Below are 144,179 nucleotides of genomic sequence, written 5' to 3'. Positions count from 1 at the left end.
AGCTCCAGATCTACTCTTCATTGTAGCTTTTGGTTTTGTTTCCTCCTTTCCCAGACTGAGGTTGTGAGCAGACTTGGAAAACCTAGGTCCAAAAAAATCCTTACCTTCATTTCACCTGATGCAGCAAAGCATCAAAATTATATTACCTGAAGAATAGATATAGTTCTCTGATGCCAAATAGAGATGTCAATAGAGAGATACTCGTGATATCAGAGAGATGCAACCAAAAGAAGGAAGTCTTAAATGCAGGTGTATTTTCTTTTAACAGAAAGCAACAAGATTCTCTCAGTGAGGGGGGATGGAAAAATAAGCTCAAGTAACTTATGCTTTAAGCCTTGATGGCAGCACAGTGACAGCCTAAACATTGATAAAAAGCAGATGAAATCCAGTAGCTTCCAGTAGCTGTTTACCAGCTGGGTAATAGCTAGGCGGTAATAGCCAGTGCTTGTTGTCCTACAGCTGATAAGGACTCAAAAGGAGAAGAAGAAATCTTTTTGGGGTGCATGTTTAGCACTGCAAATCCCTCTGACCTTTGAAGAGCTGCTTTTCCTCCCAGCCACTTCGAGATGCTTTTTCCCCTCCCTTTTGCAAGGGTGTGTGGAAAGGTGCGAGTGCACTGTCTTCATTTAGGCTATGTCATGCAGGAATGAGATAAATTCAAAGGGAATAATAAGCAACAGGGAAAGTGATAAACAAGCACAATGACAAACTGGGCAGGCTACTGATAGAGTACACAGTATCCAACACTAAAACTCTTCAGCTACTGGATAACGGGCCACTAAAACTATAGGCATAGCCTCAAAGAAGTTCAACCTGGACTCTATAACTGATAAGAGGGAAGGAATATGAATAGGAACATTATGGGGTACTCAAGGGAAATTGTGGGACTATGCAAAAAATTTTAAGGAAATCTCCCTGACTTATATATGCTTAAATCTGACTATGTTCACCGTGAACAGCACTAGCCAGAAAAGGGTGTGATCAAAGATGCCTTGTAGATGCTTGTGCCATCAATAACACCATGTATTTGTGGGAATTACCACGCCTGTACACCCCGAGTGACTCTGCCCCACCCTTTGATTTGATTGAGCTGTGCTTCAGAAGCAGCTAATAAATCGAGAAGAAAGGGAATAGGATCTGCTGGTGTGGGCGTGCTGCTCGTTTCAAGTGTGTCAGGCTGTGGCCTCCGCAGTAGGGGAACAGAAAAAGCTGCAATTGCCTGAAACGCAGCACTGTTGTGTGTGTGCTGGAAAGGGCAAGGCTAAGGGAATAGCAAAACCTGGCAATTGCTGTAGAAGATTGGATGCTGACCAGTTTTCCTTTTCACAAGGACAGGGGATGGTTGGAGGAACAGGTCACTCCCAAGGGACATGACTCCAAGGATGACAGTGGGATGTGACTGCCCCAGATTTAGCTCTTCCCACCTTACACAGCTCTCCAGTGCTATATAATCGTGCTTTGGACCCCAGTGTGTGCAAAACACAGCTTGGACTTTTACTGTAAAAAATCACCAGGGTCAATACAGCCACCAGATGTATACAGGGTATTTTGGATACTTTGAACTGGAAAAACATATTAAAAATGACGTCTCATGGCACTCATGAGCCATTTTAGTCTGCAGGCTAACAGAAGGGGCACCAGCTCTTCCACAGAGTGTAGGGAAACAGCTGCAAGATACGAAAGGTTTCTCCTATTGATGTGTAAATGTTATTTTGTGTGCACAAGGGTAATATTTCCCTTTGTCTTTACAGAAAACCACCAGCTAAACCTTGGCACTCTTGGAGATTACCTTGCTCTATGGTGTGGAGAACAGGAAACCTCACTTCTGTTAAAGGCAGTGGTAAGTTTTGAATACATATATATGTGTATATATATAAAATATTTGTTTTTCTTTGCTCAATATTTTGTCTTAAGGACCCTGTGCTAGAATTGCTGCTGGTGTTGGTGAAACTGCTTCATGTTAATGCGATGCTTTGACAATTCTAACAGAAAACAGCCCTGCAGGTAATCTGCTGATTTGCAGAGTGCATCTACCCACTATTTAAACAAAAAGTAGGAGGGGAAGCCTCCTATTTTTCCTGCTGAAGAGCTGGCCTGAGCAGCGTAAGCCGGGTGGCCATTGCCCACACTGCGATGACCTGAAGCGTGGAGTAGGAACAGAGCTTGGTGCAATGTTCACACAGATGACTGTTCCAGGAACTGGGGGTACCTGCGGCTATGCTCTTGCTGCCTAAACATGGTCCCTGATCCATTTCCTTACAGGGTAACATAGTATTGCATTCTGCTGAACCCGAGAGAGCAAACTGGGACAGCGTATATGAAATCTGTATATATTCAGCCATGCATTTGCCATCCTGGAGCTGGATTCATTTACATTATCTGACATTACCTTGCAGCAGGCTGGACATAAATTGAGAGTTAAGCATAGCTGTGGGCAACTAGCTTTTTGTGCACAGTTGCGGTAATAATTTAGAGTAATTTCTTTTGCTATTTTGTTATGTCAGGTCTTTAACATTTGCAAGCCATTTAAAATGAAAAGACACAAACAGGGGAGTTTGTTATAACCATGCCTCAAGATGCCATTTAGAATAATTGTGATGCTTCAGCCCTGCACAAACCTTTCACAAGGAGGAGATAAATACACTCTATTAAAACAGGAGATGTCCACAGCAAAGACCAACATTAAATGACTCAGGAAGCAACATAAAAATCACTTCTTTCAGCGTTCACTCCTTTTGGTGAACACATAGCCTCCACTCTAGCATAACTCTGCTTGAAGCACCGAATACTGAACTAAAGTAAAGCCATTTAAGGGAAAAAAAAGAGTATGAACTGTCAATTATATATACGAAAATCAGCATTCATTAGTTAAGGACTGAATGCTTTGAACCTGTAGGGGATGCTTCAAGATCAGGAAGCAACTGAGAAATAAGTAGTCTCCGAGTTTACTGGCCATATGCTTCTTTTTTTTAAACAAATATATTATACTGAAAAACAGTGCCCTGTGAGGGAGTAACCGGTTATGGTGTGTAGTGGGACTTTGTTTTCTTACAGACTTTGGTTCGGCCCTTCATTTTATCACTCAGAAACCTGAGATCCACTTTCAGAACTGCAAGACCTTTACATAAGTGAAAGATGATGGAAGAACATTTCGGCCACTAATCTTTAATTGGTATTACAAGCTCATCCAGATACAAAGATACAGGAAAATTTTTATTCCAGGTTTTTTTGGTTTTGAAAAACCTCTTGATAGTTCCAGGAACATGCAAGATGGGTCATGGAAAATGCCAGTGAAACTCCCAGTAATATCTGTTCTGTGTTTTTTTTATGCACCTTATGGAAAATTGGTCATAAGTTTTCACATTCTCATGAAATTGAGTAGTTCAAGTTCAATCTGGTCCCAGTTAGTTTTGGAACTTTTGATGAAGCCATTAAGTTACATGAGACACTGGAAGGAAAATTGTATATCGGCAGCTGATTAATAATGATTTGAGCTTTACAGTAAAACACTACCAATGCTAATAAATAGTGCTAATAAATACTTTCAGAAGACAGTAGTCATACTTTTATATAAATTATTTGTCAGCAAGAAGTAATTTTTTACATAAAATGGCTTGTATGTGCAAAACCAATAGTAATGCTGAGAGTAAAAATTCAAAAAGTGGGGTTATGGTTTGTGAGTCAGGCTTGGCAAGTTGTGAAGTGACAGCATTGCAGTGGATGTGGCAATAGCAATCAGAGGAAATGCAGCAGATATATATGTGGAAGGTTGCAAACAAAAACCAACAAGTCCAGCCCTGAGCTAGAAGGAGTTTGAGTTTCAGAAAGCAAAGGATAAGGTCAGAATAGAAATTGTGTGGTCTTAGAGCAAAGAGCATGTGAATGAGGTGGAAGGGAATATGCTAAAAATAAGTGATGACAAAAGGATAAATTGGTCCAGACACCTCAAGACAACTGGGAACATGTAACTTGGGCACAGTCTGTTCAGATGTGAAGCAGGAGCTGGAAGATAAGGGAAACGCAGATAACAAGTGACATGAAGCGTTCCCCTCCTCTGCTCCCAAGGACACCAGGGGTACAACAGTGACAGTCAGGACCAGCAGTCAGCATGAGGAGCAGCACCAGCATCTGCAAACACTGGTGCTGCTGGGCCAGATCCCTCTCCAGGGAGCTGTAACCAGTGGTGGCCAGGGCCGAGGACTACAACAGGGGAAGAGCTGTACCATGTGCCTGAGAACCACCAGATTTAAAGGCTGCTTTTCTCCTTTGCCTCCCTCAATTCCATTTTCTCTCTGCAGCAATGAGAATTCATACTTTCCTGGCAGATCTTTCCAAATTCCTTGACTCAACCTGCCAAGCATCAGAGGGAATTTGTAGCATCATGGAGAAAATGGGAATTAATCCTAAAATGTGTCTCGTCATGGAGTACTTGGTGTCCTTCCTTCCAGCTGGCACTGGGGATTTCTCTGTCCCCAGTACATGTCCTTTAAATCACACAGATGATTGTATAGTAATGACCGCTTTCTACACTTATATTAGGGGTCACAAAGTAATACCAAGTTTAGGGGATCTGGCAGTGAACCCAGGGTAATTCTGCATGACCAGAGTTGGAGAATTTGCCTTGATTGTTTAGGAGATCTTCTCTAAATGCTGATGCAGTGAATTTGGAGTAAATTGTGACTGGTCTCCTTTTGTTGGGTACTAGGCTCTGATGGATTCTAGGATGGTTCAGGGTGCAATTATTTCATGTGATTCAAGAAGTCAGACTGTTCAAAGCACTAACCTGAGACCAAAAGTTTGCTCCAAAACACTTTGTGTTTGGGCAGAGTCAGCACAGGAGGCTATTGAGTAGCCCTGCAATGAATGCTGAGCGACATGTTTCATGCTTTGGAAAGCAAAGGCCTTGGCATTAGGAGCATTGCTTCATGTGATGGTGCCTTGAAGTTCAGCACGTCTGCTTTGCTGCAAGGGTTGCTAGCGGTGAGGGCACACAGGACAGTATGGCTCTTCTGAAACAGGGTATCCACTTGCCGGAGATCTCGGCATTGCTTCCCTGTTCCTACATTGCAGCCTATATCATATATTTAATCTGCAGAATCCTGACGCTTTGGCTTTTTTTTCCACTGCCACCCCCAAAGGACTGAGGATCACAGTTGTCGTCTTGCACGAAACCAGTGCCGATGCCTCTTGCATTAATTCAAGAGGCAACCGGTCCCTCAACAGCTGCAAACAGCCATAAATTGACCCTATGATTTATTTGCATAATAATCTGCTTCATTTTGTGCTGAAAAGTTCGTAGCAGCCTTTTTGGATGATAATGGGCTCGTGAGCCTTTCTGTACACCTTATTAACTTTATAGAGACAGGCAGCAGATGATGCTCTGTGTTTGTGTTTGTAGCCTCAGGCTGGATGGTTTGTTATGACACAAGTAGTTTCTGTTTTAACATATTGGGCATTTTTTTATGTTCTGGAAGGTTTATGATTAGCCAGTGTTCACAGAGAAATCTAATCAAGGAAACAAGTAATTATTTTTCTCAACAGTGGAGCAGTGATTTGAGTGTGTTTTCACAACGTGACAGGCACCTTGATAAGCCCAATTAGAGAAATACTTGTATTCTAATAGTCTGCATTTGTTCACATCTCTGATCTTGTAGGGAAGGCTGCCTTTTTTATTATTATTATTTTCTTAAAGAAACAGTCTTTGTCTTTTCATCTCTCTGGGGGATCTCATAAAGGAAAGAAAACTGTGGTCTTTCTCTCTGCTGAGAAGATTCTTTTTCCTGATTCTGACTGAGTTCATTTCAGAAGCTTGATCCAACTGACAGCTGCCCCAAGATTGCTTCCCTGCTTATTGCTGTTGGTATTTAGATGCAGCCAAGACTGGAGGCTTGATGACAAAGGTACCAACAAGGAAGTCTCCAATGACTTGGTCCGCAGCAGCACTGGCACGGGGTATGAGTCGATGAAAAGCAGCAGATCACTTACAAGGCTAATTAGGACCATGCCCTTGAAGAGGCATTTTCTGGCACGGTTCTGAAGCTAGAGACGGATGAAGGCATGCACTTCACATTATGAGTGCCACTCCTAAGTTTTCCAACAAGCACTTTGTTTGCAAAGTACAGTGGCTTTAAAGTGCATTTTAGTCAGAGAGATGGTGAGGTGTTTCAATAGATGATTCATAACAGGCTGTACTAAGACCCAAAAAAACCACCAAAACCCACCAAAGTGGCCATTTATTTGTGAGATGAGCAATCACCAGGCAGGGTAATGAAGTATCTCCTGGCCACGCTGGCTCTTACCCATCCTGCCTCAAAATACCTGCACAGCTCAGAAGTGAGTGTGATGATACATTGAAGGAGTGACCCAGAAGAGTGATGGTGTAGCCTTGCAGAGCAGCCGAGGGTGGGAGGTACAAAGGTGAAATCCCACATTCAGGTCTACTTCTGCTGTGCCTTCTTTGTTGAGGACCTGTGAACCCGCAGGGTGGTCTCTTTCTTCTCATGGCTCTGTTTGCATGCCTAGGGGCTCCTAAAAAGTTATACCCCAGTGATTCAGCTGCCAGAAAGACTTAGAACCTATTGGGAGGAAGGAGTGACTAGAGAAGCACTTGGTATCTCCAGGAACTCGCTCTGCAAATATCCCGAGACCAGTCAAGCAAGGATTGTCATTATTCCCCCAAAATCTGAAGTAGTCACCTGAGCCCTTTGTGGCAAGCTGCTCCCAGCAGGAACCAGCCAGAGACAGGCTGGGAATACACTGGACTCTCATTCTTACCTAAGTACCAGTGAATGCTGGTGACCCATGGCCAACTCCTCCCTGATGCAGGCAATCAGAGATGAACAAGAGATTTTGTAAATGGCTTTATAACATGGAAAACCTTGGATTTGTGGTGATAGCTAATGTTTTCCCCAATATGCATCAACTAATTTCTTTCTATATTTGTAGCCTGCATGTCCTGTAACCAGTTTTACGCCATAGGAACAATACCAAGCTGATTGCTGTACCATTGCAACCAACATCAATGGCGGGGAACAGATGTACTCTTCCTTCAACAATAGTAGAGGTTTCATTTCTAAAAAGTATTATTTAGATCTTTTACTCCAGTCACAGACATGATCTTTTTGTTTTCTGAAGTTTCAGTGAGGGAGAACTAGCGAAGTGCTTTATAATGTTTTCTGTTCAATGGAATTCGTGGCAAGTAGGACTGAAAAACAACACAAACATAAAAGGAAATAATTTTGTGTACAGCGCTCATTTACTCAAAATTCCTTAATTTATCCTTCAAGTATTGCGTGATATAACATTTTCATTTTCAGTGAAAAGAAATCAGGGGAAAAGTAGAAGAAAACACTACCCATGTGTGGGTAGAAGACAGTGCCAGTTAGTGTGGTTTTTTTTAAAAAGTTCTTTTGGTTTTATCAGTTTTGTTGCAATTGGTGAATTCTCAGTTTCCTGTCCCCAAGACACAAACCTCTGGGTTGTTTACTTTTCCCTCTCTAAGTTTCCGTCTGTTGCTAGACTGCCTTTGACAGCTCTGAGAGGCTGAGTGATTGTCCAGAAGGACAGTGGGGGTTTTAAAAATTGCTTTTTGAATTAGAAGCTGTCTGGTTCACTCTTGTGATGACGCACTGAAGACATGATCCAGTAGAAATCAGCCCTGCTCAGTATTTTTCATTATATATTTGCTACCAGAGAGAATTCAAGCATCTTACCTAGTTTTATTAACTTCCAGAAACTTAAGGCAGGATTTTAGCAGTTCTCTGCTAAAGATCCAAGGGGGTGAAAGAGAAATCAATGGCATGTGTTTAAAATTCTCAGTCTTCTCTGTGCTGAGCATGTGTAATGCTTCATTTCATTTTGTGATTGTATTCAGCTCCAGCACCATGATGAGACATTGCTGAGGTGGGACCGGTGCCCAGCCTCCGTCTTGCTCCTCTTTTCGGTCCATGCGGTTGGGGAAGGGCTCATTGGCTCTGAATGCCGGTTTAACCCGGGTGGCAGGTGATTCTGGCAGCTTTTCAGACTTCCATGTGCTGGAATGTGTGTAGCTTGTGGTCCTATTCCTCTTCCCCTGTGAAGGCGGCTGGAGGTAGCCATCTGTCTTTAGCAAGACCCTCACACTGAGCTGCTGCTGGGGCAAGGGCAGGAGAGAAGCGGGGATTCAAACCATCCTCCTCCCCTTTTTCCAGTCTGCTGGAAGCTCCTGGCCCCTTTTGCCAAGCCAGATCTCCCACCACTGTCACTGCTGAGATGCAGCCAGCACTACCTCTGCATCACCATTAGTAGCGCTCCCCAGACAGCCAGGTTGGCGTATGCAGACAGCTGTTCTGTACCAGCCCAAAATTTAATTTTATCCTTTTGACCCCTTTTCAGGCTCTTCTCTCCTTGTCTCCCTTCCTCAATTCTGCTACTTCACTTAAGGGTATTTTTTTTCAGCAAAGATTGTACATCTCTTCTGGCTTCTGTTTTCCTTGTTCTGCCTGTTACAGGAATTCAGATTTTTGCCTCCACAGGGCTCGAGTGGAGTCCAGGTTCAGTTCAACTACCTTTCCGTTACCCATAGGAAATCACACACCCTATCAAAAAACAGAGCTTCCTACTCAGTTTTTCCTAGGGGGAAAAAAAGGCCATGTGGTTTATGAAGCATGCCGTGTCTTTTCCTTTCCTTGTAATGCAAAGTCTTCAGGGAGAAAACTGTATTTCCTCTCTTCTATATTATGAAGCATATTATTTGCCCCATCAAAATTATGTATCAATTACAGTGTTTTTCCCCCAAAAAAGGGAAATGGGAAAAACCTTAAGCTTGCACAGAAATTTTTGGGTTGAGATATTTTGTTCCTAAGAGACATTCTGAAAAACAGGGTTGTTTTTCATTCTGAAGTACTAAGAAAATAGTCACAGTTTACTTAAGGTTTTCTGAATCAACATCTTAAAAAATGAATGTTATTTCTACAAAGACAAAAGGGGTATTTCAGTTTTCAGCAGTTTCAGGATGAAAACTTGCAGACATATCGGAGTATCTCAAAAATGTTCTGTTGTTCCAAATAAGCAATACTGTTAAATAGTGAGGTGTATGGATGGGGGCACCCAGTCAGGTGATGTTGAATGCTAAAAGAAGTGTTATCAGCAATTAGCTCAATTTTTAAATTTTTTTTCTTGCCTTCCTCAGTTCCACTTTTTCCCAGGAGTCTGACGTTTAAACCAACTGTCATCTTCCAGAGATCTAATTTCTTTTTGATATATTGTCCTTTGCTGCTTTATGCGTTATTCAGAAAGAGAAACAAAAACCCCAAGTGGTTAGACTAAAAAGAAAGTAGAAAATGAGAAACAAAATTGTAAGAATTTAGCCCATTTTCTGATCCTTTGACTGAAAAGGGTGTCTTTCAGAGTGGTGTGTCTTCTGGTTGATAGTCAAAATGAAGGGGGGAAAGGGGGGAAAATCTCTCGGTTTAACTCAGTGGAGCAATTGGGAAACTTAGTTATTTACTACTGCAGACTTGCCACTACAAAACAGACCAAAAATTTTATTTTATGATCGCTACAGAAAATTAATGATGTAATTTTCTTTATTCTGATTCCTCATATCATGCCTAGCCCTCTGAAGAGCACAGCCTAACACCAGGGGTGTGCAGCAGATCTGCTGATGTGCTGTCACAGAGGGACCTTAGCAAAGGCTCTGTCCCGGGGCTACTGTTACTTTGGGGTGTTTATTTGAGCTCATTTTGGAGGATGCGTGTCCTGAGCAATGCAGGGGATACACAGCTTTATAGCAGCACATTCACCACCATCGAGGAGCTGATCCTGACCCCCAGCAGAGTTTGGCGCCCTTGAGCGGAAGCAGAGGCTTGTTTGCAGCACTTTGACTCTTGCAATAAGGACAAAACCCAGCTTGTTTCATCCTGCAGAGGCAACTCTCTGTAGGAATCACTGATCTTACTTATGTTGGGAACTGGTGCATCTGGTACTGAATCTCCAGCCCACAACCTACTCTTGCTGTAGGACTAGAGCCCTCTGGTGGTACCTGATTACATATTTTACGAAGAGCTGTGTAACATTGCAGCTAAACCTCAGCTCTGGGCCCTGACCTTTGTGGTGTTGCCTGGAGGGATAGGAATATTTCTGGGGGAAAGGTCCAAAAAGCAGCGTGGAATCTGGAAATCGCCCACCTGAGAATAATTTCTAAAGCAAATACAAATGCATGCAAGAGTGCTTAAGAAGTGGGAGGGTATGGGTCTCACGGGACTGGGAGAGACCCCAGAAATCATTGCTAGGGCACTGAGGGGCCAATAAGGAACCCCCCTATAGTGTCCTGTCCCCATCAGTAAAGTTGTCTTCTTCCTGAGGTAGGATGAACAAAATATTCCTCCATCCTGGGTGATACTTGTGTAGCCTGATCTTTAAAGTGCTTCAGCGTCTGAGATTTTGCAATTTTTTATTTCCAGTGCTTCATTAGAAGAAGACTGCTTCATTAGAAGACTGCTTTCCTCATAACTCGTTTGTGTCTTACGTTATGCAGGTTAAACTTGTTATTTCCTATCCTATTCACTAAGGACATGGAAAAGGAAAAAAAACCAACTTTTTTTCAGTTCTGGACTCTTTCATATTTGAATGTACATCCTTTTGAGTCTTCTTTAAAACTAATAACCCCAAATTCATTTCATCTTCAGCATCGGTCATATCCACCAAGAAGTTCTGATTTGAATGCCTTTGCCACGTTTTTTTTTAGCCGTGTGACATGACATGCTCGGACATGGCCTTTTGAGCATTGCTTCTCAAAATGGAGAATAGCCTCAATTTCCATCTAATGAGACCTTGCTATGAAATGCTTGTGACATGTTTTGTTAGCACGCCCTGCTCTGAGGCTTCATTCTGGACTACAGAAACAGGAAACTTTGGGCTTATAGCATCAAGCTCTGAATAAAGCAAAATAACTTGAAAAGACAGCAATAGTGAAGTAGTGCCTCAGCTGGACTGTCCTGGTAGAGCCCCACGGTTGTCTCTGATCAGGTCAGAGCAGCTGAATAGACAAACCAACAAGCTGTCATATTATTACTGAACTTGGAGGATTAATTTGAAAACCCTGAGCAGGCTGCCTGTGGGGGTCTGTCTCGACTCACCAATGACAAAAGGGTTTTCTCCACGGGGAAAGGAGCGGAGCTGGAAGTCCCCTGGGTAAGGAGGGCATAGGAGACCTGGGGCTGCCCCACAGCCAGCACAAGCTCAGCTGCCAGCCTGGCAGACCACAGTTAATGCTGGGCCTGTTCCTTAGCAGAAAGATAAAAGTTTCATTTGGATTGGGGTTTTTTGTTTGTTTGTTTTTTGATTTAGCATGAGAAACTTGCGTTGGCTTAGCCGAGCAGTAAGGAGTACAAGCAGGTTGATGGCACTACCAAAATAGACTCGTATTGTGCAGAAGGGATATAGCCAAGTTAGTCTGTGAAGGAGTTTATAGCAACACAAGCAATTAGAGAAGAAACAAAGTGTACCGAGGGTTTATTGAGCATTCCAGCTGTAGGTAAACACCCATTCTGGGACTGTGGTGATGTATCACATAGAACATTTAAACAGCAAAGAGCCAGATTTTGTTCTCAGAACATCAAGTCACAACATGTCTTCTGGGGATAGAGAAACAATTGGTGTCTTTCCCCTCTTTATGTTCCTTCTTATTTATACTACAGGTATTAGGTGAAAAAGATGGCATATTTTGTATAGGAGTGTTTTTGTGTACACACTCACTGCTTTAAATATAAAAAGCTTCCAGGCAGCAGTTTGTCAGACACTTCATTAATGTGTGTATAGATAACCTTTCAGTCTTTGAGCCATCTCTAAATAACAAATGGTGTGCAGAATCCCTTTGTAAGAAACTCACCTTGGTGGTCCATTAGATAAGCCAAATAATTCAGTGCGTAACAGGAGCACATTGATTTTTCTGTGGTGTTTTTGATGCTCTCTGTTTGAAAAGAAGAATCACAGCTGCAGTCTAGGCCAAACTGTTTTTCCTTTCAGGCTGTCTCATTCTGGTTTGCTGTATTTGAGTGTTCACGAGCTGTCTGGAGGTCAGGGTGTCTCTTTAAGCCACTTAACTAGAAGTCAGAGCCCCCATCACAAAAAGTCACTAAGGCAGGGCCTGAATTGTGCTTTGTCCTGGTAAAACAGTGTCTATAGCAAGTCAGCAGAGGAAACAGCCCAATGTGAGACCTGAGTCAGGAATCCCACCTTAGAGAAATGCGTGTAATAGCAAAACATGCTATAGCACACAGAAATACGTGCTATAGCAAACCCGGATTTTCCTAGTAGAAAGCATGTGATAAATTTTAATGATAAAAATTATCTGCAAGGGCTCCCCTGCAGACAGACTGCTCTGTTTAGGGACACGGTGGGTCACTAAGAGACCTCTACAGAAATTTTCATTTTATTACCAAAGGAGAGCAGCCCTGAGGAGAAGGACTTGGGGGTGTTGGTGGATGAGAAGCTCAACATGAGCCGGCAATGTGCACTGGCAGCCCAGAAAGCCAACCGCATCCTGGGCTGCATCAAGAGAAGTGAGGCCAGCAGGTCGTGGGAGGTGATTCTACCCCTCTATTCTGCGCTCGTGAGACCCCACCTGGAATATGTGTCTGGCTCTGGAGTCCTCAACACAGGAAGAACATGGACCTGTTGGAATGGGTCTAGCGGAGGGCCACAAAGATGATCAGAGGGATAGGGCACCTCCCTTGTGAAGACAGGCTGAGAGAGCTGGGGTTGTTCAGCCTGGAGAAGAGAAGGCTCCGGGGAGACCTCATAGCAGCCTTCCAATATCTGAAGGGAGCCTACAGGAGAGCCGGAGGGGGACTCTTTGTCAGGAGATGTAGTGACAGGACAAGGGGTAATGGTTTTAAATTGAAAGAGGGGAGATTTAGATTAGATATTAGGAGGAAATTCTTTCCTGTGAGGGTGGTGAGACACTGGCCCAGCTTGCCCAGAGAAGCTGTGGCTGCCCCATCCCTGGAAGTGTTTAAGGCCAGGCTGGATGGGACTTTGAGCAACCTGGTGTGGTGGGAGGTGTCCCTGCCCATGGCAGGGGGGTTGGAACTCGATGATCTTTAAGGTTCCTTCCAACTCTAACCATTCTATGAGTTAAGGTCAGCATGGAGTCAGGGCTGCTTCCAGCCCCAGAGGGAGGGATGGGATAGTACTCACATTGGCTATTATTGTCCTGAAAGGCTATCTAAAGCCTAAACAACTCTTGCCATTAAAATACATTGCCCACAATCCAGCAGAATCTACTTTCTGATCTCTTCTGGAAGACTAACTTTGTAAAAAGCTCAGCTACATTGTTTGGCTGGGCAGGCTTGTCCAGCCAAAGAGCTGCAAATGCCGACGTGTTTGTGCAGCATGGAAAGCAGAGGTTTCATGTCCACTGCTTGTCCATCTTTATACATAAAGATTCCAAACATTTCTAAAAAATCTACCATTGATTTGCTGTTTATGTAGTTGAGAGGCTGCATGTGGAGCTGTGCAATGCATGTGCAAAGCCTGCTTTAATTTTCTGAAAGATCATTTGATCTTTCCCCGTGGCACTTTTCAATCTGAAGCACAATAGGAAAGATGCAGAAAACTTCTAATAAACTTTTTTTTCTTTTGATTCAGATTAGATAATGTGGAACCCAAACTTTAGATTTGCCTGGGAACCCAGCTTCTTTCTTCCCCTCTGCCCTCGCCGTCAGTGAGGCTACTCCCTGTTAAGGTTCAAGTACGTGTGATTTAAATATTCGTATAAGATGTGTCCATTAAAAAAATGGAGTGACTTTTGCATAAATGAATTGTTCTCAACATTGAACTGTCTTGGCGTTGGGCTTTTCAGCTGGGCAAGTAGATGTGCTTCTGGAAGAACAAGCCCAAGAAACAGGATTTTGCAAAGGGAAAGACTGGAAAAAAGTACTAGAGGAAATACATCCATCACTTCCAGAGAAATTAAAGTCTCTCAGGGAATGGCAGCACATGAGACTCCATTATGGTGGGAGTGAAGGGAAGGAAGGAAGGATGGTGGCTCCCTGTGGGATAATATGGTATGTCCACCAAGTCATGAGAGGACATGGCACTCAGCTATCCCCAAGGAAACCGGCCTCCCAACAGAGCCCTGTTAAGCATGGACTTTTAGTACCACTGCTGCTTTGATGCCTCTCATGCCACGTAGAAAGAACACGAAGGAAAGGCTGACATGAAGTGAGAACCAAGTGGCCAAATCTTGTACTTGGAGCCGGAGTCACATTGACTTTTCTATACCATCCCATCATCATAAATGATCACAAAGCTGTCAAATAACAAAAATCAGGCGCTGCCATTCACTCACACCAAAACCCTGGCTCAGCAGAAGGCCTCTGCACACAGCCCTGGGGACACCACCATGGGACAAAGCTCTCCCCATGGTACAGCCACGAAAGGCTTTGAGCTCAGCCTCTGAAACTGCAAAGCGCTCCTTTTGTTGTCTGTGGATAATGCTTTAATCCGCCGGGCAAAAGCTGGATGTTGCTGTCTTTTATTCTGGCCGTAAACAATTGCAGCACTCAAAAAGAAAAGCCCCTCGTCCCCCCCATGCCCGCTGCTTCTCTGAACTGCTGACAACCAGACGGGCAGCCCCAAGGCGGGGCCATTGGGATTTATTTAGTTCACTCCTGCAGATGATGCCTTTAGTGCCACAAACAGCCCTGGAGAAAAGTCCTAATCATCTGGGGGGGTGATTATGTTCAGTTCTGCCTCCCAAAACACCCCAGACATAATTCAGATCCAAATTGGAGAGACAGGCAGGCACGCAAGAGGGGACCCCGGCACCGCACAGCCCCCCTGAAGCCATGTACAGGAGCAGCTTCCTCCGTGAGGTACGCAAGGAGAAGTATGAGCGGTCAGATGCCTACGATGAGCTGCGAGGCTCCCCTGAATTCGACAGCTTGGCCCAAGCCCGGGGCCTTGAGAACCTCCAAGAACTCAACGAACGCTTCGCCAGCTACATCAACCGGGCGCGTGTGCTGGAGCAGCGCAACACCATCCTGCGCAAGCAGCTGGAGACCTTCCAGCGCATGGATGAGCTGGTAGGCTTGGACGAAGCCTTCGCTGGGCAGATCGAGTTCAACCGACAGCGAATGCGGGAGCTGGCATCCGACCGAGCCAAGCTGGAGCGGGAGGAGAAGGACGCCCAGCGCATGCTTGATGAGTACCGCAACAAGTAAGGCTTGTGAGTGGAGGAAGATAGGTGGTTTCCATACTTAATCTTTGTAGTAAAGATGGGTTTGGTGTCACTGGCTGCTTCTCGTGCATGGGTGATGCCCCTCCATGTGTATCACACTTGTAGGCATGGCATGTAGACCCATGGTGAATAGCAAGGTGCCAGGACTTAGGGAGCTCTAGCTCTGCATTTCACAGTCTCAGTGCTACTAGATGGGCAATTGCCCTCTCCCGTGGTGGCAGGTTCTCACCATGGCAGGTCAGTTGCTGTTGCTCATTAGCTTTAGGAGGATTGTGCTCTGAGCTGCAAAGAGAGAATAACGCAATTAAAAACCGAATTGCTCAAAGCAAGTCTTTGTGTCTGAGCAAAAGACAGCATTAGGGAAGATGCTGCAACCCAGATTTTAGGGCCTTTGACTGAACAGGATTAATTAACTTCAGAAATTAAAAGTCTTGCTAATCGATTGTTTCATTTAAAATTAATTTCCTGCTAATCTTGTGGGTTTTGCATGCAATATGATTCCCTGGAAGTTGCTAGACACACAGCAGTTGGCACTGTGTTCTCCAAGCTGCTCCTAATGGCGATGCTCAGAGGAGCTGACACCCTTTGGGACCACAGTGGAGACCCAACGGCTGTGAGAGGTACTGAAAACAAGAACAGATGATGGCTGGGATATGCGGAGCAGCAGGGACTCCGTAGCCAGTGACCTTTGGCAAAGCCATCTTCAAGCCCTGTCTGCGGGGATTGTGTCCGTGCTGCTGCTGCTTCTCTGGTGCTAGGGAGAGTTTTATGCTGCTGCAGCTGCAGGTGAGCAGGTCCTGCCTGCCCTCCACCCCCTCCTCAGACTGCTGAAATCTTGCCCTGGGGCTCTCAGCCACTCAATAGCAGCTTCTTGATAACGCAGGTAGCAATCTTTTCATAAATCAGCAGAGCGGAGCCCTCACGGGGCTCATCCTGGCTTTCAACCTATAAAATACAAACGTTATTGGCCTGTCCATCATCCTTGTAGGACCAGCTTTTTGCAGCTTGTGCTCTCTTTGACACCCAAATTATTGCTGCCTTGATTGAGAAAAGGCTAGTGAACTGCCTCAGGGAAACTGAAAGGGAGAAAAGTAGTAGGAAAGTTTAGCCTCAGCTTGTGGCAAGCCAAGAGGTTTCATGTATTGCTAGAAGAGTTCCATAGGGTTCAACAGAGAGGCAGCATTTCTCTTTATATTAAAGGCACAGGCTTGACACCAAATTGAGTCTCTGGCCATTGAGCATCGCTAGGATGTATTGTGACTGTTTTCTCCTTGGAGGGGATCCAGCCCTTGCACTGCAGCAGAGGCAGGGCCTGAATAAAAAGGGCCTTATCCTGGCCCCATCTTTTAAGAGCAAGCCCAGCCTGTCTGTTAGCTGGGGGTGGGAAAAGAGATTTGCGGCGCTGCTGGAGCTGTGCTTTCCAGGTGGGGAAACAAGTCTAATGGTGGGCTTTGAGGGACCTCTCACCAGGCCAGCGCCCCAAGCTCAAGGGGCTTAACAAATACCTGTAAATCTGGAAGTGCCCCAGTAGAGAGCTGCTCACCTAAGAGAGGTGAGGTAACAGCAACCTTTAAAGCTCTCATCTGCCTTTGAGCCTGCCAGTCCCCTCCACATCATTTCTTTTACCCTATGCTAAAAACAATTAATATCCCTTTTTTTCTCTAAACAGTCCAAAAAGGTTTGTTGCAACCCTAAAGCTATTTCAGTAGATGAGAAGGTGTGGGTGTTTTTAAAAAAAACGAAGCAAATGAACCTCATGGCTCTTAAGGTCCAGGAAAGGCTGACCAGCAGCCATCTGAGAAAAGCTTGACCTTTTTTCAATATATCCAGCTAATTACTTGAACATTCAAATCAGGTTTGAAGCGTAGCAAGGCTGCAATTTGTCAGGCATTGCACTTACGTAGATACATTTCAGCAGGCACAGAGGCATCACAAGGTCTCTGAAGCATTTCTAAGAGGTCCTTAGCCCTTTTGCACTGATCTTCTGGAGAACATTGGACGTCACTTAAAAGCAGTCCTCCTTCAAAAGATAATCACACAAGACTATTTCTCTCAAGGATGCCAGGTGGTTTTATGGCTGTGACACAGCAGGTATTTAGGTTATTTGAGAGTGAAGGAAAATGTAGTTGAATGAATATTTCAGTCATTGAAAGAATTTTTGAGTGAGGACATAGCAACTTGGCAGGTTTGAGCAAGTCTGAATGACATTAGGGCTGAGATTTAGACCTTGACTCTATTGGGTGGTTGTATATTACTGAGTGTAAACCCAAGCTTTTATTGTATTTGATTTTCACAAGCTGCCACAGTCTGCTCATTCTTGCCCGTGTGTCAGAAAGTATCTAAGTTAATGAAGTGTTTGTTATCAACTGCACACAAAAAAAATTACAAGATGGAAAGAAAATGGATTGCAGGTGAGCTACTTAATAACCAACAGAAACAAAGGCAGCCTCACTGCTGAAGCTGAAGATTCTTATTTGTAACTTGTGAACCCTGTGATATCACAATTTTGCAAGAAGACATTGTTTTAGTTTCGTCAGAAAACAGCACTCAGCTGAGGAGGCCCAGCAATTTACAGGAGTGTTAATGAAATAAAACCTTATTGTTTTCACTTGTTTCTTTACTGTTCATGGTAAAAATTGAAAACAGACCAGTGAGCAACCCTGCTAATAGTATGTGATTTCAAAAGACGGAAAAGTTGGGAATCCAGAGCACTAAGTTGAGTCCATTTCTTTGTTCTGCCAAGTTCTTTGTTGTTCTGGTCAGTTCATGAGTGTCTCCATGAACTGACAAGTTCCCCGTTGACTGGAGCAAGTCCCTATCTGGGCTGAATCGATGATTTCAAAAGACAGACAAGGGTTTATGTTCAATTCTGAATTTCAGACAGGGTTCATACTTGTGTTGATGAAGGACGTTCACTACCAGACTTGACTTGTCACCCACCATGGGGGTTTCTTGTAGAAAGTAAGACAAGGAGAGCTTTGTATCTATTGTTTTAGGGAAAGCAAAGGGATAAACAGGAATGGACTGTATTTATGTACTTAGGCACTGGCAGCAGATGCAGTTTGATGAGCCACTTGTTCAGTACTGATGGCAAAGTCTCATTGCCTTTTACTATAAGATGCTCCTGGCTGTTTGGTTTTGCTTTTTTTTTTCTAATGGGGTCTCATTAAACCCTCTCTCCTATTAAACATTTTACATATAGTTTATTTAGGGAAAGGAATAAACAACAATAATCAACAATTTGGAAGTTTTGTGCTCTGCAACTAAACGGATTTTCTAGAATAAAATTCTTTCTAACATACAAATACAGAACCCTAATTCTTAAAGAATATGTGCTGTTTCCTCAAATCAAAGATAAACACAATATACATCCATTGTTCACTCAGTACAGGAACGTGCACATTATGCACTGGTGGACATTTTATAAATGCATAGGAATAGTTGGCTAAATGCAGTTCTTGGTAAGATTCACATACGATTTTGAACAAACTAAAATATGAATTGTTATTAAAGAGGACACAAAGCTTGATCCATCAAAGCATCCTAATACAACATTATTCATACACAGTGAAATTTCAACCTTTGTGTTTCATATGTCTGTCATGAAAATGCTTATTGAACAGCAACAGGTAGAACAGAAAACCAAGTACAATGTAATTAAATGCTAATGTGCCAATTTAGCAAATACTCACATAGTAAACACCAATGAATGGCTGTCAGTGTAGTTCAATGCCAATCAAATGTACTTCTGTTGTAAATAATCTATTCTTGGGCTTTCTCTGAAAAAGTGATAGCAAATGTGTAGCATTCCATTGTTTTCTGCTACGTAAGTTGAGGACAGGAAGTTTGTCAATTCTGGAATTACTGTCAGCATCTGTGACCAAAAAAAAAATTAATGCTAATGCATAAATAAATCTTTTGGGCCCTTCAAGATTCATATTCTGCTTTATCTATGCATGATAGTGTGGATGACAATGCAGTTTGCAGAAGGATGAACCATTGAACTTCATCTTCTTTGTTCTATTTGCAGGTATAGAAATGAACGTGAATATCAGCAGAGGCTAAAAGAAACCCTTGAACGCCTTAATAAGGTAAGCCTGAAAAAATGGAAAGGGAAAGGTCGTTAGCATTTTTTTCCTTTGGTTTCATTTACTACAGCAAGCTGCTTTGAAGAAGCAGTGGGAAGATAAAATGTCAGAGCAAGACATTTCTTGTCATTATGCACTGATGAAAAGTTCTCCTTCCCCTCGTGGCTGAGTCTTGGTGTGTGCATACGCACTGTCTAGCGCCTTGCTCTGTACAGTCCTGCTTATTCTGGTCATGCCATCTGCAGCCCACAGCCTCAGCTGTGCTCAGGACTTCACTAGTTTTTCAGTAAAACCAAGGACTGGGAGGATCTACTGCCTACCACTCCTTTTAGAGCATCAGCAAATGGCTCCTGCATTCGTTTTGGGGCCTGGAGTTGAAATATGGGTTGCTTCTTCCACATCCAACATGAACTTTGCAAATTAATCCTTGCTGAAGATCAGGCACATGGTTAGGTACCTGTAATAAATCTTTTTAAATCTTTTAACACTCTTTTAACTCTGAAGACAATTTATCTCTGAGTGAATTAGGATCTACACGCAGAGGTAGGAAAAGTCCATTTATTAGTCATACTGTTCAGCCAATTCACATATCTAAGAGTATGGAATGCAACTGGAGAAAATGTGTTTGTTGCTAAATATCTTCTTCCCTCCCTTTTTTTTTCTTTAATACAGCTACTTTATTAAAGTATATTTAGTATTGATATCGTGGCATCAGAAAATGCTGATTGTGTCTAAGTCATGGAGTCTGGTGGGTCTCAAAGCTCCTCAGTCTCTTGCAGGGTATGGTCAACCCTTCCCAGGACAGACCCCCAGCTTCCCATTAGGCTTCCAAACCAAAGAGAGGCCAGAAAGCCCCCTGATTTGTTCCTTTCACAGTGAAACCTGAGGATTGTTGCTTTCCTGAGCTGCACTTCCCTGAACTAATACCATGGGAAGAGAAATAATAATAACAACAACAACAACAATAATAATAAGGCTCAGAGAAAAGATGAAAGTTTACTAATGTATTTAGGAAGTTTCCAAACCAGATCTGTGAAACTGAAAAAGCCTGATTCATCCTCTATTGCTACCAGCTTTCATCTGAGTGAAGAAAGCTGTATTATATCTTTGCCCAGTTGTATTTTTCACAGCTTATCCTTCATTTTCTTTATGGCGAAACAATTACGGGTAGCTTAAATAGACTTTTTAAAAAACAAAATTCCCTGCTACAAATGGCAGGAGCTGTTCTGCTTGGACAATGTCATATCAATGACATGCATGTTTTATATTTTTTTAAAAAAAAAGGTGTTCTGGCATTTCTATCTCCAAGGAGCTCAAAATATCCTGCATCAGTGGTATTTTCCAGTGTTTCCACGCTGGACACCCTGTAAGTGCTTAAAAAATATTTGTGGAGGCAAATATTTTTTAAGGGGTAGCTGGAGCTGGTGGGTCCATCTTCACCTTTCCTCTCAGCCAATCTGTGGCTAAAGGAAAGAGGATTGATCACTGGCACAGCTGAGAAGGTCTTGAGCCAAGGGGGGGATGTTTTTATCCCAAGCTGCGTCTGGGCTGCCCCGGTCTGCCCCTGGAGCAGCAGCTCCTTGTACTGGGGCACCAAATGCTGGAGAGAGCACAGCTGATTTTCTGTACAGTGCCCAAGATGTAGCCTGAAACCTGCATGTGCAGATGTAAACTCATGCCTTATCCAACAGATGGAGAATCACTCTGGAAAATCAGCAAACAATGGTTCTGGAGAGATCTAAGGGATCACGGTAAATGAAAATGCCACATCAGCACGTGCATCAACGATCTGGAACCAGCACCTAAAGCAGGATGTTTTTCTGGAAGCTGAGTGAATAGAAATACTGCAAAGTTCAGAAGAAAATGTGTAGGCACTGCACTGTTCTGATACACAGCATCGTCACTGAGGCTGGTCTATCTGAAAGCAGGGAATAAAAGCAAAAGTGTTTTTCCCCTTTGAAGGAACATTTGGAAAGCCGAATGCTGCTTTTGCTTATTACATGCAGAAATATTTGCTTATCCGTATTATCTGGGGGCCCAGGGGCCTTTTTTGGCTCCCCCCCAAACCACTCAACACAGCCATTGTCCTGCTGATCTTCCTCTCAATAGGAAGGCAGGGGAGCGCAGAAAAGCAGCGGGCATTCCCGATGGCTGGCTCCGAATGTGCTGGTTTGGCCCGGTCTGAATCAGCCGCTGCCTCACAAAGCATCGAGCTGGCCGGAGAGGTCTCTGCCTGGGAGGCTCAGCAGCATAATGGGACAGCTAACATCTACACATTTTTGGAAGAGCGCATGCTGTGCACGTGCAGAACGAAAAAATCCCCTTCTACCAGTCATACCCTGCACCCAGAGATTTCAGCCTTTTATTTGCAACCCGTGATCTGCTCACTGAGACATATTTGCAGCTGGTGATGGCATGTCAGTAATTTTAAAGGAACACCTTTAAATTCATTTTCGTTTTTGCATCTTGAGTTAAATGCAGAAGTCAAGACTTTCTTGAGGCAACTTACAAACTGGTGGAGGAACTTGGAAGTTTTGTAGAGTTGCAAGGAAGATTCAGTTGGCAGCTTTCAAGATGCTTTCTCAAAAGGGATATTTAATGGTTAATGATAAACCTAGCCAAGAAGGCATGTGTTAAGTAGAAGAATGAAGCTGTTCACTTCACATATACATATTTGGAAAATATGTTGCCAAGTTCCATGGAAATGATTCTACATTCAAGGGCTTGTATTAAATAACATAAATAGGAAGTACGTAAGTTAGACCTCTGAACAGAAATGGAGATTTAATTGGATTTAAATACCAGTGCCACTCATACCGTGTACTTTGAGATCATGTGCTAGTCATACGCCTTGTCCTCTGAATTAATTGGACATTATGAACTTTTGTCCTTACAAATCCCAATGTATTAGAAACTTCTGCAGCAAGGTGATTTCTTCTCTGGACTTGCTCATCTGTCATTTTTATTTCCAGCAGTGCCTCCAAATTGACAAACATTTGTGATATTTGAGAACACACCCAAAGGAGTGGAAATAATTTAGACTATCCTGGGCTTTTTTTAATAAGGGCTTCTTTACTTGGGATAGTAAAAAGGCATCAGGATACTTCAGGTCCTGTCATAAACACTAGAGAAATCAATGTCTTAGTCTGTTGATGTCATCTGTTTAAGATTCATGCACCTTTGCAAGTTTTTAGCGTCAGACTGCTTTTTCATTGCATCTATGACTTGGCTCCCAGCATTCATAAAGCATATGGTAAACATATTTTGACAGTGCCAGTGCCAAACTGTATAATAAATTATATTTGTGCAGAAAGCAGTGTGTACAATGGGAAAACCCGATGAATAAGGTGCCTGTTGTTTGTTGGTTTCATAATACTTTTGTTTCTCCCGGTAGGCTCCCACGCAGGCTGCTACACAGGCACAACTACTCGCCTTATGGCTGCTGTGGTTTTGGCACTCCACCCACAGGTACTGACCGTGCTCCCTCTCTCTGCATTGTAGGAAGCTGACGAAGCACTGCTCTGCAACCTGGAGCTGCAGATCGAGTCCCAGTTCCTGCAGGATGACATTAGTGCCACAAAGGACAGATACAAGAAGGTAACTGACTGTATTTGCTGTCTTCTTCAGTTCTTCCTTCTAGAGACGTGTCAAGCCTTGCCCTTCTCCATGATCGGTCCCAGTGGCAAATTAAAGCAAATCCCATTTGTGTTTTGGTGGGTAAATACAGCACTATATATTTTCAATGGGCACAGCAGCTGCAGTCCAGAGGTTAAGCCCAACAGCTGGCTGGCTGCAGGCATCCAAATTGGCTCCCTCGGGGTCCAATGTCTACAGCTGTAGCAACGTCTTGAATCTGTTGCCCTATTATCATGATTCAACGCAATGTGCTGGTCAAGCTGTCTTCTATTTCATGCTAAGAAGCTATTGCTTTCATGAGAGGGAGATACCCGGTTTTCTGGGACAGAGCATTCCAATTAATCAGCAGACATAAGCCTGTGGCTGTATGATTAAGCTGCAGCCAACTTTAACACGTGCTGCCCCCTTCTCCTTCCTGGGAGAGCTGTGAGGCTTGGGATCAGGTAGCTTTCCCATCTTTGCTGCTTTTGAAAGAAGAGGCTCACTTTTTTGGACCACATGCAAAGCTATTTGTGGTTCTTATTTTGAAACTCTCCCGTGAAATTGGAAATCACAAAATCTTTAATCGAGACTATAAACTATACTATCCCTTAGCCAAATGCCTGTAATGTACCCTCAGCATAATGAAACTGTTAGCACACATGCACTCAAAATCAGGTCTAAAACCACATTCCAAAACCAAATCTGAACACGAACTGGACTTTTATATGCTGAAAGAAGTAAATACCTAGAAATATAAGCCCAAGAAGTGGAGCACATTGAAGCGAGCACCTTGCTATGGAATTTTTTGGTTAAAATGTTTTTTGCTTCACCACAGAACCTTATGGAAATCCAGACCTACGTCAGTGTTTTGCAGCAGATCATCCAGACAACCCCTCGTGTGTCCCCTATAACCACTGGCATATGTGAGGTAAGAATTGCTGTCGGCAAATACACGCTGCTCTAAGTAAGAAGGAGACAATGTTCACTCCTAAAGCATCCCCAGATCCTTTAACTTCCACTCCAAGGTTAGATGAAAACTGCAACAAGTGTGAGTAAGTACTGAATACTGAATATGAGAGAAAAAACGTGCTAGAGACTAGACTAAAATTTGGTGATTCCCATCAATATGAATGGCTGTGCTAAGAACATTTATTAATTGGAAAAAGATATAACAGCTGTGTCTACAGGGCCTAATTTCAACATGAGCTGCACTTCTGCAGTCCCGCCATCTGACATCTTTTATTCTAAAAGCCATGCCACAGGGGTTTCCTGGAGGTTCAATACCCATCTTTTTATTTGTCTTTTGTTATTTTCTATTTGTCTTTACAGTTTATTTCCAGTAGTAGAATTTATTTTGGCTCCTTTTAAGGCTGAAACATACTTTCCTGTAGAAAACCTTGTTTTCTTCCAACCAGGAAAAACTGGTAGCGGAGAGGAGGATCCCAGTTCTGCAGAGCCAGCTGGAGGAATACAAGAGCATCCTCTGCCAGCTACAGGCACAGAAATACAAGCTGCAGACAGAGGTACGGCCATAGCTAGCCATAAACACAACTATAATGCTCCTGAACTCTGCTCTTTTTATGACCACGTGGTTTTTAACAGGGTCTTGTGAACTCAGTTGACTTGGAGACCTGGAGGTGGTTTTTACATTTTAGTTTTCCACCTTTTTCTTCAGCTGTTTCATTCCCTTTCTCTTGGTGGCCCAAATCATCAGGTTTAGATGGCCAGGAAAGGCAATAGGTATTGTAGCCACAACGAAGCTTGTCCTTGCCTATCAGAGTAGCTGGTGGGAGAAGGTTTCCGCTTTGCAACTGGATTCCTGCAGGATAGTCAGCAGGAGGTTCTAGATGGAAAAGTCACACAGGGCTGTTCCTGCTTGCTTGCTTTCTTTCTTCCTGAGCTCATGCTGGAAATTGGCTCCATGAAAAATGATGGGGCACCTTCGGGGCTCTGCCTAGTCCTTTCCATCAGTGCCACAAGCAATGCTGAGCTTGCTGTGAGAAGGACTGGACAGACTGGATAATTGAAATTGAAATAGGTGTTGAGCTACATTGAGGCATCCTGCATTCATCCCCGTCACTATGAAGCACTAAGTCACCGCCTCTCCTGTGACACTACCAGCACCAAAACCACCTGCTTTTTGCCAAGTTCTGATTTGCAGAAAACGACTGGCCAAGCCCTTCATGCATTGCTCTTGCCCATCTCCCAGCCAAACCTGCCATAAATCAACCTTCCTCCTCCAGCCAGTGTCTGAGCAAGCGTGCAGTGCCGGGACGAAGGTGGCCCGGGATGGAGGAACCGCTAAAGGCTGCAGTGAATGGAAACCAGACCTGGACAATTGCCAGCGGCAAGTCTACCTCCCTGCAGTTCAGTGTTTCTTAGTGGATAGGGGTGGAGAATGACCACGTTATGCCCCCCAAACACAGCTTCCTTTGTGCCTCAGATGGTCCATCAGTGGTGGGGAAGTGATATACTGGTATAAAACACCTTTTGGTGGGGTTTTGAACTCCTCTAGGCAGCCAGACAGCACTTAACTTCCTGAATGTAACGTCCCTCACTAGGGCGCTTGGGGACAGTGCTACTCCCGGGGCTTTTCCTTGGTCTCTTTCTCATGTCTGATGCTCTGGTGGAAATGACATATATTCTCTGGGAAGGGCAAGAATCAATATAGTGATAACTGAGATAATGAATCAACATAGGAAAAAGGGGAGAAAATCAGCCTTCTGCTGGCAGGTGGAGAGAGGCGCCCTTTGGGAACTAGCTGCGCTGCTTTCAAAGTCAAATCTTCACGTCCCATTTCAAAAGAGTTTATTAATCTATTCATTCTCATGCCTTGAGGTTAAAAGAGTGAAATAACTTCATGAGTGGAGGTCGATGACGTGGTTGCTTGTGATGCTCAAGGACCTGGTGACTGAGGTGTCCTGGAGCTCCTTTGCTTTCCTGTTTCTGGACCTGATAACCCTGTTGCTGAGAGGTTATTGACACCACTTCATGAGCACTGAACACAAAAGGGGTCTGTGAAACCTATCGGTCCCCTCGTACACTGCAGTATAACCAGACTAATACCAAGGGACTTGGGTCCTAAATTTAGGCTCTTAAAAGGTTTTTGAAAATCTTGCCTGTAACATATAGAAATAAATCAATTATTAAATAATCCATTAGTCAGTTAGTGCACCATTAGCTTTTTGTGAGTGCATCTCTTTAAAAGCTGTTTGAAAAGGGAAAAAATAATCCCAAGTGATAAAGGAAATGGAATAAATAGGCAAAAGCAGCAGAAGAAACTGAGAGTGGAATTACACTGCCAAATACCACACCTGTAACTCCTGCCCCTTGTTTTTGCAAGGGACTCATCGCCACCTCCTGGTTGATGTGCTCTCCAATGACTGGTTTGAGGGCTTCACAGCAATTATTTTCACTGCTAAAGTGAAAAAAGCCGAGGAACTGAATTCAAAAGTCTTCGGAAGTCTTTGGAATTCAAAATTCGGAAGTCTTTTATTTTAAAAAAGACCCTTCCTTAACCTTCAGTGCGTGGTCCACGGTTCACAGTGAAGGAAAAACAGGTTTTGCCTGGGCACATCTTCCCAATTAAGCACTTTTGTTCTCGTAAGACGCTGCCTGTTCGGCTGACGTCGTCCATAGTGAGCTGCGGGTCACACAGTGAGACATCAGCCCGGCTTGCATGCATGGGGAAGGAGCCATCACACAGATGTTCCCCTGGTTCATGTCAATCCCAACATGAATCCTCGGGATAGATAAGGGGGCTGGAGGGGCGGCGGTGGGGGAAGCTATTGGTTTTGAATAACTAAACAAATTCAGTGAAGCTGCCACTGTGTTTCAGCAGTACAGCCTCACCCGTCATAGTAAACCATGTCTTGCTTTTAATTACCCTTGAACTATGGGGATGCTGAATGCTTCAGACCTGCTTCTTTCACCCACCAATTTTGTTTACCAGACAACCATGCTGGAGCAAGCCATTAAAAACACCCAGGAGAGTTACGATGATGAAATTCAGCTTTACAATGAGCAGATTGAAAACCTGAGGAAGGGGATAGAGGAGGCTGAGAGGACCTTGGAGAAGTACACGACCGACTGCCGCCAGCTGGTGATCTACCAGCAGTCCCTGGAGAACGAGCTGGAACGGTACAAGCGTATCATCGAGAATGAGGACAGTCGGTAAGGCTGGATTTCTGGACTCTCCCAAAGGGGCCAGCGATCTCTTTTCTCTTGTTTGAAAAAATGTATGTTTAAGGGCATTTGATCCACCTGAAGCTATGGCCATTTCACACCTTTCACTGATAGATATCCAGGACAGAAATCTCAATAGATGCAAAATCTGGTCAAGCCTCTGCCAAGAAAAGGGTCTGAGTTTCTCCTTTCCATACAGTCTCCTTTCCATATACCGTCCCGCATCAGTGCACAGAGGTCAGGAGCACAGGAGAGCAAACTGAACACCCCCTCCACTGCTGGGGCTAGCAAAGATTGCTGGGGCTTTACAGGCAGGTTGATCTCACAGGGCTCAAACAGGGCAAATGTCCTGTAAAGCAAAACACTCTTTGCAGCAACCCCATTCTTCAGGCAAGAGGGAAAAAAAAAAAAAAGGGTAGAATATAAGAAATTCACAGGGATTTGAGTTGTGTTTAAACCTACAGAGGAGCTCTGGCTCCCTCTAATGTCACATCAGCCTCACAGAAGAAAAGGAGCTGGGCTTTCACAGCAGTGCAGATACAGTGGGGCCAGACCCCTGAGCACCCAAACCACTGCTCTGAGTGGTCCAGAAGATGCAGGGGAAGGGCACTCACTAATAGTCAATCTCACATGTGGGCAACAGGTATTTCATCAGTTTTCAGCGTTTCATTTTGGACGCTGCGTTGTGGTTAGGAGTATCTGATCAGGGTAATTCTAAGCACCAAAAATCAGCATGTGCATCTCTTGCCTGTCTACCCAGGGTGTATATCCTCCCTACGCACCAAAATAACCTCAAATTCTATCAGAGCAGACTGGAAAGGCCACAGATAGAGTAACTGGTTTGCATATAGGCCAGCCTCTTAGTTGTTTTTTTTTAACACTTAATACCACTTAGTACCACCTCAAATATTTTCCAAGGAAGACTGCTCCGTTTTCTTCTTGCCCTTCTGAAGTCAGGCATACTCAGGTAACATTGTAATGGCTACCAAATTTCATATTTTACCGGCCAGCATTTACAGCTCTTGCCGACCTCTTGTAGGCATGGATTGACTGCCCATCCAAAATCGTCCCATCCTTTCAAAGTGCTGGGCTAACTTGCAGACCTGTTGCTATGGGTTTTTACCACCAGTGTACTCTGCCTAATGGGGCATCCCACGTCTCCTGCTGGTGGAAACCAGCCTAACTCCTGCAAAGGTGCTGTGGCTGTGTTGATCTTTCCTGGACAAGAAACAGGCTCCCGTCATTCTCTTTGATTCCTCACCACAGAGAAATACATTTCTTTAACCTCCATGCTTCATTTTGCACAATTTCAATTGCTCTTGATGGAAATGAGGGGGAGATCTCTGACCAATACGCATATTCTCCGGCAGGTTAAACTCTGCTATAGCAGGAACACCAGTCACACTCTTCACTCAGATCTACAGACCTGTCCAGCCTCAAGCTTCGAGGGGAAGAGGTAAACCTGTGACATGTCTTCCTGTGTCTGTCAAGAGCAGCATCATTGTATTTTAAGCTGTTTTTCCATTTGTCTTCCTCATGAACACCAGCCGCGACAGCCCGACTCCAGGCTTCCTAAGTAAATGCAGCAATTTCAGCTTACCTCAGCTGGCTTTGGGACAAGCTGCCAAAGGGCAAACCCACAAGCAAAAGACTTTCTTTGCTTATTTTTACAATTTACTACCTAAGCCAATCAATAGAGCAAACACAGAAAGCACCTGAAACTGTGGAAGAGCTGGGGGTTTTGTGCTGACTTGTTTTGAGTCATTTGCAAAGAGCATCAGGGTATGTTGAGTGCTGCAGGCAGGTGGAGGACACTTTTTTGGGCCTGTTTACATGCTATTGCCCAGTTTCCTCTGAGTGGTGTTTCCTCTGTGTCGTATGATTGCTTGTTAGAATTAGGATGCTCATAAACCTGGTGACAAGGAAATGGCCGGGACTAAACTAGTGAGGCTTCTTTTAGTAAAGAGGGGAGCTGGTTTATAGAAAGGTGCTGTAGGTACTAACATCTGCAGTGATTTACTGTAGCTTAAATCCAAGGCTCACTGGGATTTTACTAAGAACAAACTGCCCTGAGAACAGAGATAAACTTTTGAATGAGGGGTTTTTTGGAGTGCGGCTGTAATTTTTCTAACTGCTCTGTGAACTGTAGCAGTTTTATATGAAATGGGTCCATAATGCCTGAGGCCAAATCCTCGGCAGCTGGAACTAACTACTGTCCTGAAAAGTCTTATTTTATACCCACTGAGGATTCGGCATTTTATGTGCATTACTGTACCTGTGACATGGGACAAAACAGGTGCCTGGGGGAAAGCATATTAATACCTGTCTGTCCCCTTGTTTCTGTAATTCCCGGTGCCAACCTCTGCTTCCTCTAGCCGTTCATGCCATGGAAATCACTAGCCCAGCCACGCTCCTGCTGCTGCTGAGCTGCCATGGGGTCTGTGGCTACCGATTGCCCAGGGGAGCAGAAACACAGCCTGCAGGCAAGGGCATCCCTCTGCGCAGGCCTAGAGCTCAGCATCAGCGGTCCAGCGATGCCAAAACATTGCTTTGCTCTGCGCCTGCCAGCTGCTGGCTGCTCCCTCCTGATGCACCTCCCTGCCTCTGCCCATATTCAAAATTGCCATGCTGGGAGGTGCCTGGTTCTCTCTTAGCACCACACACCCCAGTACACAAAGCTGAGGCATCCCCCTGCTGAGCCTGTCTTCGGAAGCGCTGGAAGAACCGGTGATGACACTCACCTTTCCCATCAGGTCTGGGCCGCTCACGCAGCAGCCCTGCATTCAGCAGGAGGCTTTTAAATGGGGCTTTTGGGTGATTTTTTATTTTTTTTTCCTCCCTAAACCCTAGCAGGAGTTGTAAAAGCCAGACGAGCTATTTCCACTTAGTCCCTACTGCTTCTAACTGCGGGCACCTGGCTTCAGGCTCTGCCTTAGGAGATGAGGTTTCTGGTCTAGTTAACGGGCCCGACCCCTGCCTGGGAGGAAGGCGCTGAGCCCGGCCGCAGCAGCAGCTGGGTGCTCGTGCTGAGCATGAACGCAGGCCTGATTGATAGGTGAACACTTTGTGCAGCTGCCTGTCTTACACGCACAGTTGTCCCGTCCTCAGGACAAGCGGTGGCAACCTCAGATGCAAAAATGGCTACTTGGCCGAGGGGGCCTGCTCAAAAGAAGAGGCTGTTTCATGTGCTGTTGGAAGCTGTGCTCACATCGACTGCTGCATCCAGCTCCGCTGGCAGCAGGGAGGGGGAGAGGCAGCTCTAGCATTTGCAGCAACTGTGTTCAGCACTGTGTGTTGTTTGCTTTGTTTTGATTTTTTTTTCCCTAGATATCACCCAGGCCGTGCAAGACATTGCCAGTGTAAAGCCCAGACAAAAAGCTCTGACAAAGAAAATTGCCAGGAAAAGGGAGCTGATATCTAAAGACATAACTGACGGCATCTCGCCTGAAAGAATGTACGAAAGAACTCTGGAAAGTTTTGACCAAGATCAGCTGGAGTTTAGGCATGAGGGCTCAGTCACATGTGAACCTGAGCAGGAAGGATTAGAACTTGATGAAAAAGAAATGGGCCCGGAGGATGTACCTGATGGAGCCCAGATAAGTAAAGCCTTCGATAAATTGTGTAACATTGTGAGGGAGAAAATAAGAGTCTACAAGAGACCGGAGCCTAAACCTGATGCCCATCCCAAAGGGCGTTATGTGCTGGTAACAGGGGAGGAAGGCTATGAAGAACCTTGCATCACGGCTCCCTCCGTCCCGCCTGCAGGAGAGATCACAGTTTCCACTGGCAATGGGAAGGTGATGAACGGTGGTGAAGTGGAGCCCATACCAGAGCTGCCAGAACCTGCTGAACCATCCGAAAAAGAGAAAGTGGGTATCTGTGAAAGGAGGGAAGAGTTTGAACTCCAAGAAAAACAGGAGGAGAAAGAATACATGTTTGAATGGGGCAAAAAAACAAGAGGAAAAATCGAGCAAATCACAAAATATCCGGACATCTCTGAGCCTGAGAGAGTTCCTTCCCCTGGTCTGATAAGCCCAACTGAGCCAGGAGTCATTCGAGAGACGGAATATGACCGAGAAGATAAGCAGGCCCTTTTGTTCAGAGAAGTGGGCTTGCCTGGCTCCATGAGCTACGAGAAGGTGGAGGTGGTGGAGTCTATCGAGAAGTTTTCAGATGACAGAATTCAGACGTATGAAGAGACAGCGATGATTGTGGAGACGATGATAGAGAAGACAAGCAAGAAGAAACCAGGTGACAAAGGCTCTTAAGTGACACACACCCCCCCCTCTTGACAGTCAACTTGTCTGGCATAGTTATTAAATGACTGTTTTTTTTCCTGACCGAATGATACAGTAGTGAGATTTTTTGCTGTTTGGTATGGAAGAGATTGATCCCGTGGTGGCAGTTCTGTCTGATGTAGGCTCACCTTTGGTGCCATGACCATTAGAGCACTCCAGGGCAACAAGTAACAGGCACATCCTATGCAACTGATTTTCATGATTAGGAAAAGTTGGAAGTAATTATTAAGAGAGCTGCCTGGCTTTCCACAGTATCTGGGGCAAATTTGCGTATTCTTCTGCTGCTCCTATAGCTGCCGTATGATTCCCCATCTCTCGGACAGCTGCAAATGTTAACTTGTGACATCTGGTTCATTTAATAAAAGCTTTGACTTCTACCGAAGATACCCACTGTGGGTGTGTGTTGCCTTTACCGTTGACTAATAGTCCCTACTGGTAAATGTCAAGTGCCTTGGTGTGCAGGAGTTCTTCCAGGGAGAGGGTTGGATACCTGTTAAATAACCTATTCGAAATCTCTCTGATGTACAGTCCTTAAACAGAGGTGAGTTTGGCAGACCTTTCTTTTTGGATCTAAAGACAAACTCTCTGTGTTTGACATAAGCTCTTACCACGTATCTTCTCAGAATAAAGCTTGAAATGCCACCAAAGTGGGGGATAACCCTTCTAAAAGCTACTAAAGGCATTATTTGTCCTTCACCAACACAACTAAGGTATTCACGAATGCCAACAACCTTTTGAGCAGACTGCAGCCAACTCAAAAGACTCTGTGTTTTGGTATTTTTCTTGTTAAGCGTCTCCTCGGACTGTAGCATTTTACAGCGTTCAACGCTGCCCTGTGATCCCGCTGCAGCCCAGGCACCTGCAGTCCCAGGGAGCACCATGGGATTGCTGGAACAAGCGGCGCCTTCCCACGGGTCTGGGGAAGCAAAAAGCAATGCTTCTGCAACAGCTTGCGGCGTCCAGAAATCTTCAACTCAGAAAAAGAGAAAAAAAAAAAAAAAGAAAAAAAAGAAAAGGCAATCCTTCAGTTGTGTATGTGTGAATACTGAGCATCCGTTAAAGTGCCGGTGCATCGCTTAGGCCTCAGTTTGACTTTAGGCGCACAGATAATCCCACTTACACAAAGAACATACTGAAGTGCTTGACGAGGCTGGGTGCTACATGGTCCCTCTCCCATCCCAGGTCTCAAAGTTGTCATTTCAGCTTTTGGCTTTGTTACAGCTTTTTCTTTCTGGCCGGTGACTCCCCTCAGCTGTGAAGGAAGCGGGGGTGGGGAAGGGGGCTAAAAGCAATTTGAGCTAACGAGCCAGAGCTTTGTGGCTACCTTCTCACATCACCCAAGGCTTCCCTTCAACATCGCGTTGGGGTTTTCCGTTAGTGTGTTCCAGTGCAGGTGTACTCTATCTACTGCGACCATTACGTCTGGTAAGTGGCACCTTCTTCTTTGAAGCAGGGACAGGTGACCCACGGAGTCACATTTTTAGTCAGGATTATTTATTTATTTTTTTTTGTCGATGCTGTTTTATTGAAATGCTGTGGGAGTTTATGCCAGACATGGATTACTAGGCGGTGTGCTGCTTTTCAGTTTAATTTATTAACACTGTAAATAACTGCAGAGAAGGAACTTATCACTGTGTACACGGGCTGCGCTCTGAGCTGGGAGCAACTGCTCACACTAACTGCTGGTGAAAGCAGGTTTTGACTACTGCAAGGGGAAACAAACCAAAAAACCCCAACTGCAGCAATAGGAAGGCTGTTTAATGATTCTGCCACAAAACAGGGTGTAAACAGATTCAGGCAGTACCTGGAATTCCCCCCTTGCATCCGATTTCACTGCAATACAGAGAATTTCATGTTCAGACTACAAAAAAGCCTTAAGTCAACGGCAAGGAGGCAGCACGTCAGTAGAGCCTGGGTTCTAGTAGCGTTTAATGTGTGAAGATCCCCCGCCACCTTCATCTCTTTTGTGCTGTGGTGTCACCACGCTGGGCTGCTGACCAAGCAATGGTTTTCCACTGCTCGTAAACCATGTTCAGCAGCTGTGCAGCATGAAAAATTGCTCCTAAAGCATGTTTGGTGGTATGTATTACTGAAAAGGTCATGCACGGCATTGCACAGACAGCAACCCGAGGTGCAAGACTTGCATCAAGCTGGTGCTGAGCTGCACCGCGGACACCAGCATCAGCAGACATCAAAGACCATGAAGAACTAAGGCCTAAATTCTGCTGGGATCTCTGACCTGCCTCCCACAGACACTGCAGTTGCCCGGGTAAGGCTGCAGGTGATGGGCACGTTTTGTATGCAAATTACATAGAAAAACCACTGGCATTCTATTGTTTGTAATGACAAGCTGAAAGCTCTAGTGAATCTGGTGCTGGACGGGCTAACCTCTGCTCCGAATCCAGGGTCTCGAGTGCAGATTCCCAATGAAGTGTTTAAATGCTAATGCTACAGTGTAAGGGTGACATACTTGTGAGCAGCTCCTCAGAGCAGAGCCTGGGAGGAGACCTGGGTCGCTACAGGCACGTTCTCCTCTCTGTGGCGATCAGAACTAGATCAGGAGGTTCCCTGCCATCTTTTTATGTGGTAAGAAATTATAAAATGAAATGTACCCTGTGCCGTGGGCCCACGTGAGCTAAAAAGTACCCAAACTGTACTGGTTTGGGTGGGAATTAGGAAGAGGGAAACGGGGTGGATTTTTTTTGTGGATCAAAGTGCTCTGAACAGCAGAGAGAGAAAAAAAAAAAAGTAGTGCTGTAGCATTTCCTTGGGGCCAGAACCGCTTACGAAATGCAGTGCAAAAATGTCACTGCCTCTCTTCCCGAGCGTCCCCTTCCCCAGTGAGGGCAGCAGTTTGGCTCGGCTCTTTTGGAGCATTGTGTTTATTGTCTCAGTATCCAGCATAGACGGGCTACAAACTTCTTTATCGGTGTAAAAAGCAGAGGAGGAGGAAGTCACCCCACTTAGAGCAGCGTATTACCTCCCGGGGACCTTCGGATAGGCAATGATGATAGGACCTGCCAGGTTACAACAGCTCTTTATTTTACTCATATTATAAAACATTATCACAGGGCTTTAGTTAAACAGTGTTCACCTGTTTCAAATCATGAGCTTCATTTCCCCCTTTATTATAAATACTAACAAATTAACTTTATTTTCCATCAGCAACACCATAAAAAGTCTAACTGGACATATTTTTCAGTGATCCCCTGATGCAAAAATCCTGAAGAATTTGAACTAGATCTCTATATTGTATATACACTTAGTTTTATATATACTTTTATCAAAACTCACCATTCTGTATATCACTCATTATCGTGATCTTTCACTTAATAAATTATGTCAGCATTACGAAAATATGAACAACCATCTACTTATTTTGCTGCTTTGTAAGATATTTAATGATTGAACAGAGAACTGCAAAAATTACATAAAGGCAATGGAAAGTCATGTACACGGTCATTTAAGATTTCCACATGGACTTTTCTTATTCCAAAACTTTTTCCACATTTTAGAAGTCCTTGAAAAGCTTCCAGTTACCTCTTTCTTTGAACACATACACACAAAAAGTTATGATGTGCGTATATGTATTATATATTACATACCATATGCAATTCTATATATATTTTAAGCAAATATATATATAACATATGCAAATATACATATTGTATGTAATATATATATATACAGAGAGAGATACCACAGGTGTGTTGTATTCATTTAAACATACAGGTGTATGCATAAATATATATATATATATATATGGTAAATTTTTCCCTCTGCTATGTGTATGCTGCTTTTTGTGGGATCTGGGTGCCTTCCGCAGTGCCCGCTGCTGCCAGCGCGATCCACTGGCTTCCAAAGACACAAGCAAACGTGTCCCCGACCCACATAACTTCAGCGAGTTTTGGCTCAAGCCTCATGAACTCCACGCTTTGAAATGGGCCCCTCTCGTCCTTGGGTTAAGTTTTAAATCACCAAATGAAACACAGTTGGCACTATAATGTATTTGGACAAATAAACAAGAGCACTTCGAAAATAAAGTCACAGGGGGCCTGATTCTTCTCCCGCCGATGCCTGCCTGATCCCAGCGGGACTGGACCATCTGAAGGGATGCAACAAGGAACCTGTGAGTAGCGCGGGGCTGCTTGTCTTGGCTTTAGAGGTAAGTCATGTAGACTTTGAGTAGGTTGAGCTGTTTATTTTGCATTTGGATCGGTGAAGGAAAGAACAGGCCTCTTATGGAAAGAGAAAAGATGGATATTCACTAGAAATAACAGCATAGATTATACATTCTTAAGTGAAACGTGTCCACCATATAACCTTTGGGTTATGTTTTTAATTTGTTAGATAAATATTTATTTACTGAATGCGTTTCTACTACTATGCACCTGATCAACCAGAACAACTCTTATTAAAATGTTTTAGATTAATACTCTGCATATTAAAAATACATAATAAAATTCTGAAACTAGTCACTGCTAAAAAGTAGATCTTGGATCCTGCAAAGATCCAAAGCACTTGCTTAAAATTTGTATTTGAGTAGGTCCACCGATGGCCTTTAGGTGAGTGAGCGCCTAAATATTTGCAGAATCAAGACTCATTATTTAAAGGTTGAATTTGGGATTTCACACCTGAGAACATGTAGTGGTTGCTACCATGAATAATTCCCACCGAGGAGAATGTTGGATGTCTTGTGGCAACAGACAGAGCAGACTCCAAGGGCGAGAGAGACTGACTTTACTCATGTATGAAAAGTGAAGGTGGGACTGACTCTTTAAGCAGCAAAGAGCAGTGATTACCAACAAATCCGCCCAAACACACTACATCTTATTTCCCAAGAAGGCCAACTTTGCGTGACACATTAATAACTCGGGCATATTTTCCCCCTTAAATATATTTGTATAACATAAAAATAACAAATCTCTATTTTTAAAAATGAAATGTGAATAAAAATTTGCTTTGGGGCTGAAGCTGCCTACTTCAGATTTCTCCCGCAGCAATTTACTGACAGCCGGGTTGTAAACCCCAGAAAACAGGGGTCTGTGGTTGGAAATGCTGACGCAGCCTCCCCTTACGCTGCCAGAAATCCTACAGCTCATTCCCTATGTGCTCGTTCTGCTGTAAGATGGTAAATGGATTTAAATTGCCAAAATTGGAAGGAAAAAAAAAAGGTAAACAAAATCGAAACTTGTGCTTCTAGAATGCCCTGACCCTGTTTGCAAAGCACTTCCCCGTGTCCCCTGGCTTTGGCATCGCTTTGCCGCCTTTATTGCCTGCCTATTGACCCATTCCGTGGCTGCAGTGTTACCCTGTATGTTGTATAAATGTATATATTAAAGAAAACTCTCAAAATTGGATTTACGCAAATTTATGGGTTGGTAAATTTTCTTCATCTCTGGATTATTTCTTTTTGTAGGGTCTAGTGCTACTTTGGTTGAACCCAATGGGGAAAGTCCCACTGAGGTCAATGATGCAGAAGGAGCTGTTGGACATTCAAAGACCTCTCCAGCCAACCTCTTCGTGATTCCCTCTCTCACAATATTTTTTAAAAGTGTGCCCGTTATCACCAACTGCCAATGTTAAAATTCAGACTTTTTTTTTTTTTTTTTAATACAAACAACATTTACCACAATAATATGAAGGGAAAAGCCATCAACTTCTTTGCAGGTTATTACCTATTCGTATGACACAAAAGAAAAATCATTTACAGTCACAAACTGTACATAGTATTTGGTGGGGGACAGTGTATTTGTGGTTCAGAGTAGAAAAAGGATTGCTTCAGTGGTTATTAAAATAATTACTGACGAGATAGAAGACTTTAAAATCAAGAAATAAGTGATAATTTGGCTACAGAGACGATCATTGTAATATGTCTAACACAGAGGTTTGGATAATAGAAAGGTGAGTAGAGGGATCTGGGGAAGGAAAGACACGTCATGCAGAACAGCACTAGTTCTTGCTCAGTATACTCTTCAGGCTCCTCTCCACTGCTTCGTCTAATTCTTCTTCCAGCTCTTCCTTCTTGGACATGGCCAGTTTGGACTGATAATCTTTTACTATTTGGTCTATATACGGTGCGCTCTGAGTCCCGTGCAGCATCAGTGTCCACTCCTTCAGCACGCCCCGCTGCGGCAGACCGCCCACAAACCCAACCTCTAGAGCCCAGGTGCCTCGGGGGTCTTCTCCCCAAGTGTGTGTGGTCATGAAAGGCCATTTGTCAAAACCCACCTTGGAGTCGTCATCCCTGGGGCGCCGGCTCAGTAAAATGGACTTCGTTCCCATGGGCGAGGTCATGTTGATGTTGAGGTCTCCTCGCCTAGTAGAATTCACAGTTATAACTGCTTGGACGTGTTCAAGGTATCGGACAAAGTTTTCCTTTCCCTCACAAGCATCAGTTGTGAGTGTGAGGAGCAGCTTGCCACTTGGTGGTATCTTTCTGCGGGTCAAAGATAATTAAGCAAATTAAAACAATATACACAGCATGACGTGGCTCGTGCTACAACTACTGGGTTTTGGTGCCTCCTAGAAAACCCCATACTGTTTTCCTTATTAATACATGGAAAAGAAAGGAAATAAGAGTTGCAAAACTTAAAAAGAGAATCTCTTTCTGGCTAAGAGAACGATATTAAAACCCTCATTTGAAAATACATTATGAAATGTACACCTACACAAAGAGAGAAGGAATACAATTACGAAGTACATACTGCTCTTTTAAGAAATATTAACATATATTTAATAGTTGCTTTTACTTAGCACTACCGTATTGGATAACTGCATAATAATGTGTATATTCAGTAGAAGAACCATGAGCAGACAGTCGCTCTAAAGGACAGCAGCGACAGGAGGGCTGCACTCAGGGGAGCCAGTTGCTCAGAATTTCGGTGCGGTCACCTCAAAGCCCACCTCCTTGTTCTGCTTTGGAAACCAGCACCAACACGGGATCCCAGCGTCAGCTTATTTGAAATGCCCTCCCAGCTCTCGCAGAAGAGCCTGGCAGCCACCGACCCGCTTGGGATGCCAGCCCAGGCTTGAAGGCATGGCTCCTGGCCCAGGAACAGCCCCCTGCCAGCAGCCGGGGCTGCCAAGCGCCTGCCAATCCCCTCGGGGTCAGGATGCGGCTGGCAATTACCAGCTGCCTCACAAACCGGCTGGCAAACTACACCAGAAGTGTAAAGAACATTCTCTGCATCTTCACCATCAGCGTGCTGCGAGCAGTGTGACACTTTCCTCTGTCTAAAAGAAATACTTGAAAGACAAGAATTACCGTAACCATTAAAATGGGGAATAAGTCACAAAAGACTCCAGTCAGCTTGTCGTTACCTCTTCCAGTGGCTTCTCCCTGACCTCAGTTTTGCAGTAAAATAAGGAGAGTCCCTTTTAAAAGGCACTGACCACGCTGCGGTAATGAATACCTTCTTTTCAAAAGAAATGAGCAGCAGCCTTTTCCCTTTGCTAATGAAATAGTGTGTTCTTCAGAGACCAGTGAAAGTGCTTCATTCAAGCACAGCTTCCAGGAATTTTCTTCTTGAGATGAGCTCCAGGTATTACACAGATTAGTACATCGCTAACTGGCTCGGGCCAGTCTCTGCCCCCCTCTCATAGAGTACTGCCTTCTTGGGAGCACTTGCAGAGCAAAAAGACATTTGGGTCCAGGTCCTCAAGGCATTTAAACACTTACCTTAAACTGAAAACCCTGTGTCGTTCTGAATCTTTTGGATGCCCTAGAGCAGAAGCTGGTGTTAAATATCGCATAGCTAAAATATTTGAACATGTAAACCACTCAACATTTATTTTGTATGCCAAAGCACAAGGAAAACGCACTAGATGCAGCCAGAGGTGAAGGATCATCATCTCACAGTTGTCACACACTTGCAATTTCTCTGCATGGGAAGCACCGTCCTCTGAGCAACGCGAATACACGCTGTCTCACGGCGATCTCACAGCAGACACAGCTTTGTCAAACAGTGCTTCATTCTGAGAGTTGTGATAAGTGCTTTACATCTCCTCCAGTAAATGAGGGAGGACACCACAGTGGGAGTCTTTTCTATCTATCAACACCAAAACCCGAAGAAGTAAGAGTTGTGTTACCACTCCATCTGCTTTGCAGACAGGTTGGCAGCTGCAGGCAACTTTTCTCTCCACCTCCGTGAGTGCTGCAGGGCAGAAGTAAGTTATCTTGGCTCTCCAAAACACAGGAGAAAGGAAAGGAGGGAACAGAGCAAGCCTATCAATTAGGGGCTAATACTCTTTACTTCGCTAGACTAATTACTATAGTCCAGGGGAATTTCCACAAAGAAACAAAAAGCCTAACACAAAAGGAGCAGAAGAGGAGATGGGTTTTCCAAACTCTCACAGTGTGCCACTGCCTACTTGATATAAATATATATATAGAGAGAGATAAAAATATATAGTCACTTTTTCATGTAGTACCCAGTTAGCGATGAGCAGGGGAAGCTCACCGCTCTCTAGAAGGACTCTGCCATGCTCCTGTTCCTCAGCTAATGGACTACAATGTCCTAAATCATCTTTCTATCTTCCTGAACCAGCCAGAACCAGACCTGTCCCGTTTTCTTCCTTTTTGCTGACCCAACAAAAATCCCTTTTCAGGGAAAGTTCCTATCTCTAAGAAGTGTTTCTACACTTTAAATACTGATTACTTTCAGCACACTCTATATTCTAGGTTGTCAATTCTTTCCTGGGCTGTTTCTGCTAATTGACACTGCTGCTCTGGAACACACCTCTGCATCAGCTACTCACCTATCTAAATCTATACTGAATATATATTTTATATATACAGATATCTATACTGATATAAACATATATAGATTATATAGAGAAAATGTTGCTCCAGCAAGGCCAAATGAGGAAAAATAACCCAGTTACCATGGCAGAAGTGCAGTGTGGTTTTCATTTCCAAGGAATCTCTGGAGATGCTGGGACTCAACTAGTTTTATTTACAGTGTAATTCAAAAAAATGTAGATGTTGCAAGTCATGATGCTTATTATCTCCTGTCAGTGACATTTTCACTGGGGGACGTAAATATTACAGCAGTCCTATTAACAAATAACGTGTCGGGTAATTATAGGGGGGGGCCATACAGGAGTTAGGAGGCTTAGGTGGTGACTGACTTGGTTGCACTTTACGGATCTGGTGCTGTCAGCACAAAGCCTGTTCTGGGCACTGCTCTCAGAAGACACCGATACGAGGCAGGGTATTTCTCAGCTCTGGAGCTTGTTGGGCAACGACAGCTACAAGGAAGCTTTACTGCAGTTCCAGATCCCTGGGCTGGGGGAAATGCCCCATCACCTCTGCTCTTCTGTCTGTTCAACAGCAGAAACAGGACAGAAAAACAAAGGCAGAAGGAGCCAATACCACTGTACAGCCCGTGCCTGACTCTGGCTCAGGCTGTGGACAGAAGACCTCTACCGTCTAACGCGTGGAGCCAAGCCTACAGAAAGCAATTTTCTCTCTTCCTCTAGGATGATCCCCATTTCAATAAATGAGGCTGCACTAAGATAAATGAGATTGTCTGCATTTAAATTATGAATAAACTAGACATAGCTCAAAACTAGCTTCAGCGCTCTCTCATTTCTTTCCTACCTGTGAACGTGCACAGTAGGCCAGATAAATTAAAACTCAGATCTCAGCTGTAGAACCTTGGATCCTGCAAATACAAACCCACCTGGAGGTTGGGAACAAACTTATTCTTTGCCTGGCTGAGCAATGTGCCAGGATGGCGTGCTGATTTGCTTTCTTTTTCCAATAGAATAATGATGCCTTCAAAAACAGCACTGAAAACTCAAATTTCAAATAGTATAGACATAAATTGGCCATTATTAGATTAGTATTTTGAGTAATTAAATTGAACTATAGCTGTTGCAGTCAATTAGTATTAATTCATTCACTTGTTGACTCATTCACTTTAGCACATGAAGGTAAATCAGAAAATAATTTGACTACCTAGCCTGCAATTAGAGATTTGAAGAACATAAACCCAAACACAATTAAATGCTGTAGTCTTCAAACTGAATCACTGGTACCTGTAGATGATTGTTTCAGTCTTCTGGAGATAAAACTGCCTGCTGGAATATGTCACAAGGAGATATGACCTGGCTGACAGGTATCTCATGTGGCAGCAGTTTATGTAATTTGTAGTGCCAGCCTCCCAGATTTCCTCTTATGCACAGGCTCTTTATTTGCAGGTATCTCTGGCACAGACATACCTTTAAGTCCCCAGGGGAAGGGGATGCTGCTATTATCACTACTGGCACTAGCAACGGTGATACAGATGAGCTGTGGGATGCACTCCTCCAGCAAACCAGGCACTGAAAGAGCATGTAGTTTATTTTACCAACTTATTGATATAGTTGGAATGCTACTGGTTAATGTTAGGCTTTCTTAGAAAAAAATTTTCATTATCTTTCTTTGACTATCTGTGTCTTTGTCAATGTATTTGCATGCTTGTGGTCTCCTAAATGCCTGGAAGAAGCCAAACACATATACGAGACTATTCACTTACTCAGGTTCCTGTATTGACCCTCCAACACAATGGAATCTCTCAGGAACAGTCTTCCAGTCTTTCGCCATCTTAACCATTGCTCCTGCATCTAGGACACCGTAGCCAAACAGATGGTTGAATTCCAGCCCAACGCCATTTCTACGCCATTGATGAACCTCATCGTGAAGCTGGTTCCTCTTGGAAGTGAGCACGGTCAGATGCTGCATGTCTCTCCATGTCAGATCCAAGCTGTGGAAGAGCAACACAGAAAACAAACAGTACAGTATTTCCAAGGAGATAATTAAAGACAGTGTGTTTGAGTAAGCTTTTTCGTAAAATTTGCTTCTATGAATCACACAGAAATTGTATCTCTACATATATCAATATCAAAGCTTCTGTTAATTTCAGTGGGAACAAAAATAGGTTTTAATTGTATAGTACTTCCCCAAAATATATTCCCCAAAATTGCAAAATCATTTCTGATTGTTTCCCTGTTCTTGAAAACAATTGCTTTTAACTAGACATTATAGATCCACCATGCAATTTTTTAAGCTAATAAAATGAGTAGGATATTATACCAGATCCTGAAAAGTATACAGAAAGAAAAAGATGATGACAGATTTTCGCCTAACCTTCCTCTTAAATCTTGCCCTCTTTTCCTTGCCTGCTCCTCCTGCTTTTCCCATGGACCTTCCAAGCCTCACCCAGAGAAACCCCAATCTGATGAAGCTGATGAGCTACAACAATCAAGGAAGGTGTTAGTAATTTCAGTATTCTGTGAATATGAATATATAGGCTGTGGGTGGCTGCAGGTTTGCATTATAAGGTATGGTAGAGGTTTGTTGCCTGTGATACACTAGCATGGATGGATGCAGTCAAGTAACATTTGTCTAGATTCAGTGATCACTTTTCATCACCAGCTCTTGTCTTCCTAGATTTGCAGTGATTATGATGACAGGAAGGGCACTTTTAAGTTATTATTCTGGAAGCTTTAGAACTGACATTCTAATTCTACATAACTAAAGCTATTCCAGTTGTTTTATGATGAACTCTTTGAACATTACAATACGTCTGATTCAAACCATCAGCCTAAAAGGATCCGCTTTTCAGCTTTCTGTGCCCTAAGTAATAAGCATGTGTGCATGCTGAATGTACACCCGAATAGCCAATTACCGTCATTTTTTCAAGGTGACACAGCTGAAAACCAGATATCACTTGCATCATTCTTACTGAAATCTTTTAAGAGCTACTCAAAACTGTACTTTCCATTTCGCAGACTGGTCTGTTTTTAGAGACATGTCAGACATACATTGTGTATGATCTGACAGACGTATCGCAGGCAGGAGTCGTCTGCACAGGAGATTGTCAGCCCTTCCCGTGAAGGCTGCCGTAACTCAGCCAGGGCAGTTCTACACAATATATTTTAATAGAGCCAGTCTGTCTGTAGGTTCTCAGGTTGTAGTCCACGTTAAACATGCAGTAGTCAGAAAATTCATTAAACCTTTATATTTTTATTGCCATGTTAATTTGTTACATGGTGGCTGTCCAATGCACGAATTTGATAGTAGAAGGAATGATCGTCCAAAGTTAAACACTTGGCGTGTGTGCTTTATGTGTATAAAACCTGAAAAATGAGCCTTGGCCCAAGTCATGCTCTGAGCACAACAGCCAGTGCTCTGCTAATGATGTAAACTCTGTCTCCTCCGCCAAATCTTCATTCTGCTGCACTGCTGAAGAAAACTATGTACATAGTGCTCACTTCATGCCGTGGTTACAGCAACTGAAGCCGTGTAACTGGGCAAACGTTGCCTCACTTCATAAAACAATGTAACGCAAAATAAAAACATGGTATAGGTTATTGTAAGGAAAACTCTTCCTAATTGTTAGAGAAAATGATAAAGCAGCAAGATATATGAGAGGGCTCCAATGTTGTGAATAGCATGGAGATGGTAATAGAAATGGGTATTTACTCTTTCATGTAACAGAGAAATTATGTAGCACAGAAGCAAATTACCAGCAATGGGCTAAGAAAAAACAAAGGAAACATTCCCCACCACCATCATCAAAAATATTAATACTGTGGAACCGACTGCCACTGGATGACACCGGTGGATGCCAAATACAGGCAAGTTGAAGAAGAGTTAAGACAAATTCAAGGAAGACAAATGTGCCTGTGGCTATTAAACAGGACAGGCTGACTGCTCTCTTTCCAAACCACTGACTGCCAAGTCCTCCTTTGTTGTACTCTCCCTGAAACATCTGTGACTGCAGATAGTATGTGGCACAAGATGAACTCCTCTCTGATACTACAGGTTCGTTCTTGTGTTTTTGTAGGCTGGGCACTCCACACTGGGTATGTGGAGAAATGAAATCATCTCTTCCTCCTAACAGCGCTGGAGAAGACAAACCCCTGGAAGCAGTGGATGGAGAGGACACAGAGAGAGCGAGTCAGCCAAAATGCACCTGCCATATGGCTTTGGCGAGACTGTTGCTCCACCTGTAAGTTACCGTGCACGTCCCTGCTGTAGCAGCAGCCTGTTAGCTGCTTGTTCTAGCCCTGTGCCACAGACAGCCAACCTAAATGATGAACAAGATTCAACAAACCGCAGGCCCTCTACTCTCTAGAGCTCACAAAGAATTTCTCAACAGCGTACTTAGCTTCCAGGGCCAAGGCGAACACTCCAGCGGCTTCAGGGGCAGCTGCAGATGTTCCCGAGTGACGCAGCGTGCAGTTGCCATACAAATCTGTTGTAGCCTGCAATGATATTAGACGTAATTAATGAAACCAGCCAGTCCATTTTCCTTGCAGCTACAGACTCACAAAAATACAGCAAGTGGAGTTTGTGTCCTTGCTCTTGTGTGTTTTCTTCTTTAGAATAGCTTATCAATTTAAAAACACAGTGAGATATAGTTACAGAAGCTGTAAATGCAAGACTAAATCATGATGTAGTAAAACAACGTTCATTACCAGTTAGAACTCATAAACTCACGTAGATGGCATTTATTTCCTATAAACACAGTTTAACCAAAAGCCTTAAATTCCCATGTGGGTATCAGAGGGATTTGAAACCAGAATTGTTAACAGTACTGAGCTTTCTAACATTTGTGCAACTCCAGAACCAACAGCATTACCAGGCTGTGCAGATCAGTCACTAGAAGAGACCAGAAGGAAACCTCAGAAATACATTTTATGGCGATAATTACAAAGGTGCCACAGATCATCTTGGCTATATCAGCACAGAGCTGATAACAAGCCCAAAATCAGTATTTTTCCATCTGCTGCTGCACGGGGGCTTTTAGGATTACGTAATGTGTCTTTGGGGTGTCAGGGCCATGGAAAATGTGTAAAAGCTGTTGACAAAAACTAACCTTGAGTTACTACACCTGAATTTTCTACTCTGTGAATTAGACTATGTCCTGGCAAGTCTGAAGGCGCTGAAGAGCAGCGATCAGTACAGTGGAAGAGAATCCCAACTACATTTGAACAAAAACTGCACATTTTCAAGTTGCAGGTATGGCCCTGGAGGGGACTTGGGTACAATGCTCCGTGCTGCTCAGCAGGAGACAGGATAATTTGAACCCCACCAGTTCCTCTGTGGGTGACAATGTCTTTCTGCTCTGTGCAGCTTGTATAGTACAGCAGCAGTCTGGTTCGTGACTGCTCTGCCAGTAGCATTAAGTATGATCTCAGATGGTGACACTTCTCATTTAGATTTTTACAGTGACTTTTTGTCACACTGTCCTCTGCAAAGAGTGCAACCGAACTTCTAAATCTGATTTGTAATAAAGGAAAGCACCGACAAGATGAAGCTCTAAGAGATGGAAGATCATTGCTGTTCTCAATATTAATCCCACATCTCCTCAGCTGACAGTTTTGGCACCATTGTGTATTGCAGATGAGAAAATATCCATCTCAACAAAGAACCATCTGCTGCTCCAAAGCAGATAGAGTTGTAATAGGTCGTGGGAGTGCACAAAGACAGCGGCAATAGCACAATAATATCTGGACTCACCACACCAGCCTCTGGATTTCTCTTCCTCCCATTACTAAAGGTGGAGGCTAAGGTTGAAGAGCAGCTTTCATCATACAGAGCCGTCCGTCCATCATTTATAGCAGAATTGATGGAGATTGTCCACATGCTTGATGCGTAACCATCACAGTTACAGTCGTCGTAGCTGCCCCCATCTCCAGAGGCCCAGACATAGATGCTTCCCTTGCCGCCTCGGCCCTGCGAAAGGGGGAAAGAGACCCTTTTGTGTTAAATGGCAAATAGGAGATAGCGGCTACTTTAAACCGCACATCTAATTGTAAAGCTAGCCATCTATAAAGGAGAAAACTGCTCCAAACAAAATATACATCAACCTTGAGCTGAAATAACATGGACTTCTGCAGGTTATTAAATGCAGTTAACTGGCAGCCACAGCCAGTTCTGCAACCTCATGTACACAGAGCACTTCCATTTATCTCCTATTTTGCTTGACGCCCTGAAGGCTCCTGTGCCAGATGCTGAGACGTTTTATGGATTCATTAGCGTTTATGTCAAGGTCTAAGTGCTATGAGGAAAGCGTTCTTTTAAAAGGGATATAGGTCATCTCACACGCTGGGTTTGTGAGATCCAATTAGGTTCAGGCAATGGCTGAAAAACTCTGTAAAACTGGCACCTTCTTCTCTCAATAGATTTGTCTCCAAAGATATCACTGACTCAGAGCTGTTTTTCTGACAAACCAGCTTCTACTACTAAGCAGAAAATAAAGTTATGGGACCATATGAATCATCTACACAAAGATGGTCTACCAATTACACTGAGAAGGCGAGAGATGGATGGGAGAGACTGACGCTGAAGGGCAGCTATAAAGGCTTCCCATTAGTTAAAGGAAAGAAATCCCTATTCTCTCCCCAGCTTCCAGACAGGCAAGGAGTGGGAAGGGATCAACTCAGCTCCCTTGTCTCACCTCTTCTCACAGCACCAAAGGATGCAAGGCCTCAATTTAACACACTTCAATCTAACACACTGTTTATATGGATTGGGCAGAATGTGAGAAAAAAATCTCTTCTGGCCTCTTCATTGTCCAGCATGAAATGGAAGTTAAAGAATATACAAACACAGCAACCTGCAATGATATTTCAATAGGGAACCTCTTCTGCCAGGAATTTAAATGAAATCTAAGCTCCCAGCAGTAGCTTCTATTTTTCATCATACCCCACTGAACAGAGCAACCTCATTATTTCAAGAATGTTAGTGAGTTGCATTATGATCCACTGAACCGCACAGCAGGTTTGCTGCCACTGGGGTACATAACATCTACAACATAGATTTTCATAATTAAGATGATGACTATGAAAACGCTTATTGAAATGAATCTAAAAATTCCCACAAAGATCCGAGATCAATCATTTGAGTTTTAAGGGAGGAGGACACTGTTGCAAAAATATATACTCAAAGAACAAAATTCCAGCAAATTATTTTTAAAAAATTAAAAAGATCAGCATAACAAAAATAGTTATGCCTTTTTTCTCTTTGACTTCTTTCCTTACAAGGCCCAACCCTGGGCTTTGGACTCACTTCAGAGGCTACATCCCAACCCAAGCTTGCCATCATGCCCACACACACCCCCTTGCCACCACCTGCCTCCTTTGGACAGCCTCGGTCGCAGCTCGAGCACATCCCTGTCTGTCCCAAAAAGGCAGGCTGCCACCAAGCGCAAAGAGCAGGTGGCTGCTGGGGCCAGGAATAGGAGGTTTGGTATCTATGGACCCGTACTTAAACAACCTTTTCCTTCCAGTCATTTTAAAGGGCGAAGAAACACTTCATCTTCATGTGATAAATTCCCACCAGGAGCCTGGTGCCTGGGAGTTTGCCTCTGCAGCGTTCAGCGTGGGGAGGCAGGCTTAGCCCTGCTTGGCAAATTGTTCCACGCTGCCAAAACTGGGTATTGCTCTGAAGCATTTCAACCCATAGGTGGGATTTGTGGCAGAATGGCAGAAAACAGGTGTAGCAGATTGTTGGTGGGGAGCAGGGGTAATCCACAGAGGAACTGGAATTTGGGCTCGAGTTCGTGGGTGGAGACAGGCCACCGAGTGCTCCCAGGAACCAGTGTCTGCACGTAATTAAGATGAGAATGGCCTCAGGGTATCACTTCTATGACAGTCACATCCACAAGTGTGGCTTAGTGTTAAAACTCATAATTCACCTCTTAATACTCTAATTTCGATTGCCTTTCCTTCTTAGCCAGGACTGGAAAGGGTAGCGAGCACTACTGGACTAAACCGATAAGCAGCCCAAGTGTGTGTTACTTGAAGTGACGCTGAGGACTTGCTGTTTACGTTTCCCGCAGCCGGACCTGCGGGAGGTGGGTAGTTTGGGCAGGCAAACTGCTTGGTGGCCGTCCTCAGGCATCGTTTCATTTACCAGGCAGAAACAAGGTTTCAGGGGAAGTCAATTTTCAATTCTCTGGATGGTAGTAGTCTAAACCAGAAAAATCCCAGTTGGGCCAACTGGGTTGTATTTAAAGTGAACTGAAAGCTCCTATTTGCATCTCAACTTTATATGAACCTAAAAAATTTCAGTGCTGTCACCCAACTTAGGCTGCTGTAAAATTAGGCGAAGAACAGGACTGGAGAAGGCGGCAGTAACGCACAATACACACCAGAGGGAGCCTGAAGGAAGATTCAGGAAGAAGAGAGAAGACCAGCAAGATAATAGGACACATTTTAAAGAGTATCTTTCCTCCAGAATCCTGCTGAAACCTACTCGTTTCCCTCCAAAGCGATGCCCAGCGTGGCACCCACACTCTGAGCCATCTGAACCTGTTATCTCAGAGCTGAAAATGGATCTCAGTGCATTTAGTACTAGCCAGAGAGAGGCCCACCTCTCAATTCAGGCTAAACCAGAATTAAATCTTGGGCAAGGCTATATGCTTAGAAAGTCGCAGACAGCTACCGAGAAGCTCTCTTTCCAGAAACAGCAGGTTTTCTATTTCCAGTGTCCTTCGTGGGATGTTGTGCTACTAGCAAAAAATATCCCTGAGAAAATTTTTTTACCCCTTTTCTCATCTTCTAAAGAGCATAATCCCAGAAAAACGTCTTTACTGAACTAACCTGCAAAAGTGAGTTGGCAGGGAACTGGAACCTAATTCACTTTATGTAACTTCAGGCACGTCTTAAACTTCTTTTTCCTTGTTATTGTGTTCATTCATCATGGTTACTGGGCTTGTGCCCAGTAGGGCACAATCAAAACTTTCTCTAAGTTTTGATTGCTGGATCACACTTTCCAGATAATAATGGGTGGTATTTGATAAATAGATCTCCTCCAGCTTCCCTGACCTTTCCCATCAAGGCTGGCAAGTGCCTGTGTAGTAACAGCTGAGCCTCTAACACGGTGTGGCCTCTGCAATGGCTCCTGGGTTCTGGCCATCAGGGTTGCTAAAGATGGATGGAAGGAACACAACAATTTCACTGAATTTCACTGAATTTTTAGAGTTGGAAGGGACCATAAAGATCATCTAGCCCAACTCCCCTGCCAAAGCAGGATTGCCCAGAGCATGTCAGAGCATGTTACTCAGGACTGCATCCAGGCGGGTCTTGAAAATCTCCAAAGAAGGGGACTCCACCACCTCCCTGGGCAGCCTGTTCCAGGGCTCTGGCACCCTCACCGGAAAGAAGTTTCTTCTCATATTTGAGTGGAACCTCCTATGTTCCAGCTTGTGCCCGTTGCCCCTCGTCCTCTCACTGGCAACCACTGAAAAGAGTCTGGCTCCCTCCTCCTTCAACCCACCCTTTAGGTACTTGTAAGCATTGATAAGGTCTCCCCTCAGCCTTCTCTTCTCCAGGCTAAAGAGTCCCAGCTCTCTCAGCCTTTCTTCGTAAGGGAGATGCTTCAATCCTTGAATCATCCTCATTGCCCTTCGCTGGACTCTTTCCAGTGGTTCCCTATCCCTCTTGAATTGGGGAGCCCAGAACTGGATGCAGTATTCCAGTGGTGGCCTCACCAGTGCAGAGTAGAGGGGGAGAATGACTTCCCTCGACCTACTAGCCACGCTCTTCCCTATGCAGCTCAGGATCTTTCCAGCACATTTCTGATGCCCTTTGGCTTTGGCCTAATCCCTCAGTCGTAGATCAGGACTGACTGTTTTCAAACAGTACAAGCTAAAACCAAAGAACAGACTCCTGACCTGAAAAGCCAAGTACCAGGGAACGACAGCATGAGGACACAGCAGGCAGATGGGCTCAGGGTAAGAAGCAAAAAAAAGCAGCACCTGACTATGAGGAAGTATTTTTTTTAGGTGCAGTGAAAAGGTATTTCAGGATAAGGAGACAGGCAAATGGTTCGCTGATATTTATGGACTGTCCCATTTCTAAGGAAGAAAATGCAGACGGAGCACATTTGAAAAAAATAAAAATATAAAAAAAAACAGCTGGAAATTGCTTTCTGTAACAAATTCAAAGCACATTATAAGCACCTTTCTTTCTGTGTGACATACAATAGCTATTTTGTAATTCTCCCCCTTAAGAAAACAGAAGTGTTTCAGCATCTTCTATATAATTTAATAGCAATTTATGTGCCTGCTATGGTAAGAGAGAGGCTGGTTTTCCAGGAAAAGTGAAAAATTCTACAGCTTTTTCACATCTTTGTCACGGGTCCTACCGACTTATGAATAGGACCCAGTTTCCACCCCCTATTAATTTTGACTGTATTTTCCTCTGAAGAGAGTGTTTGTTTCTCTTCAGGACTGAATTATTTGAAAATCCTTACGAGTTTTCTAATTAAAAACTGCATCCTTCAGTAATGATTGCTAATTATCTCAGAAAGTGTCGTCGGCAGCTCAGGCAGGCAATGGGAAGTCACCATGGTGCCCCCAGGCTGGTGCAGGCCAAGGCAAGGATGGAGTGTGGAAGAGCTGTGGGACCATTTGCCCGCTGTCACATCTTGGTGAGGAGCACTGGGCTGGGCTCTCAAAACATCCTGGAGCCCACACAGAGACCTCGCTCTGCCCTGGTCTCCTCACCGCTCCTGTGTGCGAGCGGTTGGGCTCTGCAGCGTGAGCCAGCTGGAAGCAGTGAGTCCTTGGCATCACTGAGCTGCTGCTCATCTCTGGCACTGCCAGGGTCTTCTGGAGCCGTGTTCCTGCATCCCTGATGTGGTGCCAGCTGGACAGCCCAGTGAGCCCTCGCTCTCCTGGCTCCTCCAGCTACCTCTGCATCTGCCAGGCTGGTCGACCCAGAGCAATCTGGTAGCCTGTGCCTTTCTGGATCCCTCTGCCCCCTTCCTATACTGATTTCTTGGGGAGCGCTAAAATCTAAAGCAAAATCCACGCCCGACAGCCAGCCAAGTAATCTCAATGTAACCACACAGACACCAAAGTTTTAAGCAGGAAACATATTTGGATTTCGAAAGTTTGCCACAGCACACATCCAGGGGGACAGCTGAATGCCTCAGCATTTCTCCCACATCCAGCCCCTTCTGAAAGCCTGGAGCTTCTGTAGTGTACCCCTGGAAAAGCCCAGGACGCATGGCCTGCCCAGCACACCCCCGGGTCATGGAGTTCAGTGCAGGAGAAACAGCAGCTGGGTTATCCTACTCAAATTCCCCACTGCTGAAGGTGGTGTCCCTTCGCTGGTGGCCGGTCTAACCCTCAATTCAATGGGCATTCAATGGGAAAGGGGGAAAGGCTGTTTTGGCAGGAGCAAGAACTCGGCTAAACACTTGGCTGCTATGCTGAGGACGACACCTGGAACCATGTTTCAGTTGTGCTTCTCCTGTGTTTTCGCCCATTTCATACTTTGTTGCCTTCCATAACTGCTTGTCTGGCTCTTCCTAGCAGATTTCTGAAACTATTTGGGTCAATAATCGCCCAAGTCAAGAGACTGCTGCATGAGATTCTCAAAGAACTAAGCCCTATAATTGTTAAAACCTAAGGAAAGGTTTTAGGTAACTTATTCTATACTTGGTCACAGAAAAGTACTGAACCCCCACAGGCCCCCAGTTAATTGCATAATTGTTAATACCTCCTTTGTCTAAAAATAATGCTTGAGCCATCTTCTATGTCTAAATTACTGTTGAAACTGGATGGACTTTTGTTAGCCAAGAGAAACAAATGGAAAATTACACTTTTGGTGAAGAGAGACAGCATTAGGTTTCAATTAGGGTTCAGTGCAGCAGGGAAATGGGGAAGGCACTTTGAAAATGCTGAGACAAAACCTATTCATGATCCATTCCTTCTTGTTGGATCCTGGGCTGCATACCACAAGTGATAACGCACTACTCTAGTCCAGCAATTCTCGAGGCATAATTCTGGTATCGATAATATTTGCAAAAATCAATCCCCTATTTCTGAGCTAGATTATCACTGAGAAAAAGGTTCTAAACACCAAATTTACTTTTCACCAGTGACGATGGTGGTTTTTCTGCCCAGAGATCCTAACTGGTGTGATGAACCGACCTCACAGCTTCACTTGTGGCTCTTGCACCAGCCTTGCTGGGAAGCAAAAGCAGACGGCTGCTGAGTTGCAGCACAGACATTAGGCAAAAACACTCCTGGGGTCAGAGTGAAACAGGAAAATCTACATTTTCAGGCTACGTTACTGTTGTCTCCTTAGAAAACAGTAATTTACATGTCAATAAAGAAAATATTTACATGCGGAGCTTACAAATATTACCATGTTGGCCCAACCTACTGATACAGCAGCCTTCTGCTCTTTAGGAGACAGTCACTTGAGTCGTTGTGAAGGGCGGTATTTAACCCTGTCACAGGGCCATGCAAAGCACAAACCCATGACAGCCAAGGTCCTGAGTTGACTGAGGTATCCCTGATGAGGCCAATATCACAACAGAAACCAGCAGCACTAGGGTTTTGCCCCCATCCTGTCCTCAGAGGCACGGATGGTCACAGACTGATCTCCAGACCTGGGTCGTGGTATCCCATCGCCAGGTCAGGAAAGCTGCTCACGCTGCTTTCCGAAAGCCTGAAAATATCCCCTGGCAGGTGACTTCAGAATTCCAAGCAGATATAACACTCGCATGGGGTTTTAATAAGGCTTGATTTTAGCTTACATAAGTACAAGGCATGGAATTATAATGCATATTCCAAACACAACAGCAAGATGATAGTAAAGGGCTCACAAGTTATAAAGAAGCTTGTAAGGCTTCCTCAGAAAATGGGTAATCAGACGGTTGCCAGATCATAAACTAATTTCCCTATCCTCACTTGGCTGTCGAGCAAATAAAACGGTAGAAGTATCTAACAGCACGTACTTTATTAATGTGCTATCTTCAGCATATTTCAAAGAACGGTAGCACAATGTCTGTGGCCTTGGAGAGAGGCAAAGGAGAAATATTTCCTTTCATTTTTAGCACCGTCCTTTCTTCTTTCATTGGTGAGCCCAATTACAGAGCCATGATGAGACTATAAATTCTTAATACTGCTCCCCTGGCAATTTGTAGCTTGTGCAGCATTTTCTTAGGTAGAACCATAATATGGCAGCAATAACATTTTCACCAGCACAAGCGCAAATGGATCATGTCCTATATATTCTGGCTGAGCAGGCGAAGTCTCAAGAAATTAATTCAGTCCACGAGCAACTTCTCACAACCTACTAATATAAAAGCCTACATCATAAAAATGCAATACATAGAGACCAGCTTAGCTTGATTACTTCTTTTTACTGCCTTAAATTCCAATAGCTGAAGCTGGAAAGAACTGGACTCCTAAAACGGCAAGTAAGAAACATTTACTGGATGTTGCATTAAAGAGCGGATGTACCATAAAACATGTGTGGAATTAGTTCTTGGGCCAGTTACCTCTTCCTCTTTGAGATAACTGCTGGTACAATTCTGGATGCAAGGTACCAGAACAAAAGGTCTATATTTAGGAGAGTTGTGTTGTCACAGGAATCCCATCTACCGTCCCTACCTCCCCCTCCAAGCTCTCTAGCCCCCAGAGTGTGTAAGCACAGGGCAGACAAGGGATATGTAAATCACACAGCATTGCTTTGTCCAGCCATACTATACAAAAACACTACTACCAGCTCACTCCCTCCTTCTCTCAAATGAAAGTATTGCTCCATCAGATGAGAGATGTTCACTGTGCTCAACGCTGCCGGGCTGCTTGTTCCTAAGTCCATCATCCTAGTTTCTTGCTCTGCTCTGAATTTTAGTTTGTATTTCTGCACCTGCAGTAAAATCTCTCCATAGCTCAAACAAGCACATCTGCAAATACGTGGCATGGAGTGATTAGGAACGATGAAACCGAGCATACGAGCACCCTGGTCTTGGTGCGGGGCTGAGATCCACAGACAGCCCAGAACAATGTTAGGTTGGTGATTTACTGAGACTGTAAAGAAACATATACTTTTTCTCCCTAGACCCCATCACTTGCTGCTGATCATAGATGTGGCTCAAATGGAGTCTTAGAGGCCATATAATAAAATCTCATTGACAATACCCTTTTTTTGCTCCTGACAAGCATGTTCAAAGAAAGAGTAAGTGTGACAGAGCGCATTCCCTGGATCTCTCTTTCACCAGACAGAACAGCATTTACCTTAAAGGTAGTCCACCAGTTGTGGACTACCCTAATGGATCTCTGACCCGGGCACAGTCTGGCACCGTCTCCTGCTACAGCTGGCAGCCAGCATCAGATGCCTCACAGCCAAGGGCGAGTGCAAGACCTCCTCACTAGCCAGGTACTGGATACTCACAAGTTTCAACCTAGTCTTTAGTAACTAGAAGTTGTATTAAGTCCTTTCCAATTACATCCCAAACGTGTTTTCTAGCAGCTGGGATTTGCATTAGGTAAGATGTCAAACCAGTCAAACCAGTGTCTGTGTCAAACCAGTGGTAGTAAATGCACAAACGTCCACAAGTAGTTGGGCAAATGAAACACTTTCAATCCCCATTCTCAATTTTCTGCTAGTTCAGCTGCCAGCTCATTTATCTTTGCAGTGCAACTACCTGTGTTCAGTGACCCAGTCACGCTGCTGACTACTGCCCCTGAACAAAAGTCATGAGATAACACAGCGAAGAGCAGATCGCACTAAAAAAAGAGTGAGATCGTGGCTTAATAACAAAAAGCAGCCAGAGTCCCCTTCCCAATACCTTTTGATAACATGTATCACACTGGTACCTAGTTCATGCACAAGCCATCCCTTTGTGTTCAGCCTTAGAAAAGCAGTTAGTAGAAGAGCCCCTAAAGGAGCTGCCAAGGTGATAGACAGATTCTACTGTCCTTAATTAAGCTACTTTAGTGCTGCCTTTATTTGTGCTATTTACAAGAGCAGACTGAGTGATGGTATGAATAAGACAAAAGGTAAGAATTAGTTTAACAAATGCCAGGAATGCAAAATGGTAGAGGAGAGGTACGAAGACAGGCTTAGCCCACCTGGTTATGGCAGCACAGCTTCAAGTCATGAAAACAGACATACAAACAAGAAGTCTCACAGTTTCTGCAGTCAGCATCATCTTATCAGTATCAGGTGCTAGTCACCCGGCATCCCAGCAGCTCTGGAAGGAAGACTTCAAAAGGAGAGCGGAATGGAATTTGGGGGAAGGATGAAATTCTTGTGAGTTTCTCCTTGAGTCGGGTTCCCAAGTGTGGCAACAACAAGGTAAATGTTTGTTTGTCAACTCAGTTAACTGCATTTCGTATCACTCCCACTTATTTATTTTTAGTTTATTGCATTAGAAGCAAGGATATTAATCTTGCTCTGTGCAAGAGATCTTACATTTCCTTCTATGACATTTGAAAGTATTGCTTTTAGTTTAATAACACATTTTTATTCTCAGCATGTTGCCTCCTCCCTGCCAATATTTCAGCTTCATCACTAATTCATGAACCATCACTCTGGTGAGAATCGGCTCTAGACTGAGAAAAAGAATTACTACATTTATTTGTCTCTCGGTTTATAAAAGATACTTTTCTCTTTAATAAGAGGGGGTTTTATTCTGAAAAATGATCCTAAATGAGATTTACATTTGTACAGTCAATAGAGAATTTGATGCATATATTATAGACCTAAACTAGGTAAAAGGGTATTATATCAAAGGCTGGTTGGTCTTCATTTACATGCAGGAAAGTCTGCAGTGGGTTTTTCAAAGCACGGTGGAGAGCACACAGCATCCACTGACACATTGAAATACCTTTAGAAAATATGTCTTTCCATGAAAAGAAATCAGAACAAACCATACCCAAAACCCCCCTTCTATGACAGGAAACGTAATGAGCAAGATAAGGGTAAATAAAGCTATAACTGCAACACAAAGGAAGTTATTTGGGGTGGAGCTGTCTCTTTGCTGCATCTATTGCCAGGAGATAGCTGGGATACTGCTACTATAAAATTAAGTGTAATTGTCCCTGGACGATATCTTTCTCAAATAGAATCCAGTATTATTCCTTCTGCTCTCTAATTCTGCAATGGCTGTTTGACAGACCTGGTTTCCTGAGGCTCTCCTGTTCATTTTATACTTTCTGATAAGACATGAGAGCAACCCTTCCCAGAGAGCAGCTCAGCATCACCTTTCTCTCTCCTTCATAACCATTCAACCCCAGAGATCCCAGGGCCCCTTCTGACCTTAATAATGCAAATTATTTCTTGAAGAGAATTACAGACACTTTTGACGAGACGGAATTAAAAAAGTAATATGCCCAACACTCCCAAATATGAGACTTTGACCAGACAAGACAATAAAATAGAAGAAAAAAATTCCTTCTCCTATACCTGACATTCAGAGAGAAGCATATGGTGATACAGCAGCAAGTTATTGAAAGATCTTTTATATACCAAACTGCAAAAAACCCCACGACTACAAATTATAATCTGCTTCTCTTGAGAGGGTAAAATACCTCTAATTTAGTTTGCATTCCCCTGCCAGGGTTATTAGTGCCTCTTCTGCTACGTTTAGATAAGTTCTGCATGGGAGAAGACTAACAAAAATTCTTCTATCTTCAGAGTTTATCTCTGTTCCAAGCAACATTAGTGGAAGGAAGATCAATTATCCACTAACTATAAGACATCAAGGTTATCCTAAAAATACATCAACTGTGTCACATACCTAAGAAAGATTGTCCCCAAGACAGGAGTATTTAAGAGGATCTTTACAGAAACTAGATAAATGAAAGACAGTCATGAGAAGAAACACAGGTTTTATAAGATGGCTTCACAGCGACCTTGAGCTCGTCAGAGGTTTGTAAAGTTTATACCACAAAACTGAGCAGACTTGGGAGAAATTTGTGACAAAGTCTTCCTGCGTTATTGCAGTACACCACTAGTTTTATGGGCCAGAGCATGAAGGTGACTATAATTCATTTGTTAGAGGCAAAACATTTGAGGCTCAGGATTTGAGAAAGCTTTAGATGCTTCACTACCTACCACAGCAGTAGATTTAATTAACATATCACAAAACATGGTAAACTGAATGTGCTGCTTACAACGAGGTGGTGATGAAGAGTGGGAGAAACTGGCACAAGTAAGAGGAAAAAATAATTTGGATGGAAAAATGAGTAATTGTGGAGCTCCCACACAGAAGCACCCCAGATGTGCTGCGGAATTTCAGATCTTTTCATTATGGAAACCCATCTATGATCAACCAAGGGGAGAAGGCTCATTCCTTACAGCACCAGGAGCAGCTGTGGTTGTCCTGGCTGCATGATACCGAAGAGAAGAACAAGCCATGCAAGGGCTGTTTGTTTGTTTTGATATGTGTTTTTTGGGGGGGTTGACATGTGGCACATGTTTTACCCAACCTTCTAATAGAGTTTAACAGATTCCAGGATGATACTGAGTGTCTTTAACAAAGACCACAGATTGTTCCTAGAAGGAGGTGGAAAGGTGAGAATAAACAAGGAGGCTCCTGCTACTGAGGAATAATATTATCCGATGGATATCTGAACAGCTGTGGTTCAATCACATCTATAATAATGAGAATATATGAGTGACCTGAAAGACACTACAAATACAAAACAGTAATTAGACTGGTAGCACACCTAAACAGACAATGTGATGTCAGTAGTGCAGCTGGCGTGCTTCAACCTGGGGAATATTTACAGGATCAGGCTCTTCCATTTTCACTGTGATGGCATATGAAAACCATACGTGAGCTGACTAGAGATAAACACAGTTCCTGTGCAAGAGAGCACAGGATCCTGAGACTATACAGTAAAACAAATGCCACAATATTGCTGAAAGAACATCAGCGGACCTTGAAATATGCTGAAAGTTGGGATAGCATACACAACTGCATTGTGTTCTGCAACATCTATGAGAGGACCATGTATTCCCAAGTCATTGGCTTCAGTGAGTGCACACGTACCATTCTGCCCCAGTACACAGATTATTAAATAAGACTTACCTTGTTCACACCATCTGCCATCGCTTGCAGTGTTAGTTCTCTAGGTCCATCCACAGTCTTTCCATTATCAGTTGGTCCCCAGCTGGCACTATATATATCTATTACTTGAGGCATATGACTGATAGAGGAAGCCTCAATAATGTCTGTCATAAATGGCTGGTCGAGCATTCGAATACCTGTAGATTTAATCAACATAAACATGGATTATACATTACCCAGCACAAGATGAAATGTCAGCACCTGGAGAAGTCCCCCAGTCCCAGGTATTTTAATTCATCACCAGTATCACCCACTCAGTAATTCCACACTCGCCGTTCACACCTCACCAGGGTGCGCTGACCCAGCAGGATGGCAGCACTTAAACACCCAGCGACAGCAATGCAGCGTGGCGCAGAAGGAGAAAGCACTTTATGGTTAGTTTTCTAATTACAGAGTATTTTTTCATCTACTATTTGAAAATACTTTTAAAACAGTAGTATTCAGCAATCTCAGCATTTAAATAATACTAATAGTACTTAAAATAATATTTCGTAACAACTAGGGAAAAGGATTAAGGCCCCCCCAACTCTAATTTATATTCAGTGATGCGTTGACACTTCATTAGTTTTTCAAGTAATTTTTCTGTTTATTTTGGTTCTTCTCCAGAATTTAATCAGAGAGGGGAAACACACTACACAACAATTTCCTGGAAAAATATCATTGTGTCAACATGCAATCACAGTAGCAAAATATGGCCAGTATTTGGAGAAAAAAGCAAACTAAAACCTGCTTCCTTTAACCCATGCTGTAATGGAAAACAAGTTAGAGCTTAAACAACACAACCCTAGGACATGCCAACTCAATAAAACCTCAAAGTGTTGGCCCTAAGCAAGTCAGAGTGTGACAAAGAGAGCAGTGCAAGCCCTCACATCCATCCTGCCCCATACATAGGACAGTTTCACCGACAGCCAACGTCTCCGTGGCCTTTGGGTGAGACCTGAGTAACCAGGGACACGTTCCAACTGCCATCCGTAGCCTTGAGTCGAAGTTCAGTTTTTCCCAACAGTTTTAGGACACAGATGGGACAGAAATCAATACCACAGAGCCAAACAGTGTAATGGCAACAAATACCCTAATTTATTCAATACAAAATCCACGTGCCAAATGCAAGGCTGGAAAAAGTAGTATAAACTTCAAACAGAAACCAGACCAAGGCTGGATATTCCTGACCTGCTAATTCAAGCTACAAATTATGAAGTCAAACTCAACAAGTGAGAAATCTCTTCTTGTAAAATGCAGATCTGCACTGAAATCACAGAATTAATTATTGACCTCAGGGAGGTGGGGGAACAACAGGCAGAGCCAAGCCATCTGGTTTGACTTTAGGGCCAAAAAAAAAGAGGTACAAGAAGCAAAACACACAATGCCCCAGATCCTTGGCTACCAACTCCAGTTCCACCTGCACACATGGACCTTGAATTATATCAGCAGCAGAATCTCAGCTCTAATGAATTCCACGTTCCCACTGACCACAGGGTGGTGCTACAGGTGCACGCTGTCCTCAGGCAGGAAAGGCTGGCACTTCTCAAAATTGTGGGGGTTTTGCTACTAAGTGGACAAGCATAGAAGATTATTTGTAGGCTTTTGGTCATCAGAAAAGACCTTCACCTCTTGATTTTTAAGCAATATGCTTGAAGTTGTAGAGTTATACTAATGATAAAGATAAGGTCCGCCCAAAATCCCATGCCTCAATTCACACACCTCTAAAAGAAGTTATTGCCAGAATGAAAATAAGTAATGTCCCATCTCTGGAGGGGACACTACTATTACTGAAGAAAGGGGACATGCACTAGAGCTGCCTGGCCAGTTACTAACTCTCAATGATATCTCTTGGGGTAACGGCTTAGCACACATTGCTTGGTGCCCTTCTATAGCAGAGACTCAGCTCTCGATCAAAGAGTCGATAGGTGAAACGTAGCCTTCTCCAGACTCTCCTGACACTGCGGTGAAACAGGGACTGGCCAAGCAGAGCAGAGCTGCCCGTGCACACACTCTGTCAACCACTCCCAGGAAGCAGTGGGTGCATCCACACTGAAGTTTTAGTGTGGACTGGGGAATGAAATGAAATTCATCATCATCTATCTCTGCTTGCTGGGCCTTGGTTCTCATCATGGAATAGTCTTAGAGGGGGGGAAACTGGATTTCTTTAGATTAAACTAAGCTGACATATGCTGTCCAAGCACCTAACTCACTCCAATCCCTGTATTCACCCTACCAGTGCAGTGAGGGCTAGTTAGAAGTAAAAACACCCAGTACGCCTGTGGTGTGAATGCTGGGTGCTAGGCACCACCCACTTCATTCTGTGCATCTGCTTCTACCACTCTGCATTGCTTGTTAAAATAGAGGAAACCAGTGACTGCAGAGATTTACAGCACTGCAGGGCCTGCCCTGTGAGAGCCTAAAGAGCAAGAGTAGCACAGGATTTGCCTTTTCAAGGGCAGTTTTCTAAGTGCAGCAGGAATTTATATTTTACCTCCTCCAAAATGAGATTTGTCACAAATGATTCTACAATGCAGGGAAGAAGCATTGAAAATCAGTATACAAAAAAGAATTGGCATAAGAAGCAGACGAGCTGTTCCTCTGCTATGTTACTAAAGAGGCTATATAAGGCCCTCAATTGAAAAGGCAAAGCCATGGAGAAATTCCTCTCCCCGGCTACTGTAAAAAGTAATAAACACATGGCCCAGTGCCAACCCACCGTCCTGTCCTGGGCAATGCTCCCTGTCTCTGCAGAAGCTCTGCCTGAGGCACAGTCACGTAAGGACCATTTATACCTCAAACTGATAACCGTACCTGCCACCTTGGAGTTGTAGGCAACTCCCACGCCGCATATGTTGTTGTTGGCAGCAGCAGACACCTCTCCTGCACACCTTGTCCCATGGCTGCAAAAGGGAAGACAGAGACACCGTGTGAACCCCAGCGAATGTGTGTGCTCAATTGAGCTGGATCACCGTGATCTTGGATTGGCTCCACAATCGGCTCCCAGCCCTTCGGAGGAAAACTGTTCCACGGCAAAGTGTTGAGTGCAGGACCTGGGTATCTGGATGAGCTCATTCCTTCCTGAAGCAGGAGATAATCAACTTCCCCTCTGCAGTACAGGCGATGCTTGTGCTAAAGTTAACATGCATACTTAGCTTCATTTAGTTGTAAAGTTATTCACACCTTTTAACTGTCACACAGGTTCTGCCTTGTTACCAACTATTAGCCAGTAGAAACAGGCCCTTCACAGACCAGTATAAAAAAAATAAGATCAATAAATATCAATAAAAATAAAATCAATATTAACTCCTTGAATTTTGTAACTTGACAGTGCGACACCCATTATTTTGAACTCCACAGAACAAAGGCTGGTTGCCTTTTTGCTGTTAAAACACATATCAGGAGCGTATTCCTGCCCACAAAAGAAATGCTATGGGAAGAGGTGGGTGCAGTATCAAGCTGGAGCGGCAGAAGGGAGCCACAGAGGTCACTGAACTCCTCGGCAGCAGAGCTGTGGCCTGGCCAGCTAGTCCCAAAGCTGGCCAGACCCAAGGCACGTGCACCCCTCTCCCCCAGTGCCTAATTCCCAGGAGAGCTGACAAGGTGCTCCAGCTGTCAGCTTACAGAGCTGCAGCTTTTTGCTCAAGTGGGAAACGTCTCTGCTCTGACAGAGAGGTCTGGGTTCGGGCTGACACATGGCATTTCAAGAACACTTGGCATCTCTGAAGTGCTTTACAGCTCTTAACAGAGAGCCTTTAACTGGCAGTGGTCCTGAGGCAGACCTGCAGGAAGGCAGATTACATTTTCCTTTCTCCTAATTCATCACAGAAATTAAACCACATAGACGACAAATATGGGCAGGATAATCCAGTTTTTAAAAAATAGCACAGCAGCAGAGAAACTCATGAAACCTGTGCTGCTGTCAGGTTTCTTTACATTTAAGATGTTGAATCAATATGAATCCATCCTATTGCTCACATCAATCCATTCTGTGCGTTAAAACTGGCATTGCTCCTACAGCACGCTAAGGATCTGTGCAATTAGCAGTGCTGTATTATAAAGGCTATACAAAGTCCCAGACGAACCATCCTGGGAGGCAGCAGAATTGGTTTGTTTTAATCATCTTTTTTCTCTCGCTCTCCCCCTTTAAGCACCTCTGGCAAAGGTGAGTGCAACATTAATAAAGGGGTGGGAAGCAACGCATTCTTCTTCCTGCTGTACTTGGGAGAACATATTTTTAAAGGCAGCTCCACAAAAGAAAATGACTGGCCTTGACTCTGGCCTTGAATCTACACAGTGTCTTGATCATGAAGATCTCATGCAAGTTCCTTTTACAAAGTGGGCAGAGAGCAATACAGATTTCCTACTCAGCTGCTGGAGAAATTTCTTTCAACAATCCAGCAGATTTTCCCTCATGCCCTTGTTCAAGGAACTATGAAAAAAAATATACTGTTGCTAGGCATTCATTATCTAGTCACCTGTGGGATAGCTACAAGCCACAGAGCAGAATAAATGGCTTTGTTAAAAAATTGTCTTGACTGATGCTGGGGCACAAAAAATCAGAGACACTGCCAGGTGAGCTCTTTCTCTCAGAGGGGAAAAAAGTATTAGGACCTTTCTGGTTTTATCCGAAGATCCTCTCCCCCACCTCACCCTCCCAGGGCGCCAGCCCACATGATGGAAACTGCAAGCAGACCTGTTCCAGCAGCTCAGGGTTTAGACACTCTGCTGCTGACCCGAGAAAAAAAAATCATATGTGAGTTAGTGCAAATGCATTTGGTTGAATTATTAATGGCAAACAGCAAACTTTTCCAATTTAGCCCCATTTGCTGTTCATGTATCATTGATAAATCCGCTGTGGTTTCTATGAAGCGACCCATGTTATGGGCATGAATCACAACTTTTCTCTCCAGCATTCACCTCTTCACTATTATTTCAATGTTTAAAATAAGGGGAAAGAAAACAATTAAGAATATTTCCACCTATGAAAAAGTTACTTCAAAAGTAAACTATGTATTAGAATGCAGAGCAAGTTATCCATAAACATTATATAAATGCAAACATTTTGCATGAACACTCATGAGAACCTAGGTGGGAGAGAGTGATCCAACTGAAAGTCAGTTTTGTCTTCAGCTGGTTTAAATAACACATACTGTGTCCAGCTCTGGAGTCCTCAGCACAGGAAGGACATGGACCTGTTGGAGTGGGTCCAGAGGAGGGCCACAAAGATGCTCAGAGGGCTGGAGCCCCTCTGCTGTGAGGACAGGCTGAGAGAGTTGGGTTTGTTCAGCCTGGAGAAGAAGAGGCTCTGGGGAGACCTTACAGCCCCTTCCAGTACCTAAAGGGGCCTACAGGAGAGATGGGGAGGGACTCCTGATCAGGGAGCGGAGCGACAGGACAAGGAGTAATGGTTTTAAACTGAAAGAGGGGAGATTTAGATTAGATACCAGGAAGAAATTCTTTGCTGTGAGGGTGGTGAGACACTGACCCAGGTTGCCCAGAGAAGCCGTGGCTGCCCCATCCCTGGAAGTGTTAAGGCCAGGCTGGATGGGGCTTTGATCAACCTGGTCTAGTGGGAGGTGTCCCTGCCCAGGGCAGGGGGTTGGAACTAGGTAACCTTTAAGGTTACTTCTAGTCTTCTAACTAACCATTCCATGATTCTATGATTCCTTTTCATCTGCTTTGAAATGCTTCTGCAGACAGCAAAGGACAGGATCCATCCTTCCTAACTTCAGCTGTTGGCAGGGAAGGGCTATGCAGAGCTGCAGTCTCAATTGCTGGGACGATCTGCCTATCTCCATCACTTAGTTGCTGGCACTGGGCAGCAGTTAAATATGCAAAGCTCAGAGGGACACATTTGTGGGGCAAATGCCACCCCCTTTTGACTCACATGACATTTTCAGCTTCTAAGCATTCGAGTGTTTCCCTAAGGGAAAGCGTTCCCCTGCTCTGGGGAACTCTGCCTGCATCCAAACCTGCCAAGAACCAGAAGCAGTGCTGTGGCTCTTCCCTGACTCTTGTGTCCTAACACTGCAGGTAGAAAAGAGCTGCTAAATGTGTTTAAACACATTCTCAATTAGTATGTTGTTTGCATTGTATTGATTGAACAATGAGGAGGAGGGGAGCAGGTGTTTTTACTGTTAATGAGCACTGTCTGCAAGCCAAGGGGAGTTCTTTCCTTGACTCAATGCTGTTTTGTTTGGATCCATAATAAGTAAAGGACATTTTTAAGTCTAAAGAATATGGGTTTCCAAAATAGTGAATAATTTTTGCCCAGCTAACTCCTATCTGGGTGCGAGCATATACAGAATACAAAGGCTACAGGAGTGGAAGTAATTATTGGTTATTTATATCATGGCAGAAATTCGTAATCTCAGTGCTCTGAGATGGGGAGCCCCGAGATGTGCCTTCTGCATGCTCACAAGAAATCACAGTGCTGTACAGAAAGGCCATGCTATCTCTGACTTCTACGGGTATCTCTACACCACACAACATGGTACATGCCAAGGTCCCTAATGTAGTTCAGGAGTAGTGGGCGTTAAAAAAAAACCATAAATGAAATCACAGGAAGTTCTCGAAGTGGTTCCTAAAAAAAAAAAAAAAAAAAAAAAAGAGCTGCCTCTGCTTTTGGGAACAGGGCTTGGTTCAGGTTCCTTCACTGCTCCCACTGCTCTGCAGGCTCAAACACGGCCCTGCCCCATGTTGCACCCAGCACCCCCTATCCTGGCTTGGTCCCCTGGCTGTGGGTCTGAACACAGTCTAGCAGTCAGTGTGGTAAGCACAGGGATAAATCTCTTGGCTGCCTAGCTGTGTGTGTCCCTCTCCCTGTAACAGCAGCCCAACTGCCCAACTAAAATTCCCTGCCAGAGGCACCACACTGTCCCCTTCCAAAACCCACCCTGGCTGTTAGATGGTAAGGCCAAAGTGTTTCCAGCAGCCTTAAAAAGCACAAAGTGGAAGGAGAATCTGTGCTTACAAGCAGAGCAGCTGCGATTAATGAAATACTCCATGCAAAAACCTCTCCCTTTTTTCTTTAAGACTAATGACACTGCACATGCAGCTGGCAGCTCACAAAAGCCCCTTGGTTCATCTCTTTAAAAAACAGTCCTCTGCTTCTTGTTCCACAAATCACTTGAATTGCTCACATAGAAATGTATTCTTTATGGAAAAAGGGATATTACGCTATCCTATTTTGAGTATGATCCTCCTGCATGCAAAAAATTCAATGGGAGATGCATCACTGACTGCAAACTGAGCAAAACGGAGCCTTTATTGCAGGTTTCTCTGAATGGCTTTTCTGTGTAACTACTCTCAATCCAGATGCACCTGCGCAGCTACACATATGGATGGACAGACTGTCATAGACAGACAGTTGTAACCTACCAGTAATAGTAATTCAGGAGTCAGAAGTTATGACAATAGGCTATGTATGAGCACATCAGTTTGATTAACAGTATAGCAAAGAAATACGCAGAGAAAGAGAGTCACAACTACTGCTGAACAGCTGGATATGGTCTGTCGATTTGCATCTTAGCCTGGAGAAAACATCAAATCTTGCACCTTAAAGCCTTCTCGAATTGTACAGGCAGGAAAGGGATGCTTTACTGAAAGTGTTGCTCCCGTAATTTACCTTGCAAGGCAGAAAACTCCCTGTCTCGCCAAAGAAACCTCAAGGTTTGTGACCAAGAATGCTATGCTTTCTGTTCTTTTCTGGAAAGAATAATGAAGGAAATCAGCAAAGCAGCTTTTGCATTGCTTTTCTCCTCCTGACTTGAGCTCCCCATCCTCTCAAGAAAAGAAACAGAAGAAAGTGCTGCAGTTCTCTGAAAACCAGCATCACGTTGTTCTTAATAATTACAGATCGGGTCACAGATGACCATGCTGCCCACCCTTGATTCTCCACATGGGTGCCTCAAGTTACTCAGAGGCACCTGGGGCCAGAGATCACAAGCCCTGCACCATCCAGGATGCTCAAGGCCCCTTTTTAAGAGACTTTAGGAGGTAACTCTGCTTCCAGGGCCACCTTGCAGAACACATAAGGACTGCAAACTGTGCCCCACTATAAAATACTTGATAGCAGAACAATCAGTGTTAATGGGGCTTGGCAGAACGCACTTAGTTTTATGAAGTTCCACTCTGACACAAGCTACCATTACCCACTAAAGCTAAATTTAATTTTCCTCTGTGCTGCTCCAGAGCTAAGTGATACCTTTCCCCTACAAAGATCCTTTGCATAAATAAAGCGAGAAAGGCAGCAGACCTTCACAAATTAGAGCCCTAGTCTTTCTCCGACTTTCCATTCACTAATTGGATTCATACTAGTTTAAAAGTGTCAGATGTCCTTTCCTGAAATGAAGGAGAAATCTCATTGGCATCTTGCTTTGGCTGAAAAATGGCAGGACTACAAAGGAGGACATCACAGCTCCTAGATCTGTTTGATCCATTCCAGAAAGTCTGTCTGAGTTGGAAGCACAGCTGCTCCACATCTTTGTTGTATCATTCTGACAGAGCTAAAATTGATCTCTTTAGAAATAAAAACAAAAAACCCATACAAAACTCAGAGGCCATCCATGCACCCATACTAAGTTAGAGATCACACATCAAAAAAGCCTAAAATATTTTTTGATAAGCACTAAGACTGAGCCCTGAAACCTTTGAAAGTTTTCAAATCCTCAGTGCTGCTGCTTTGTAAACGTTGGTGACATCACTTACATTTACAACTAGAAGACGTTTGGAAATTTCACTGAAAATATCCTGAAACAATTTTTGTACACCTAAGCCGGAACTTGCCCGAGATTCTGAGGAATATACTGTAAAGCCAGTGATGCTGGATGCTGAGATTGCCAAGGAGTAAACACACCTCCTGGGTGTGCCTTGGGCTCGGCACCCTTGACTACCTTAACATCTTGCTAGGATGTTTCTGTTCCATTCTAACCAAAAATTAATTTGGGGAAACAAAAAAGGTCACATTTCCTAAAATCTGAAGCCTTTTCTTTTGGGCCATTCAGAATATGTTGAAGGAGGAGTGGGTCTTGGGCAATCATGATGTCTTAGAAATATCCCAACAAGCACAGCTGCACTGTTGATTCCAGGTTTATACATACAACAGAACAGGTTCCCAGTCAGTGTACATGGACTTTAATTCCTTCAGCAGCTAGAAATACCCCAGAATCAATCCTGAAATGCTACCCATGGACACCATCCTTAAATCAAGGTGAAAAAAACAGATGATTCAGAACTTATTTAAGATGTAGTTGTTTTTAAACTGGTCGATCTACACCATGCTGTTTTGCTGCCTTCTCAGTCTACAATCAGATGAAAAGACATTTTTCCCCCCAAAGCCTTTTCCTGTCTCCAGCTTATGCCCTTTAAAATTAGCCAGCAGTGATAGTACCTCAGACACAGTAGATGGGAAACCAGTCAAAACGGTATTAAGCATATACAGATTTAGGTTACCGTAATATCCTAGGAGAGCTGACAGAAAATGGTATGTGGCTGTCACCCATTCAAATAATTTACATATATACTCTTCTGAAGCAGCAACTTCATTTATAAACCATAATGGTTGTTCAGTGCTATTTTAGAGGTTACCCCAAAAAATGATGTCATAAGTCACCTCTAATTTTCAAGCGGTAGCGAGACCGCAGCTTCTGTTCTGGCAACCATTGAATTTAGCAGAAAACAGACATTCCACAAATACCAGCAAATATTTATAATTTCATAAGCAAGCCAAAGTGGATTAAAACCCATTTACCTGTTAAACCAGTCATCTGTGTAGCGGGGGTAGGGGTAAGGATCATTACTGCTGAAGTCATAGCTGGCTTTGGCATTCTGCAAAACACAAAATAGTTCAGTAAGTCAGTAGAAAAACAGAGATGCAGGGCAAAGCGCAACACAAATTGAAGGGGGAGCTGAGAATCATTAGCAAACTTCGTCTTCTTTGTTCTGAGATGCGTCTGGACGGAAACTGGTCCCTGTTGTGCTGTGCCATCTCCCACACCTGTAAGCCTGAGGAAAGATGCTTTCTGAAGCGCAAAGCCTCCTGCAGACCATTACTATTTTCAAACAGGATGGCTAATTGTGAGGTGGTGTGAGAGCTCAGGGTACTACGGAGGGACTGTTCACCAACACTTACAAGAGTATTTAGGTGCTACACTACTTGGTGTGGCAGGGCAAAGGTTAAATCCTACTTTCCAAACAGTGGTGGAAGTGACCAGATACTTGGGTCTTCCATCATAAAATTGTTTTTGAAAATATTTGTGGTATTAACACAGTCAGATTTCTAAAAGCATTTCAACGCCTAAGAATGTGAATTTCTCCAAACTGAAATGTGAAAACTCCATTTCTTGGTCCTCTAGTTGTCTGAACAGCGTGACAAACACAGCTTTCAGGCGCTTTTGAAAATGTCATCCCATGTCTCCGTTTTTCACGTCATTCCTAATTTTGCCCTATCAGCAGAGTTAAGGACACTCAGCAACTTTTTGATGCTGTATCTGAGAAGCAAATGGAAAGTTTTGGAAAGTCAAGTGCCATCTTTTTTCTTCTCTCTTAATGAAAAAATAAATAAAGGGTGACTGAAAATTAAGCTTTTAAAAATATTTAGAATCTTCCTCTCAAGTGTATGTTCAGAGTTTATATTTTAATAAACACCATACTCAAGGAACAGAATTATGTTAATTCTTAATTAATGTGTACTTGCATTCTTTTTAAGATTTGGCTGAGCATGCTATAGAAGATAATTTGAGACTCGTGTATGAATAGCTTTGCTCCTAAAAACATTCCCCTTCAGCAGATTCTCAGTTCCTGGGGTACAGGAATAGACAGTCCATTGGCAGCACCAAAGCCTTTGGGTTTTGGATTCAAAAACCCTAACTCCCAAACACTTGCGCCAGAATGAAACAGGGACAACATTGTCCTTGATCCTTGGAGGGTAAAACTAAGTACCTTTCAAGTTACTCGGGTCACAACAACCCCAGGCAGCACTACAGGCTTGGGGAAGAGCGGCTGGAGCTGCCCGGCAGAAAAGGACCTGGGGGTGTTGGTCAACAGTTGGCTGAACATGAGCCAGCAGTGTGCCCAGGTGGCCAAGAAGGCCAACAGCATCCTGGCCTGTATCAGGAACAGTGTGGTAAGTAGGACTCGGGAGGTGATTGTCCCCCTGTACTCAGCACTGGTGAGGCCCCACCTTGAGTGCTGTGTCCACTTTTGGGCCCCTTACCGCAAAAAAGACATTGAGGTGCTGAAGCGGGTCCAGAGAAGGGCAACGAAGCTGGTGAGGGGTCTGGAGGATAAGTCTTATGAGGAGAGGCTGAGGGAGCTGGGGTTGGTCAGCCTGGAGAAAAAGGAGGCTGAGGGGAGACCTTATCACTCTCTACAACTGCCTGAAAGGTCTCTTCTCCCAAGTCACAGGCAATAGGACAAGAGGAAATGGCCTCAAGTTGCGCCAGGGGAGGTTCAGATTGGATATTAGGAAAAATTTTTACACTGAAAGGGTTATTAAGCATTGGAATGGGCTGCCCAGGGAGGTGGTCGAGGCACCATCCCTGCTGGTATTTAAAAGACGGGTTGATACAGTGCTTAGTGACATGGTTTAGTGATGGTTTTTTTTGTCAGACTTAGGTTGATGGTTGGACTAGATGATCTCAAAGGTCCCTTCCAACCTAGACAGTTCTATGATTCTACGATTCTAGTGTACAGTGATTTTTTGGGGTGATCATTTCAGAAAGCCTGGTTGCTTATATTCAGCACAGACAATAAATACTTCACAGCATTTGACTGGAGCAGAGATTTACAGAATGCCTGTCAAGCAGCTTGATGCTGTTCTCCAGCTCAGAACTGAATTCCCCTGTGAGTATCCTTATTGATTGCTCCATATCTCTACACTAAGGCCCTGATTTTCAGCCTGAAGACGCCTTCCAATAATTTCAGCTACAGCCACAAATTCTCAGTGCTTCTAAGTCTCTGTGCCCAGGTGTATGCTTAATTTACCTCTTTTAATTACCACAACTGCTTATACAGCACTTCGAATGGCACAGATTTGTATGAGCTAAGAGTAAACAGAATATGACTTTTCATCCAGGGCAAGAAGGGGAATTTGACAGTGGTCTATAAATCATGCATAGCACAGAGAAGGTGGACAGGGAGTTATTATTTACTGTTTCTCATCATACAAGAACTAGTAGGAATCCACACAAATTACCAGCGGGGAGATTCAGAAGTAGCAGAAAACAAGAAGCAGCACTTTTCCACAAAACACATAATCAGTTATAAAATTCATTGCTCCCCAGCAATACAGAGATTAAAAGCCTGAATGAACCCCGAAAGTGGTTAGACAAATTAACGGAAGATGAATCTGGAAAGGATATTAGATGCTGTGCTTCCTCCTTCTCCACCAGTCCATAAATGCTAGAAGCTGGGAGGACATAATCAGGCAGATACGACACAGTCTCTGACCTGGTGACCATACTGCTGCCCAAGCATCCACTACTGGCTGCTGCCAGCAGCAGGATCCTCAGCAAGAAGATCCAGGATCCAGTCCTGTTCTTTATTAACGAGCACAGTATCTACTCCTAGCAGGACAAGCTGGAAAACCATATCCAAAGTCAAAAATACAAACAATCAATCTCTTTGAGTAATTTAGTAAGGAGATAAAACCAACCCTGTCAGAGATGCCAGGCTTGGCAACCCTTGGAGAGAAATGCAGTTCAATCACAAATAAAAGAAACTTTCTTATGCTGCTGCCTTGGACTAGCCATGGCCCGGACGCTATGCAGACTGCAAATAACTAAGCTTAGTTCCAGTGATTTCAGATCTTTTCTTTCATGTAAGTATGGTCTAACTTGGCATTAAACATAATTAGTTCAATATATAGCCAGATTTTTATTCAGTCAGAACCCATGTTTTCACTCTAAAAATATTGTACAGATGAGAATTTAAACTCAGTTGTGGGTCAGATGAGTTTTTTCTTGTCCGGAAGAAATGCAGTCCTACTTACACAGACCTTAAACTCAAAGGGGGTCTGGAGAGGCTGATTTTTTGGTTTTTCAGAAAAACATCAGACATGCAAGCACCTCGTGGTAGCTATCAACCACTCTTGAACTCCCTTGTGCAGAGAATTATGGATGAAAAAGCCCTTCTAGCTGTGCAGATGTACCACTCGTGTCCGGAGTAGTGACAGGTAAAGGGATTCCAGCATGAATGATTGGGCCCCCCCTACAGCAGACTGCAGCTCTGCTCTAAGTCCCACATACCCAAATGTCAGATTATGGAAAGGTTGCTTTAGGCAGGCTATAAACAAAGAAAGTCGTGCAGCCCTCTTCCAAATTGGGTAGCTCTTATTTGCTTGGTTTTGGATCACTGCATTCAGAGGAAAAAGATATTTAACGTAGCAGGAACCATCCACAAAGTGCAAAATTAAGAAGAATTCTTGGAAAGAAAACAACTGCTGACGGTACGATTTATCTTCATTAGGGTCTTTGAGAAAAGACAGCGAGCTTCAGCTTCACGAAGGAATATTCCGCCCACACTATGGAAGCAGTAGAACAGATAATGGAACAGCAGCGACGAGTACAAATGGACTGCTTCAAGTTTCTAATTTAAAGATCAAATCCCCAAATATCTAAACTTCAACCATTATTATTATTATTATTATTTTTTAAAAAGCATAAACCTGTGACAAATTAAATCAGTTTCAACAACGGACCAGAAAGGGAACTGCTTCAGTGGACAGCAAAAATGTTTCATACTGTGTTTTGGGGAGTGAATATTAAAATCTATGGTCTGCCAGTCTCCTCCCCCAGCTGGATTCCCCAGCGGGCAGCTAAAGGGGATTTATCACTATGCAATCAGGGTAGGAACCCGGGAGGTGGCAACCAAAACCCATGCAAATGAGGATCTGCAACAGGACACCGGAAATTAAAACATTCTGCTTTTCAATTGAGGTGGTTTGGTTTCCAGTTTTAATGCCTTTTTAATGCCTAAAACTTTAATTTAAAGGTGTTTTTTTTAAAAAACTAGTCTATCGGCAGTTACTTCTCATAGACTTGAAGTGTCTAATATTTAGTTTTCAAGGTCTAAGGTAGTTGCCTGGTCTTTTTCTCCAAGGAACAATACTACCCACCAGTTTTAGGCACTGATCATAGATTAGGGTCTAGACTTAAGACTAGTCATCAGGCATACAGTGTTAGGATGAGATGAATCCTACCCTTCATGTTCAATCAAAACCAGTTCACTGTTGCGAAGCAATTTGAACCTGATGTTTATCAGTCACCAATGATGCATACTTATAAATTATTATTTACATAATAAAAATGGTTGTTTTGATACTACAGAGATGAACTGACTTGTATTTTTAGACCTATCTCTATTTTTGCTTTCTAGCATCCTGCACCTCTACCCCAAATAAGATGCTACCAGAAGAGTACTGGATCAGATGATAAGATTATTTCAATCATTTACTAAGTAATGGCCTGTATATGACGACACAAATAGATTACTTTTCCCTGTGTATAAAATTCTGCTTTCCGTAAAACATAAGCTTAGGCTGGCATTTTCCAAAGAATTGCCCTGTACTTTTTAAAATACATGCAGCAAAGTCTTTGTAAAACATTCATTCTGTAAAATATGACCATAAGAATAAATCAATTGTCCCATGTGTTGCTCAGATCTGTAATAGAATTATGTACCTTGAATAATGCAGCAAGCCCGTAAATTTTTATATGGCTTTACAAGCCTCTGAAGAGTAATTCACATATACTTCTCTGTGTTCACCTGCTAGTCCAGAAGACAAACAATTAAAGACACGTCTTGGCTCATCACAGTCTGACTCTATTCATGATGTTAAAGCACGGGTGAATTTAGCCCAGAGATTTGTATCCTTTAAGAGAAGAGAAACATTTGTAACACAGGTGGCATCTGGTCTTATCCTCTTCAGGCAACTGCAAATCCTTAGAGATCTGAGGCAGAAAGATAGCTTTTGCTTGTTTGATTTCTTTACTGATCCAAAGAGTGAGCAAACCTCTGGGCTCAAATTACAACATAGAACATCTTGGAGAAAATGTACTAAAATAACACCAAATGTCATGCGGTGGAAAAATGGAATTCAGTTTTGTACACACAAGCTTAAGAGAATGGAATATGCTCACCAGGAGACAAAAAAAGGAGGCAACAGGATATTTTGCCTAGGAGGGGTGCTATAAGGCTTAAAGGTCATTAATGACAAACTGTTTTTAAAGTCAGCAGTCATACAGTAACCCATCTCCTCTCTGCATGGGAAGCACGTTGGTCCATTTTGTTTTGGTTTCTGGGTTTGTTGTTTGGTTTTGTGTTGTTTTTTTTTTTTTTTTTAATGGAAATGAAAAAAAAACAACTTGCAACTTCTTAAATAAGTCTTCCTCTACATGAACTAATTTACATGTCCTATATTACTATCCAGCAAATTCAGAGCTACATTCGAGACCTTGTCAACACCAAGACTATCACAGAATCACAGACTACCAGGTTGGAAGGGGCCTCAAGCATCATCTATCTGGTCCAACCTTTCTTGGCAAAAGCACAGTTTAAACGAGATGGCCCAGCACCCTGTCCAGCTGAACCTTCAAAGTGTCCCAGCACCCTGTCCAGCTGAACCTTCAAAGTGTCCAATGTTGGGGAATCCACCACTTCCCTGGGGAGATTATTCCAATGGCTGATTGTTCTCATTGTGAAAAATTTTCCTTAGAGACATAAGTCCCTCCTGGTGAATATCATCACGTCCCTCCAGATACATAAGCTTTTTATCCAGTTCTTACAGGTACATCATAGAAGTAAAAATACTCAGCCACACCTCGAATAGTGAATAAGATAGCAGCACACTTTTCTGCCATCCTCCTTTTCCAAACTGTCACAGAATAATACTTAATTTGACACAGATGAACGAGAGAAGTGTGCTGGGTCCCGAGTGATACTTGAGGTCCCCATAAACCCTCCTGTTTCCCCATAAACCCAGCTTCAGGTATTCATTAAAGGCCCTGGCTGGCCACAGAACGAGCAAGTACAGAGCATGCTGAAGTGGTGATTTGATTTTCTAGTTATCACTGATAAAGCTCTTACTTCAATTTCATTAACACTCATAAGGCATCTAGGATCAGGTCAAAAGCTAAACTAGTGGAATTACAGCCAAAAGAGGGTAAACTGACTCTAAATAACAAGTGACTACCGCTTAATTTATAACAGTGAAAATAGTTGAGTAACAAGCAGTAACAATCCTAATAATCCAGTTACTAGAATTTATAGGAAGACGTATGAACCGTCCCACCTCTGATTCAACTTCTTATTTTGCACAGCTGAAACTTTTTCACCGCTTAGGTTTAAAAACAAACAAATAAAAAACATAGCCAAAAAAACCATGGAGTCTCATGTTAACATTTATATTTATCTTCATTAAGGTAGCAATATTTTTGAAGTAACAGCTATGAAGAAAAATAGCTTCGCTAACATCATCTTACATTGTGTTCTTTTTCTACATTAAGCAGGTTTCCTTTGTCAAGTAACTAATGATCTTTTCTACGTATCACTTGGGGCTACAATGTCACACAACCTCTAATTTTACTTTTTTCTTACTAATTTCTTTCCTATCTCCCCTGCAGACAAAATCAGAAAACCACCATGAGTTACACTGCCGGGTGGCACATAAGCATCTTCAAAAAGAAAGGCTGCAGCTAAACAAAGCATCTCACGTGGGAATAAGGCACTTGGGGAGTACAGCAGTTATTTATACCGCACAGGTAGATCTAAGCACAAGCTTGGTCAAGCTTCAGAGAAGAGATGAAACTACCAGTTCCATTCTTAGGTACCAAGACCTTCAAATGTTTTCCCAGTAGAGTAAACCAAATGAAAGTCCAAACGCATCCAGCTAAGGATCATCTAACTCTCTGCACCTCTTTGCTAATGCTTGGCTCAGAGGAATACTGTCAAACAGGACCGAAAAAAAAGAATCACAGAGACTAAGAGAAAAATCTAGACTGGGCAGGTACTTCAAAAAGTGGGTAATTAAAAATTTTTTTTCCTGAAGATTTTTTATAAATAGAACTAGCTTATTGAAATACTCTCCATTTCCTCTCCCCTGCATCTTCACCCCACATAGGAAAAAGTGTAAGAAATTGAGGCAGGCAGGAGACTTTATTAAAAAGCAAGCAGACAAATGAACTTGTGCTTATAATAAAGAGGCTGCTTCACAATTCACCTCTTGGCATTCTTAGCCTGCTCCACAATGTTCAGGTTGATGTGGAGGAAACCTGAAGCACATCACCAGTTTTTAATTACTTAGAGCCAGAGCTCTGCAGGCAAAAGCAAGTAAACTTACAAAAAAAAAAAAAAAAAAAAACAAACCAACAACCTATTTCTGCTCAGCCAAACATTCCTTCATTTTCAGAGAGGGTGGACAAGAATCTTTAAGATGTACCTGCAACATAGTGAAGGGGTACTGAATGTTTATAGGGAGACACATTGCTAAGAAAATTGAATTAATAAAAATAAATTAAGCAACTGGTTAAAGACATTCAAGGCAAGCGGCAAACATAAGGCTTTAAATCTTCAGACTATGAAAGGAACTCCTTGATTTCTTTCATTCAGGGGGGAAAAAAAAAAAATCTGGCAGCTGAGTGTCTACAGATATATCAGCCATCTGATTACTTTATCATAACAGCAAATACAAAGATTGCAATAACTTTTACTGAAAAATACTGTGAACGCACACTTCATCTAGCTTTAGTGTTCCATTTTATTAAAAACCTGGCCCACATTCCCTTTCCAATACATGGATTTTTTCCCTCCTTGAGAAATTTCAGTTATGTATTAGTGCGACCTACTGCAGTTGAGAGAGTAATAGAGGTATAAAGCTGGCAGCAGAGAAATGAGGTTCAGGTCCATTATTTTTAGTTATATTCCTGCAAGAAATAACTTACAAGTTTGCCAGTACATCAAATATGTGTTGGGTGCTGAGCTGCAGTAAAGGTTGTGTTTGCAGAGGTTTGATGGCAGCCAGCACGTCCAGCCTCTTTGAGGGGCGAGCTGGAAGAGACGTGGAGCTAAGTCCTCTTGCTCCTCTCACAGGGCATGACCCAAAGCCTACCAAAATCTGCCACGGGCTCTCCCACCAAACACAGCAGGCAGGATTCAGATCACATCCACCATAAAGGTCTCTTAAGTGCTGGGTAAGGGAGAGTTTTTTCCATCAGTGGAAGAAAATCTATAGCTTAGAGTTTGCAGTACAAACTCAGCAGTCATTCGAACCCAGTTGTTTAGCATGACATGGTCTAGGCAAAGGTGCCCACCTGCACTGGGAAAGCAAACACTTCCCTGCTGCTGTGGGTGGTTGGCAGGCACTGGCACCCACAGCACCCTCTGTGACCACAAAGGGACCGCAGTCAGGGTCGCTAAAAACTCACCAGTTACCAGCAATGCTTCCAGCAAAGTGCAGGAATACTGGGCATGCGGTTATAATGGCACTCATAAAGCAAACACGGCAGGATATTAAGGGTGACCACTTTAATGGGTTACACCAATCCTGTTACAAAATGGGCAAACTGTGGCTTTGCAGAGAGGGAAATCAAAGCGGTTCAGATGGTTTGGGGAGCTGGCTACAACAGACAGACCTGGTCCGTGGTGGTCATAGAGAGGGGAGAACAGGGAGAGCTATACTGCTGATACAGAGGAACTGAAAGTAAGAACAAATGAGACAGAAAAGTGGTTGGGTATTTTCCTTCTGAAAGGTTTCTCAGCTAACAAGAGAAGAAACCATTAACAACTGTTCAACTGGTGTTTCCTCTAATCGCACGAAGATGGAAGATGATGAATGGACACGTGAAAGTGACATTGCAGGTCAATCAAAAGCAGATGAACCTTTCAGGGAAGAGACAAAAAACACAACGCAAACTATTATCTACATTTCTTTTGTCACAAAAAGCAAACACAGGTTGACTTACAGGCCTTAGAGTTAGAAGATCCTGAAGATCTACTCTGTTTTATTCCAGCTGCATGCTGACCTCATTAGCACAGTTTGAGAGCATTCCAGGGGAGTATTAATAATGTGACTAATACCTGTCAAGACATGCTGGGTTCTCAGGGATTTTAATGGACCAATTTATATACTTTTGCATTAATTAAAAAGATTTCATTGTTTATTCCATGTGGAATCAGCAAAACCAATGGACAGCTAAATCCAAAATTTCAGGTAGAGAAAGTAGGATCTTGAGAACAGACATTCTCATGTAAATTTACATTTTGCAAGTGTTTATGCTTTAAAATAGTACATGATCATTCCAAGTTCTTCTCTTAAAGATTAGTATATACGATTATAGCTAAAGTTTTCACAGTAATTTACTAGATGCGTAAATTTAAGAAATGTCCTAGACATCATTAGCTGACTGAAAGATTCACAATGTCAGATGCACTACCACCATTGACTAATTCTGCAATTGAGTTGAGCCACTGAACTAAAGTGATTTAGTTTCTCACAAGAACTAATTCCAAAAAACATATGCTGAGATTGAAGTTATTTACATTCTTGACCATAGCACAGTCCTTTTGCTCTCCTTTGTACATATTCAAAGAGAGATTAATCTTCTTTAATAAAATCTAGACCACATCCTACCTGCGGAACATTTCCAATGATCCCCAATCTACATCAAAGCTTACAATGCACTTCCACATCCATTTAAGCTTGAGCTAACAGCTGCCACATGGCACTGAAAGTGGCCAAAGTTTCGTCAAACACCAGCTCCTGTTCTACAGTAAAACATGTTATCCTGGGCAGTCATGTTTCCACAACTCTTGGTATCATCACTTGCTCAGCTGAAGCTAGGAAGCCTATGCCTCTTACTGCGATGATTAAAAAAAGGAATACACAGTAGAACAAACATTACAGACCTGTTATTTGTATGATCTGCCAAATTTCTGATTGCTCTGAACTTAATGGAAAAAGTAATAGTGACTTGACTAAGGCCAACATTTTATCAGACATTGTGTGCTGCTATCCTGTTCCCTTGTAAGAGATGTTCATTACGCTTACTGCTTCTGTTGGGAATGCAACAGAAATGAAGAATATTATATTTAAATCAAAGCAATCTGAAATAGGGCAGGTGTTTAAAAATATCTTAACCACCTACATAGCTACTGAGAAGTAAAATATTAATATGGAGAATATAAATTCATACAACTAAAATCCAACAATGCAAAGCAAACAACCACGCCAAAATGAAGTGCCAGGACAGAAAAAACTGAATTAATTTCAAATGAACCAAATTAATTTGCAGGCACAGTAAAGGAGAGCTATTTCATGTATTGCAGGTCATCTGCAACTTTACCTACTGTATTTATGCTATTATGGTTTCACAGAAGAAAGCAGACTCCTCATGCCTCTCTAGTCTCCTCTTCTGCAAGTTTGGTTGATCCTATGAGCTTGTCCAAAACTCCTTTTAAAACCAGCTGCATGCTGAGTAGTTAATAGCGGGTTTGAGACTCTCCTTCCCAAAATCATCATTGGACCTCAGAGTCTCTCCCTAGCACCTGTCAAATTTTGATGAAGCTTTGTGAGGGACTAGCGTTCCCCACATGCACCATCTAATTCAGTCTTCCCTGGTGATACCCTGGTAGCCAAAAATGTAAGTACAGCATGAATTTTAATTAAGTTCCATTTCAGTGCAGATGGATATTCAGGGATTTCAATGCTGGTTACTGCCTTCAACAGTACAAGCAGTTAAAATAACTACTCTTTGAAAAACAGAAAATTTAAAAAGCCTCCAAATCGGAAAATCTTCAAAAATGTTTTTGCCTTTTTCAACTCAAAATGAGGTATTTTCACTTTGGGGAAAAAGAAGCTCTTACTTAATTTTGTTGAAACGGGTTTTAAAACTACATGGTGTGCACTGCCTCCAGGGGACTGTGTATCTGACCCCATCGTCCCAAGTGAACCATGCACCAGAGCGGGATTTTGTCGCCGCTGTTTTAATTCAGTGTGTTCCAGAAGTCAAATATTTAAAATGCAGTTGAACCAATCCAAAATTAAAGCATTTCACTACTATTTTCCCGTCGACAATCTGGTTTTATACAACATTCATCCTTACTAGCAAAAATATTGTTCTAATGGAAGACTTCTGGCCAGTTCCAAAAGCTAATTGGTCTGCAGAAAGGGAGGTAATAAAAAAACCAAAACAAAGCAACGCCAGGTCCCTCCCATGGTAAACAGTGAAGACTAATGTCTTTCCTTTACTTTTCTTGCCCAAATAAAAGAAGAAAACATTTTCAAAGAACTTACTTGGAGAAGCCCTGAAGAGAGGCACAAGCCAATTTCAACAGCACCAGCCAGAACTGATGCAGAAACATTCTTATCAGCTCTCTTCCACCCCTGTGCATTTCTCATTTCAAGAATCTTAATTTACTTTCCACGGATGATGCCTTAAGTGAAAATTAATACCACTGCTTAATGATTAAAGCGATTAGCCACCTTGCACTTTCTCACAGTGCAGCTGATTAATTAAGTGCATTGATTATAGAGAAAAATAAATGCTGTGGACGATGCGTGGTCTTTAGCTTGCAAAGCAAGTGTCTTTAGCACCGTCTCCCATTGCCTGCACACCAGGTGTGCATTTAACTTGAAGATTATCCCTTTCAGGTGGTTCTAATATAGAATTAAAGCTGGAAACTTTTTACAGAATTCACTGTCCTGAAAATAACCTTAGGCAATACAACTACAATACGTTAGTATCTTTCTGATACCAGTGGAATTGTACTTTGAGGATATTTTATAGCCAGTATAAATCAGTGCATCCCCCTGCAGACGCCAACATCAGTGGAGCAACACTGGCTCCAGCTGTAGAGATGGTGCTAAGTGCCAAGCTCCAGAACTTGCCAAGCATTCAGGGTCCAGCTCCCTCTCTCTTAATGGGCTTTAGCAAAGCAGTTAAAGTAACGTCTTTCATTGTGAAAAATCCAGTGTTCAGCTGCAAACACAGCTCTGTATGTGACACAAATCATCTCTCCTTAAGGCAATCATGCCTCTTTCACAAGTTGCAGCTTCCTTTGCAGATAAGGCCTCTTTCTACCCTCTGGTCATATGAAATGATCCAGAGGAGAAAGAATCTTCAAATTCTTTTTGCTGTTCCATCTTTTTAATTGAGTTGGAAGCTAGAAGGCTTCGATAACATCTGAGGTTACAAAACATTTGAATCTTTCATGAAGTAAGAGTACATACACATCTCCTTTACATAGCACCATGGCTTCTCTCTCCTGTTTGCAGTGACCGTATCAAGTAGCTCTAAGAGAGAAAAGAGGAACTGTTCAGTCATCTTATTTAGACTTCAGCACGTGAGCTCCATCGTAAAAACTCGCAAAAACAGTCACTGTTGGGAGTAGAAGAGGACTGTTTGCGGGACCCCATTATGTTTTCCAAGATGTGAAGAATTTTCTGTATGTGGTAAACCCAGGACAGCCTTCCACGTACACAGAGAACCTCATTTGCCTAGCTGATCTTATCAGAGAAGGCATCACCTCTTTTGCAGCCTTTCATATGTTCAGAGAAAAAAAGATTGCACAGAATAGAAAGACGAGCCCAGAAGCTGATCATGCACAGAGTAACAGAAAAAAAAATATTGGCAAGTCTGAAACAGAGAACTTTTTTTCTATTCCCAGTAACTTCTAATTTATGCTGGTGAAACTTCATTGTTTTGCATGTCCTGAATTCTTATCTTCTAAATGCTAAAACCAGCTTCCCAGCTGCCAGAAGCCACCTGAGCAGCATAAACAGCCCAACAGAAGGCCATCCGTTTTGCTTGCTAAAGCATCACTCAGCCTGGCATTTAAACACTTGATCCATCCCTCTAACCTGGAAAAAAAAAAAAAAAAAAAAAGGTTTCATTTTGTCTCAAGAATTTCTTGATGAAATTTCTGCCACAACCTACTTTAACAGCATCCATCAAACAGTGTGCTTACTACTGTTAGGAGAAGGATGTTTGTGAATCTAACCCAGTTTTTGGTTGATGATTTTTGTTATGCTAGTGTTTATTATAGAAAACCTATTAGCAAAAAACCCAATCCCAAAGCAACACCAAAAAAAAGGAAATCAACCCATCTAAAATCCAACTAGTGTTGAAACATCTGACACAGTTTATTCTGTCCCTTATTTTTTGGTAATGTAAGTGTTGTTTCAACATTGCAATTAAAAATAGGTACTAGTATCACTGGCCAGCATGCAGAGTTTGCCCATAGAATATCTTTGATGTATTAGCAGTAAAGCTTTATTGACAGTAAGTGTCCAGTGCGTGTGCTCAAAACTCCTTTGAAATGCAGTAGGCGATGGCAGTGTAACCGTCTCCAGCTCTTTCGAAAATCATGCCACGTGAATCGGATCTCATAAAGCTAACAGAAATAATTCGTGATGCCAGGCAAGGATGAACCCAACTCTGCTATGGTTTGGCTTTATGTTTCCTGTGGATCCCCTGGGCTGATGTTAATGACAGCACAGAGACACTGGGAGCTTTTCAAGGTCTTCCGGGAGTTTCCAACAAATTTCTGTCTTGTAGGGGTAACATTTTTCTCGCTACCAGTTATAGGTGAACTCTGCTTGATTCGGGCAATTACATCAGCTGGGATTTCTGTGGGGCAGATCATCAGGGACAAAGCAGCATAGTTCAACAGATGTCAATGGAGCTTTGTCAACTTACAAAACCCCACAATTGGGCTCCAGTGATTTTAGTGGAGATACTGGGGATTTATACTGGCAAATCACCGAGATCAGGCTCACGGCCTCCAGAACAATTTGCCAGTCCTTTTGGTGGCATGCAGGGAGGCCAAGGCATACTCAGAAATTCACACTAATGAGGGAAACACAGACTTTCTAAAAGAAAGATGATTTTTCTATGCTGTTGCTAAGCTTCACTGCACATTTTGCAGTGTATAATTTATTGCCTGTACTATTTCTTATTTCTTTCGTAGCTGTAAAGATTATTCAATGCTGGTTTTGTTCCTCTGGCAAACAATGGAAATTGCAGCTCATAACAGAAGTAGAACATTTCCCTGCTTCACTGCTTATGTGATAAGATAATTATCCCAAAAATATGCTTCTGCTTGCCTCCCAGCAAGGCGGGGGGAGCTGTTATCATATTAGCTGGTGACAAGTTACCAAAAGTTCTGAGAAAGAGACTGCTTTGTGTTTGGAGATGTCGCCAAAGAGGGAAGAGAAGACAGGTAAGACGACCTGCTGTTCACACTTCAATAAGAAATGTTAGATGACAGAAAACTTCAATTAACCCTGGTGTAACTCCAGAAAGTCTTCCCTCATTCCTTACATACAGCGGTTTTTTTGCTCAGCAAATCCTTTCCTGTGTACAGCTTGAGCAGCCGCTGGTAAGGGCCTTGGAAGATGGAAGATAAGGTTGTACCATAAAGTCACATGTTATAGAGAAGAAGAGTAGGGGGAACGACAGCAATGAACTGCTGCTGGGATCACTGCGTGTTTGTTTGCGCGCATTTTACATCTGTGTAATTCCACAGATTACAAACTCTTTTTTCTCATCTGAATGTTATATTGATATCTATTACTGAGAATGGTTGCATGATTCTCATTTTACAAATATCAATACTTTTTTAAAAAAGTTACCTACTCACATAATCACCTCCAGTTTTCCTGCAGTACATGTTTGTTTCCCTCCCGTTTTTTTACTTTTTAAACAAGCTTTCAGTTCAGACACTGAAAGCAGCAATTTTTTACTCCTGGCCTGAGTCTCTTGGTGGGAGTCTGATTTTCCTCACTGCTGCTAATCAGGACTTACGTGAGATGATCAGCTCCCTGCTGCTGTAAATGGGATAATGCAGCTACGCTGACCTTCATCAGCAGACATTGGCCAAGTATAAAAGCACCGCAATATAAACTGATAGGAGACAGAGATCAGCTTCTGTTTCTGTTCATAGCACAACAAATCTCCATTTGCGCTCTTAGTTTTTTCTTTAAAACAATGTACTGAAACTTGTAACGTACACACCCTCAGCTGCTCTTCTCTTTTATTAAACATATCTAATATACAGCCCTTGTTACTTCACTTTTCTTTCTCACCCAAATGCTGTATCTTGGAGAAGTCAGTCCTGAAAATTGCTGGCTTTGTATGTATAGCCTGAGTTGAAAGAAAACTGTGGAGTACATCAGGCTTCAGCTTTTTAATTATCAGTTCATAATGAAGGGTTCTCTTTGTGGGAAAAAAAATAATTTCCTGAAGGCTGAACCTCGGCAGGGTTTCCAAGGCTTGGAAGAAAATATCGATCGTTTGACAACGAGTCCCTCTGCATTCGTGGTGCAGAATGGAAAATTCCAGCTTTGCCATAACCTCCTGATCCCTGAAAAGCAAGTAGCTGTACTGCAGCAAACTGGGATGGGTGCTGGGATAGCAGTCCATCCAGACTGTGAGCAGGCACGCTCCTCTCCACGTACATAAAGTGCATTAAAAAGAGAAATGGATGATTCAAGCAGTAAAGCTCAGAAACTGCAAAGAAAAATACAGACAGAAGTGCACTCCATATGATAGGTCATAGTTCAGCAATTTTTAGGAGAAAATACAAATTCTTTTTTTCTTTTGAAAGCTCTTTCTCTTCTCTGACACCCCACTTTGTCTAATTGCTAACCCCCATTAAACTATTGAAGCAAGAAAACCAGCAAGTCAGAAACATAAAAGCCAAATTAAACTGAGTGAAAGAATGCCAAGTTTTTAGACTTGAAAATGCTCAGTGTGCCAAAACCACCACCTTTGAGAGACTTTCTAACTGCTCCCAATTTTCCAAGCAAGACGTACAGCCATTGCCAGGATATGCAGGCATTTATACACTTGAGAAACGTAAGCGGTAGGCTTTTGATTTCCTAAAAATAAACAATATACCTAAAGAGAAAGCTGCCCCAAAGTGCAAATGTCACAAAACCCAAAACGTGTGGTATAGGAACTGTACAAAGGTGACTGCAATTTCTATGCCAGCCCAAAGGAAGTTAACAACTCATTCCCAAGAGACTCATTTCATTGCGGTTTTGGGTCTAACCTGATCTTTGCTTCAGCTAAATTTAAGTCCTTGTCTTTAGTTCACGACCAAATTACTACCTACTGGGAAAAAAGGCTCCCGTGGGCTCTGAGCCACAGCAGATGCAGTAAGAGCAGGATCTCTGAGGACCTGAGGAGGCCCACACAGCTCTGCAGCGAGAGCAGGAGAGGCAGAGTGCCTGTGAACCGAGCCCTGCCACCGCTGCGCTGTACTTGGGCGAGGGAGGAGACGGCAGATTTTAGCAGCAGGAGTCAGCCTTGCCCTTCAGCCAGCCATCTCTCACCCGCAGCAACCGCAGCCAGTCCTGCGTGAGGAGGTGCCAGCACCTCTTCCTGGTTACCAACTTTACCCTTTTACTCATTACCTTCCATATAATGTGCCAATTTCTCAGCACATTTCCTTGCTGTGGCTCAGAGCACAGAATTAAAAGTGCACCTTAGGCCAAAAAGATGACCTACACAAACTCAAGGTTTTTTTTATTTTTTGGCTTTTTAGGTTTGGTGGGGTTTTTTTTCCCCCAGTGCTGTGACAGCCTACAATCACAGATTTCATGTGATAGCTCATATTTTTGTATTTCTGGATTAAAAGGTGGTATCTCCTTTCAGGTGGGTTTTCTGCTGCTCCTTTAATGGTCTTACCAACCACTCATTCCTCAGCCTTTTCTCCCCTGTGTCTGGCTATTGATCTGCTCTGCACAACCCAAGCCTAACCCTGCATTTTGCATTGGCCAGACAATCTTCTTTTCTCCCTCAACAGCCTGATCACTGCTCCACTACTGGACCACTCCTTGCTTGGGAAAAGTCAGTCCTACATAGATTTCTTCAGAATCCCATCTCAAGATAGGTCTCTGCACAAGTCTCTCACGGCTGTCATTAAAGGTTTGTTTTCTGCATTCCCAGACAGCTTTACATCTACAATTTCATTCCACTATTTCTTTTCTGAGCTCTTGGATTTCTCTCCAGCTCCACTATTTTCTTTCAGCATCATCTCTGTGGACTGCCATTCTCTATGTAATTTTCCATTAATTTCTAGAATACTCACTATTGCCACTCTAAAACCAATACATTTCTGCCAAGACTGACATATATTTAACCATCAAAGAGAAAGTATTTTTAGAATTAAAAGAGAAAACACTGTATTACTGAGAAATCTATTTTTGGTTTCTGGGAATGAGCAACTTAATTGTTCCTATCTGACGTTATATCAGATACGTTGTACAGACTTTTTGCTTGTCTATTTGAACCATGGTTTTTAACCCACATAATTTGTCCATGTCTGCTGCTGCAAAGTGCGTGAAGAGCATGTGCTGTCCCCAGATCATACATTGAAACATATACAGAGTCCAATTCCTACAAAGAAAAAGGCTATCTTTGCTTATGGAAACATCCTCCTGAGTTATTCCTCTTGGGAGAGAATTTTGCAGTTACGGCATAGGGTTTAATTAGCTGCTATCAAGTTATTAAGCCAGTTCATAAGTTATTAAGTGAGCCCATAAGGAGTGAAACTGGTTATCCTGCACTTTACCTCTGTGGTCAGCTATATACCATACCTTGTCCAAAGTCAACACCTTCTATATCCATTTATTCTCTACCAAAGGTGTTTTGCTACTTGCTACAACAAATAGGTTTTCATCCAGTGTGTTATTATTTTCAAAATTGAAACGACACAAAAATAACTGTCTTACTCTTTCTCAGCTCATGTTTTTGCCAAAATTTGCAGTTGTTCTTCTTTTCATTTAATTGCTATTGCAAAGTAAACCACATTGCTCAGCTGAAGCAGCCTGGGCTTCCCTCAGGAAAATAGCAAAACCTAAAGCAGAGGCACCGCAACCCCCCCAGCAAGGAGCCACAGCTTCTTGACTCCCACTGCCCATGGGAGTGCCACAAGCACAGCATGAGGGCAACCTGCAGTCCCTGGGTGGCGGGAGCCCCTGTAGAAACCTGGAGACAGGAGTCTTAGTGTCAGCAGTGGGGTTGGGGAGAGCCTGGAGGAATTAAGGAAGATAAAAAGCCTTGGGTCTGAAGGTAAGCCTGAGATAGGTTTGAGGAACAATCAATTGCCGCAGCATGTGCTGAGAATACACAATCTGCCGTCTACATGCTTTGAAGCACCAGATCAAATCACCTGTTATAAAGGAATTAAGCTGTTCCTGGAGGTTTCAAAGGCTAATATGTGCCTTGCCACAGCCACAGCTCCATGGCCCCCCAAGTGACAGATGCATTCTGCATCTTAATAGCAGGATTTAGAACCAATTCCCAGGTTACTCATTTCTGTCCTAAATCCAATATTGCAAGCTGCATCTTATTTAATGTGAGACAGCACTGTCATTCCTCCACGAAGAGCATTGTCACCTTTCCAGTCCTTGCACAGGCAGTCCCATTTTCAGTCTGCTTTCTTCCATGTGAAATCTATCATCTCTAAGATCAGCAGTTCAGCTGTACTGTTGTTCCACTCATTATTTAAAATTTTGTAGCAGAGGGACCATAACAATAAGAAAATCCACATTTTACAGAAAAGGTCAGCATTACTTACGTAATTCGATGCAAGATCAGGATGCAGATAATCAATTCCTGCAATAAGATAATGACAGAACAGAAACCAAAGGTTAAGAGTCTCAAAAAAGATTTTCTAACAATCACAGAACAAGATAAGATTCCTTTGCAACCATAGGAAAATTATCACGGTTGATAAATTGGGAATTGGTTGGCAAATTATCACATGGTGATTTATGTCAAAATCCAGGTGCCAACTGGAAAGGTGAGCTCAGCGATAAAATTTATTGACCTGTTTTGTAGACTAGACTACAATTAAGATTACTTATTAAGGTTAGTTTAAATCACAATTTATCCTTATACAAGTTCTAGCATCTCAAAGTATCCTAAAACTAACAAGATCACTAAGCACTGGATCAGCCCAGGACATAAAAAGGAGTATTTTTAACCACTGAAAACTGTAAATTAAGCAGTCAGAAAATTACCTAAACTAGACTTGGGGAGATCACTAAGGCATATACTTTGGATTACGTGTGTGAAAGAACTTTTAACATTGGATTAGACCATTTTAGCAAACATCTGAGCACAGCCTTGGCACTTTGGTAGCGTGCTAAAGATTGTAAGAGGGCAGTGGTGTGGAATATACTGCTTCTAATCATCAAATCTTTCCACATATGGCAAATATACAAATCCCAGTGGATGGTGGAACAGCAGCAGCAGATCTACACTCAGGCAGGATAAACTGACCTACTACATATCCAGTTAAAACATACAAAGAAACAGCCACCAATTTCATGTTACATTTTGATCATTACACTGCCCCATGTCTCCAACCACCAAGCTATTACATGCTCAATTTTATCTGCAAGGACAATGTCGTATTATTGCGGTTATTCTGATGACATGATCACCTCCCATTACGTGGGGTCCTTAGCATGGGATTTGCACGAAGAGACCCCTGCAGCTGTGGAGAGCCTTAGTGATGCAAATGGTAGATGAACAACAAAAGTCTCAATGAAGAATCATGTTATTCAGGTGCTCTCTTCCAGAGTTACTGGAAGTGAATACAAGGCAAATTACCCCCCTCTCTAAAAGCTGCATCTGATGGGTCAACACCTTAATTTGACCAGAAGCTTAAATAGTTTGTTGTCGTCCCGATCACAGTCATGCCTAGCTATTCTGAAAGCTAAGACCCACCTCTGTGAGATCAGTGAAACTGTGATTTTTCATGACATCAACACACAAATGTCTGAGTCTACTGTCTTACTTCCACAAAAACCTTGTCTTAGGAGTAAGCAGATGAGGAACAGAAATGAGGACAGATCTCAGCTGACCCTAGAAAGTGTATGTGGATTCAGACACTTTATTTATTTTTAATATTATTCAGTCACCATAAAAAGAAAACATTAAAAAATTTAGCCCAAAGAAAAGTGCTGAGAGACTGCACAGAATTCCGGTACTCACCACGGAAGCCATAGGCAGAACAGCTGTGACTTCAACTGTACTTCTTACCTTCATCTTCCCTAAACTTAGCCCCAATTTAGTAATATATTTAATATGCAGGTCTTTATTGACATTCAGCATGAAAGTGTTTAATTATTTCAGCTGTCAAGTATGACTTTGAGAATAATGTAACCCAGAAAACACTTTCTTAAGTACTTTTTGCACAGCAATTACGTCCCCCAGTCAGCACCTTCAGAAGTCAAGGGGAGTCCTTCCTTTGGCTTAATGGCTGTTATACTGTGCCCTGGAAGATACCTGAGTGGTAATTGCAAACTACTTTTAATGCTTGGATATCCATGTTTCAGTATCCCTAGTGAAGACTTTATAACATATTTTCCCTGAACATCTCAAAGTCTTTATGGAGGTTAGCAGTCTCAGCACTATAAGCAATCCATTATTGCTTTTTATTTTTTTTTTTAACTTGGATTACATGGAAAAAGCTACTGAAAAATACTATGTTAGCATGCAGCCTTCACTTACCATCATCCATAATTCCTATGGTAACTCCTTTCCCTGTGTATCCCAGCTCCCATGCTTCAGCTACATTAAGGTCAAGTCCAGGAGTCCCATCTGCTTGACCAGTGTTAATCTAATACATCAGTGAAAAAGAAGAATAGCTTTTTTACTTAATAGACACATTTCCACAGCCACTGAATTTTGCTTTGTATCTTTGCGTGTATCTTTGGTATGGAAAATATATCCCATTTGTTTTGAAGTACACATCTGCACATAATCATATCTATTGCAATAATGCAGCGGTAAAATGAAAAAAAACCTACCCAAACCAACCGTGGACAAATTCACTTCTTTGTGGTTTACAAGATTTCATCAAACAATGAATCTTTTGGAACCAAAAAAGGGCTTTTCTACTTAAGCATGTCAGGGCAGTGGGTCAATCCAGACAAAACTTAGACCAATGGATTTTACAGAGGACTATTTTATGAGCAGGAAATGCCTTTATCTTGAAAGCAGGGATCTACTGAAATTCACGTCCACTGGGCTTAGTACCAGAAACAAATACTTTGATAACCAAGTTAGCCCTGCTTTAAGCAGGACAGGTTCACTAGGGTCCTTTCCAACCTTGTGTGTATGTGATTCTAGGATTCTGCAGTATGGGCCATCCCCTGTACCTTCAGACATTACTCGTGTTCACCAATCTCACATGCAAAGTTTTGAGGGAAAAATAACACGGCTTTTGCTGTTCCAGATGCAAAAATTCTCAACTTTGTGTCAGACATCTCATTTCAAAACGTACTTTAGTGTACTTTATAATCTAAAAACTAAAAATCTATAGCATCATAAAAAAGTTGTTATTTTTATCACTGCAACATTTTGATTGAAGTACCACAAAGAAGTGAATTAATCCACACTTTAATTTATCATCTTATCTGGGATGAAGTCCTACCCATGCTAACGTGCCCTCATTCATCTGAAAACTCTTGTCTTAGGGAAAAAAAAAAAACCAACAAAAAACCAAAACCAACCATATTGGATGGATTCATAAAGCATAAGTAATGGATTAAAAGGGAAGAAAATAGGAAACACCATCCTTAAGCAAAAAGACCCTTACTAAGTGAACAAGGCACTACTGCATTTACTATTTCATCATAAATAGATTGCAACATTAAAACTGACCAAAATTAACCAAAATTACTTTATCAACTTCTTAAATAGAAAAATACAATTTTGGTTACTTTTTGGTAAAAATGTAATTTTTCTTCTAAGGCTACAGACTTCTCCCTATAAAATATGACACTTTAAAAATGAAACAATTTAGCAAAATATTAATTTCTTTTGACACTAGCTTAAGCCAAAATCCATCAGTTTTCAGCTTTTGACAGAAGAAAATCAATTAACATTCACACTTCCATAAGGAAAGAAAAACCTCAATTTTTTCTAGCCAGTGCACTAGAACTTTTTGTTATAATTCTATAACAATATTTTACCTGGCAACAGCTCAAAGACATGATTCATATGCAGTTTTAGGGGTCACATCAGCACACCAGGAATGCCCACAGGACACCAATACATTCTCTTTCAAGCCTTCTAAGGTTCTTTCCGTTGACTGAAATGAAATTTATCTCTTGAAATGTGCTGGGTCTTCCCAGCATAAAAGAGGTACAGTTAAAAACAACAGGACAGAGCCTTGGATCCATTCCCAAGTTCTTGTGACATATTTGGGAAGAACTCTTGCAAAACATGTCAATAGCACGGAATGGATGAATGCCAATTATTTATTTATGGTTATTTATTTATAATTATGGTTATATTTATTTATAATTATTTAGTTATGGTTACTGTGATTTTCTTTCAAAACTTACTAGGTACCATTGCTTCGTGAATAAAGGATCATTCATATTGATGTCGATGTCATTGATGTCTCTGTATCCTCGCTTCCTTCTGCTGAAGCCTTCCTGTTGCACAGCTTTCTTTACCTGGAACAGTTAATTTTTACATCTTTAGCTCAACATTCTTAACCACCGATACAAAGGTTTTTTAGCCTTGTTAAAGATTATGCCAGATCTTTAGCCAGATAAAGATTATGAAAGCACATTATTTGTGTCCGTGTAATTAATTTGCAACTTCTAAACCTATGGCTGATTTCAGTTGAAATTTGCCAAGACATAGAGAGCTCAAGGACTGCTATGATGGCTACACAGGGAAGAGACACTCCGAAGTGTCCCATCTGGAGGAATGCTACAGCTTGAATGTGTTTTAGATACCTGAGAATTTGCATAAGGAGGAGCCTCTACTCTGGTATCCCTAGTGTCATGGATCTTCTTGCCATACTTTTCTTTTTTATAGCCACCAATAGCAAAACATCAGTATTATTAGAGGCTAAAATTATTTAACTGATTCCCAATATGTCACTGTTCCAAGCTGCAGGCATTTGATAAAATGAGGATGCAGGGCTCAACCACACTTTTACTTTTTCAGACTTTTCTTCAGGGCATTTTCAGAGTATTAAATAGCCTTTGCTGCCAAAGAGATTTGCTTGGAGAAAAATATCTGGGGTTGTGTGGTTTCATCATGCTCCTGAGTTTCTCAAAAACACATCTTGTGGAGCTATCTACTTTCAGGGATTATCCTTGCAATAAATAAGGGATAAATAAATACATTGGCAAGAAAAACTAGACAGCAAAAACGTCACTAAACTGACCAGACTGGCTGAAGTGTAAGATATGAAAATACTGGTTATGAAACACAAGTAGCCATATGTTTTTTAGACATCCTTTTCTTTATGAATACCAAATCCACAAAAACATTTAACTAAGCACTGTAGAAAACAAGAAAAGTTAGAGACACAAATATCTTTGGAGGCAGGAGCTACAAATGTCAGACCATAATCATCTTATTTTTAACCCTGTTAAGAGAGCACTCCTAAAGGAGATCACTGAGCAGTTGTAATTGTTGTTGTACTATGTGCTAACATATTCCTAGACCTTGCAGAAGTGCTGTCAAGTTTGACATACTCATTTTGTACTCTTTAACCTAACACCTGAAACCAAGATAGCATGAGTCCCAGCATTTAATTAGAAATTTTTAAAAATAAATAGATCTAGCCCTTTTGATCAAAGAGGAATGCCTAAAGCCATGAACTGAGTATACCTTGGGGTGCAGCAAGAAGGCAGCAAACCCTCTAACATTTCCTTAGGCATTTTCTTGAAAAAAATGCATGGTTATTAAATAAATCTGCTAACTCAGAGAACCACTTCTACATGCACGGCTTTGGCATTTCTGATTAAGAAGATGTATAGAGGACTTACACCCCTGGGCTGCAGTAACTCATGTAGTGTCAGTCAAATCACCAGTGGAGAAATTCATCCAAAGGCTAAATCAGATCTTAGGTCAGCTGAGTCATTCTTGGAGGTGTCCTTCTGCCTCTGTTAATTAAAGCAGGAGCCTCAAAAGACAGTGCCCAGTGAGGTGCCTAGGGCAGAGAGGAAACTGGGATCTAACTGACGGGGGCTAAAAGCTATTTTCCTCACAGCTATATTGCTTCATTTTAAGTCTGAAAACATAATACCAATTCATAGTGAGCAGGACAGGGCAGAGTGCCCTGAAAAGGCAGTATCAAATGTTTCTAAAAATGTACTTGTATGAATTCTAACTCCTTAACTAAAGGTACAAAATGCTAAAATTTTGAATTGGTAGCTGCTTTCATTTAGACATGTATTTCCATTACTTGTGCAGGTTCATTAAAAGCAGAGCAGATGGAAAAGAAAGAAAAAAAGCTGTTACAAAATAAGCTGGAAAGAGGACAGTGATTAAGTAGGACCCACATTAGTGGTGCTAGGTATCCATACAGAGTAAAGAAAGGTGTAAGCGCTGTTTGATACCTCTAAGATAAGGCTCAGTGATGCCATGGAGACAACAGAGCAATCACCCGTCATTGTGCCTTCCCCATCTCCACCCCTGCCTCTCCGCTCGCAACTGCAAACCCCAAGCTGTCACCACAGAAAATAATTACGAACAGGAGCCAACCCTCACTTAGAGGGATGCCAGAAAAAAGATTTCATGCGTTTGTGCTCCCACGCGAGCTTGCTTGCTCTGCAGGACCTGCTGCATTAAGGCACTGAATTAGGATTTAGCACAAAAGGATTTCTACTAATTAAAATGCAATGCTATGGAGCCCTGGCTTTTCTTCAAGACGACCCAGAGGAAGTGGGGAGCAATTTGCAGAAATAGCACAGGCTGGTTTCCCTCTTCAGGATCATCTCTTTTGTCCGATTTGTTCCATCTTCACAACAAAATAGAATTTATTTTTTTCTATTCTATTATATTATATTATAATTTCCTGAGACAAGGAAACATACCCCTTAAGGGGGTATAACCTCCTCTGAACTAAAACCACTCTGTAGGCTGTTTTCCAAACGTTTCCCACGGAGAAAAGGCAGGCAAGGATGTTACCATCCAGAGAGATAACAGTCTCAGAAACTGAGGCCTCTTTTTGACTACAGAAACAAAGGCTTTTTCCTCGTGTTCAGTAACAATGGGAACTCATACAATCACACCCAGAAAAGATTAGGCACTTCTCTCATGAAATGAGTTGAAAGGTTTAGGTAAGGCCTTGGTAGCTTCTCACTTACACAAGCTACAAATTGCCTCATTAAATTGCCTTGTATAACCCCGCACAACCTAAGAACTTGCCTTTCTCTTGATGAAAATGTGTCTAGAAAGCAACAGTCCCAAGAACAGATAACAGCCATATATTCCAGAAAAATATCCCCAATAGAACAAGCTTATCATTGGGAAAGGATGATGCAAATCCAGTTATGTGAGTGGAGACCTGCCCATTTCAGGCTGCAGAGAGCTGACTCAGAAGAATCCTGGTCTTCTTGCCAACTGGGTACCTGCATTAGAAAAATGGTGTTTCTCCAGAGCTGGAAAATTGTGTTTTCATATCTAGTCTAGATCAGGAGAAGGTCCGCATCCAACTCTGCTTCTACCTTGTGGTTTTCTTCTTAAAGAAGAACAGGTAACATCAGTTAACACAAATGCATTAAGTTCCACGTTGCGTGTAGCATGGTTCAAAAACACATACAAGAGGGAACACTTTTGCATGTGCATCAGTAGAAGATCATTGGAAAACATACTGATTTTAAACCAGACATAATCCCACGTAGTTGTGTTAAATTCAGACCTGGAATCCAGTCCTCAATCCAATGGTCAATGCAACCTCCTGCCATCTTTTAAATACTTGTTTCTCTAACTGAAACAGGAAAAACAGAGTGTTCATAAGACTCGGGCTTCTGATAATAGCATCTCTAAATGATTTCAGCCTGTGAAGCATGATACTTATTAGAACCTAGTGAAGGAACAAAATTTTCTTACTAAAATAGTGTTAATTTTACTGTCTCAAAATTAGGCTTATTTTTCAGCAATAACAGCCTTTTGTTAATTTCATTCTTAATTCATTTAGTCATTCTTCATTAAGGTACAGGATTAAGTAGAGAGCAAAGTCTGAGCATCGACTTTATTAGCATGTGACTAAATAATCTAAAAGTTACTAGCTGTGCTGTAATCAGAATGAAGGTCACATATCAAAGAAGGTAGCCCATGGACGATACGATCCTTACAAGCAAAGAAGGTTCAAGTATTGATTTTTAATATACTGGTACTTATGCATGGTGCATAAAGTCACTTGCATGTTAATAAACCAGCAGGATACCGATGCAGAACAAATTAACAAAATAATCAATTGACTGCAGTACTGCTCCAGGAGGGCCAGAAACCACAGCACTCTAACTGTGCTCTATGCTCCTGTGAATGCCAAGATAATCAGCTCCTCGTTTTGACAGAACAGGGTTAATTGTACTGGTGAGCTCCTGCAGTTAAATGACTCTGTTATATTGAGCATAAATGACAGATTTACTAAATTATACCAGCGGGTGCACAAAAGTGGAGGAGTGTACACAATCCCAAACCTCAAGAACCAAGAACTTTATAACAGAAGAATTCGGGCCAAATTCTAGAGCAAAAAGGCATTCCCACTGATGACACCTGGTAGGCATGGCTTTAAAAAAAACCAACCAAAAACACATAGCAGTGAAACGATCAACCAAAGGAAGCAGTAGTTTTTTCTCTAAAGCCTCAGGGTCAGCGCAGGTCTGTTCCTGAAGGTAAAGTAAGAAGTTGAAAACCAATAGCCTGTGTTTTTGAAGAAGTCAGGCTGGTGGTTGGATATTGGCCCTACAAATTGTACTGCAGATCAGTCTCCCATGAAGGTGGTTTAGAACAGTGTAAACAAAGGCATTGTCAAATAAACCACCTTCAGCTAGTGGGAAGCTGTCCTCACTGTTGCTATCAATTTCGGATATCCAAAGAAACATGGTGGCAACAAAAGATGGAGGCAGAAAAGTTCAAGTGAGCCAGAGTGACTTGCACACATTAATGCCCTTTAAAAAGTAACGAGAATGGGATATCCTGCACCTACAGCAGCTTTCTGGGGTCTTATCCCAAAACGACAACCGCTCTGCTCCTAAACCCCGTACAGAGTTAATGAGCGAGTGTCTTTTTCACCCCTGATTTCTCAGTGAACACAAAGACATTTAATTTTACTATCCACTCCATCCACGTAACATAAAAAAGATGTATCTATTAGTGAAACACCAACCCCATTCACAGAGTACACACTCATCACCTGCGTTGTCCAACAGCTGCTTGCTGGTAAGCTCTGAAGATGTCAGAGAGGAGCACCCATCTCACATTCTTCTACAGTTTTATTAAAACCCATTTTAAGTAACCAAGTCCTGTGTGAATAATGCTGACCCTCCTCACTAGCAAGACAAAAGTACAGACATACTTGAATTGTAACTGAAGTCAGAGGAATCAAACAAAACTGAAGCACTTTTCAGTGGCAATGGGGACAGTTAATTTCTGCTCCTGAAGTAACAACCTGGGCTGGCGAGGCTGTTAGACTCCATCCAGCCACGGCAACGCAGAAAACTGATGCCTTTCGCCTTGACGTAGCTGGATCCATCTGATTGATTTCAAACTTTCTGAGCCTGTTTCAAGGCACAGAAAGAATAAGCATGGATGTTACGGGGCTTACGAGTATCACTGACCACCCAACAGCTACTCCTCTCAAGCAAGCCAGTAACTTTCAAAGGTTCTCGTGGATGTCTCCCATACATAGCAACAAGTCCGCATTGTTAACCGTAGGTGCCTCTGGTGCATTACTCCTAACAGAGTCTCCAAGCGTCTCTTCCACCTGTTGCTATTAATCCCTGGGGTGTTTTCTGTACAGGGGCTCTTTCCCCAAGCTTTCTTGCCACTTGTTGGTAGATGCAGTTAGAGCCGCTACAGCAAAGATGTAGCAGCTGTGAAAGCACAAGTCCTTTGGAAATTTGAAGTTTATCAACACAACATTCCCTGCCATTTCTAACCAAAGAACAGACAATGAAAATTTTTTTCAATTTGAAAGACTTCGTGAAAGCAAAAATGCATCTCTTTCCATCAAAATATTTGTATCACTCTTGTTTATACATTTTTAAAAGGCTATTTTCATAATGGCAAGCATAGACAGCAACAAGATTTGCTTTGATTTCTAAGAAACGTCATGTCCACTGTAAAATACGTTAATTTTTCATTGCTTTTAGCCATCCCTCTACCTTGCTGTAACTTTTTTCCTTTGTTACTAGTTGAAATAGCGTCACTGGATACGAAGGACCTGCTACTTTTTTTGCTTCTTGCACTTAGTGGAAAATTAGAACTGGTCCCAAACATCTTTCTCAAACCAGTCCCAGTTGCCTGCCCAAACATTCCCAAGTTTATATTGGCCATCAGCAGGTACTAAAGCCTCTGGACACTTACACTGTCCCCAGTCATCCCTCTTGGGATGTTGTCTCAGTTTTACTGGACTATACCTTGTGTTCTTTGAACTTTTTTCCCCTCTCCCCACACATGTTATTGCAAAGTGTCATGTTCCCAGTAGACCAAAACAGGGACAAAATACTGCACCATTAAACTCTGACGAAAGACTGCTACTGATTGCCTTGAACAGCAAATCCCGGCATAGCTGGGGCTGCTCACTAACTTCTCTGCAAAATTTACTGAAAATCATAACACCAGATGTACAGCCCATTTAGGAAATTGCCCCAGAAGTTCAGCATCAATCAGACAATAGTAAAATATGAACAGCCTGAACTTAAAGGTTCCACTCAGGCAATTAACCTTTCTTGATGGAAACCCAATTTAAAGAACTTGCGTATCAACCAAGTTCATATGTTTTAAAAAAAATGCCAGAACTGACTTGCTTCTGCCTTATTTTGTGACCTTTTGTTTTCCTGATAATACTTCAGTGCTTGGTAAATAAGGAGCTTTCAAAAATAAAAGGGGAGGAAAAGAAATCAATATTTTTGTCCATTTAGCAGGCCTCTCACAGTTCAGTGACATTCAGGAAGCAGTGAGTAAAGAGACAAGGAATCAATGTGTAAGAGGAGGCTGCAGATCTTATTCAACCTGCTCAGCTCAGCAATCAATAGCGCTCCTCTAGCTTCTGCTTTGAAATGCAAGTGAGTTGGTTCGGCTGCAATGTAAAATGAACACTGAGTATGGACAGGCTGCAACGGAAAACGCCATTTTGGTAAAACAGAAATTTTCACAGTATCATGCCTTCTTTGATAAAGTTTTTTGGCTCCAGGATAGAATTTATTACGGGGAAAAACTGAAACAGATAAAAAGCCTGGATATCTTGATATCCAGGTTCAATTGAACCTTGAGGTTCAATAAGGCCAAGTGCCGGGTCCTGCACTTGGGTCACAACAACCCCAGGCAACGCTAAAGGCTTGGGGAAGAGCAGCTGGAGCTGCCTGGCAGAAAAGGACCTGGGGGTGTTGGTTGACTGTTGGCTGAACATGAGCCAGCAGTGTGCCCACGTAGCCAAGGTGGCCAACAGCATCCTGGCCTGTATCAGGAACAGTGTGGTGAGTAGGACTTAAGAGATGATCGCCACCCTGTACTCAGCGCTGGTGAGGCCCCACTTTGAGTGCTGTGTCCAGTTTTGGGCCCCTTACCACAAAAAAAGACATCAAGGTGATGGAGCGGGTCCAGAGAAGGACAATGAAGCTGGTGAGGGGTCTGGAGCACAAGTCTTATGAGGAGCAGCTGAGGGAGCTGGGGGTGTTTAGCCTGGAGAAAAAGAGGCTGAGGGGAGACCTTATTGCTCTCTACAACTGCCTGAAAGGAGGGTGTAGAGAGGCAGGGGTCGATCTGCTTTCCCAAGTCACAGGTGACAGGCCTAAAGGAAAAAGCCTCAAGTTGCACCAGGGGAAATTCAGATTGGATATTAGGAAAAATTTTTACACTGAAAGTGTTACTAACCACTGGAATGGGCTGTCCAGCGAGGTTGTTGAGGCACCAGCCCTGGAAGTATTTAAAACACAGGTTGATACAGTGCTTAGAGACATGGGGGGGGGGGGGGGGGTGTGGGGTGTGTGTGTGTTGTTGGGTGGGGTTTTTTGAGTTTTGTTTTTTTTCAGAGTTAGGTTGATGGTTGGACTAAATGATCTTAAAAGTCCCTTCCAACCTAGACAATTCTATGATTCTATATGCAGTGCACTGCCTCAAGAACAAGCAAACTGCTTCACACCTTCACCCTCTCCTCAGAGTTTGGCATGAGGGCCATACCAGGATCTACACTATCACAGGTGCTAGCTATTCTAGGAACTCCATTCTTATTTCCAATTTTTTCCACTACCTAGACAAGCCAACAAGAGAGCAGGGGCAATTCTGAAATCTTAGTAAGTTTCCAAGGGAAAGAAAAACTTCTTTCTTACTCTACATGGAGAAGCTAACATTGCACTTCCTGGTATAATGACAGAAAAGTCAAAGTGATTTATATTTCAAACAATGTCTTATTGCAGGACAGTCGCTTCAGTTAGAAAATCAAAGAAGAAAGAAATTCCCCAGAGATGGGCTATAACTGCATGCATTAGTCTCTCCAGTGGATCTGGAGAGACTGCAAACCATAGGGACCCTTTATCAGCAGCTTGTGGGTAAATTTTGCACTCTGCTGTCTCACCAGCTACGTTGGGCCACTGAAACGATCAGCCTCTGCTAATCAATCAGAATAACCACCTCTCAGTGCAGGTGTCAACAACAGCATTCCTGGTGACGGAAAAGAAAATTGGGCCCCATGCACATAGAGCACTACCGCCTGCAGATCCTCCCTCTTAGCTGCAAAATTAGTTGCTACAAGCCACAGTTTTCTCTTTTCTTACATCCCTTTAGCAAATACTGCAGGTATACCTTGCTTAAAACATGCTGCTTGAAAAAAAGAAAAAAAAAAAAACAAACCTCAACTTTTTCTTCTTCCTCGACAGTAAAAGTCTTTTAAATAGAGTGATTTTCATTTATTACAAAGGCAACCATCAACCTTTGAGATGATACCCAAAGTAGGTCTAAGTTCTATTTGCAGCCTCTCTGCGGTATAAAAGGGTTTTAGTTTAAATGGGAATCAGGCCCAGTTCATCTTTAAGACTGCAAACTTTCTGGCATTGAGACAGACTTTTGGATGTATCTGTGCAGTACAAAGAAGCGAGAGAGGCTCATATGTTGCTGAGTCTTCTAATTCAGTAATTCCCTCTTTGTCGTCATTTGTTCATTTATAACTTTGGACCATTTCTTATATTCCTGGGCAGTCTTCCAGCAAAGGACTTTCCTCCTGCTCCACAATAGCTCTCTGGTCCTACCAAGAGAGAGATACTACAGAGTCCACCTTTATATAAGCTCCTTTTTAAAGATTCCATTAATATGGTTGCTGCTTCCACACAAGCGATGAATATCCAATACATCCCAAGAGAACAGGAGTGCTCATAGGCTAAAGATTCCTCAAACTCTGTTGATTTTAAGTAAATTTATTTCATGAAGCAAGTCTCCAGATAAGTGTGGACTGTGGGAAAATATCGCTAGGAGAAAAATCTGTTCAGTTTTGTTTGTATGGGAAGACTCAACTGACAGGTGAAGTTATTCTCTTTGTTAACGCGTACCCTTGACTCACCTTGACGCAGAAGAAACTTTGTGTAAATGTGTGGATATTTGTGCTAATGTCCAAACACACTTCCACTCATGAAGCTTCATTTTTAGTAGCTTTACCTCTAACTTCACATATTTCCTTTCTAAAGATGTCAATTTGCTTTACAGACATTAAGTTTAAGTGTAGTCCATATGGACAGACTGGAAGTGCCTCGCAATATCACAGATCACGGAATTCTCAAGAGTTGGAAGGAACCTCTAGAGATCATCTAGCCCAATCCCCCTGCTGAAGCAGGATTGCCCAGAGCACATCACTCAGGACTGCATCAAGGCAGGTCTTGAAGATCTCCAGAGAAGGGGACTCCACGACCTCCCTGGGCAGCCTGTTCCAGGGCTCTGGCACCCTCACCGGAAAGAAGTTCTTCCTCATATTTGAATGGAACTTCCCATGTTCCAGCTTGTGCCCCGTTGCCCCTCGTCCTATCGCTGGAAACCACTGAAAAGAGTCCAGCTCCATCATCCTTGAGCCCACCCTTTAGGTACTTGTAAACATAGATAAGGTCTCCCCCTCAGCCTTCTCTTCTCCAGGCTGAAGTGCCCCAGCTCTTTGAGCCTTTCTTCATAAGGGAGGTGCTCTAATCCCTTAATCATCTTAGTTGCCCTACATTGGACTCTCTCCAGTAGCTCCCTGTGTAGGTGTGCATCATCATTTAGGGAAACTGAGTCAGCAGGGGATGAGAATTTAAAGAAAGCCTGCAGCACATGCTGAAAATAGACACCTTGGTCACCAAAGTGATTCGAAGCTTAAAAGCTAGCTTCTGACCTGTGCTATAACTCATCATACTTCCACTTCATTCTCCACAGCCTCCTTCCCACTCAAATTTCATCTAATAGCTCATCATTCACCTTGAAACATCTGCTTGGAAAAACGTAATACATGTTTTTCTCTCATGGAATTGCTGGCACGGATTATTCCTTTCCATATTAACAGTAAACACGCCATAATGTTACACTTGTTGAAGAGCTGCATATTGCCCTGTCCTTTATGTGATTTATTTTGCTTTCCATGTGTATGTAACTCCTTTTCTAAACACCACCCAAGTAAAAAACCCAAACATTTTCATATAGCTTGCCCCCAATCCCAATGACAGTATTCAGTCATGGTAACCATGGTGGGAGCTGTTTAGGGCTCCTCTCATGCAGTAGGGCTTTGAGTAAAAGTTTACTTCAGCTTCCTCTGCCATTTAGGACCCTTCCGAGCAGATGGACCCTGCTGGATCCAGTGGCAGTGAAACATTTTCATACAAAATTGTTGCCAGAATGTCAGCTGAAGAGCAGCTTCCCAGAACAAAAACGGTATCATGGCACTAGGAGGGAAGGCAGGCAGACTAATGTCAGTGGCGCTATCCTACAGGCAGTAGCAACCAAGCTGAAAATCAGTTTGATTTAAAATCATTTAAGAAAGTCTGAATTAAAGCAGGCACTTAACACTCACTCTGGGTTCCCAAAACCTGGACTCATGGGGTGACAGTGAAGAAAACGTTGGTTCCACCATGCAGAACCCAGGCTCTCTCAAACCTGGGTTCAGAAAGCACACAGGTGCCTTTTGATTTCATTTTCCTGGCTGCAACCCTGGGAGTGCCCTACAGAATACAACCCTTCTCTTCTGTAACCTATTCTGCACTGTCATTCAAAACAGGTTTTCCTGTCCCTATTTCTCCTGGTCCGTGAGCAAATGATGCAGTTTGAATTTGGGGAGAATACCTCCCGAAGAGGCATCTCTTTCGGTTAAGGTGGAAGGGAGCACCTCTGCAGAGAAGGCCATCAGAAATGGGCACTTAACTCTTCTCGCAGCATCTCCTGCAGCCTCTGTTCCAAGCCAGGTCCCCGGTGCACCACGCAGGCAGGTTGCCAGCACTGATTTCTGCCCACTGCTGTCAACACCTCCCCAGCCAGGTGACATCTGCAGAAGGCCCATTTAGCTTTAATAAAAAACAAAGCCTATTTTTACAAAGCTGCCTGCCTGGAGTGATATAGCAACAACTGCCAAAAAGTCTAAGCTTGTTCTAATATCGCAAACCTGCAATACTTAAACTTCAAGGTTTGCATGAGTGGTAGTGCTACATTAGTGAGCCTTTCTTGTCCATTCTTAATGCCTTCAGAGCTCTGTTGTTATCTCAGTGGAGATGAGATACAGAATTGCAAACCACTGATTTTCCTAAAGTGCTGCCTGGTGGGAATTACACGGGCTGTACAATGTCTTCTCTCAGGAAATTTCATAACTAGAAGCCAGACACAAAACAGAAGCCAATCTTATGACAGAGGGAAAACCGCAATTATGCCGCTGCTCACATTCATGTATCTGCTCATGCACCCACCAGCTGAGTGGTTGTTTATAATGCAGCTACTTCTTTATTCTATTACCATAAATACACTGGACAGGAAAGACAAGGGAGCTTGCTCCCATGCATGCTTTTCCCAGCCCAGCAGGGAGCAACTGATGATTGATACCAATCAGGCTGTAGACCATATAGGTTGCAATTGCACTTCTTCAGCTCCCAGATTCAGAGGTTTATGGATTCCCATCACAGAGCACGTTAATAAAATCAACAGAGGTTTGGGTATCACTGCTGTACAGCATCCGGTTAGTAGCTTATAGCTGCCAGGGACAGGCCATCTGCCACAGAGGAAGCATCAAAACAGAACAGTTTCTACAGAACAATTTCTGTATCAAGAGGAAAGATAGGAGAAGCCGGGAAGTAAGGGAGTGGTTTACAAAAAGGAAAGAAACAGTCCATGCCCTATAATTCTGTCCTTTACCCAAATCAGTTTTTAGTTTGGTACTTCCAAAGGACTGACACTGATCCTTGTCATGACATGCTGTGTCATGTCAGAATCCCTTCTTTTAATGTTCTCCCTCAATCCCTGCCAGGGAGCCTGCAGAGAGCACAGTGGCAGAGCTCCGCAGTGCCTGGCACCACAGGAGAGAGCATGGCCAAGGCAGAGAGATCTGCATCGGGACACTTTTCTCACCTCACCCCAGAATCTGGCTGCCACCACAAGCGGCAGAAAACCACCCTTCTGCCCCTGAACTGAGTTGCCCAGGGCCTGGCTTCAGCAGAGTACTGAACCCATGTTCCCCCAAGCAAAGTCTACAGCTCTTTTCTTGACAAGAGAATCACCAGGACATGAGCAATGTGGCAAAGGGATCACATCTGGCATGAGACTGTAGGCAGGAAACCTAGCACAGAGCAGTGGTGGGGTCAATAAAGTGGGGAAGAGACACCACACTGGGGCACAGAGCTGGCCCCAACACAACAGAGTGCACAGGGAATTAACAGGGAAGGAAAAACCTGTGAAACAGAGACAAGTATTAAATACCCTCAGAGTTTATCCCAGCTGAAACTCTCCTTAGCTAGTCACAGAGTAGTACGAGGCACACGAGTGGTCTGAATATTCTTTATGGGTTTTCTCAACAATGCCCTTCGCAGAGAGGTTTTTTACATCCCTGCCCATGTTTTCCAGCAGCCTGTCCTGCTGGCCACTGGCCAAGCCTCTCTCCAAAGCACATCTGCACAATTAAAGTTATTTTCAAAAATCTTAGAAACAAAAGGGTTTCTGCTTTGATTTTAAGGGACCAGCACATCCAATTGGCTGAGATTTGTCACAGACCCTTTTATTTCTGACTTATTATTTCTGACCCCCAAAGACTAAAAAAATCATTATTAATTGGAGCTGTACATGTAATAGCAAGGATTTTAGGGCCAGAATTTTCCCTTGTCCCCAGTGGGTCAGAGACTGGTTTTAAACAAAGTGATAAAATGATGATCCTGCTGCAAGTTATTTGACTTTTTGCTGCTTTTTTTTTGGCCAGGAATAAGGGAGTATCTTTTCAGTTCAGTTATTAGCATAAAATAATTAGACTTTGGAGTATATTTTCTTCCCAGTGCACATACATAACTTGCATCAATATTAATAAGAACCTCTCTATTCACACTCATTGAAAGGAGGCTTTACCCCAAGGGACTGAGAAAGACTAAACCCTAAATATGCTTTTGCTTATCACCAAAGATTTCCATACGCTCCTGTAAACCACTATCCTCATTATATACTTCTTGCTCTTCCTGGTTTATTTCCATTGAGACAAATGTTTAGCAAATCATGGAAGAAAAGCATTTGCTCAGGCTTCACACAGGAGGCAATCAAAAACGATGCATGCAAATTCCATGGAAATCACTCTTTGTGTCCAAACTTTGAGACCCAATTCATGCTACGGCTTCCACAGAATAAAAAATTATAAGAAAAGCTTCCTCAATGAAATTACATTTCTTTGGTATGAAAAGCGATGAATCTCTGGTTAATATGAACAGTGCCTGCTGCGTGCATATCTAGGGGCTCTTCATAGTTCCAAAATGCCAGCATTAACCTGTGTCACAGCGAGCACTGAAGAAGTGGCTTGAGCCCACCAGTACTTCAGAGAGTAATGAAAAGGAGATCCAGGGAAATAAACTACTACAGCAGAAAGACTGGCTTTATGGCAGTTTGAACAGATGCCCAGATTGGGATATAAAGTCCCATGTGTCTCAGGCCACTGCAGCCTGAAGAAGTGTAAAACATCCAGTGCTAAATGGCAGAATCATGGACTTGGCAAGCTGTTGACAACATCAGAGATGACATCTGTTTTTCCGGGCCTTTTCTTTAAGAGCAAGGTGAGCTGTACCTATGAATGACCATCATGAAAGAAACCTGATGAACAATGAAGCGCTGCCAAAGATACAGCAGAATCTTGCAAGGACTGCCAAAGTCTTGGTTCAAAATGTGACTACCCTCGTGAGACTGAGTAACAGTCAGTAACAACAGTATTTTGCAAAATGGGGAAACCTGAACAAAAAAATAGAAAACAACCCTGATGTCTCTCAAAAAGCACTGAAAATTACTGTTCTCTCTACTGGGTAGGGCCCCTCATCATTCCTCACTTCCCTTTCAGGAAGATCCAACCCAGTTTAGGTTATTCCCTTTTGTTTCATCTTGCCACATGCCACCCTGGACTGAATTGCACATGAGATCAGGGAAATGCTCTAGCTTAGAAACGTTTGTGTTTTGGGGTTTTTTTGGTTTTTTGTTTGTTTGTTTTTTTAAATGCAACCATATTCCCTGTCCCAACACCAACTATCCCTTCAACAAGAAAAGTGGGAATGGTGTCAGAGATAAAAAACCAGCAAGGACAGAGGAGGCAGGAATACCTAAACTGAAGAACAGCACTGAGAAAAACATCAGGTGAAACCATCACAGTGGAACAACAGTGCACATTTGGTATAAGCTTCTCAGCTGAAATTTAATTCTCCAGAAGTGCAAAGGCCCAGGTTCCACCTCCTCTTGCCCAAGGGTAAATACAGACTCACTCCATTCATTTCAGTGAAATTACTTCAGATTTTCACTGCTGCAAATTGGAGAAACATCTATCTCTTGTGTTTAACACCATCCCTGTGAAGCAGAAAACTGTTAAAAGCCTCCCTCCGGTTAAACCCATGTTCAAACTTGCTGGGTTGAACTTGTGAGGACAAATTATTGTTCTTTGCCTCAGGGGAAAGTGTCTGCTTCCAAAGAAGTAACCAAATCACAATATGCCACCCGCTGGTGAGGAAAAGGCACCAAGATATGGAGGGGAAGTGAGTTAAGTAGGGGTGCCTAGAGGAAGTGTACACCATTAAGCCAGAGATGCAGAGCCTGGTAAACCAGTATGTGGAGGCTCTGCAAGATGGACATGGCCTGGAGACGACCTACTGTAGGTACACTGCTGGTGCACCTTGTAAGTGGTGGCTCACAGGTAGCTTCTCTCTAGCGTTTCCTTCTTGGAGAGTCAGCATAAGCACCCGTGTCCAGTTCCACAGAAATACTGCAAAAATCCCAGTGTGATCCCCACCTGAGGCATGTGTACTTTCTTCACATGCTTCTCCTCCTTCCCATTTAAGCCAGGTAACCTCTTCCTCCACAGGGGATGAAAACTGGCCAGGGGAATTTCTCTTCCCTTTACGGTAACTCACAAAGCAGGCAATGTTTAGAGAGGAAGAAAGCACAAGCTCCTTGTACCTTACAAGAGCTCGTAACGGAGATCATGGTTTGGTCAGGGATAAAGGAAACAGATGGTTATTTTGTTCGGTTTTCCTTGACATCTGTTACGAAAACAGAGTTCTGGAAAGCTACTGCATTGTCCAGTAAAAGCTTATCTGAGGTCCTTATGGAAAATATGGCTGGAAAGGAAAAAAAAAAAAGCCTTCCCAACAAAAAAAATACAGGCAGAACTGAGAAAAGTTCTCTCCTATTCCCCGCCTCACATGTGCCCTCTCAATTTAACTCAGGACTTGACAAAAACCCACATAAACCTTAAGGAAATCAATCATCATGTCCTTCATCAAAATCACTAGTTCCTCTAGTCAAGGTGGGTAGCTGCTGTTTCAAACAGGCAAAACTTATTAAAAAGATGTTTCAAATCGCCTCACAAAGGGGACAAAAACTATTTATCATTTCATTCAACATTTCCATCTGAGGTTAATGCACTCAAAGAAGACAGCACCTCGGTCCGGAGGCACTGCTGCAGTGTGGGATCAGAGCTAAGATGATGCTTTGTCCTGGTGTCTTACTGGTGCTCCTGGCAGTTGGGGCCAGAGAACTGAAAGGAGCTTTCCTACCTTCCTACCTGCAGAGAGCCAAGAGAGCTCCGATTTCCACAAGCAAATACTGTAATTAAAACCATGCAACACCTACACGACCCTAATTGCTAAGAAATCACTGATGCAACTCTCAGACAAACCATGCCTTCCCTGGTCAATCAACACTCATTTGGGGTCAGCAGCATAGTCTAAAGCAGGTCTGAAGTAGCACAATGAAACACAATTCCCTGATTTTCTGCTTCTTTGCATCTGAAAATGCAAAGGCAGGGAGGGGACTGTCGGATTTTACCTTCTGGGAAATGCTGCACATACACATTTTAAATGTATAAAACACAGCATGTTCAGTCAAATAACTTGTGCATAGTTTATCCAAAAAAATCAGTTGCTTATTGGACAGCAAAGAATGAAACAGTAAATGAAAAAACGTTACTTAGGTTACAGCCTCCTGGGCGCAAAGACCTCTCACTCTAATCTCTATTAATGCTACAGAGGTAAATGTGTTTCTCCATCTGCTGCTGCTGTTCCCCAGGAGGAGAAAACGCCGTCCTGGGCAAAGCTGGAAGAAGCCATGGGGAAGCAAGGACAGGAGCAGAGGCAGGACCGCTAGTGCTGGATTATACCCAGGGACAAATGCCTCCATGCAATTCTGCTATTATTTTACGCTTAGATAGCCTCTAGCACAGTAATTTCCCCTGAGCCTCCAGATCATGCATGTGGAAACACTAGATGACAACAGTAATTACAGTTTAAGGTTATTGTCCTTTGTCTAAATCTTCTGGGCTTCAGAAGATCTGCACTAATCTCTTGGGTTTTATTTTTTCCCCACTGTTCCCATCTCAGTTTTCTTATTGCCCAGGTGCTGTAAAGACCACAAATGGCTGCAATCCAACCTTTTTTTTTTTCCTCCCAGAACAGTAGGTTGGGCATCTGGAATCTACTCCTACTTTTGCTCTGCTTCGCTGTATGACCTTCTGGAAAATTTAAAGCCCTTCTCTATTTCCAGCATTTGTGAAACAGGCCTAATCCGCATTTGAAATCTGTAGTTAAAGATTATTTCATTACATACTGTAAAAGACCACAAATTATTTCAGATGGACAGACAGATCATTTTAGAGGGAGATTTGCAAGTATTAAATCACCAAAGCAGTCCCTTTCTCACTGACATCTATTTTGTAGGCAGATAGGAAGTATTTGGAAAGATTTGACTTTCTGGTTTACACTGAATTATTCATTGTCTGCAAGTCAGGTAGGTAATTCACCTTGCACACACTTCTCAAGTACAGTGCTAATAAGAAAACCACAATGGCTAGATTTTTCTGACAAACAACATTCTCAGGTAAACAGCTATCTTTACAGAAATACGTCCTTTCTCTATGCAAAAATGTTCCATATTCCACAGTGAATGGCACTGCACCAGTAGACGTCAGTTTGACTCATATTCATAAAAGCAATGTCCTTTTTCATACCTTCCAATCTCAATCTGGCATTTGCATTTCTTTCATACACTGAAAGTTTCTTCCAAACCTCACTGACACACAAGTGAAAACATTTCATAATTAAACTCCAAATCCCACTGAGACTGCACATGGCAACTCTGAAATTAAACAAAAAAACCCCCACAATTTTTTTTTTTTTTTTGCTATGTTGCTCACTGCAGAAGAAGTTTTCTTCCTTAGAGATAACTAACCATACCAACTAATTTATAACCCCTTTTCCAGGTTTTTCTCCAACTTACTTTCTGGAATTAAAACCAAAATTATTCACACCTCACCTTCTGTACATCTCAAGTTAACTACTGACGGGTTTTTTTGGTACTCATATAGCCTATGAGTAAAAAATGCTTTCTTCTTTGGAGGACTGCATCGCTCAGCTCCCATTACTTCCTCAGAACAGGGTTTAAGAAGCCACTAAGGATGCTCTGAGGGAGGGAAATCTCAGCCTCCTTGGATGTTTTTAGAAAAGGCAGGGAGAGTTGAGCTCCCCTGGATTTGTCTGTGATAAACTCTTCAGGCAGTTTTGGATAACAATTGTGTCCTAGACTAACATCCAAACAAGACTGAAAAAAAGACCCCACTTTTGATGCAGATGTTGATCAAATCATCATTGTTCAGCTAATTAGTGATAGAAACAGCTTGTGCCAAGCCCCTTTGCTTCAATTTTTCAAAATGGCTATGGACCAAAGACCCAGTGGAGTCTGCATTAACCGGCATCGGAACAGAAGTCTGCACCGCTGTGAGAGGCTCAGGCCTGCCCAGTGGCTCTGCTGCCTTTGACTTTGTTGCCTTTGACTTTGTTCTTAGCCATTTAGATTGAATTAAGAGCAGCAGCGAAGTGAGCAGCGAGCTACCGATTTCTAGGAGCAGAAGGCCATAGTCCTGGCCGATAATCAGATGCTTGTTTCAGAGTTTTGTCTCCCACTAGCTGTTTTTCCTTGCATGAAATGTACTTTTCTCACTGTGGAAACTGGAGTCAGACCTATGGATGTCTGGAAATAGGATGTCCATTTGGAAAGAAATAGTGAAAATGAGGAAAACAGTCAGAAATTATCATGAAACAAGCGTTCAAACAAAACTAAACTCTGGTTTTTGCTAAATAAAATCATTTGGTGTAGTAAAGTATTCCTGTCCTGATTCGGTATGTTAAATATGAAAATGTAGGTTCTGTTTCTCTTACTTTGTGATCGCACTATCAGAAATAAAATGAGTTGAAGTCTTAAAAATAATTTTTTCTTTAGGAAAATAATCATTTTAGTTCATTGATTGTTCAACAGAAAAACTTGCATAAGCTTTTCTTATAACATGCCCTGCACAGCTTGGAGAAGGACCCTAGAGATTTGAGATACAAATATGGTTAGATCTGGAAACAAGGAAATAAAAGTTTAAGATGGAGGTTTCCCTTCCTCTTTTCAGAAAATAAACAGTCCAAACAGAAATCCTCTTCCTATAGCAATCAAGGGAATTACTCCAAGAAAAGCTTGTGTTCCAAAACAAATAAAATGGATTCCAATGAACGTTTTCCCAGGAGAGTCACAGCTGAGAAAAGAAAATAAAGCAAGCACTGTTCAATTTTAAGTATCTCCTGGCCTAAGAGAATCAGCTTTTTTGTCCAACCTCTGCCAGAGACTGCTTGTTGCCCCATGGTGTAAGATCCATAAGAAGTGTGAGGCAGGCTATTACAAGAGGAGTTCAGCATGTTCCAACTGGGCAAAAACAGCTGTTATAATGGTCGTTACGAGGTTCTCACATTTTTAGACACTCTGCAGACACTGAATAGAACGTGGCTTCTCCAAAGAGAAGCAGGGCTGGGACAGCAGCAGTCAGCTGGATAGAAGATGTCTCCAGGCATAACAGCCCTGACTTTGGTGGAACCACACCTAGGACAAAAGGGATCAAGAAGCTCTGCAAGGGAAGGCTGGCTGAGCGCCAGGGAAATCGGTGGTCTAACAAGAAAGATGGGCTCAGGATCAACAAAGCCAAGTTAGATGGGAACAAACGTAATCGATCACTCAGACTCCAAGACAAAACACAGGTCATCGCCTTGCCCCACTGGGTTATCTTATTTTTCAGGTTCCTGACAAGGATACAACCACCGCATGTGGACTTCCTCCAAAGAAATGCAACAGGAGAGAGTGTGCACAGGTGGTGAGGAAGAAGAGAACCAGCTGTTAATGCTTGGCACAGCACTGCAGTGTGACATAAGGTGGAGTCCAGCAGTAATCAGCTTAGTGATACTGCTGTGAGACCAGGAGCATAAGAATAACAATTAGATCTGGCAACTCTGGTTCTTCTGTGAAGACTTCACATTTGCAAGGCTCATGGATCCCTTACTATGTATTCCTCTGTATGAAAGAATAATGCTTGGAATCAATAAAGATAAAATGGAGACTGACTATTTACATTTATGAAATGTTAAACCTGTACACATAACAGGGCATTTCTTTTCAGCGCTCAGACAGTAGATGGTTATCAACATAAAACATAAAGCAGCATCTTCACAGGAACATGGCCATTCAGCTACCACTTCATGCAAGCAAACTTGTAATACTGACCAGAGTCCATTTATGATTGCATGGAGCTAATATTATACAACTAATTCAGAAAAATATGTAACATGAAAATGTGATGGTATTTCTTAGTCTTTCCGCAATGTTTTATTCTACCCAGTCCTGTTCTCCACCTCGGTATGGAAGTTTACAAGGCCAAGAAGCATTACTCAACTTCACCAATAGCATTTTAATTACTATTGGCTATTCTCAGCTGTTAGAGGTACCCATTTTGCTGAAAAACCATGTTCCAATGCAGCATCAAATAATTACTGCAGAAAACTATTCAGAAACAATTTAAATCTAAACCTTTAATTCATTTCCATTGTATTTCCAAATACTGCAATCAACTTTCTCTGACCTTTGTAACCCCATTTTTGTATTCATGGAACGCATTGTGCATAAAAGCAATGATTTCACAGATGTATTTATAACCCCTTGTTGGCTTCTGGGCTGTTGAGTTGGTGGCAGGAAAAAAAAAATATACTTAAGATAGTGCACACATACTTTGAATATCTGGAAACACAGAATGCTTGTAGCAGGAGTGTTTTGGAACAGATTGCAATAAACCAATGGACCGAAATGCCATTCACAACGAAAACACCCATCAAATTTTAAACAACAGTGAAGGACATTAAATGGTGTGAGCGGATGCACTACATAATACGTTTTTTTGTGGTTGGACTCGATGATCTCAAAGGTCCCTTCCAACCATGAAGATTCTGTGGTTCTGTGATATAGTAATATATGCCTATATGTAAGCTCTTTTAGCTTGAGTCTTAGTAGAAAGGTGGTGGGGATTTTTTAATGTCACAGCCCTGTGATGCAAGCCCTGGCACAGCATGCTCAGATACCCAAGAAAACCACACCAAAAAAATCTTGCAGTATTATGTTGTTATTCATTTAGCTGTACACCCTTAGCTGCACTGCTTTTTATTTATTGCCGATGTCATATACAGTAAATGGTTCTGGTCATCCCACCGTACACACAAGAAACGCAGTTACTGTTTTAATAGCTGATTGTCTGAAGTCAAGAAAGAATAGAAATAAACTGTTATAAATCTATTTTGTTTTGTTCTAAATCTACTATATCACAGTCTAAAATACACAGACATCATATATTATTAGGTACCATATTTTAACTAATTCTATATTCTTCCCGAAGTATATGTCAACCAATACATTTCCAATCTTTCAAAAGGGTTTAACTCAAAGGCAGTTTTCCAGTCTCCAAATTTTCTGTTAGGTTAGAGATTTGCCAAAAGAAAACAGACTCCAAAATGTCTTGCATTGTTCTCAAGGAAGTTTTTCTTCTCATACTGAAAACAAGAAAGTATAGCTGAACACACACGTTTTCTAAACCGAGAGTGAAGCTGGGCTTACACATGGCAGCCTAGATCCTGGGGTAGCTCTAATGTTGATGCCTTGGGAAGGGAGAGCACTTTTGAACCCCCACCCATTTTGCCATCATCAAGCACAAGTGCTCCCAGGTCATGACTGACTCTTCCAAGTCAAGCCCAGCTGTCCTGAAGTGAGCCCTGGCAAGAGGAAGGAAAAGGGTTGCCACATGGGACAAGGAGATGCTGGTGCCATGACAGCCCAGAGAGGGCAAAGCCAACCAGTGCCTGCTTTCCTTTGTCTCACTGACACAGGCTGCACTAGATGGAGCTTCCCAAGGGAGAAAGGCATGATTATCACCAACACTACACCTGTGGATTCCTGAATCCAGTGAATGTGAAGATACTCACAACCTTCAGTGACTGTTAGCTCAGCATGTCAGAGCACTGCATTTGTTATTCAAAACCAAACTCGTCCCAAACCAAACTAAACTTGTGCAGCAAACTAGGTTCCATGTTAATTCACTGCCCATTCTCAACACCCTACTAAACAACAACAACAAAAAAAGCCTTAACCATATATTCTCACCCCTGTTTGTATTATAACATTAAGCAGACCCCACTGAAGATTCAAGGCTGGAAATCGCGCAGACAAATAACAAAGGCAAGGCCTGCTCCACAGAACACAGACTCTATTCATCAGACAGGAAACAAGAGGGAGTCAGGAAAAAGCAGAGGGAGGCTGGGGAGAAATGCTGCAGACAAAAGAACAGATATCAACAATAAAGCAGAAACGTTAACTAATGCCAGTTCAGCAATTTACAGGCAGCAGAGTGAAGGCTCAGTGTGGTCAGCTGTCTCAAAAGGGTTTTGTAAAATGACTGAATTTCCATGTGGTTACAAGTATTTTTGAGGGATAAAGCTCATTTTATTGCCTTACCCCACATACCATGTTCAGCAATATGAAAACAATGGAATACGCGACTGGAAGCAACGTCAAGAGGCCACCTCAGCCATCCCAGGGCCCCGGGGAGGACTCGGCTACCCCCCAGTCAGTTATCATCACTGTCTAACCTTGTCTTAAAACCACTGACCATGCAGACTCCACAGCCCCCGGTGGCACCAGGACTACAGTGTGTCAGGACTTTTATTTTTGGAAAACTCTACGTGAATCTGCACAGCATTGTCTTCACTTATCAGTCTATTATCTTGCAGTACACTCACTTCTGGTTTTTCTAATAGAAAGTTTTGGCTTACCTTGTGATTTTAGTTATGCACTATTTCCATAAAAGACACATGTATGTTTGAGTTTGATGTCATTTCAGTGGTCTGTTATTTTATTATGTGCAGCTAATGGTGCTTTTTCATATAATACAGCTATACAAGATTTCCAACGTTCTTTAATGCTGATGTTGTGGGATTGGGGTTTTTTTCTCCCTGAGCTGTCTTACAGAAATAATAGATCTAGAGTCTAATAGAAATAATAGATCAATTCAACTAAGCTTTTACATCATGCTGGATATAACTGCATTTGCTCCAGTAGCAAATTGTTTGAAATATTTAATACTCCATACTCAACAGTGTTGTGATATTTTACATTAGAATTATATCGCACAACACAAATACATACAGAGTTCAAATACGAGCCAGTAACAACATACTTAATATCAGGAATTCAAACAGAAACTGGGACATTCTTCAGCACATGCTTAATATACTCACTCTGTAGTGAAGGGAACTCCTGTGTCAACCTAAGTGACAGCTTAAGTATCTGAGTGATTCTAGGCCTCATTATTTTTTATATCAGAAAGACAGTTCTTTTTATTCTTATTATAGAAACTGACTCCTATGCAATAATTGTGATCTCAATTAAAGAGCAGCTAAGTGCTTTACAGTTGGAGTCAATATTGGTCATCTCTGCAGGGCTTTCTGTGGGCAGTTAAATCCCGTCAATCTCTTTCTGGACACAGGTAGAGTCTGTAGAGGCCAGAGACAATCAGATTCCATTTTCAAAAAGCAATCACAGGGCATGTAGCATTTGTTATTTGCAGTGACAACAGCCATACTATGTGTATAGTACAGTCATGAACCAAACTTGCTAGTTCCCCGAATTTCCAATTTTTTTCTTTGGACATTATCCCAAACGCAACGTCATGGCCTAAAAAACAGACTACCCTCTGCACTCTGGAGGCACAGCAGTACCCCCTTACTTTTGTCATCAGTGCCATAGCGGGAAAATATTTTCTTAATTGGTGGGAAAACGTTTCTCCTCACTTAGCAGACACCCAAATCTACTCTTTGCAGGCCTGTTGATCTTTTTTGGGACGATGACGATCATACAAGGCACGTGGCATATTTCCTACAATAACTTATTCTTGTCCTACCAGCTGCGTGGCCCTTTCTCTTTCCATGTCTGAAGTGCAGGCTGAATTCCACCTTCCCATGAACTGACTCTAACTGTATCTCCCTTTTTTTTTTTTAAAGGCTGTGCTGTTATCTTTGCTGCTTCTTCCTTTTTATCTTCTCAGATAAGCCCACTCATGAACCTGTACATTTAAATAACCATCCACCAACATCTGCAGCGGGTCTAAATATCATAAAAGCAAAATGCTTCATTCAAGTGTTAAATTATCTCAGTAATAAGACATACACCAGATCCATTATTAGATGATCTAATACATACATACAGTTGACGAGTTTCCTCATGAAAATCATGGGGGTTTTTTCTTATAATGCTTGCCAACTGGGTTCTTTATGAATTAGAAATACAAATTCTTTGGGAAGGGCCCTGAGCTATACAGGAAACAAAACAAATATAGTTCAAGATGATATCCACCTCAGAAAGCTATTAATACAAGAAGCAGGCATCCCTCTGGACTGGAAAAGACTCTTGGAAACCCTTCCTCATATATGCTGGATAAAGAGAACATGACTTACACCAGAAGCAGATAAACCAGATCCATTCATGGAAGACACTGCCTGTTTTCTGAACAGTTATGTCTTCAGTTCTTGTTTGGTGAACAAGCTTGCAAGGCAGCTTCAACCAACAGTGTTTAGGTTTAAGGGTGGCTGGGGTTTTTTTTCAGCACTGGAAAGAACACATTTCCTCTAATGAGTTTCCTTGGCTGTTCAATGATTTATTACAGGTACTTAAGCAGAGCTTTTATTACTTAATGTTCCATTTCCTTCCAAAAGGATAACACCGATGCTCATGTAATGCGGCCCTATAGTCTCATAAAATTGATGGCAACTCCAAACTTTTCCTGGGCATAATCCTATCAGCATGCCATCCCCAGGACAGCACAGATCAGGGCAAAATGCTGAATAGACTTCACTGGGAAGTCTGTCACCTCTACCATCTGCAGCATGAATTTACATAAAAGAGAAGAAAACATGAAGGGTGCTTTATCCCGCCATTTTCTCCCGTCTCTCCATCCTACCACACACATCTGCAACCCCCTGCATGGCAGAGAACTGGACAGGGGACCTGAAGCCTCTTCCCAAGATTTGAGACTGGGTAGCAAATCCTGGGCATTACGTTCAGTTTGCATAACACGTTTATCCCCACAGAAGTTTAAAGCTGCCCCTTTGCTTCTGGGAGTGAGTCATCTTTCTTCTCAGAGGGAAGAAGCATGTTGGCATACCTTTTAAGCTCCAATCAAAAACTTATCAGGGAATGAAAATCACTAGCACTGGCCAGGAAGCTGGAAATCAAGATGCGGGCCATGGAACAGGAGTGAAGATGTGAAATACAGCCATTTTAATATAACTGTAAGATGCTCTTATTGCTACATGCCAGGGACAGAATGGCCTGTCTTCAGAAGGATGGAGAAACAGGTTCCACCTCCACAGCAACTACAGAGATCTGACCAGATGTGCAAGGAAAGCTACAATGGCTCCTGCCCCCTGAACCTCCAGGTCACTGCATCCTACGCTTACTGAAGAACTGAGGAAAAACTCGGTTCTCCTGATCTTATCAAGAAGATTTTCATTTGTTGGAAAGAGGAAGAGCTGTGCAGGCATCAATGGGAGTGATGCAAAAGGTTCCACCTTTAACTCATCTCAAGCCTGTCATTAATGCTGCCAGCAAGGGCACTGCAAGTTGCCTTACATTACACCGCCATTGCCAGTGGCTGCTGCTTGCTAAGTGGCAGTACTCTTCCCAGCCTGCTGGCCCTTTTCCTCTGTTAAAGGTGACCATGGATGAGATATCCGTCTCTGGCAACCTGGCAACCCCCTGCCTGGCATCACAGGGGATTTTTGCCTTCACAGGTTGCAACAGTCTGACCACAAGCCAGTCACATTAAAGGGGCACAGGAGGGATGTGAGGTGAAGAAGGATATGGAATATTTTGATTTAATTAAAAGTTTAGATCCTCTGCATTTACATCTGCCTTTTCTTCCCTCACCCATTGACATAAACAGTTTGGGAGTACTGTTAACCCTGAGCACCTAGAAAGTACACCTTGAAGAAGCTACCCATCTGCCTTCCCCAGACTCCAATACCAGCATGGGTATCAGCCAAGTCTCCCTTTCTAATCCCTTGCTGCAACATAATCAATTGCCATCACTGGGATGTTTACTTCCAAAGAAGTCATCATTTAAGTGCCAAACTCGCTCTCAGTGGAAGATTTTCATTTCACCTTCCCCCCTCCACACATATATATATTCCCCCAACACCAACACAGATGCACTCGCATATAGATATCAGTAATGGGACTCAGCTCTTCTCTGTATATTAAAGCCTCTTTCTTGAGTGGGATTAATCTTGGCAGCTGTCTGACAGGAGAGACTGTGTGGGAGGAAAATGGTTTTATCTAAAACTTGAAAGAAAGCAAAATAATCTTCGAGAGAACAAACTGTGTTTCAACTCTTGCTCTTTCAGTCGAAGACTATTTACTAACAGAAAACACCCAAAACCAGCAAAAATACGAAAGTATTGCTCTGAAAGGTAATACAACAACCGTGCATTTTTTCTTTCCTGTTATTTATGTGGCCACTTTTCAAAATATTTATTAATATTGCAACTGAGTCTCTCCATAGGAGGCCAGAATCTGAGTCAATTTTGAAAATCAAAATGAAGCAAATCCCATGGTTTTCTTTTAGTGGAGCAGGAAAGATCTCCGCTTCCCATCCTGCCTCTGCTGTACTTTCAGAGATGGGAAACCTAACAAACAAGACAGCATGAAGTATCTTCTGTATTTCTGATTTACTTTTCCAGAGCAATCACATTGATAAAACATACCAGTGTTCCTTAAAATTAAAAACAAAGTTTGCTCTTACAGAAGCTGTATTTCCCGTTGCTAGCAGGGAAGTCTCTCTTGGAAAAGGTCACCCAGCTCTGAAGTTGCCTTGTGACCTGCTCTCAGGAGGCAGCACACTGATGTCTATGTGGACATCCCGTTTCCAGCCTCTTCAGTCCATGCTTGTCCTTCTCCATGTCCCCCTCAGCTCACGGGCTGGCTCCAAGTCCAGCTCACTCAACCTTTTTTCTGACTCTTGGGTCTTGTTCCAGCCTGTCCCACTTATTCTCTCCTCACCTTCACGTTCATTTCCAGTCCCATCCTACCTCAGCTTCTCAATGGCTTTATGTTGCTTTGTGGCCCTTGCCCGCTGCTGTCACCCTGCTGTTTCCTGTGCCCATGGGTCACGGCAAGGGCTGCCTCCCTGCCTGCAGCTCCAAGGCAAAGCACAGCAGCTACTTAAGTGAAGTTTCCCCAAGGCAAACCAGAGCTAATGGCTGACCTTTTGGTCTGAGAAATTTCAGCTGAAACAATTAACAGATAAAGGCAGATGAAAATGCAATTTCGCCTGGATAATGCTGGATATCTTGCTGCTATGCCTTATCTCATTAAGAATTCCAGCTTTAGCATGTAAAAGTGTTAAAGGTACTTTTTTTCTCTGCCCAGAATCTATTTGGCACCAAAGGCACATATGGTAAAATAACAAAATACAAGTGCATCTGGAAATCGTGGAAATTTGCAACTGACAAAAGAGTCATTTCTGAGCAAACCTCTTCTGGAAGGTTCTCAGTACCTCAGAGAATGTAATTTAAATAACTAAACAGTCTCCATTTGAAATAGTTCGATTGACTGTGACATTTGCCATCCTGACAGTGAGGGTCCCCGAGAGGACTGTACCGACAGCAAAAGCCACGGTGCTTCATGCGCCTGCACTTTTTTCTTGAGCAGTTCAACAGCACAACACACTACATGACACTGTTACACATGCCTTCACCTGCTGCCAGTACTGCTTCAGGCTTCAGCAACACTAACACATTAAATAATGTCAAATCCATCCTATTTGGGGCTGTTCCTCGGAATAAAGATTCAGTTCTCGCTGGATTTCTAGGAAGGGATCCTAATAATGCTCCATTCCCACCCTCTTGACAGCGATGACATTTACCACACAACCATCATATATGTTTAGGGTGTCTCCAAATTATTTTGGGAAAAGCATACAGTAAATTTTAAACAAAGCTTTTTTGAGCATTTTAAAAGACACGCAGAGCATGAAAATGATGCAGTAACCTGCTTGCATAGTGCTCTGCCATCTATCTCCCCAGACTCTTGAAAAACCAACATGGTTCCTCAAGAGACTTACTTAAAGAATATTAATTAATTGAGTGAACATCTGTGCTGTTTTTCAACTAATAATTAAAATTAGCTAGGAATTGTAATCTCCTTAAAAGTGAAAAGTATACAGAATAACTGCAGCCTACTTTCTCACAACATTTGGGTAGGGCTAAGCAACTACAGCATTTCCCAGAATGGTTCCCCAGAGATTTGTAAGGCCTCGTGGTAGAAGTTTGCTTCCTGGCCAGCCTGACAACAGGAACATTTTATTCTTGGCTTCAGGCATTAACATATTATCCATGACAGTGCTGACATTTGTTGCTAAGTAAAATTGAATGTAAATGGTCTAGAAAGCTGCCATTAAATTTAGAAATTATTTTTTGAGTTTGAAATTAAGTACTGTCAACACAACTCATGTTTCCACTTATACGCAAATATGACAAGAATTTTAATGACTTCTCCAAACTCCATGTATAAAAGAAAGAGGGAAATATGAGTAATTATTTTAATTGCTCTGAAACTGTATTATAAAAAGCAACCGACCTACCTGGTATCGTAAGAGCTCAAGGACTATCCAACAGGACAGAGTAAGTAGGAGGGCTAGCTGAGAAAATGTCATGCTACATGTGGAAATGAAGTGTTGCTTCCATCCTCTTTCCATCCCCCAGCGTAACCCATGAGGTCAGGATACAAGCAGGATCATCCTTTTCCTCACACAGGAGATATTCTTAGTTATTTAAACACAGGGCTTTATTCCCTGAGATCAAAGGAGGGAGCCAAGGAGAGCCGAGCCATTGGGATACAGCACCAGGCAGAAGTGGAGATTAACAGCAAAAATGAGATTTCACTGCACATGACAGAAACCAACTAAGAGTCTAGAGACGGCAAATATCAGATGACTGCAAAAGAAAACATCTCTGAACGAGGAGGCAGATTCATTTAAGCTGTTCTTAGTAGGTCTGCAGACAGTCTACAGGCAGTCAATGCCAAAGCCAGTCTGGAATGAGTATGGGAATGCTCAGCCATGTAATACTGAAGCTGCAGTGAGAGTTGGTGGATTCATACAAATATCATAGATATTTGTAAATTTTCAGAGGTTTACAGAATATTTATTTCCAGTACAGAGTCACCTGCACAATGACTGTCCTCAGTCACTAGTTTGCAACATACTTACTCAGTTGTACACTTTTTCTGAAATGGCATTTAACAAGACTGGGTGGTTCAGGGAAATGAAAGACACCTCTCAGAACATCTGCTTAGTATCCCCTAATTGTACATGGTTTCTGAACCATTTACTTTCTCACCCCTGCTTGGGAAACAAAACAAGGGAAGCCTGAGAAATCCCGTTCCAGGTAGGTTGAGTGGGTCTCTTCCTCACAGCCTCCTACCTGCATTAGGGAAGGGGGGCAGGAAGAGGTACCTCAGAGCACTGGGAGACCAGCAGTACCCCCAGGGAGCCTGCGAGCTCTCAACATCTCAGGCTGAAGTGACAGGGGTAAGTAGCACCTGGAACCCGTGTGGTTCCCTCACATGGCTCCCCAGCCACAGGAGCAACCAGCTGTGTGCATCCCAGCTGGACCTGGGCCTAGAACCACTTGAAATTTCTGCACAAGTAGGAAAATTAAACTGGGAATTCATCAGACCTTGCTTGCTCTGGTGTCACAACAACAATTACAATCTTATTTAACCTATTTTTTTTGTCTTCCTACTCAGTTTTTCATAGGTGTCCCAATACTGTATAGTATCTGTCAATAAAATTCTAACTGTCCCCCCCTCCTCTTTGCTCCCGGTGCAGAGAGTTTAAAGTCTACTGAAGGATTAAAAAAATAATCTATTTGCTGTCATGATACCATTCCTCAGGCTTATCTACTTTCTTTGGTCAGTAAATACACTTTTTGTGCCACTTGGCCCCACTCCAGCCCAGTATTATACTGGTGTAAGAGCTCTGAAGAAAAGAAGAACTTGGTAGTGCCAGCTTGTAAGCTTCCGCAAAAGGGGCTTTCTCCTCCTGTCTGAGGGGTTTATACCTCTGAAAACTAAACACACCATTTGGAGATTGTGAGCAAGAGCCTCTAAAAGAAATACTGAAGTTTGACAGCATACACTCTCTTAGCATCTGCAGCATACACCATTCTCTGAGAAAAAGTCACAGACTGACTGCAGAGAAGATGCCACCATTCACACCACAAGGTATTCTGGGCTGGCTGACCCATGGACTAGCAGGATGCATCGGGGGAACGACTGGGGGATGTACCCTGGATGGCCACTGACACATCCTGGAGACATGTAACATGTCAGTTACCTCAAACCAGGACACTATGGTCACTGAATCTTCTGGAGAGAATAAATCCCACAGAATGTAGGACTATTTGTAGTAGTGAAATAGTAGTTGTCTGGGAGGTGTGCACATATGGCAGTCACCAAGCTTGGAACAAGCATGGGGGAAAAAACATAGCCATAACCACAGATTTGGTCATCACCCTGATCTCACCAAAAATAGTCTGTGTCACAAAGAAAACACAGTAGGTGCACATAATGGTGAGACACTTACCCTGGAATCCTTTTCCAGATGAAGCTTGTGTTGAAGGCTGCGTCTTCTCCTGGCCTTGGCAATGCCATTGTGATAAAAGAAGTATCCAGTATCTAAAAAAGGGAGCTGAGGAAGAGAGAGGAAGAAAATGTCATGGAGTACTGGCTACTAATAAGGATGACATGGAAAACTTTTACTCATGAAGTAACTCAGGATTCTACAATAAGACTTGTGAAGAGTTACAGCAAGGGGCCCAAGTCATTCCTGAGAATGTCACTTCTCAGTTACTTTTGAGAAGTGTACACAGCAGCATTAAAGTTACTTGCTACAGGTTTACAATGTGTAACTACACTTGTACACACTTGGTACTATTTGCACCTTATGTTTAAGGTCAACAGTGCAAATATTTCTGAAGGGCTTCCCCAAATCACATCAGGATTATTTCCTATTTCATGAAAAAGCCAGAAAAAAAGAACAAAATGAACTGCAAATTATTTGAAACTACCACAAGCCATCCTTCAGCAATAAGGTGTTACACAAGTGCTTTTCTGAGCCATTCTAAGGCACCCAAACTGATGCCGTATGTAGTAAAGCAGAGAAATTTCCACTCTCTGAAAAATACGGTATTTGGAATGTCTTCTGAAAGCCAGGAAGTATAATATAAGAACATTAAGAAAGCAAACAGTTCAGTGCCCGGGTGGGAGCAGTCTTGTACAGCTTTCCTAAGACATTTTGGCAGCAACCAAACACCTCCCGAGGGCTTTCCAGCCTCACCTAAGGCACAGTGTGAGAACAGCAGCAGTCAATTAGAAAGCTCCATTTGCATCTCAAATTCTACAGCTTTTTCCCCCATTCCAACTTAAAAGAGAGATTCCAGTTGAATGTTTAAATCTAAGCAAGTAACTGTGTATTTTTAAACTAAGCTTCTCTTTGTAAAAGTGCCAAAAAAAATGGGCTCTTGTTGGAAAGTTGTATGATGTTAATGCTGTGAACATTTCAACTTCAAAGGTTAGCCCTGCATGTAAAATAACTACTTAAAAGAGAGATTCCAGAACAGCCATGACAGCCCCGTTCCTCTCCTTTTTGTTATCTACACTTCGTGATATAAACCTCTTAGGAGTTCAAAGTTCTTTACTGAAAAACTGATACCAACGTCTAGATGGAATATTCATTGTGAAAACCTGGGCTGAATACGGGTAGCAGGATCTTGCTGCTGTAAGACAGATTGTTACTGCGTACAGGGATACACAGTTCACAAATACAGTTTTCCTTCTATGAAATTATTTCCTGTTTCATTACATCTATCACTGTATCTGCTGCTGCACTACAAATATATTTGGGCATACAGGTAGAACGGTGTGGGAACGTGTCGCAGTGTAGGCCGGGCTGGCCAGTGACAACAGATGCTCTTCCCCACCTCTCGTTCTGAGGAAGAAGAGATTTATGAGTTTAGAAAACACTAAACTGCTTTAATGAAATATTAATAATAAAAGAAAATAATTAAATAATTATTAGATATAAATATATACAAGACTATATATATTTTTATATATACAAAACTGTATCAAGCTCCCAGAAGGATGTCACCTGCAGGTACTAGGAAAGTCCCAGACTAGTCTCAGTGACCATAGGAACGGGATTCTGGAACACTCCGATGGGGATCGAAGTTAGACAAACTCACAGGATCCTCCTCATTGAAGACAAACCCTTGAAGTTTGCTCTGCTGCACCCCAAACCAGGACAGGATAGAAGACTCACGGTGAATTCTTAAGGTTTAAAATTTGGTCACACTCAAAAATGAGTGTGTGAGCTTTTGGTTGTTTGTATTGTTTTTTTTTCCTACAAAGTCCTTTCTAATGTTAATCAAAACATTTAATATCAATGAAATCAAGGCATTTCATTTTCACTTTTACAATTCCATGGTGTATGATACATAATATAGTAATGCAAAGTAACTTTAAAATGAAAAAAAGCCATTCTGTTCTGATAAAATTACCTCCTTTTAAGTGTATATAAAAGGTTAAAGAGACTTCATCAAAAATATTGTGGTCCCTTGGAGCTCATTTGTGGGGCTAGCTGGTGAGCTCTTCTGAGCAAATAATCAGAATATTTTGCATCAGCTCCATCCACTTGTGAAGAACACAACAGCTCTGACAGAAGGAGAAGCGAGGCTACAAAAGCTCATGGCAGTGGTAACAGAAGCCTCCTACACTTCATATCCATCCTCAGAGCCACAGCTCTTGAGGCTCAAATTCTGTCTGGGTTTAGGTCCCATTTTAAAAAACAGATTTATTTTTCAAAAGCTGACACTGACATCTTTAACAACTGGGTAATCAAGTATTTCCATAATCCAGAGTTTGGCAATAGATCTGATTGTCCAGGAAATGGCCCTTCGCCCATGTCAGATACATTACTCTCAAAAATATGCAGGGAAAAAAAAAGTCTAAATAGCCAGATCAGTTACAGCTTGAAATCCATCTCGCCATGCTAACCATCCCCATCCATCGCAAGCTGTGGTCCAATTACCCCTCTAATCTCACAGTGAAATCAGGCTGGTTTCCTTCTTTTTATCTCAGTATGAACCATTCAGATCAATTCCAGTCAAATATTGGTCTTGATGTTCTTCCATTAAGGAAGACTCTCAGCAATTTTGAGGATTTCTGGAAACCTATCACACGTATTCACTGTTTGTCTTCTGTGTATGGTTAGTTTCTAGTGCACTTAAAATGAAGCAATACATTATATAGTAAACTTTTAATGCCAGTGTATTCAAGTCAAGTAGGACAACGACCAGATTTGTAGACAAATTCTTGAATAAATCTGACTAAGACTATTCCACGTCTTCCACAGATATCCCCATAATCTCAGAGGAACTTGTGTATTTTACAGTTCGCACGGTTTTCACACTCATTCAACGAAACTGGGAGGGACAAGACAGGAAGGCAGCTGAGCGAAGCAACAGCTGGAATATGACATGATCAAATATGACACTGTGGATTGTGAATAATTAATAGAAGAAACTGAGCAATTTGCAGGAAGAATCTAAACACTTCAGTAAATCCTTAAAATTAAGGAATGTACGCACAGGAGAAGTCAGATGCCAGCAAAGGGCCTAAAACATCGCAGACTTTGATAAGGATTTCGCCTGAAGATCTGCGAAAACCAGAAGCAACACCTGAAGTGCCCTGGTTTTGATGAACTCCTGCTACTGAGCAGTAAGTGCTCCGCAGCCACCAGCCAGCAGGACATGGGGTAGCTCCCAGCAGGGTCTACATCCCCACTATTCACTTCTCCAGGAGGTCTACACCAATTTGGAGCCGGAGCAAAATAGCAAATGGCAAAACGAACAGTGCATGTAATGAAGTGAAATGAAGCCAGAAGGACTCCTGTACATAAAAAACTTCAAAGCATCATGACACCAGCAGTAGCTCCTCCGTAATATTCTCGTTGTGAAGCTAGAATCTTATTTGTGTGCAATTCCTAGTTCAGCAGCAGCAGCTGTGCCCGCAACACAGAGGAATAGAACCTGAGCCACCAGGCTGAGTGTGTTTTCTGTAAGACAGAAGTAAAGCTTCCTGCCCTCAGAGAAAAATTAGCAATTATGTAAGATAACTAATTACTAGAAAGCACTTGAATATTCAAGTGAGGAGGATTATTTAGAGTGAGAAAAGAACCTACTATTGCCTTGATGTATAAATGCAGTTCAACACAAAGTAGGACTCTGAGAATCTCAGGAATTACGTACACTTTGTTACTTGCAGTATTTGTATAAAATTACTGGTGAAAAATGCATACAAACAAAACCAGAATCACAAATACAACACAGCAAGTAGAGCAAAACCCTATACATGCACCTGTCTCCTCCTTTTCTTCAGATCTGCAACCTCTTCGTGGTTATTAACAATACTATCTAAAGTAAAGATGAAATCCAGTTTAACCTTCTTCCTGAAAAGGATGCAGACCAGAAAATAACTTTTAAAAATTCAGCATTCAACTAAATGGAAGAAAGAAAACCTCTTTAAGTGGAAGAGGCTTATCTAGAAAGCAATGGCTAAGACGTACCATTTGGTACAGAAGGAAGCAGGAAAAAAAGATGACACAGTCCACTGCTGAGTCCTCAACTACTGATCTGCTCCAAGAAGGAAAAATGAGGGATAAGGCAGCCTGTTCATCATAGGCACCTGCTCTAGGATGGGGCAGCACACACAGCTCCCTCAAAGCTGCTGGGTCACATCCCATTTTGTCTGCTGGGGGGGGGGGGGGGGGGGGGGGGGGGGGGGGCGTGGAGCAGGGGAATCAAACTGCACTTCTTGTTTGGTCTCACCTTGGACAATATACACAGTGGCACTAGATGTAGTTTTGCCTGTCTGATAGCAAAGGACATCAATATCAGCTGTAAAGTGGTGCAGGGGTTTAAAGAAAAGAAGCCACACAAAGACTAAATCTGGACACTGTTCCTCATTCTAAAACAGCAGCACTGGGGCCACCTTGGGCAGAGCTAACACTGAAAACAACCATAAAAGCATCAGCAGCATCTGACCAGAAGAGCCTGTCCGCAGCAAAAGTATTACAAAGCTGAAATAAATGCTAAAAAAAAATTTAAAAATATGTTGAATAAAGCTACCAGTGGTATCAGTACTTTCCCTGGCTCTCCGCAAGAGGTCCAGCATTCACAGCCTGTTACTGGTTTTAAGAGGTGACAAATACAACAGAAAAATAAAGAGAAACCTCAGTTCCCAGGCTTATATTTAACATTAAATTTTACTGACTCATTTCAGGGCTCTGTTCTCCATACATCCCACAAGCAAATTAAGGTGCTCACAGAATGCTTAAGAACAGATTGGATGGCCCCCTCCTGTTTTGATGGGGCTGATCTCTGCCCAGTCTTCCCATGCAGCCTTTCATGCTGTACCACGTAACACCACATCCTTTCAGTACACTGCTACCTTTTGTGCATCATTTCCAATGATTTGTCCTCAATACTGTAATATTCTAAAACCGCTGCACTTGAACCTATTGTTAAGGTTCCTCTCCCAAGTTACCAATGGAGACAACAGTCCGTAACAACTTTCTGTTGAGCAAAATCATTTAAAAATGCAAGCAAAGGGTGATTTTACCGCAGGGCCGCCTTCTTTGATCGCCTCCAAAATCGACATAAATGGATCCATCAGTGAACAACATTCACATAAAATCCTCATCCAGCCAGGCTGACAAAGACCCTCCTCAGCATTTCTTGCCTGCCTTAGAATGAATATGCAGCCAGACATGCAAGGGTTCAAACATTGATGCTAAAGAAACCCTTTGTCTGCTCTGAGGAAAAAAAAAATAATACCCATCCCACAAAATAAAAAGAAATTTTTAAAAGATTTTTTTTAAAAAAAAAAGTATACTTTAACACAAAACATCTCTCCCCCACAGAGCCCAAGCACAGCTCCCAACTTTAAAAGGGGCCATAAATCTGCACAGGTGAGCTCTTTCATCCCATTACTTCTCAGTAATTACACCAACAGAAAATACGACCTAAACCTGGAACGAATAAATTTATTTGGAGCCTTCACAGGCCCCACAGGCCTCACTCCTTTGGTTGCCATTATAGGTGAAGCACAACAAAGTGCCTCCCAGCAGAAATTAGAAACCTTTTAGAAACCTTTTCATCCTAGTTTCACCAAGTGTACTGAGGATGCTTATAAATATTCAATATGAATTTTTAAACTCTCTTTCTCTCATTTTCCTTAACCCCAATTAGCATTAGAAATCGTTTTACTTTTAAATACACAGATGGGAGCCAAGTCTGCAGTCAAAGGCACTCACTCACTATAAGTGATGAGGGCCACGTAAGAGTAGAGCCAGCTACAAACATAGGCAGCCCCAGGCACCAAACACCACAGAACAAAGCACGAACAGGAAAGGATTAATTCAAATGGTGGAGAAATAGGAAATAGCACAGAGGACTAAAGCTGTGCCAGAGCTTACCCAACATGAAATCCAGTCCACTGTGCCTCCACAGCCCTAGGCAAGGATTTCACACTTTCTCATTAGCCTGCTATAATTACTCTGAAGGCTCAGCACAAGGAGCCACACAGGCTCCAAACAGCCCTGAAGACTGGCACAATCAGGTTCAGGTCTGAGTGTTATATGACTTAGTCTTCCTGGCTCGTTTCTCACTGCACCTGTGTCTTATTTAGCTGCCTCCACCAAAGCCTAATCTGCTTGTCTTGGCAAATCTGGCAGGTGGAGGCGTTAGCCAGAGGTTTAACGCTCCCAAAATGTAAATCTCATCTTAAAACATCATCAGAAGATGAGCCTTGTGAAATCAACTGATTTAACACACAGTACGTTTCTCCTACAAAATAATTCAGAAATGCCTTATTTAGATACTTACATATGTTTTCAGCTGTTTCATATGCATCTCCAACCACCTCTTAAGGTAATCAGCAACAGGTGGCAGTAATAAGAAAGGACTGTGAGTGCTTGGTTGAGAGATCATTGATCTGTTAGCCGTTCCTTTTTTCCAGAAGTCAACAGAAACGTTGTAATATGCATGGCATCAAGGCTATCTGTCATTGTTATTTAGGAGATTAGTTATCCTGTAAGAACGTGGCAACCTTGCTTAAAAAGTTAAGTCTTTCTCAAGCCAGTAGAAGTACTTTCCAATGGTTTCTGAAAGGTTTCCTCATCCCGACAGTGAAATGTTTTTCCCTCTAGAAACAGCATAAAGTCAAATGTGATATCCAAAGACTTTGCAGAATATATGCCTTTGGATTTTATTTTATCCAAAAGGATAAAATAAAGCCTTTTGTCTAGTCCCTCTTGGCACGCAGCAACCACAAGGTTAAACAGTCTTCTCAACCGCCGGACATGAGGAGTTCAGTAAATACAGGGAAGTAAATGGAAGAAATGGAACCAGTTGTGGGGACTGCTATTACGCTTACATGTCCAGTCATAGAATCATCTAGGTTGGAAAAGACCCTTGGGATCATCAAGTCCAACCATCTACCCTACTCTACAAAGTTCTTCCCTACACCATGTCCCCCAACACCACATCTAAGCGACTCAAACTCATCCAAGGATGGTGACTCAACCACCTCCCTGGGCAGCCTGTTCCAGTGTCTGATCACTCTTACTGTGAAGAATTTCTTCCTAATGTCCAGTTTAAACCTACCCTGTTGCAGCTTGAAGCCATTCCCTCTTGTTCTATGGCTATTTGCTTGTGAGAAGAGACCAGCACCAACCTCTCTACAATGTCCTTTCAAGTAGTTGTCGAGAGTGATGAGGTCACCCCTCAGTCTCCTCTTCCTCAAACTAAACAGTCCCAGCTCCCTCAATCATTCTTTGTACGATTTATTTTCCAGGCCCTTCACCAGCTTCGTTGCCCTCCTCTGCACCCGCTCCAGCACCTTGATATGTCTCTTGGATTGAGGTGCCCAAAACTGGACACAATACTCCAGGTGTGGCCTCACCAGTGCTGAGTACAGGGGGACAATCACCTCCCTACTTCTGCTGGTCACACCATTTCTAATACAAGTCAGGATGCTATCTGGAACTCATCTGAGCTCCCTGTACAATTCATGGCAAAAAAAAAAAAAAAGAGGCACTTTTAAGAACATGATTCATCTGACCTGTTTTAGGTGGCCATGTTAAAATGAGCAGAGCTGAGCCCCAGGAGCATCTCTTTCACTCCAGAGACTAGAAGGGGCGCAAAGCTGCCCACATTCAGGTAGATGATCAATTCTAATGTTAAATCTCTCTCATTTTCTCATCAGTTTTGTTCTTACGTTATCACACATAGCGCTTCCAAGCACTTATAAAACACTGCTCCATTGGTTTGGTTTCAAGTTTGCAGTACTTGGGATTTGATTTGCAATGGAATGAATCATAGAGGTTTAATGTTTTACTGTATTTATATCACTGTTAAGTTTGTCACTGAAGAGCTTCATCCTGCAAGCACATAACAGTCATATAAGTCATCAGTGAGAAGATTGTGGATTTGTTGATAGTTTTATCAGTGAATTGGAGAAGCCATTTGAGGCTTTTAGAAGAGTTATTCTAGTTTATGTGAATGGACCTGCGCATTTTAGAGTTTTATCCGTTACTCCCCAGTAACCATAAAACCCATTATCGATTCTACCACGTGCACTGCTGAAAGCAGGATACTTTCCAGATTTGGAGGAGAATGTTCTTGCTTATAATACACCAGCACTTGCATTGGACTGTCTGGATTTATCCAGATCATCATTACCTGCAGTAGGTGATTGTTACTGTTTGGCTGACAGCCTGAAGTAAAGGCTTAGCAATCATCATTATGGCCTCTTACACAGATGTTGAGGATCCTGCAAAGAAGAGCACCTCAGCCGAGGCCTGGGGACCAGGGAGAATCCTGGAGCTCAGCACGCAGAAAAGTCACTGTGAGAATCTAACAGTTGTGTTGTCATTTTTAGCAACAACAAATGGCCACTGGAAAAATGAGACAGCCCCCTCCAATCATTCACCTACGTGGCTCCATATCAACCACACACACAAGAGACATAAACACACATCATTTAGAATGATAAAGTAAACGCAATTCCATCAGAAGTTGAATCAATAATCAATTAAATTTTCTTAAAACAGGAATCAGTAGCACAAAATGAAAATTTTCCACAATTTGGGAGAATTTTACTCATCCTGTTAAAAAAACAAACCAAACCAAAACAACAAAAAAACCAAAAGCTCCTTTGTCCCCCCCCCTCAAAAAAAAAAGAAACCAGAGAAAGACAAATAGAACCACAGAATAGAATCACAGAATTGCCTAGGGTGGAAGGGAGCTTTCTGATCATCTAATCCAACCATCCAGACATTCTTTAGGGCCCCTAGACTTAACTTTCCAAACTTGCTCATATTAGTAGTGACTTCAAGGAATTGCTCCTCAACTGTGCACTGTAAATGACATAAGCCAGAAAGCCGGTCAGTACTTGACCGAGTTAATTAACTGTAGTTCATTTAGCCAGTGACAGGCAATGCTTTAAAAATACAAGGGAAAAAAAGGACAGTACCCCAAAAATGGTTTTGCCAGTTCTACACTTAATTACCAAAGGCAAATAAAACTTTTGCTATAAGTGCCTGTCTCCTTCTCGGAGCAATGGGGCTCCTCTGGGTATCCTGCCACTCTTTCAAGGCGCTTCTGTGTTTTCAAAGCACCTCTCAAGGTGATAATATGCTGTGAAATTTTTCACACCTCAACTTTCTCGCCAAGATCATTCTATCCAGGACCATTTCATTTGCTTTTCCCCCTGTCTGCTGTTGCTTCACATGGTAAAACTCTGCTGTAGGACAGAGCCAGGGCTAAAACTCACAAGACGTGAGTTTCAGCATCTTCAGAACCCCAGCACCAACTTAAGATTACGAGAATCTCAGGCAATTACAGCTGTAATATTCTTGTTTCAGTTGCCTTGTGTGTAGAATGGCATAGTCTAATAAGTACTTGTTTACTTATTTTATTTATTGATAGGATTCATTTAATTAATGTTTGCATAGCACTACAGACTGTGCTATAAAACTATAACTATAAAAAGCCAAGTGCCATTGTCAACATATACTAATGTGTGTATCTACACCTATAATATATATGCATGTAATCAGGTACCTCTTTAGCAACAGATATTTGGTAAATATTTTAATATGTTTAAATAGTAGACGACAGAAGTCTCTTCTTCATATCAGTACATCTGCCTTAGGGAAAACTCCTGTTATAAGAAACAGCTTGATTTAGTTATAGTCTGCAAATTTAAGTGACCGTGGTATATTTCTGACTAAGCTGGATCAATACTGCTGACAGCAATTAGCACTGCTAACAACAGCCGCTTTGCCTCATTCCTCATCTACGACCCAGCTCTCCTTTTAAGCATGTAACCAAACAGGTTGACTGCTATTGTCACACTGGAACTTGGTGTCACGTCAGCTCTAAAAACACTGAGATAAAAGCCATGAGATAAAGTTTGCTATTTTTAAAACAGCATTAAAAAGATGTAGCATGCCCTAGCCAAAAATTACTGGTACTTGTATCTTAAAGATGGAGAGGGGGCAAAACACGGCTGCTCACGGACATTTTAGCAGATCACTTCAGCATTATTTTTAAATCTCGGTCCATGTAACAAAGTGTGTCAGACACGAACATGTGTGCAAGTGCCCAGCTAATGTAGCGCCTAAAAGCAACGTAATGAACTCGGGCTCTAATGAAGTAGTACTATAAAAGCAGCTCAGACCAAAATTAGTTGGTTACTGACAAGAGCTACTCAAGAAATCCCAGAGAAGGTGAACTGCACTAATGCAAAGATGCTACCCTTACCAACACTTAAGGAAAATTTGTAGCTCTCTGTCTATTCAAAACCTTTATTCTTCATTCTTTTTTCTCCACGTCTGCTTAACGTCAGGCTGCCAAGCAATGGCCGATTGACAGAAAGTGCTTCACAGGGAGGTTTCTGTTGTTAGACCACACAAGCCTTCCAGTTCCCAGAGAAGCAGTCAAGTCCTGGAGAAAAGTATGTGCTTTATGGGAGAGATGATGATGGGTAACAATTAGAAACAAAACTGTGACGTTAGCGTATGGGGGACACACACTGTTGCTTCCTTTTTTTAAAAAACTTAAGATAGTAGGCTTGAGAAGAGCAGGGCAAGGAAGCTTTAAAAAAAATATTTTCAGTGAGGCCAAGGAAAAGAGAAATTTCGGCACACTGCTGTTTTCCTTATTTTTGTAAAGTTGCTTGACTCTGCTAAGAGAAAGTCATGGACATTAATCCCCACTATCACAAGACCAGGTCAGAAGCAAATTCTTCCATTACTTATATCATCATGAACTGGAGAGAGCTCCTCTTGGCTCCAGTATACAGCAGTACGATCATCGCTTCACAACAGAGACAACTGCTCTGGCTGGGTTCAAGAGCTCTATATTAGACGGAAGGAAAAGGCTGACCCAAATCTGCCTCAACGCTCACAATACCGATGAGAAAGGAAAGAAAAGAGCACCACCACCTCTTCCCCTTCCTCCCAGGACCTACCTCATTGACCTTTCAGGCAGCTGTGAAGTAAGTCCTTTTACTGTTTGTTACCACCAATTAACAAATGACACAAGTTTACTGGCGGCAGAAATTGTGGTCAATCCGATGTGTGCTAATATGTTATCTTGCTTTTATTACATTAGTCAAGCAAGGCAAATGTAGGTTTTTAATTAATCACTCAGCATGTTTCAGCCTTTAGAGCCCAGAATACTGGTTTCCCTACCAAGGTACAACATATTTAATGTGAGTAAAATATGTTCAGTTAGAAGGGAAAAAGGGGATTTTACAGAATGAAATTGAGTGTTTTAATCCCCATCAGAAGAAAGAGGGAAAAAATCCACTTGCTGTTCTGTCTGGGTTTTATTCTGAACTATATCTAAATTGCAGGAGAAACAATGGTTTTACAGTTAAGAGAACAAAAGTACGTTTGCCTGTGAAGTTTTGCGATTTAAATGGTAATGTAAAAAATAATAGATGGAAATGCTGTGAAGACCAAATTTCAGATGATGTCCTTGATCCACAGCTGTCATTCCACCAATGTTAACAACCACTTTTTCCAAACCTCCCAATGTGTTCCAGTTCTGAGTTTTGATACTTCTTCACCCAAATGCAGACTTGAGAGTTCCACTCTACATTTGATTCAGAGTAACTTCTAAATTGCTAAATTCAGTTGAAACACAGTTCTAACAGTAATTGACACAAGAAAGCACTAGGTCCCTATGGGACCGATGGGAATTCACCAGCTGTAGTTGGAGCTAATTCACCATATCTTGGCTGCAGCTAAAAGCCTTAAACAGAAGCTTCTACTGCACTCGGTGTTGCACAGCAGGTGACAAAGACTGTTCACCCATAGAGTGGTTTTCACAATCACACTCCTTCATTTCACTGATGTTTCATAAAGAATGAGTAGGCAGAAAGGAGGTTCCTCTGTCATCGGGAGAGCAGTGGCTATATCCCACCTCTTTTACTACTTACACAAGGAAGAGACTCACCTGTTTGGCTCTAGTTTGATATCCAACACCCACCTAATAACGGTACCAGTTTCTCTGCCTAATAGTAATAAATATATATTTGTTGGGTTTCAGGTTTCCAAAGTTTGGTTCTGTACTCTAGGAGAAAGCAGCTCTGACATATTACTGTTCTACTCATCAGGTAAGCAAATAATCTAGTTCAGTCATGAGTATCTGGGACACACTTGTGGACCGGATTGATGCAAACACTGAGGTCACTCTTTCCATTTGCTTTCTGTGGACAAAGAAGTTAAGAATGTAACATTTACACAGAAGTTTTGTTTGAGAAGGTAGGTAATACATGACAAAGACCGTTACAGCCCACTTCAGTACTTCAGTGAGTAAACTAGAGCTATCACTACCTAATTTATTTGTTTGTAATCCCAGTGCATAAGTGGTAAGACTGGGCTAGCTTGCAACTTCCTTTTTTAGGTCCAAGCTCCCACTACTTGCTGAACACAGCCAGCGTTCAGCTGAGTTAGACTTTCGAGCTACCGTCATAAATCCGTGACCAAACTGAATTTCATGCCGGCTGATAAACTGTGTGTGGTGGCCATGCAGAATTTCACACAACACACCACCAAATTCAGCTCTCTCTAGGCCAGCGCTCTCTGTCCCAAAGCACAGCCGGGGACCCCTGAGCTGAAATTAAATCTCCATTTCAGTAGCACAGGGTTAGCTTTTTCAATGAACTTAGGGGAGTTAAATGTAGAGCTCGCCTTGATTTACAGCCAGAGCAATACACCAGACTGCTTCAGGTTACTTAGAGAAACCCTGTCTTTGACAAATAGTCGAGCAGTTCGGCTTCCTCCCACCAGAGGCCAGTGATGGATGGAAGCTCTGGGCTGCTCACTGCAATATTTATAGCCACCATGCAGCCAGCATCCTGTAGAGACCTGACCCATTTAATTATTTGAAAAAGTTGAAAGAAAAAGAAAAAAAGAACAGGGATTCTGACGACTAGGATAGCAGTACAGGATACAGGATGAAGGTATATTTTAGATTCATTAACTATACCAATGAGTTTCTTACTAGCTCTCACAGAAACTAGCCACCCAGGCTACGGACTGGAACTGCACAGGAGGGTTTCCCAGGTATAATATTTTCATAAGAGCTGGCAGAATTTATCAATCATTTTAGCATTTTGGCTTGATTTCCAGCTCACAGAATCTTCCATGAGCATGGACATTTCTCAGGACTTACTAATTGAACCTATCTACCAAATAAATTCTACATATGTTTCAGCAACTACTTTGTAAGTGCTTTATTACAAGCATTTGAAACTTGAGTTGCATGGATTAATTTTAATTGGAATAATTCCATAGATGGATGAGGAAAAGGGTCACATGCAAAATTCTACTTAGCTACACTGTAAAGTATTACCAGTTACAACTATTCTAGGAAGTCTGATGCTTTTTTTTCCTTTTTGTTGTCAGTTTGGCTTTGTTGTTTGTTTTTGTTTTTTTTTAAATCAGCGTAGTCTTACTGGTAAAAGCTCTAGCTTAAATGAAATTTTTGCTAATAATGTTCTGATGTGGCATAAGTTACAGATGTTAGCACTCCTACGCTGATAGTACCAGCACTGCAAATAGGTTTGTTTTCCCGTTTTAACTACATTAGTTACAGCAGTAAAAGTTTTCTAAGAGTGGGCAGGGTGTTATATCTTGTCACCTGTCATATATTGCGAGAAGGATAGCAGGGTATCTTCTACCTTCACACAAAGGTCGGTTCTAAACGATAACACATTCATGCACCCCACAAGGCACCTCAGTGCTTTTCTGAAGGAGCCAAGCCTTGCAGCACAGTCAGTCTCTGGGACCGTTTGCCTGCTAATAACCAAATGCCAAGGATGCCACAGGTTCTCAAATGGAAGAACTTTGAGCTGGGAGTGAACTGACAATTTATTCTGGTCTACAGTTTTAATCTGGATTTGAACTCCCAAGCTAGAAACAAAACGCTCTGCCTCATCTGCAGTAACCTAAACCATTGGGGTCTGGTTCTGGGCACAGCTCTGCAACCTAACATCTGGGGACAAACCCAACTTTGGTGTAGGTAACAGCCAACAGATACCCATATTGGCTCTTAGGAGCAGCTCTCAGACTGCTCTCAATGCACGGAAAACCTACCCAGAGGAATGAGCTTCAAGTAGGGCCCCAGAGAGAGCCACAGTATATGGGATCCCAGAGCTCAAAAACACACAGGTAATGAATAGATCCGTATCTTGCAGAGTCCAGAAATAGCCTGAAAGTCATCTGCAAGAAAGCTATCTGGGCAGAAGAAAGGAGACCCCAGGCTGACAGTAGGACGGTGATACCATACTAATGATCTTTGTTTATCTAGTTCTGATATTAAAATAACACCTTTGACTCTAAATTCCATAGCACAGGTCCAAAAAAGCTAAGGAACTGGCAGACTTGAAGGAAACAAAGCAAGAGACCTCTCTTTCCTCTGTAATGATCCTGTCTCTTATGGTGCAAATCCTGAACTTTTGTGCAGCACAAAAATCTCCACACGCCGTTGTGATTCTTTTACACAGAGGTGTACAAAGGAGAGAGACAACCTGGGGAGCTGAAGTCGCTCCATACAGTACTTTGAAGGGATTTCATAAAAGTGGGAAAAGGAGCATCACCAGGGTTAGGAGACACAGTATACAGGGCAACAAGCTGTTTCCTGACACAAAATGTTAACAAAGAACTTGTGCGGTGGGGGAACCACTGGTGGAGCAGCCACAAGTACTCTCCAGAGCAGCAGCTCTAGAAAACAAGTCAGGGGGCCACTGGCAGCATCTGGTTTCCATGGTGCTACACCATGAAAACCGCTGGCCTGGGAGGCTGCTCTGCTCGTGGTGTGCAGGCGGCCTCTGGCAGAGAGGCGCCTGGGCAAGCTGGTCCTGCTTCACCAGCTTTGGCACCACCCAGCATCCACACACTGAGAACTGATGCCGTCTGGAAATGTTGTTCACTTCTTTGTATGTTTTTTCTCTCTATTTTTCTCTCCTTGACACTCGCAAAACTAAATATAATTTAAATGAAAACAAATAACTGCACATCCCCAGTTGGGCTGCAGCATCAAAAAAACAAGTGAAAAAAGAATTATGCACAGCTCATTTCCTAGGTCTATACCACATGTTCAATTTCACCAATGAGTTCAAGCAATATGGTATAAACAAAATTACAAATGCAGGCAGCTTTATAAATACCCACAATTTGGTATCCTTGTGTTTACTGAGCTGTAGCTCAGCAAACAAAACAAAACTTATCTGTAAAGGTAATGGTTAATGTGTGTGTTTTGCCAAGAAACAGAACTACACCATGTATTCAAAACAGTAATAGAGCAATTACAGGAGGGATCTATAGTAGGGGAGTCTGACCTTCTTGTTTTACACTCAAATAATAAATGCTACGAAAATTTGACAAGGTAATTATTTTCATACCTCAAACAGAACACTCATCGCCAACAAGCAATCGGTTTGAGTCTCTGATAGAGAAGGAGCTCTACAGAAACTGGGTTAGGGATGTACTTGAGCCTGTGGTTTACATTCTTCTTCTTGTTGATAGTTTACAGCTTTCACATGCATAAGTGAGTCCATTTAAGTATCGAGGGATTTTTTTTGTTCAGAGTTAGCCAGTTATAGTGTCTGCTCCTGGGGCTGTTTCTGCATCCAAAGCAAAATACAATATAAAAAAACCACAACCAAAATCAAAACAAAACAGCATCATTTTGAAAGAAATCCAGTATTTCCACGTATGAGGCAAACTCTCTCCTAGCACAGCAAAACTTATTTAATTCCACTAACATCTCTCTCAAGTGTATATAGGAGCAAACGGGGCTTCCTAGTCCGTGCCCAGCCTGGACTCCAGCTGTGAGGAGCTGACAAGGATCCCTCCAAACACAGATGGCTGCTCTGTCCCAGTTACTTTCTTCCAGGGCTTTTCTGGAAAAGGGAGCTCTCCATCATCACCCAGCAGTGTGCCTTCCCACAGCAGGATCAAACTTTTCCTGCTAGTTAATTGCTTCTTCCCCCTAATTTAAAAATATCAGCTCAGACTATCTCTTGGAAACATAAGCATTCGCTGTTATGGTGAGATGACCTATTGAAATCTCAGTAGTTGCACAATTAGCACTTGCATGGAATTTACTTCTTATCTTAGTAACACAAAATTGCAACAGTGACATCTAGGAAATTAAAGCTCTTGGTTTCCTCAAAAAATTTACATTGTACCTTCCATTTCTAAGACGTTTTTCTGTTTCCCGAAGAATTACTTTTGCAAACAAACATCCTTTTCTCTAGGCCAGCATAAAACACAAAGCTAATTAATTATTAAACGTATTAGTGCATGGAAACACTGCAGACAGAGGCTTGATCTCAAGCCATTGGACTCCGGCAGGCCAAACGCAGCGAGACCCGGGCTCTCTGCCTCTTCTTTGCATGGGATGCTCCGTTGCTTCCGGATCTGTTTCCACACTGGGGCACGTCTGCACCCTCTGTTCTGCCTTCCACTGGTCAGAACTAACACTTCCACGAGCTCTTGGGTTAGTAGCACGTGTGAAGGCAACACAGGCATGTTTACCTGTAACGCATGGACCACCAGATATGTGCAAAATTGCCTGGTTAACATATATGCACGCAAGGTCAGCCAGGAGCCTGGCTAAGAATTCACCCTTCTTTCTTCTCTGTGCACAGGGATTCAGCAAAAAGGAACAAGAAACACATTTATGTATATAAATACACATATCTGTAAACACACATACAGGCCCACATCTGAAACCAGCATTTTTCACATGCACAGAATCCCATCTGTCTATCACAGTGCATTCTGGGCACGCAGAAGCATATCCTGGCATCTTAAATATCAAGCTAGGGAAACACCTCTTCTCCAGATTGAGGGGCTGATCTACACAAGAAGGGATTTTCAGGGCTTCAGCGTTTGGACCCCAAGATGGTATTTTCAGGATTCTCAAAGGAGATCCTGGGAAAGAGCCTCCAAAGCTGCAAAGCCATTACTCTGCCTCCTGGTCTGCCTCCCACACCACACCAACTCCTGACTCACAGACTCCCAGCTTAGGTGCAGAAGTGGACTGCTGCAGCAAAAAATCTGGCTTTTTTATCTGTTATGTTTTGCTTTCAATTAAGTCTGTACTTAATGCAATGTTAAAAAACCCCACAAGCTTCCAATGTTTCATCCAAAAATTCCTGGCCAACTCCAGAAAGCTTGGTCCTCAACCAGCAGCCCCCTAAGCAAAAATGGGAAGCAGAAAAGTCACAGCTGTGAGAGGTACCTTGGGTTTTGCAAGGTTTAGGAGAGGTGATTGGGAGATACATCAAAGAAAAAACAGACCAGCTTTGAGGAACACAAAATTCTCCGTGTTTTGAAACGTGTATTTGGTTCTTATTTTATAATTTGAGACCACTGAATGCTAATTGTTTAAAACCCTTCACTTCAATGCTATCAGAAGTGGAATACTTAGCTATGGTGGCATTTTGTAGATTATCTTGTTCTCACCGCTGCTGATGAAATGGAAAGAGATGTCTAAACTCTGATCTCCAAATTAGGAGACCTTTCCAAATGCTTCTTCCAACTCCCCTTGTTAGAAATGAATTAAGAATTGCAAAGCAAGGTCAGAAAGCAGCTTTTTTCAGCCTGCATTAAGAAATGTATTCTGGTGGCAACCATGCCAGGAGGCAAATAAAATGAAGAGGAAAAAAAAAAAAAAAAAGTTGTTCCCTTTGCAGTTCTCACAATTTAACATGTAGCTATTAGAGGGGCATCCTCATGACTCCTGAATGCTCAAACATGGCAAGGCTAACCATTTTAAGAAAAGAATATGCTTTATCACAATATCTGTTTCACCAGGAATATATAGAATCAATTTTGGCAGGTACAAACGGATTGAAAAATTGCAAACATTTATTTTTTTTTAAATAAAAATCAAAGAGCACAATCAGAGTTACAAAGACATCTGTATTTGGGATTAATTCAAGGAAGGTTAAAGAAAAATTAACCAGTGTTTTTGAGACTCTGTCTCACGTTAGGATCCTAGATCTAAACACAGGCACCTGTTTACGTAAGTACCAAGCCCTTCTTAGTCAATTCATCAAGCACTGAATTTCAAGTACACATTTTAGCCCACCTGAAGTCTTGTAGTGGTTTCAGAATGATGGTAGGAAGCATGGCCAAAGAATCAATTAGAAAGCCCACCATACAGTTCATAACATTAATCTTCAAGGCAAAGCCTTCTCTTGTATTTCTGCAGAAATCTGCTCTTAAGTAAATGTAATATGCACTTGCTCAGAGATTGTTTGTTATTAGGAAAAAACCATGTATGCTAAAAATATGTAATTTAAAAATCAGCTCTCATCAGCTCATGTTAAAAGAGGTCTGTGATGCATAGCATACATAAAAGAAATCCCTCTCATATACATCTTAAATCCTCACACAGAAAAAAGCTGCATCTGCCCTTGTGTTCCTACTGGGAAAGTCCCTGCACTGAAATAAAGGTGATTATTTTCAGACAACAGCTCTTCTCCGATATGGGTAAAGGTATCTGGTTTAAGTAAATAACTCATTATATTATCCAAACAGCATGTGTGGTTGAAATATGCAAAGATTACTTCTCCCTGTGGTATAAATTGAGGGTTTTTTTCTGCTATTTTTTGAATATTTCATTAGACAGCATATCTACACGCGGTACTTTCCCCTGAGAGTTTACCAGTAACAGCTCTGTTTCCATACACACACATGGCCATGTTCAACTTTCCGCACTGTCGTTACCGCCATGAAAGCTGAGTCTGCAGACTGTAAGCAGAGATGCCAGACAAGCCCGATGATAGCAAAACAGATTAGGAGACTCTTCAGTTCAGCAATACTGAAGAGACGGCACAAGCTTTGACTAACGGCCGACTGTCACCACCCAAGCCCCGTCACAGATTTCCCCTGCTGCAGAACGGAGATTGCCATCAGCCTCTCATGGATTATCCTCCAACACAGACAGTTAAACGCCAAACCCTTTGAACTTTTCTTATTTCCTAAAATTACTGCCTAAAATTAGTAGGGTGCTATTTTCTCTTGCATTTGCAGAGGAGGGGTGGGAGGCTTTCTAGCTTTTCAGGGACCAGGATGATGTAACCTAGAAACCTCTTGGGACAGCATGTGCTTGGTACAGGAGCCACTGCCACCATCCACCCCCCAACCTGAGAGCACACGCACATCATGCCACGGCTCTGCCAGGCTTCATTCCTAGAGACACCAGTGTCCACGGGAAACAGCCCCCCCGGTGGCATGTACTGGAAAGCAGGTACTCTCCTCTTGCACACCCGAGGGACTTCCCTCCAGCTCTCTGCCGAGATGAGATACAAGATTTATTTCCATGAAGAACCTCTATGTCTCCTAATGTGCCCAAGGCACCCTGGGGAGAGGTAACAGCTTCTGGTAACAGCCCAGAAGCTGCATTTCTTTCTCCTACAAAATCCCCTCTCTCCCTGTCTCCTCCCCACGTGGGTCACAGGATGATTTGAAAGCATCCAACAAAAGTAGTAAGAAATTCAGCTCTGCACAAGGATGCCCTTCCCTCCCCCTAAGGCCTTATCAGTCAGACATCCCCAGGATAGGAGGAAGGGAGTGCAAACAGGAGGGGAATATAGAGGGGAAACAGTTGACCAAGGAGTCACAGCTAAGAAGTTTCACGTAACAAGACTTAATCCCCACAAGGGATCCTTTCCCAAAGGCACCAGCAGCCCAGCTCCGTCACTATCAGAACAAGGCTGTGAGCCCAAAACAAAAGCATCTTATCAGCAGCAGGAGTTGGCTGTGGTCAAAGCAACAACAATCTTGTCCTCATTTCTCTAATGAGCCCCCACTGGAGTTGAGACAAGGCAGCCCGAGGGAAGGAGTCTCGCTTCATATGCCTTTTTATTATTTTTTTAAATCAAGGTCTTAATCCATTTCACTCATCCAAGTTCAGGTTACCATTCTCATTCATTTCCTCAGAAGTAGGATCAGGCTCTCATTGCATAACTACCAGGGAGAGAAAAAAACCAAACAAGCAGCAGCAGCAGCAGCAGCAACGCTCACAGCTCGCTCTTCCTCCACGCTCCAAGCTAAGTGCTGCCTGGGCATTAAGTCTGCCAGGAATTGTATTGATCAAGGCACCCTGTTAGCCTCTCCCTGTCTTCACCCCAGATCTGACTGTACCTTAAAATATTTAGAGGTCTAATTATTATTAGAATGGGGGAAATTTCTACTGGAGCTGGGCTCCCCAGGAGCCGGGAAGAGGCTCCCTGCCACTGAGGCTACCTCGGATTTCCTGGGACCTCAGAAGAGAAAACAACCTCCAATGGCACTTTAAGTTCCCCAACTTACATTCATTAGATATAAGCACTGATTGCTTATCGTACTTAATATTAAGCAGCTTGTTCAGCCTGGGGGCATCCTGTTTCTCTGTGAGATTAATATTAAGAAGCCACCAGCCTCACAAACTTGAGTGTCAAACCTCCTATGAAATCTTCCATTTAAATTGTATGCAAGCTTCTCCATGGAGATGCAGCTTTAGTTATTTTTGAAGTGTTCCTGAGCAGTTTGGAGTGCAGCCATGCACAGGAAGCCCTGGGTGGCCCCAGTCGCTCCCGACCCCGCAGGATGGGCGCTCAATTGGAGGATGTTTACATAGTAAGTCAAAAGGCACCGAGCTACCATGTGGGAAACTCCTCTGCTTTCTAGTCCGAGAAAATCACCCTCCTGGGCCACTGCTGAGAAGCACTTGCAATGGCTCTTGGCACCGCTTCTCCTAAAATCCCCTCGGGAAGCGGGGGGGATGAAGGTGGGGACAGGCTGCACGCGCCCTGCTCCGTTCCTTCTCCCCAGGTAAGTCGCGGGCAGGATGCGCACGGGAGGACGCCGTGAAGGGCACCGCACCTCCTCCCCGCACCGCACCGGCTTACCTTCCGCACCCCGCCGAAGCCGTGCTCCGCCGCCACCCGCTCGGCCTCCGCCTGGCCCCCGCCGTGCAGCTCCACCAAGAAATGGTTGGTGTAGACGGCTCCCCGGGCCGGGGCGCCGAGGAAGAGCAAGAAGAGGACGAGGATGAGGAAGGGGCCCCGCAGCAGCGGCGGCCCCGCCGGCATGGCCCCGCGCTGCGCGCCCGCGGAGGCAGCCCGCCGCGCCGCGGGGCGGGCGGGGAAGCGCCCAAAAGATGGGGGGGGGAGGGGACAGGGGAGGGGAGTGTGGGTGAAAAAAAAATTAAAATAAATAAATAAAATAAATTAAAGCAGCGGAGGCAGGAGGGAAGCTGGGCGGCGGGGACCGGGCGGGCGGCGGGGGGCTGCGCCGGGGTGTGTGTGTGTGAGTGTGAGTGTGAGAGAGCGCGTCTGTGCGCGCTGCCGGCTCCGCATTCCCGGCCCCTCCTCGCCTCTCATTCAGCGGCGGCCGGAGGGAAAGCACCAGCCGGGAGGGGAGATCGCCGCGCTGCCAATCATGGGCGAGGAGGATCGCCCCGGCCCCCCCCCCCCCCCCCCGCCCCCCTCCAGCGCGCTTCTCACACCCCCCGCACACCCCCCGGCCCTCGCAACGCCCCTCCCGCCTCCCCTACATCACTCGCACCCCCTTCTACATACCCCACCCACACCTCGCACCCACCAACGTACCTCACGCCCCCTTCCCAATCCCCCCTACGTACCCCCCCCCCGCACACCCCAAACTACACCCATACAGCACACAGCAGCCCCAGTTCAGTACCCACAGCATCCCCACCGACACCAGCCCTGCCCCAATCCCTCCAGCTCATCTTCCCGTGGGTCTGTGGGAGCTCCGAGTGGAGCCAGACACCCCAGAGCAGGAGCCGATCCGCAGACAGATGGAAGGGCTAAACACTTCGGCAAGACCCACACAGCCGGGGCCAGTGCCCGGCTTCCACAAAGTGTCCGGGAGTGGCCCCCACACTCCCCTCCAGCTTGCACCCCACATCAGCCCCTCACAGGGCAATCGGCAACGTGTCCCCATCCCTCTTTTTGCAGAAGGGAGGTGGGTCAGGCAGGCCCGGGACAGAGCCAGGGGACAGCCCCAGGGCCCCCTACTATGCTCTGACCACTAGTCCGCACTGCCAAGCGGCTCGACACACGTGGGTCCCAGCTCCCCCAGCAATCCCCAAACCTAAGTTTGCAAGGAAATCACCGGCAGGAAAGCACCTGGGCATTCCCTGTGACGAGACAGCCAAGGATGGGGAACGGGTGGGATTTTGGAGAGGCGGCAGCACCTAAAGGGATGGGAACTCGGTTCTGTAAAAAATAACCTGCCACCTGCGAAACTCGCAAGTGGAAACAAACAGTACAGAATACGGAAGCTTACGTCAAGGTATAGTTTAGTATGTCTTGTTCCTACAGATACATTTGCTAATTTGTCATGCCAAAGGTTAATCCTTTGTTGGATCCCTGAATGGTCCCCTGGGCACAGGACTCGAGGCACAGAAAACATGGAAAGTTAGTACTGCCTTTAAAACAAACAGAATGATAGATTTACTGTAATCTTCCATAAATGGTCAAATGGAGTACAGAACTTAAATCAATCTGGGAAAACAAAAGGAAACGGCAAAGATCACAAGTGAAACTCTTCTTCCATTATCCTAAAATGCTTTAGAAAATGACAGAAGAGCTCACCGTGTGATTGTGAATCCAAATGACCATTGGTTTGTTATGACAAATTATTGATTTCCTTCCTCTGGATAAAAGAAAATCCCTATTCAAACAGAAGGGAAATGGTAACTTGGAGCCTGATCCAAAGCCCATTTAAATCAACAGAAGTGCTGTAAATGAATGACTGATGTTGAAAAAAAATCAAACAGGAGGGAAAGGTGAAACATTAGAAATGGCACAGTAGAGAAGGAAAACATCTTTGCAGCCTCATTAAGAGACTCTGTCAATAGAATTCAGCTTTTAGATGCCTATTCTAAGCATAGACAGTTATTATAAACAACTTCATATGTTATTTCCTTAAGCCAAGTTGTTTGTTTTCATCAATATTCAGCAACACCTCTCCTTAAAACATCCTTCCTAGTATTAAAGCAGATCCTGCTGCATGATGTGTTTCCAGGTGATTTGGGGCCTGTGAGACTCTCAGGTCAGTAACACCTGCTGGTGACTGCTCGACAGTCGATGGAGACCCTACTGGTTTCCATCCATTGTTGTTTCTCAGGA

General features: G+C 42.8%; 2 protein-coding genes across 2 annotated transcripts; one reads left to right on the top strand and one right to left on the bottom strand.

The window, feature by feature from the left end:
• Positions 1 to 14,831: 14,831 nt before the first annotated feature.
• Positions 14,832 to 31,382, top strand: BFSP1 (beaded filament structural protein 1). Its single transcript, XM_074150886.1, has 8 exons — positions 14,832 to 15,202; positions 19,254 to 19,314; positions 22,813 to 22,908; positions 23,765 to 23,857; positions 24,345 to 24,452; positions 26,882 to 27,102; positions 28,485 to 28,570; positions 30,442 to 31,382. The coding sequence occupies exons 1-8, from the start codon at positions 14,832 to 14,834 to the stop codon at positions 31,380 to 31,382; spliced, it is 1,977 nt and encodes a 658-aa protein (XP_074006987.1).
• Positions 31,383 to 37,364: 5,982 nt separating this feature from the next.
• Positions 37,365 to 142,115, bottom strand: PCSK2 (proprotein convertase subtilisin/kexin type 2). The gene is made up of 12 exons (XM_074150234.1): positions 141,933 to 142,115; positions 120,973 to 121,077; positions 90,641 to 90,754; positions 88,800 to 88,908; positions 86,857 to 86,894; positions 68,027 to 68,103; positions 61,087 to 61,175; positions 58,255 to 58,430; positions 45,928 to 46,143; positions 44,569 to 44,669; positions 41,936 to 42,163; positions 37,365 to 37,851 (listed from the first exon to the last, which is right to left on the bottom strand). The coding sequence occupies exons 1-12, from the start codon at positions 142,113 to 142,115 to the stop codon at positions 37,365 to 37,367; spliced, it is 1,923 nt and encodes a 640-aa protein (XP_074006335.1).
• Positions 142,116 to 144,179: the final 2,064 nt, after the last annotated feature.

Source organism: Numenius arquata, chromosome 7, assembly GCF_964106895.1.
Source record: "Numenius arquata chromosome 7, bNumArq3.hap1.1, whole genome shotgun sequence".
Taxonomy (NCBI): domain Eukaryota; kingdom Metazoa; phylum Chordata; class Aves; order Charadriiformes; family Scolopacidae; genus Numenius; species Numenius arquata.
Note: the sequence above shows the minus strand (reverse complement) of the source record. Positions and strands in the feature narration are given on the sequence as shown.

Bases quoted from the DNA above. Each gene is read 5' to 3' on its own strand.
- BFSP1 (XM_074150886.1), top strand. From the start codon at position 14,832: ATGTACAGGAGCAGCTTCCTCCGTGAGGTACGCAAGGAGAAGTATGAG. The intron at 19,315-22,812 runs GTAAGCCTGAAA...TCTGCATTGTAG, and splicing joins CCCTTGAACGCCTTAATAAG to GAAGCTGACGAAGCACTGCT. The intron at 22,909-23,764 runs GTAACTGACTGT...GCTTCACCACAG, and splicing joins CAAAGGACAGATACAAGAAG to AACCTTATGGAAATCCAGAC.
- PCSK2 (XM_074150234.1), bottom strand. From the start codon at position 142,115: ATGCCGGCGGGGCCGCCGCTGCTGCGGGGCCCCTTCCTCATCCTCGTC. The intron at 68,104-86,856 runs GTAAGTAATGCT...TGTGTTTTGCAG, and splicing joins CTGATCTTGCATCGAATTAC to AATGCCAAAGCCAGCTATGA. The intron at 61,176-68,026 runs GTAAATGGGTTT...TCCCTTTTGCAG, and splicing joins ACAGATGACTGGTTTAACAG to CCATGGGACAAGGTGTGCAG.